At 40.0% G+C, this 144179-nt stretch overlaps 6 protein-coding genes across 30 annotated transcripts in view; 2 read left to right on the forward strand and 4 right to left on the reverse strand.

Moving 5' to 3' along the window:
* Positions 1–4209: 4209 nt before the first annotated feature.
* On the forward strand, positions 4210–28041 carry LOC139819782 (uncharacterized). 4 transcript variants are annotated; one of them, XM_071789496.1, is made up of 5 exons: positions 12726–13467; positions 14167–14266; positions 14689–14781; positions 16471–16589; positions 23630–28041. In XM_071789496.1, the coding sequence occupies exons 4-5, from the start codon at positions 16502–16504 to the stop codon at positions 23773–23775; spliced, it is 234 nt and encodes a 77-aa protein (XP_071645597.1). In that variant the 5' UTR covers positions 12726–13467; positions 14167–14266; positions 14689–14781; positions 16471–16501; the 3' UTR covers positions 23776–28041. The 4 variants fall into 4 exon arrangements, with proteins under 4 accessions (XP_071645595.1, XP_071645599.1, XP_071645597.1 ...); XM_071789494.1 differs by lacking the exons at positions 12726–13467; positions 14167–14266 and adding an exon at positions 4210–4553; XM_071789498.1 differs by lacking the exons at positions 12726–13467; positions 14167–14266 and adding an exon at positions 4211–4553 and having other exon boundaries at positions 16471–16559.
* Positions 25808–52903, reverse strand: Acsl (Acyl-CoA synthetase long-chain). 8 transcript variants are annotated; one of them, XR_011733813.1, is made up of 10 exons: positions 52720–52903; positions 40327–40438; positions 34707–35061; positions 34140–34508; positions 32280–32675; positions 31792–32104; positions 31463–31726; positions 31068–31343; positions 30756–30986; positions 25808–26120 (listed from the first exon to the last, which is right to left on the reverse strand). XR_011733813.1 is itself a non-coding variant. In XM_071789481.1 (9 exons), exons 2-9 carry the CDS (start codon positions 40344–40346, stop codon positions 30832–30834), a joined length of 2148 nt encoding a protein of 715 aa, XP_071645582.1. In that variant the 5' UTR covers positions 40347–40438; positions 52720–52903; the 3' UTR covers positions 28345–30831. The 8 variants fall into 8 exon arrangements, 6 of the variants coding, with proteins under 6 accessions (XP_071645582.1, XP_071645583.1, XP_071645585.1 ...); XR_011733812.1 differs by lacking the exon at positions 25808–26120 and adding an exon at positions 28345–28640; XM_071789481.1 differs by lacking the exon at positions 25808–26120 and having other exon boundaries at positions 28345–30986.
* Positions 52904–53870: 967 nt separating this feature from the next.
* Positions 53871–59495, reverse strand: LOC139819773 (uncharacterized). The gene is made up of 3 exons (XM_071789476.1): positions 58868–59495; positions 54561–58365; positions 53871–54175 (listed from the first exon to the last, which is right to left on the reverse strand). Exons 2-3 carry the CDS (start codon positions 58327–58329, stop codon positions 54147–54149), a joined length of 3798 nt encoding a protein of 1265 aa, XP_071645577.1. The 5' UTR covers positions 58330–58365; positions 58868–59495; the 3' UTR covers positions 53871–54146.
* A 931-nt stretch (positions 59496–60426) lies between these two features.
* On the reverse strand, positions 60427–109334 carry Para (sodium voltage-gated channel paralytic). 15 transcript variants are annotated; one of them, XM_071789465.1, is made up of 31 exons: positions 109194–109334; positions 108675–108852; positions 106106–106138; positions 101555–101710; positions 100771–100976; positions 98749–98877; positions 97066–97157; positions 96113–96325; positions 95713–95773; positions 95227–95536; positions 94750–95049; positions 93099–93155; positions 91797–92249; positions 91342–91435; positions 91189–91257; positions 88760–89007; positions 88484–88657; positions 88044–88394; positions 87672–87876; positions 86087–86218; positions 85581–85713; positions 85370–85497; positions 85014–85282; positions 84757–84930; positions 81475–81597; positions 77793–77915; positions 77474–77668; positions 77152–77397; positions 71733–72003; positions 70094–70398; positions 60427–69798 (listed from the first exon to the last, which is right to left on the reverse strand). In XM_071789465.1, the coding sequence occupies exons 2-31, from the start codon at positions 108819–108821 to the stop codon at positions 69013–69015; spliced, it is 6183 nt and encodes a 2060-aa protein (XP_071645566.1). In that variant the 5' UTR covers positions 108822–108852; positions 109194–109334; the 3' UTR covers positions 60427–69012. The 15 variants fall into 15 exon arrangements, with proteins under 15 accessions (XP_071645566.1, XP_071645563.1, XP_071645564.1 ...); XM_071789462.1 differs by having other exon boundaries at positions 87642–87876; XM_071789463.1 differs by having other exon boundaries at positions 88760–89031.
* Positions 109335–126130: 16796 nt separating this feature from the next.
* On the reverse strand, positions 126131–131179 carry LOC139819777 (glycosylated lysosomal membrane protein). The gene is made up of 6 exons (XM_071789488.1): positions 130956–131179; positions 129094–129351; positions 127808–128011; positions 127360–127590; positions 126969–127261; positions 126131–126864 (listed from the first exon to the last, which is right to left on the reverse strand). Exons 1-6 carry the CDS (start codon positions 131028–131030, stop codon positions 126693–126695), a joined length of 1233 nt encoding a protein of 410 aa, XP_071645589.1. The 5' UTR covers positions 131031–131179; the 3' UTR covers positions 126131–126692.
* Positions 131180–142080: 10901 nt separating this feature from the next.
* LOC139819779 (uncharacterized) overlaps positions 142081–144179 on the forward strand; it is a 6963-nt gene continuing 4864 nt past the window's right edge. Inside the window, exon 1 of the mRNA XM_071789492.1 lies at positions 142081–142459. Coding sequence (XP_071645593.1) covers positions 142442–142459 — 18 coding nt within the window. The 5' untranslated portion in view covers positions 142081–142441. The remainder of the gene's footprint in view (positions 142460–144179) is intronic.

Here is a 144179-nt window from a genome sequence, read left to right on the forward strand (position 1 = left end):
TTAATTTCCTACCACTTGGCCAGATAGTTTAGTAACTTCTAAAAGATATCTCTTACCATCTTGAGATTAAACACTGTATTCCACGTAGAATCATTAACACGAAATTCCTGTGAAACTAATGAAGCTATCTTGTACTAAAATATTTTCTCCGTATTTATTACGGAATATGCACATTATTGCATAAATTTTACGTTTCTAATATATCATATTATTTGTTTATAGTATTCTAAAAATATATTGAAAAGAATTCTTAGAATCTCGGCAAGATTTACAAGAAAATTGCATTACCAAATATATCCATGTAAAGTGGACTGTTGAAGTTACTTAAATTACTTAAACTCTTACATAACTTAAGACTTCAGTAAACAAAGTTTAGTAAGCTGTATGTCTTTCTGTTACGGTTTGACGCAGTTCTTTCTCGCTTAATTAATTAACTGTTAATTAAAAGTTGACTTGAGCCGTTGTTATAATTACTAACAACCGTTCAGGAAAACCTTCTAAACTATGTTTTCAAACTACCTTCGAATTTCCAGATTGAAGAGAGATATCGAAAGATTCGATTTTTAATGAATTATCTTGTAAATCCATTCATTTAATAAATAAATATATTTCATTATCGCAAAACTTGACATCTTGATTTATTTTTATATCAATTTTGAACCTATATTCATACAACATCAACATACAATATATTATTAGCGGTCGATTTTACTACCTATAATATCTGGTCTAAATCCTATCTATATTAATCTTTAGAAGCTCTGTCGTGGTAAGTAAAGCTGTATAACGTCTAGTTAATACTAACTTGTAAATTATTGCGAACCCTCCTCCAATCTTTAAGCAGTATACCTGTGTTCATAGTCTATTAAACACAGATAGATACGATATCAGGGAAATAGAGATAGAGATAGATAGAGAGAGAACCGTAGCGAAGAACATATACATAATTGTATTATTCAACATGTATATACGATATACTAACTTAGAATTGAATTCTGAACATGAGGTAAATATGTGTTGGGGAAACTGGTAAATGCGACTCTATAAGAATATCAGTATCGGCTTCTTCGACAGTCTCTATTATATTCTCTAGAGACAAGGAGGGTTCGATATTATAAGTTCGTCTTGATGTTAGTGTAATTTCATCTACGCCAAGCAATCTAACGGTTAGAGATAGGTATAATCTAGAGATCTTCTTGCGTTAAAGAAAGTCGCACACTCGCGCAGCATGTGTTATGTGCGTAATTGCATAATATAAAAACAAGAAATTCTATACTTATAATGCAGGATGTTAGCTTAACAAAATTAACAAATTAAAACTGCGTTAGCAAAACTTTTGAAAAAGATAATTACATGTGTAGGAACTACAAACAGATGATTTATGCAATTAAAAAATATCTCACGAAGTATAAAATAAATCGCAAATATTTTATAACGCTCGGAGATCTCCATGGTAGTGAATATTGATAGAAAAATGTTCTATTACAAACATCTGTGATATTTACTCAATGTTCCCGATGCAATTGACGCGCTATTCGGAATAATGCATAGATACGAGGTATTTCACAGTAAAATATCATCGACGAATAAAGAGGAAAATAAATCTTGCATGTACTAATATCGTAAATGTCTTTAATAGGATTTTTCTTGTGTAAGCATTACCATTGATCTCAATGCGCCGTACGGCCGTCGTAAATCTAGAAATCAAATTGCGAATTTTACAGGCCCTTGTATCCCTCCGCGCATAATAAAAAGCACGAACGGATGGAACCTTGTTATGATACGAACAGCCATGGAATTGGAACAGGATTTATGCCAGATAGATTCCATTTTACAATCTCCGACATCAGATAGCAAAACGGCAAGTAACTATCCGCCCTGACAAAAATATTATACCTCGGTAAAAATCTTTAGAACCTGATATATGCCGATCATATGATACACAGTGAAAGACCTATTTTTTATTACCAGATATTTATTACACTTCGAGTACTACTTATTATTCTTGTTTAAAATATATTTTGTTATTTAATTATACTGTTTAATGTGTTTCACAATAATAGCAACATAATAATGCAAAATTTATTACATTATTACATTTCCATATAATTATTTATATCTATATACTTATTCTGCAATTTGTATACTGTATTTATATATTATATAATATAAAATAATAGGAAAGTAAAATAATATTCTTTCAGTAATTACAGGTAGGTACTTCTAATAAAGTGAAAAAACCTGTAATAAATCATTATTTAAAACCGTATTTTATCATTTGTATTTATTACTTTTACGTAAACCTATGCAATAATATTTCTGGACAGCAAGAAGTAAACTTAGAAAAAAGTCCCATCAATCTTAAGGATAGAAAATCCTGCCACGGCAAACTAAAAACGTCCTCTACCCTCATTCACGTCGCTCTATCGATTAATTCACCTGTCCCGATACTTTTCGCGTCGATTATACATACTTAGTTACATACTCCCTTGAATTCGTTCCCCTCGGGGATCCCTTCGCGCGTACCTACGAGAAACAAAAACGAGGCCTCTTGCCTCTCTACATACGAGACACGGATCCGCCCACCCCTCGCGGTCCACTGTCCGCTCGATAGAGCGCTGTATCCCTCGCTCTCATCCCTTGGTTTCCACCCTTTTCGTACTTCTCTCTGCACTGGTCATTTCACTCTTCGTGTGTATTTCCTACCGTCCATCATTCCCGTTTTCTCGAATTTTTCTTTTTACCTCTTCTCGCTCTCAAATTTTCTTGCTTTGTTCACACCTATATCATTCAGAGGTGTCACGTATCCTCTCTTTCTCTTTTTGTCGCACGTAGAGTTGTGCTCCTGTTCTCTTCCCTGACTTCCCTTCACATTAAACTCTTACATTTTCCTACCCACGTAGACCCGTCTTTCTGTCCCGTGCGTTTTCCGTCTCACTCACCTCTCCGCCTTTCCCCACTTTAGTACTTTCATCCCCTCTTTCTCTCGATCCGCCCTCTTATTCCACAAGATCGCGCTCGTGTGTTGTTCTCCCTCTGGAACCCACGCACACGCTTGAATGTATCCCGCTTTCTATAAGGCTTAGCTACGGCTATCTCTCTCGCTTGTGCTTTTCATAAATTTTTTATTTCCATTTTTTCGTTAGTTTAATCCTTTTCTTCCCTTTTCTCTTTTACGTTCTTCTTCTTTCTATCATTCGGCCCATACTTCCAATCTCTGTCTAACTTAACTTCTTCCTATACGCTGGTATCTTTGTCGTTTCCTCGATCAAAATATTCTCGTCCTTGTTTCAACCACGTTCCGATTTTTCGCCCTCCTTTTCTTCTATTCTTCGTGCCTTTGTCGCTCATACGCGCATTTCTAGTTCTGTCCTGCTCGCGGTCGCAGCATCCGCCGGATACAAGTATGCGCTGTTACCTCTCTTCTATTCTCGTCTCTTTCTCTCTGATCTGTGCCTTTACTCCCGGCCAACAGTCGCATCTCGCTTTCCCGTGACCGTCTCTTTCTGGTTGATGCTAGCATTCCACTTATCTGTCTCTTTCCGCCTCCCTTTTGTATGTATGTGTAATGCTCTATCCTTCTCTTTTATCACCTCTCTTCGTTCATTTTATTCTCTTTCTCTTTTCGATCGTTGTTCACTCTCCATAGGCGTCGATATTGGGAGATACATATGCAAATATACAATTATCTGTATTGCGTGATTTTTCACGATTCAAAAGTTTTGGACAATTTGTCGATAGTCAAGAAGATTACGAAATTTAATACAACTAGAAAAATTCAGTTTATGACAAGAACTTAAGAAGAAAACTTAAATTATCAGTATTACTTAATTTATCAGTATTAAAATGATAGAAAGTAAAAAATATAAACTTTCATTCGCCGTTGTAAAATAAATTAAATTGTTCTCTTAATTAAAGCACTCTCAAAATTATTAACGTCGAAAATGTAATTAATAATTATCTGTCCTGCGCCTTTGGCCGCGTTCACCCTTGCTTACGCATGGTTCCTCTCTTGCTCACTCCTCGCTCCCTACCATCCCTTCACGCACCTTCCCCACCTCGCTACCCTTCTCCTCACCGTCAGCCCTCACCCTGGACCACTTCTCTCCTTCGCTGCTCCCTTCTCCCGGCCAATAATTTTCTCTCTCTCCGAACACATTCGCCCCTACCAGTAGAACTCTCGTATAGCGTCCCTCTCTCGCGGTTTCTCTATCACACCCCGTGGCAGTCGCTCGGCAGCCACCCTATCTACGTGGTCCGTTCAGCTTCGGGCGCCGTCGTCAGAGCAACGATAACGGCCGCGCGGCACCGGGGCGCGGGCGTTCAGTCGGCATCGCGTTCAACCCGCGTCCACAGGCTCACGTAGCGTCGGCTGGACCGCTGTACCGTGACCCCAGCACCTCGTGGCGCGTCACATCCCTCCCACGTCACTCGAGGATCGTCCAGTTCCTGAGCTGCCTAAACACACCAGAATCGCCCGAGGACACAGTACTTGCTCGATCCAGCAATCTCAAATCCCAGAGCTCGTCTCCCGCGCTTGAGCAACCGAAATGGTTCGTTACTCCCTCACCCTTTGTATAGTAGCAAACGCCGCGGCCGGATATACGGTGAACACCCCAGGTCGCAATCGATTCACGACGATAACCCCGAGATCCTGCACGTTAGATCTCGGCGATATTAAATTAGTAACTAGGACAAGATGATCGGTCTTGCGTTAAGCATTAATTATTCGCGTACTGTACTACGCCGTGAGAGATATTCCCAGATATTCCCAGGTTATGCCGGTTCATATGAGGTCATTGAAGCTACCGATATCGGATTTCACAAAAATATCGATTTAACGAATTTATAAAGCTTATATTGAAGCACCTGAAACGACTCGTTATTTCTGAATACGAATTTTTCTTCATAAAATCGCTAAATCATAGAAAACTTGAAGCAAGGAGAATTATTTAACAAATTAATAAACCTGAAATAATAATCACTTTCATATATACGTGCTACATTGATCGTGCTAAGCATTTATATGTATGTAAAATTTTCTCCGTTTGCTATCTAGCTGTTATTGTTGTAATCCATTATTTATGTTAGCAATATTTCTCTCGCTACACAATAGAGGAAACTCGAGAACTCAGGTCGCGTGCAAGAAATTTACGTGTCATGAATATTCTGATTATGAAAAAGATTAAATACTTGAAACTCTGATGCATTTATTATCTGTATGGAACGTTAGAGATTATCTCAACACGATCTGTGCTATGGATTATGGTACAATTTTTTTGCAATATCGAGGAATATTTATATAAAATATAATCGAAAATTATTGTGAATTATATATATTCAGATGTCAATAGTTAATTTAATTCGTCAATAATTAATTTAAAAAAAACGAGAAAAATTCGGGGAATATGCATCTCATTCAGTATGTGATTAATAAAATTCGCTATGCTTTCTAATCCTTTAATATTCTACAATTGATCCCTCTTTCTCTACATACACAGGAGCAATGAGATAGATATCTTTATTCTTATGACAGTGGTAGATAATGGCTATATTTCAGTCGAAGCTGTATGTACTACGCGTCTGCTCAACTGTATCGTGTTTTGACATGTTGGAAAACTCGATAATCGTCTTGCGACTTGACTCGTCAAGTATCTATTTGAGAAACCGCGAGAGAGGGACGCTACGAGAGTAGTAGAGGCGAATATGTTCGGGGTTATACCAAAGAGGCAGCCAGATATAGATCGCTTCGTCCGCGATCTCGAATTGGCCCGATAATGTGATGTGAGAGCTCCTGGTGTCGCTCCTGATGCTTCTCGTCTAGTTTATATATCATAAGTTTTCTAAATACAGCAGACTATAAAAATATATAAATGGCGATACGAGACATTCAGCGTTAAATTAAAATAACACGCGAATACGGATCTAACATTTAAACTTTATATTAACATTTTAATTATGATGAGCAAAAAGAGGATCGACGTCAATACTTGTGTTAACGGCGCCGCGCTGTAACAAATTTTTACGTTTCATCTTGAGTCGTAAAACGCGATATACGAGTACATAGTATAGTAAAATCCAATGGAGAATAAGTATATTTTATCAGTAAGACATACGATAATTCCGACAACCGCGGATTGTCGAATTGGCTGCTACCGCGGTCGATATCGGTTTATTTTTTATCATATGAAGCACTATAAAACTGCAAAGTTAATTTCAACGAGCTTTTATGTGCCAATTTTTCTGTCGCTGACATCGTACGCTGACGTCAAATAACTCTGGAATAAATATTAATTTTCAATTACATCCACGTGCGGATTGCACAATTATGAAAATTGTCTTATAAATTATAAAAATTGTGCACGGTAATTAATTCCAAAGTGGACTGAGCCATTCTGGAATACCCTATTTACGTATTTTAATCCGCAAAGGATTTCATGAAATTGACATTTATATTAAGCGGCAAAAGCAAACGACAGCATTGACGAGTTATGAAAATTTTGCATTTGAAGAAACAATTATTTAGATTGAAATCTTTTTCAAAAATCGAGTTTATGGATTCATATAATATTTTAATCCATTCAGTAACTGTGGAACGCGTGGCGAAAGTACAACAGTCGCCGTTTCTGGTGTTTATCACTAAGAGGTCTGACTAAAAGGCGTGCTACTACTGCGTGATATATGTAGCTCTCTTTGTGTGACTGAAACTATGCGATCTACTTGGCGCACAGTCGCCAGACTCTTGTCCGATCAAGTAGTGGGACGATCCACTTGGCGCGAATACAGTCCATCCTCCATCCGATCAAGATGAATCGATCTGTTCAAAACAACCTTGACTTCCTTTTGCCGATCAAAAGATATCCACTTAACGTGATTTTGGCTCAGTTTCTCATTAAGTCATTACTTCCCTCATAAATAAAAATTATGTCGAATGAGTGCTACTTTTTCATTATTTTACAATATACATTTCACGTACAGCTTCTCACAGCAGACATAATTAATCATTCACTCACCTCCTATCAAAACTGTTAAGCTGATAAATCTAAAAATTGTTTGACGAATTATTAATGATAATGTTAGTTACTGATTTTAATTGAATTATTAATGACGTGGATATTCATTTATCGATGCTTTTTATCATCTCGAGAGAAGCTTGTTAATAATTGTTCAATAACATGTCCAATAACATATATTTTTTGCGGCAAGAATTTTTGAATAGATTAAAACTTTGCGACAATTGGATAAATAAAATTTACGATTAGGATTTTGCGTAATTCCCTCGAAGCTGTATGCGATACCGTTATTTTATCCTGTTAAGGCTGAACAACACTCCAGAAAAAGAGATCCGGAGAGAACGCGCATGGAAGTCTGAATGTCACCCTGGAGACAATACTAGCAACTGTATTCTGATAGGCCAACGTTTATAGCAAGTTATTCGCAGGCCTGTCACCTCTGGAATTTTAGAATCCAATATACGTTGAAAACGCAATTCTATAGTAGAACTTTAAGTTTTCCATTACATAAGTTTTTCTGTATTACACAACTCCATTTGATAAATATTTTACAAAGATAACCAAAACATAACAAGAACGATCTAATAAATACTAATAACGATTAAATTTCTATAATTAGAAACCTCGGATGAAAATTTCTTACTTAATTCAATACAGATTCTCTTTATAGATTCGCAAATATTAATATTCCGTTTTAGCCGTCGAATTAATAAGTCTATATACAATAATTCTCTGACGACATTGAGCTTTGTGGAAACCAATTAAATATCGTCGTTGTACGAAGTTAATTAACTCTCATCGAACGTTTATTTCAAGACTCAAATCCGATGTTAGGGTCAGTTTAACACTGCAGATAAATCGAAACCCAAATTGAAGGGTTTTTATCTGCATTTGGACAAAATAATAATTTATATTGTAATTTGATGTATTCTAATACCATTATTAGGTTAGAGTGACAAAAAGAGGTCAAAAGAGATCAAAGGGATCAATTTCAAAAAAGGGTCAAATTGACACTGACGTCCGATGAGGATTACATATATTGTAGTTTTCTTTACGTGGCTATTAAATTTGATTTATCGAGGTAAAAGGATACGTGAGCATTAAAAAATCGCCAAGCTAGTCGCTCGTGGAGCTGTTTAATGAGAGTGTAGAACGCGCAAACGACATGACAGGCAAGGGTGGGTGGACAGAGAAATCGGAGGGTAATGGTATTTCCGGCGAATTTCCGACTCGGTTGATCGACTCATCGGCACCGGCCAACGATACGCCTGTAATTTCAGCCTGTAATGCGCGTATATTCGCGGTAAAATCGTCGTCAGTTTGCCCGGAACTGCCCGGAACCTAGAGAGACAACGCCTCGTTTCTGAATTTTCATCGATCTGTGCAAATCCGTGGATTTGGCCTCCGTCAAGCGACGCCACGCTACACCATTTTTAGCTCGACGCTCGACGTCGGCGTCGGCCGGGTAAAACTTCCCCTCTCAGTGCGATAAAAATAGACATTCCGCGAAAAAGGAAAGCAAAGATTACTAAAGGTGAACAGGGCGTGGCCGCCGTGAGACGAAATAATTACTAAAAATATGTAAGATAAGATGACGCCTTCTGACCTCAAAAGTCTCTCATTATTTTCAATAATTATTATTTATTCTCTGATGATTTAACATCTTTTTAAATAATAGCGCGCCGCTTTTAACCGAATGTCTTTCGTGATATTACTCAATCTTATCGCGAATCATTTATATGCTTTCAAATGAGTTTTACACGAGCGTATAGATGGTTTGAAGTCTGATAATTTTTTTCCGCGCGCACGAGAAATAATTAATATATTCTAGTTTTTAATTTTATTACCAACTTTCGTAATATTAACTGGGATTATTTTTTGATGCCTCAGATAACTTCACGCGTACTTTTTGTTTTAATTGCATATACCGCATTTATGTAGTAGAGTCTATTAGACATCGGATGCTGTTATTTAATTTTATAATTTCTCGGTCTGCTTTTAGTAAAATGAGAGACATATTTAGTTAAAAACTACGCTGCGCTAGACATTCAATATTATCGCAAACTAGTCCACATGCAATGTACTGTGTGAATTTAAAAAAACGTCAGACCCGTGTGACAATTTTTAATTTATTTTTCTCTCACATCAAAAAATAATATCAAATTTTCCTGTAACATTTCCATTTTATCGCGTAAATCAAGATTAAACTTTATTGCATTTTAGCGAGGTATGATTAAATAAATATATATATTTTTTGACGGCAAAAGGAAATAATGAATCAATAAAGCAATCTATAAATTGAAATTGGAAATTGAAATAAATATTAGCACAACGTAAAGTTCTGGTCACGAAAATGTTTCTCTCAGTCAAGCAAAATTAAATCTCTTTGCCGAACTTTTTGCGACGAATTTCATGGCACTGCACCACTGGAGCTTTGGTATCGCATATTCGCGAAACGGACGTATGAACCACTAAAGTTTCAGAACAGCTCCATGTAAAAATGAACCGAATTATTGAGGTTTCTACATATACCTATATACCGCGAGTGACACTTATATATGACAAACACGATATTGGAAAAAGTTTTTATCGGTATATGGAGGTATATGTAGGTATATGCAGTCTCCGTTAATGGTCCAACGTGGATAATAGTATTGAGACAATTACTGCTAATTCACTCGAAAAGAAATATGAAAGTTGATATAAGCGGAAATTTTCCAATTACCGTATCACACCATTATTACTATCAGATATCGACATCGTGTGACCTATCTTAACAGTCTAACATAGATAAAAGTATCGAGAGAATTATTATTAATTCACTCTAAAAGATAAATATCAAAGTTGACCACACTATAGAGTATAAGCGGAAATTTTCCAATTGCTGTATCACGCCATTATAACGACCAAATTTCGGTAATACTGACGATTTAATAGAATCGTCAAAGATTTTGGTTTATCACTAGCTAAGTGCTAAGATTGTCTTCTTAAACTCATAAAAAGACACGATAGTTTCAGGACACTATGCATATCAAAATCATCAATATACGTCTTTGTATAACAGATGCTAATTTTTGTAACGTTGCATATTTCCAAAAGCTTTCTTACATCCTCTATAAATTTGATACTAAATGTTAAAAAAATCTCGTTTTCTCAAGCATAAATCTGCCGATAGCATGAATTTCCGTAAAGTTCGTTTAACCGCAAAATGATAGTTCCACTCTGTGAACCTCGTGCCTTTGTGATGGCAAAAGGTACGCGAAGTTATCTACTTATAGTTGAACAGAAAAGTTTAAATACGTGCCTCGTATCTGCAGATCTTGTTTATGCACGCAAAGCTACATCCAAGCATGTATCGTAATACTAAATATATTCCCGGTTATCTACTGAGAGATATAAGAGATTAACTTTATAGGCGATAGGCGATTTCGTCGAGAAAATAGCGCACCGCGCGAAATCAAAACATTGAACGCCTGCCTCGGGCTACTCTATTTACGTAAAAAGTAATGTGACCTGTCACCACTGGATGGCCGCGTTTCCCGTATTTAAAATCGTACACACATGTGTATAAGATGGCAAGCCCTTCGCAGTCTCGCAGAAACAGCTCACAATCAGCTCTGAAGCCTCAATTGGGCCGCTTAATGCCGAGTGTATTCTCAGTGGAGGGGTGGCGATGCACCCTCCTCCACCATCAAACTCGACGTCAAACGGCCCAATGGAGGCATCAGAGCTGAGCTGTTTCTGCGAAACTGATTCATTCGATCTCAACACCGAGGTGGAGCCGTATTAACCAGTGTGAATGAGCTGCCGGCTCCTCGAAGGATTCGCCTTCTTATCTATATGTGTGTACGATTTTAAATACGGAAAACGCGGCCATCGGATGCAGCGTCGTATATACATACATTTATGTGCAAAAGCTAATTACGAGGAAAATAAAAACCTGATGTAGTCCTTATAACAAATAAATTTTATATATATATATATTTTTTTTTAACGTGGTTTTTAATTAAAACAAATACAAAAGTCTAAAATTGATTTTCCTAAAGGGATTGGTAATCTTTCTAACGCATAGAATGAACTTTTTAATTGTTTTACGAAATCTTCGATAAAATTCGCGTTCACTAGCACTAGAGAATTAAGCGATGCAAAATCGCAGTTTCGGTGAAGTATCGCACTCGGTCAATCACGCAGAAGCAGATACGGTGCTAATAGAAATTATGAATAGCCGCGCGCCGTTCATCATTGACAATGACGTTGACGAGAGGAACAATAACACGAGGCGCTTTGTCGATTGCATTAGCGAGGGCACGCAGTGAGCAGCAAACAAAAGCGGTATCCTCCGCCGTGCAGAGACAACCGCGTACTGTTCACTCATTAACGACGTGCATCTTTACGAAAACAAAGACTCTCGCCTTCTCTTTGTGTCTTGATAGCGTTGAAAAGCCCATAGACTGCCGTATAATTACGGATAGGACAACTGTTGAATTGTCCTAAAAAACACAACACTGTCACGCTGTTTCTGAGATACCTATACACGATCTTTCGCAAACATTGCGTATTTAAAGATTCAATAGTGCGAAAAGTACAACACTGTATAATTCATGCATCTGACATTTATGTATCGGCAACCGAATCACAGCGAGAGATTAAGGACAGTTATTGTTATCATTATACCAAAACTATGTGAAAATCCCACGGTATTCCGATGGATCTTTCATTATATGAAATTGTGTGAATTTATTTTAAAACTTATGCAAATATTAAATCTCAGCAAAATGCAGCTGTATGTATATATAAAGCAAAAGTTGCGAAAGATAAACGTGGTAAAGCTCAGTGGTAACAAAGTTTAGTTATTGAAGCCTTTGATAACAGTAGTCAAGACATAAAATAAGTCCGGAGCGAATGCTTTGATGTATAAAGAGAAATGCTGCTTGGGTTAATTGTGTCCGTTTGAACTTTAGGCTTTAGAAACAATCTTACCCATCTCAAATTGTTAATTAACATGTCTATTGAGAACAATATTTAAATTTTGCAAATATTTTAATATTTGCAAATAATTGGTAAGCGAATAATGTCCGCTTACGAAAAATATTTTTCTTGTAAAAAGAATAATACACGGAAAAGTTTAATAGATCTTCATTTATGCGCAATCACTAGCATGCTTTTAAAGGCATAAATGCTGCGACATGATAATAAATCTTCAACAAACTATTATAGCTATTTTGTGCAATATTGTAAATAAGTATTGTCTCCATTTTCAACCAAAATATTTTCTTATCGCTTCGCCGGGATAAACGATAAACTACGCTGACGTACAAACTCACACAGACGCAAAAATTGATTGTAGCTTCGAGCAATGGAGTTTCACTAATTTTGCTAATTAGAGCGGTCGCTGTTTCAATAACTAACTTCGTATTAAACGCAAAATAATAATCAAACTTGTAATTGCTTCGAGCAAAGATGCTTCTCTGATAAATGCTAATGAGACTTGTGAAAACAGAAAAATAATTTAAAAATACTATTACATTAAAATGATAATATTAAAATTTAAATTAAGAATATGACGAAAGAGATCGTTTCATTAAAATTATTTTCCATAATATTTTGTATAATAATGTAAAAATAAATGTATAATGTAAAATTAACACAATTTCCTCAAATCTCCGAAATTATGAATACATACACCAGAATTTCATATAACTTCAGACCAAAACCTGATTTTCCCGATAATTACTTGCTCGATAGTTATGCAAACGTTTCAATGGCTCTGCTAATAATGTTCACAGACAATCGTGCAAACTCGACGTCAGTCATGTACGGCCAAGCGATAATAGCATCCATATTCGATGCAATTCCCGTCGCAGAGACCACAAGACTCGCAATTTCATCACGGCCGACCGCGCCACTAAATCCGCACCACACTTTCCAGAAACAATGCCACCATCGTTAATTAATAAACCACGAGCACGCGGATGTCATCGCGCCTAATTGCGGACGCGTCAAAGCGCGACGCCAGGCCGGATACAGCGTTGCAGCTCGCAGTGTCAACTGCTTGTTCGACGGTAGTGGTCGTCGCACAAAACGCTCTACGGGACAAAAGCTTGCTGTCCCCAGTCGGACAGCCTGTGAATACCGGCCTGGTGTGCCGACGCGACTCGTTTTAATTGTGCAAAACAAAGGACCTCTCGAGCGCATATGAGAGCGACGCGTGTACGCGACGTGTAACGAAACTAACTTGTTGATCTCACTTAAACGAAGAGCGTTATTAAGAAGTGCCCGGGGAGTAATCATGCCGTGATGTCAACGGATTTCGTGACATCGTGGACCCAGCGCGCAAAATTACATATTTAACGCAAAAGAGCGCTTTGAATTCAGTCGCATATTCGCCGCCGAAACTTGAATTCTGGAATGGCATAGCCATTTCGAAGCAAACCCCGGATTCTAGAATTTGAAGGTGAAATACCAAAGATGTCTGTGCTAGTCAAACGTCAGAAATATCAAGTCATATCTGGACGAGATTAGAATTAATTTGCAAAAAGCTCGTGAAAGGTTCGTCATGGATACAAGATAAAATAGATTAGAAAATAATGCTATTTTCCTCTTTACTATTTTTACAAGCTATCGATATTTGTAGGTATTAAAAATAGATAATTACACGCAGCCTCCGTAAGTTTTCCTCATTAAAATTTTTAAAAACATAAAGAAAGTTTGTAAATCGAAAAGATCTCTTTTATCATACGTTTACGCAAATATTTATATATCGATTATTAAGAAAAATAATTCTTAAAACGGTTTAGCGACGAAGATTTTGTATTTTTGGTGATTCTTTTATATTATTATATGTATCATTTTTCTTTATATATATAGATATGTATAATTTTTGTGATCTTCTTGATATTACTGCGAGCAAAAAAACAAAAATGTCCAGGATTGAATCTCGTTGTTTTTCAAATAACAATAAAAGAAAAAAGTCTACCTCTTCAATTAAGTGTTTACAGAACCTTCGATCGTAGAAATCACAAATCGAGGAGTCATCAACAATAATCTTTTTGCTCCGTGAAGCAGCTTTTGGCGAGCTTAAAGAAGTGTTCGGCTTGAAAGAACGCGAGATTGCATTAGAACGCTTGATCACACCTTCCACTTTATTCTTTAGATCAGAGAGTGGTGAATTTCAGTGCAATCGGAAGAAAAAAATTTTGCAGTACAATTGTGGATTCTAATTTTGTATAAAAGCAAGAATCATAGTGACATTTGTACGTATTATTCTCTCCAAGTATTGTCCTCTTTCGACTCTTTCTCTTTTTCATTATATTAATAAAAGAGCTTTTATGTGTGAGAGATATTCCCTTCCTTCTATTATCTGATAAAAGGATATAATATATCATTCAAAATATATGTAATTTATATATTTACATTTCATTGTATACAAATACCAAATGTAAATTTACATATATGTACATATATCCATAAATTAATTAACGTGATGTAATGCGACAGTTGCATAATAATGACCGCATTATACAATGGATGCTCTAAAATAATAATTATGTTTTCATGCATTTGAATATTATTGCTATAATTCTCACTGTTATTCCGTATTTGCTCGATTCAGAGCACAAATCTATTCGCGTATTACATAAAGCAATGTTTTATAATATATAAATTCTTTTTGCAGCTTGGCCGAATGCGGATCGCGAAAGGAAAATGTTGGGCGATTAGGCGGGGTTGAAGAGATGCGCGTGAAGCACCCTATTTTCGAGTCTCTAAGGTATACATCAATGCTAATGCTCCCCTTCATATGAGAAACACGAGAATGACGAAATGATCCCCTTCCTTCCTCTCACATAGCAGACTCACTTCTATCAGTGTACTGCTAACAAGCAAATTCTTTGATCGATGCTGACGTCGGGTCGCCTCAGGGCCGCAAAACTTGGTCGTTGCAAAAGCTTTTTCGAAAAGCTCGAAATCAGAAAGTGACATATCCAGAAATTCAAAGAAATCAGAAATCTCTTGCCAACCCTGATTTACATCCCTTCGTATCTTTGTGCGTATGACGGCATCAGCCAGCCGCGAAAAAAAACGATAGCAAAAAGTAATCTATGCAAATGTATGTTCTCCAATACATTTACTCTCGAGAGTAAAATAAATAATAAATAATCGCAAGCAATAAATAAAAAAGAATAATAAATCAAAAATAGGAGAGAATTTATCATCTCTAATTTATCTCTGTGTATTCTTTTATGACATTAGTCATCTGAATATGCAATAAACTGATAAATAAATACGCTAATTAAAAATAATGTATATAGATATTTTAACGCAACATATTTATTCACAATTTTTTTAGCTTTCCTTGTGAAATATGAAATATTCTTTCTAAATTACAAACAGTTTAATTTTATAAATATTTCTGAAATATCTGTAAAAAGAGGAACTTTGAAGATACATGCATTTGCATTCATCAAATGAATTAACTTTTCATATAATTTTTTATAATTTATAAAAACTTTTTGCTATCTAAGAGGAATATTTAATATTATTGCGAGTATCGGCGTTATTTATTACTCTATACCGTATTTTATGGATTTACGTACATTCACAATCGTAAAATTTGATGAAATTGATGAAATATTAAATTGTTCTCTCGCGATACGTATAGTATCTATATATATATATAACTAGAATTTAGTTTAAATTGTATTACTATCACGCGTGCAAATTGGAAAGAGATCACAATTTTCCCGTTGGAAAAATCCAACATCAAACAGAGGAAAAAACCAGCAAGTAAAAGTCTTCGCCGTTTGCTCGATTTGTCACTCCGCTGACTTGCGCTCGTTTCCTCCATCAAAATGGAGCTCAACAGCGCCGAAGTGTGCACGACGAATATTTAACGACTGCAATATTGTTGTCGATAAAATTGGAAATTTAAAGTATTATACGGCTGCAGTTACTGTTATTCTCATATTCACACGATAAAAGCAGACTTGTAATAGTTGTATGTATATATGTATATATACATATTATGCAATATTTCTATGCGATACATCGTAATATCTGACATAGAGAACATTTTCATTTTAACTGCTTAGAGCGCAGACTTTATAAAGACCTAAATTTTAAGGAGCTGTATAACTTATAAGATTTTAGAAAAATTAAATGCTATAAATAACGTAAAGCTCATGTTTGACATACTTCAATAACCTCGACTTAATTAACTTAATAAACTGAGCTATATCTCCGTAAAGAAATCATATTACGCTTATAAAGAAGATAATAAGATTTATAATAATAAAGGGAAAAGGTGCTAGAGAAAGCGGATGAATAGTAAAAAGAGATTATATGAAAGAATATAAAAAAGTTGAAAATGAGGAAGAAGAAAAGGAAAACATTATTATGTTTATTGTCTTTAGTTTTAAGGCTTTGCCTGTGTAATAAAGTATGGAAATTTCCCTTTCAGGTGACGAACCCCGAGAAGAAAAAATACAAACATGCCGGGTGGTGGACGGGTCGCGGGTAAAGTTGGGATCTATAGCTCTCACTACAATGGTAATATGGATGTGGATATGGTTCTATTAGGTACATATAAATGGATATGCCACATTACACCAAAGCAATTTTTTGGTGTTGGTTTTGCAGCACATGTATCACACGTACCATAGATATTGGTGTAAATAAGTTATAAAAATTGCTTCGGTATGATTGTGGCATAATACATTGTTGGCAATCAGTGGCGTAATTCTGTAACAAATCGCCGAGAGGATTTTTCTTCCATGGATTATTTACGATGCGCATCACGTAGCGAATAATTCTCCATAATCTCAGTATAATTTACTTTATGTTCATGATATTATATGAAAAATAAGTTCATATTCTTAACAGAAAATTTTTTTTCTTTTTCGAGAGTGAATTAAAATCCTTTCGTGCAGACGAGAAATGTGTATATTAATGTTACCTCTTAATTCTTGTGACATGTTAACATTTATTTTATTTTCATTATGTTTTATACGTATATATAATCGAACCGTTTATACAAAATTATTAGCCTTCGTTTGAAATGTTATCTTCTTTTTTGCTGATGAACAAGCTTTGCTGCATTGATTGCCAATGTGCTTTGGTTACGCAAAATATTATTCTACAATATTCTACATGATTGTTATATAAAAAAAAGTAAAAAATTATTTTTCATCTATCTTTACATAAATGTTTCAAATTTATCTTTACCAAATATATACAAGATTCGAATGTGGATCGAGTTTTGATTTTATTACGCCACTCTAACGTCAGACAATTGCGCACGTATGACACGATCCCAATACGTAAATGGTCAAACCCGCGGCGCATTTTTGGCAGCGACATATGAAATTGTTGGTGAAATCAATAACGCGACCAGAATTGTGCTAATGTTTACCGGATACAACGGGAAATTTACCAAAATGTTGACCCTGGGCTAACCGCCAGTAAAGCCGCCCTCTCATAATTTACAAATAAAATTCTCTACATCGATCTTCAGTAACTATTCGCGATTAAATTTCCTCCAAGAAACTCCCTTGTGGAATATCGTTTTGAAATTACTTATATCAATATTCGTAAGTACCGTGGCTCAAAGAAGATTGGAGCAGCGCAAGTCTCCTTTGATCATAATTTTACAAATAATATCTAAAATTGATCGATAAAAAGAATTATTCAAGTTAAAATTGATATTTAATAATATTTTACTGATATTTTTGCTAAGTGAAATTTGGCAAAAAGCACAGTATCATTATCCAGAAACAACTACACGAAGAGTATTCAAGATTGAAAAGTTAAGACTTAATATGATGTGATGTCTCACAAATAACAAACAATACTTTAATAATGTATTCTAACAGAGGTTAATAAGAATAGAGATTGTTAACAGAAGAGAGAATGTCGAAATCATAATAGCTTTAGAAGATAGCTTCAAACACTTTTACATATGTAGAAATTGATTTTATGTAAACTTCACTGAATAATTGATTTTTATTGCATCCATCATTTCATTTGTGATTCATTCTTCATATTTCTTTCATATCAATATACCATTAACATTAAATATTACCATATTAAAAAAACCATTCTAAAAAAACAAATTTTTTTTACTTGTACAGCATAATTTTTTTTTTAACTTTGCCGTTCATGTTTAAAAAGCGAGCATTGTTATATTCCAGGAAAATTCCGTGCACAGAGAGAAAAAGCTTTGCGAGAAAAGTTAGCTTATTACCGTCAGCATCGAGTTTTAAGTTCTATCCATTCCATTTTTACCACGATAACAGTTAGAATTTAGAGGAGCCTAGAATATATTTACTCAGTGCGAAGAAAATGCATTATTCTGTCGGAAATAAAATAAAAGTTTTAAAATGCGGAAAAAAATAAAAAATATCCTACAGAATTCTAACATTTCGTAGCTATAGTTTCATTATAAGTCACGTAGTTCGAATTCAGACTAAAGTTTTAAGCACCGTTCGAATACCGACGCAACTACAATTCGTCGACAACAAACTTTAAGATTCGCCGTCGTTACCGTAATGATCCAAGAGAACGCTTTTAAGCGCGATAGTCAAGTAACAAGCGTTAAATTACGCGGAAACAAAAACCGTTCGAGTTTGCGGTGTAATAACAACTTTCTTGCAGTAGGTAATAATGTGCGTTTTCCAACAAGCGTCCATAAGTCGTTCTATCTCTCTTTTTTCGCAACGAGTAATAAAGACAGAACAACACTGACAATCTCAGAATCAGATAAAATTGGGTAAAATCGAATGGCGATATTTTTTCGAGCGTCGCTTGTATTCACTATTCAATTAATTAGACCAGCATCCTTAAGTTTCAACTACTTATTTTAAGTCTTTATGATTATCGTATTATTACGTACGTACCATTTTAGCTTATATATTAATTCGCGACTAATTTATGTGCCATTTTTTGGCTCTGAGAAATAAACGCAGTAGAAGACATGACAAAAGTAAGAGACACAAATCAATAGACAAAACTCATTAGCCGAAATAAACTTCGTTCAGTTTCTCATTATAAGATATGTACAGTTCAATATGTTAAGTTTGATAATTCTCGAAAGATGACGTGAAAATGTGAAACAGTTACCAGATTTTTTGCAGAATTAATACCACGATTTGAATATTTTACATTTTCGCGATAGATGTCTTTATGAATTTTCATATCTCATTATTATGTTTCTGATATCGGAATTAATTTCAGTAAAATACATAAAAAATCATTTCGATGTTAAATATTTATTACTATTATGCATTTTTGTGTGTGCACAATAAATCGATAGACAATTATACATTATTCGGAATCAAATGTTTAATCAGTCATAGTTTATCCATTTCAATTAAGGCAATAAATCTATGAAATTCATCAACTATATCTTTATAATATTATTATAATAACTCAAAACTTGAATTTTCAATTTCCCTTTTAAATGAGTAAATAATTCCAACAACAAATTAAGAATTTAGTTATCCAGTATTTCACAAAAATAAATAATTTGGCATATTTTATTGCTGCAGTTCTTATCAATGTAAATTTAAATAATTGTATACCAATCAGTGTTACAAAAAAGCAAAGGCTAATTTAAAAATTTTTTAATGACTTTCCTGATATCTTTTATTTTATATTATACATCTTCTACGTAATTCTCATGTCTAATATATTTTTCACAGATCCATTGCCACAATATTAATAAAAAATGATTTATTACTCACCGCCACGATGCGCATTAGCGGAGTTGCAGTACCCAAGTTGATCTGTAAAATATAAATATATCCAAATTATAGAACGCTCGAAATAATAATATATACATATATATAATTAATATTTCAAAATTATAATTATTTCAATATTAATTAATATTTTACAATTAATATTTTAATTAAGTAAAACAAAATTGTATCATTTCCAAATTATTAAAAACTATATAACTTCAACATCTTATAATTTTCAAATGAGATATCAAAAAAAAGATTAATCCCGAAAAAATATATAAAACTAATTAATTACTGACAGAAATGATAAATTACTTACCTCGTGGTTGCTCCGCCGTTGCCCGATGCCTCCTAGGCCTCCTCCTCCTCTCAGATTCGGCATTGTGATATCACAACACTCGCGACACACGATAATTACGACCCCGCGCATACTAATCACGCGGCGATAATCGCGCGATACTTTACACGGCACTCCCGACGCTAATCGCGCACGACGCGCTCTTTGTTACTTTATTTCGACGGGGTTCTGACGGCGAGAATAACGCGAGACGAAAACAATAGCGCGGAATTAAGACCCGCTCGGCACCCGCGATGCCTCGCAAATTAACGTAATGGTGTGTCCCAAACGGCAAGTTGCAGTTGTTGATCTGTAAAATATAAAATATCCAAATTATAGAACGCTCGAAATAATAATATATATAATTAATATTTCAATTAAATAAAACAAAATTTCGGAATTATTACGCGAACCATATAATTTAAAATAACTTAAAAATCTTGTAATTTTTACATGAGACATCACAAAAGAAGGATTAATCCCCCAAAAATATATAAAAATGATAAATTACTCACCTTGTGGTCGCTGCGCCGTTGCCCGATGCCTCCTAGGCCTCCTCCTCCTCTCAGATTCCGGTATTGCGATCACACGATAATTACGACCGCGCGGCGTGAACCCTAATCACGATAATCGCGCGATACTTTACACGGCACACGGCACTCCCGACGCTAATCGCGCGCGACGCGCACTTTTACTTGTTACATTCTGACGGCGAGAATAACGCGAGAGCGAGAAGAGAACAATAGCGCGGAACTACGATCCACTCGGCAGTCTCGGCTCGCGGCACCCGCGACGTCTCGCGAATCAACGTAATGGCGTACCCCAAACGGCAAAGCGAATTCGAAGATCACACGGCCAACTTCAGGCGCCACTAGCCGCGGCGACGATACACCTGCTGCGCCAAATTACACCGTATACCGCCAAATTTTTCGCGCCTTGAATGATACGTAGCGCACGATCGCATTTCAGCCATTTCAGGACGATTACTTACTTCGCTTATGTATTATAATTATAACATAAGTGAATAAACTCGCGACTTCAAATCTGAAACGAATATCCGCGACGATTGACGCCGATGACCGTGACGCTGCTTTGTCGGTTGCTCGCGTGACCGAATTCGAATAATGAATAAATCTCGCGAGATACGCGGTGTGACGAAACTACCGATACATATGACGAGCTTACCGATACGTAGTTAATAAATATTAGATACAGGATTAATCAAAGTTACGTTTACTGATTAAATGCGTCGCGTCGTGTCGTCGCTCGACTCTGAGACGTAGCTCCATTACGTAGCTGTGGCGATTCGTGAATGATCGATCGATAAGTTCGAAAGTGAAGTTGGCAACTTTGGGGTATCGCACGTCGCCCACGTCGCGAGTCACTTAATGGCGAATCGAAACGCGATCAATCGTCCAAAAAATATGCGAACGAAATTCACGAATTCACGGGCGACATATTCTGAACACACAAATCTTAACACGCGCATTAGTAATAAATAATCGATGTATCACGTATCACGGCTTTTCGTTATCTCGTCTCGATTCGTATATATCCCCGTGCTATCTATTGATAGGCAAATTATATTCAAAATGACGTAAAATTCAACGTACGATGCGAAACGTATTCGACTCGAAACATCGTTACAGAAATAACTATCGCTATCGCCCGCAAGTATTACTACGAAACGACGATAATTTACGATTCCCGTCCGCCGTCGCCTCGGTACTTGCTCCAAATAAACGAATCGCGCAAATATCTTCGATACCAAGCCGTCGCGTCGGCTCTGGATACGCGTTAATCATGAGAGTTAAATGATCGCGCGATTGATATCCTTTAATAAGCATTTGTAGAGAATAATCGCGTTTGGAGCTTCGTCGTACCTACCGTGGCCGAGTTTCGAGGGATAACGCGACGTACGCGGGACGCCGCTACCCGCCTGCTCGAGTGTTGGAGCGCGAATGCCGCGCCGCGCCCGGCGCCGGAGGTTTTGGGTACGTAAGGCGCGGCGCGGGGAGGGGCGGCGCGCCGTACGTCGCGGTGCGTAAACAACCGCGAAGACCGTTGAATACGAAATATTTGAAACTTCGCAAAATTAAAATAACTGTACCGAGTATTTTTCTCTCTTTTCCCATACATTTTAAATTTCAACGTACGTGGATTATCGATCCCCATTTTACGCGTCGTTTCGTAGACTCGACGCCTAAATTAATGGTAGACTTTTGACAAAGAATTTCCGTTGAAGAGAAAGGATTAAATAATTTGCATGCGACAATTAAATTAGCTACCAGCAATTAATATGTCAATAACAGTTGATTACTCTGTGTGTGATCGTTATATTTAAATATAAAACTCTCTTTAAATAATATATTATTCGTGATAAAGTTTTATTTATAATTCTGTATGCTCTTTACGTAAAATGTAAAGAATCAGAATAAATATATATATATAACATACATATACATGGTATGGAATACATGGTAAATAAAATCAATATACGGTATATAAAATTATAAATGGAATTCAAGTGTAAATTTTGACGCAAATTATAAATCGGCCAAGGCAAGGGTGAAAAATTAATTAACGTAAAATTCAGTTAGGCAATAAAGCTCAATGTAATTTAAATTATAAAAATCGATAATAAATGATACGCAGATGTGCGCAATTATTTACCTGGATCACAAGCCAATTTTACGCGACACTACAATCAATAATTTCAATCATTTTATAACTCGGAAGCTTTCGCGATTTTGACATTTTCATATTAGGATTTTAAATCTAATTATTCTAAAATATATTATTAAAGTATAACGGTTGTGGGATATGTCGTATAGTTATGTTGTGCTTTCTAAATCTTCCTAAATCGATCTTCCACGAATTTATTTCAAAATAAAACAGACGTATTTGCCTCGACAGGCGGAAAACTAGATTTCATAGCGGCAAATTATAAAGATAGCGGAAAAACAGAGAAGGCGGATTTTAAACGTAAAATTTCTGATTAAATAGAACGCAGTTATAAAAAATATATATATATCAATACTTTTATAAGGTTTGTATATTTTAATAATAACACAAAATTATATTTATAATCAAAACTTAAAAGACATGAAAGATTGACAGAAAACGCGATTTGCGCGGGTCTTATTTTTATGAACCGTTTCGAGCGGAAATTGGAAAATTAGAAATAATACATATAGGTTCTGAGAGAATAAAGTCAATAAAGCTTTTACAAATCGCTCTTTCATACTGTCAATTAAGCCTGTCAATTAAGCTTACAAGTCATTTATGTAAATATTGAGATACACGTGCACTTTTACGTCACTATGAAAATGTGTTATCGTTACAATTTTTTTCTCAAAACATTAACAATGTATTGGGATTCGTTTTTTAATAAATTTTACAAGGTTTTGCGATATATGGCATAATATATGTAATAAAGTTTATCTAAAAGTTTTCCCGTTCACGCGGGGGTGGAATGCCATTTGACATTTAAATGTAACATATGCATGCAGAAATGCGAGATAAATCTAGACTCGTTTCAGGAAAGGGCTACAGTGGCATAAACGAAGAGATCATCTGGATCAGCATAGGCATGGGGATCACCATAGCGATCTTGATCACCATAGCACTCTGCTATATCGCCCGTGAAAAGTGTCGCAAACGGCACGAAGGATACTATACGTCATGACGTATGTTTCCGCCGCCTTCGTGGGCGTCCTGGTCATTTAGCCCGACGACACCAGGAATCCTTTTCAGTCCAACCATGTCAAGGGGTAAACCACGGGCTTACTACATCACCGTCTGAATTCTCTCACGGCCTCACCACGGAAAAAGCTCCGAAAGCGCGAAAATTTCAAGCGGAATATGAATGAACCTAAAAGAAAAATGCATGGCATGGTTTTCTCTACATTAGCGTACCGTAGTTACGTTGCGTACAAAAAACGGATTTTCTAATCAGGAAAATCCGCAGATTATGACATAAATCTCTGATTCTATTTTCTCTCTAAAATAAAGTCACTTGAAAAAAAAAGATTGAAAAGATTAAAAGGATTTTCGAATTGAAACTCGAGAACAGCTAGATCGGTTAAAATAAAAGTGTAGGAAGAGAAAATAATGTCGCGCGCGCATTGTTAAACCTTAAGGAGCGACGGGATACGGTTTATCTGTGGGAAATCGATTTCAAATTTCCTCGAACATAAAGTTTTATCATCAGTATGTACTCCCTTTGGAACGCACTTAGTATCTCGTTCGCGGAACGTGTTCACCCGATATCACGCGTTATGGAGCTATTGCCAGAGCACATTTCTTGAAGGAAAGAGAGAGAGCAATATTCGCACCATTACGCACACTGAAGGGAATAAAGATTCTCAAGAAAGGGAAGAACATTGCCTTAAAGGCTTAAAGGCTTAAAGCTCCTATCTAAAATGGGACAAGTGGTCAACACTGATTTATAGTGCGCAACGGTGACTATTCGAGGTACACTTTAACTAGCTCTCCGACGTTCAACAAATTGTGATTTCTTCTAAACGCACCCGAGCTTTGTATCTAGACAGTAGGGTTGATGTGTGTGTGTGTGTACGTGCGAGAGTATAGTCAATGGACCATTATTCTCATTCGCGCCTGTACGTGTCCTCGAAAAAGCTTTCCGGTGTTAAAACGTTTCTAAAAGGCGACGCAACGGGATGCCAGCCTAACTAGTTAAAGTGCGCTGCACAGACAAAGTAAATGGCAATTAACTACTAGATGGAAAGGACCCGACGACTGGTTAAAGTATAGATGAAGTAAAATTAATTATACGATTTTTATTCCCGAGAAAGCGTTATCCTAATTTTTCCGAAATTCAAAGGTAATGTATCTTGATTCTGTGGAAAGATCTCATTTCCTAAATTTTCGAATTTAAACATCTGCCACCTGTAGACTAGACAAGAATAAAATCGAAAAAAATTACAAAACTATATCGCATAATCCTAATTTTGATAAGTATAATCTCATTAGAGCATTATCTCGGCTTCGTAAAATGCACTACTATTTGATTGCTCTTTAATTTTGCCTGTTTTGTCTCGAATATGAATGACATATTAATATTTTTCAAGACTCATGAATAATACATAATAATTTACGAATATTACTTTCGTGTAAAGTATATATAATAATTGGTACAACAGATTTTATATATAATTACAATTAAATTATTTTACGTTATATTGAATTGCAAATGTATGCTCTTTTCATAAGATTCATTAATGTTTTTAAAAGATTTTAATCCGTATACAAATTATTCACCCATCAAGTAACAGAAGAAAGAAGCCATTAAAAGATTAATATGTTTTTCACACGTCTTTTCGACGCCTTTCAGAATTGTCCGAGTATTCTCATCACGAATAATATCGCCCGGAATCGTTTTCATCCGCTTTATACTCGGACAAATGGAAGTATCTCATCAAAGTGTTCCCAAGCAGAAAATTCTTACTCCTAATGAAAGTGCGGTGATTTACGACTATTACGAGAGCGTTTTCACGTTGTCACGCGATTAGATCCTTTATCGTGCCGTAAATTAGAAGCTGGAGCATTAGATCTTATTAACGATTATCAGATCTTATAACCGATCATTAAAGGAACGGCTTTATGTTTCCCGCTTGATCACGTGGTTCTATAAATACAGTTCTGCCTTATTGGCAAGCGATCGATTGAGTCTTGCGCTGAATAATTCTCCCACGTCGTTTCCCGTAATTAACTTTATCTAAAACTTCGAAATCCATTTATATCGCAACGTGTGTTGCCACGGGTTGCAATAAACTTTCAATCCCGCGTTGTTTCCCCGCTTCCTTTCCGGCGACTAGAGAAAATCGCTTAACTTTCTTCTGAAATCGTTCGCTTACACGCCTTCCTGCTTCGGTCGATACTTCGATAGCACTTCGTACTATTGGGCAGCCTCTTGCAGTTGACGGTAGCCCCAGGCGCCGTGCAATTTCCGTCAAACGTACGTTTTCTACGAAAACGTACATTCCGGCCTATTCGCAACGCGTGTAATCTCTGAAAAATTTTAATTACATTATTAAAAGTTTTAATTACGCTTCGTACAACTTTTTCTTCGAGCTCGATCGGAACAATGTTTATTATTTAAAAGAAATATTATAAACTGTTAAAGAGATATTTTATCAGAAAGAACTAATTATCTAATTAACACAAATAGATTGCGATTTAAAAACGACATTTTTTAAATGTGATTTAAGCTTAATATATATTGAAGTTTACTAGTCCTGCCAGAAATTCTAAATGCAGACAGCTTCTCGTTCTTCGAACGATATTGGAAGACGAATTTTCACCAAAATATTTCCGTGCAAATGGCATTATTCGATCTCACGACACGATAAATTGAATAATCGCAAAGTGTGTTTGCCGTAAGAAAATATTTATAGTTAAGACGAGCGCCAAGAGTCGAAAGCAACTTCGAACACGTAGTTTATCTCAGGCGTTTTCTTGCGAGCGCCGTAATACGTCCAAACGACTTTTCTCTATCGCGTAGATCGTACTCTCATTAGATAACTTCGACTTCGTCTGTGCATCTATGTAATTAATAGGATACTTAGCTACATAGTCCCGAGGCTACAATTAATTTCGTATAACGTAAGAATCTTGACCAAATTCTAGAATATATTTCTCAGAGCTGAGTGCAAAGAGCACTCGGCGCTCAATATCTGAAGAGATATCGACTTTTAGAGGAACTATTATAAAGCAACGGGTATTTGTTGTTAGAACGGATTTTTTCCGAAGCGTGTTCTCCGCGAAATAGAAGTCAGGAAGTTTTTCGCAACAAAGTACATCCTGTTGAAAATTAAGAGCAAATAATGGTCTTCTAAAGATCGATTGCAAACTTGTTATAGATCCCTATACGCGTAAAAGGTGTGTGTGAATGTATTAAATAAATATGTCACAATTTAAAAAATATTTCGTATATAGCCAACAGTCTTGGCCACGACTGGCAAAACAGTTTATGTTAGAAAATTATATATGTGTTGTGATGTGACTAAAAGAAATGTGTAGATATCGTACAAGAAAAATTTTTGGTAAACGCGAAACGGCCAATTATCAAAAGATAATAAAAATAGAAGATGCTTAAACGTGTAATAATAATATCTATGCGTCATCTGTAAAAATATACGACGGTCATCGCACGGTTTACCCACTTTATCCTCGGATATAAAAAAAGAATGTTATTAATAGCATCGTTTTTCTCGTCGGTTACAGCTGATACATAAATAATGTCGGTAAAATTAATATATAAATTCTGTTCGTACTACCAATTATTGTTGCGAGGTTGCACTGTTGATTATATTGCAATCTAATATAAACTAGAAACTTACAAACTCGTTATTTATTTTTACAGCAAGATTTAAGTATTTACATATTTACTTCGGTAAATGAAAATGCATCCATAGCCATTGTGTAAAGTCCGCGCTGCTGTGAATAACAAGTCTCTATTTCGCGTTTAATCAATCGAGACAATGAGAAAGATCCAATTGTCATTGACGAAATCATTAATTCAAGCGATCTGTCTTGATGACCGGTGACCTCGCAGATAAAGATGAATGTTCCTCCGCGCGTGCGATCCACCGTCTTGTGGACTTTAGACGACTTTAGACATGTACATGTATGTTTGTATTTTATAATTGTCGAGAGAACTCGTTCCGCATTAATAGCCGGCGCGCAGCATATTATATAGGCATGTATGTATATGTACACGTATGTATATTATAGATTTTAATATAGTGTGTATTTAAAACGCGCGCAGCACCACGCACACCACGACCGTATACACTTTATAGTTTGTATATCTACTTGAAAGTAGAAAAAGAGTGGCATTCCATCTTACGTCTACTGCAAATGACCAACTTGATAGATCGATGTATTAATGACTTCATTTGTAATGAATAAACTATTATATCATACTCAACTTCGTTGTGTTTTCTTACCCTCTACGCTTTATTAATTAATTGGATTGGATTGGATATTTCGAATGAGTCTTAAAAGATGCTCATAATTTCTAAGCACAGAAACTGCGAGTTGAACTACTGAAGACTCACTGTAACATATGTGACAGTCGGGAATAAGGGAAAATTACTCAAAAATGCATTAATGCATTCATTTTTTAGGAATTTAAATAAAAAAATTAATAAAAAGTTATGGCTCATATCTGGGAAATGGAATAAGTAATAATGAAAGAGATGTATTGCAATGACGTTTAAAATCAGTGATATACATCTTTGTACATTTATTTTGCAAATTATTTTCAAATAATGATAATTGCTAATAATCATATCAATAATAATTGTATCTTTGATGCCATAACACCAAACAATTGACCATGCCTACTTAAGTAATGTACAGCGCTTAATAATTAATACAAATTAGTACCAACTCTCTCATACACTTAGCTATCGCAGGAACTCTCGTGGCGAATGAAAAAAAAAGGTGAGCTGCCTCTGATTATTAGCTCTCATTAGCGCTCATCGTTTCGTGCCCTCGCTCGGTTACTACTGATACTAGCTCCCGCTATTTTCATAAAACAAAACAGAAGAAAAACATTAAGCTTTGTGTCTGGGGCTCGATTCTTAAATTTATTCGCAAGAGAACCGTATGCGAAAATTCTTCTCTCAACAGAAACGTTACAAATTTATTGATTAAAAGCTATGCGACAGCCATCGACTTGCAACTTTTCTGTAAGATCAATATTTGCGCATACACTGTTGGAAAATTTGTGTTAAATATAACATAAATCGCATGTCCTAAACGGTCCACTCAAATTTTTGTGTTAATTTAACATAATATGGATGTGTTAAATAGTAACACCGATACTATGCTAAAATATTTCAAGTTCAATTAACATAGCAGGCATATGTTAAATCTACACATGTATGTGTTGATTATTTTACACAAAAATGTCAACAAGGACCTTTTTTAACAAACCTACAAAAATTTTCCAACAGTGTACGTTTATCTTGCGAATGAATTCAAGAATCGAGCCCCTCTGTATGTGTAAACGCACATATTAACGTAGTTGCTACACGCGCATTTTATGCGCCAAAATCTTGTATGGTACAAGTTTTCTGGATACTGCGCTGCTTTCTCTGTCGGCTCGTATTTATACGCCGAAATATGCGCAAACATGTGAATAAAAAAAGAAAGCACAATCGACGGGTAATACTTTGTTCAATAATTGAAAAATATAATATGAGTATAAAAGAAAGAAAATACATAAGTTATATGGCGAATTTTGAAAGTTGACTTTCTGACGCCTGTGTAGCAAAATTGCACTTATTTAGGCAAATTAGGCAGTAAGATATATTTACATTTTTTAATATTTTTTAATATTTTAAACGTGCAGTTCTGCCTCGAAATGTGAATAAATTTAGTCATACAACTCGAACCGGCAGAGACACGCGCGCGAAAAATTAACAGTAAAGAACAATTGTATATTTGTAAAACATGATTTCTTTATAAAGCTCACATACGTTTTACTTCCTAATCTTTTCCTTATAGACATATATGTGCATTCAAGCATATAACAATAAAAATCGAACACCCTCGCGCGCATATACACACTCGAACGTATATGCATATACACAAAAATACTCTCTGTTGCTGGGAGAAATATTGTGATGTTTGAATTAATATTTCAAAAAAAGTAAGCGCGGAATATGTCGACAAATTGCTAGACAGACGATGTAAGAGTGTTAAGTGGTAGTATCTCGATGAGAGAGAGAGAAATTTTAATTTACACAATATGTTATTATTAAAATTGTCTTGAAATTGATCTATGCGTGCCGAACACAACAGCCTCGTTTTTCATTTCTTATCTATGTATATACATATGATATATCATAAGAAAACAAAAAGCTCTCTGAGAAGATCTCTTTCAAACATCTCGTCCCCTCCGAAGACCGAACTCGACAATTTTGAATAATACTTAAAATAAGTACACCGTACGAGTTGTGAATTTAACCGAAACCAGCTTGTTTGCAAAGATCGTGACTGGTTCATTAATATCAATAATTAGATAGGTGCACTACTGAAATACAGGCGCGACGAATCGACCGACGTAATAAAAAATGATATAAAAATAGAGGGAGTAGGACGACAACAATTTTCCCAGCGGAAAATCGTCTTGTACCATTTACTTTTTTTTCCAATATATCGCGCTACGGTATCATCTTACGGTATCCATTTGCCCTCGATAAAGTTGATACGTAAAGATGATACGTAAAGTGATACATAGAAAATCTCATCGGCTTCGTGTCACAAAATCGAATACTCGACTTGTGTGTAATCGATATCGATGTAAAATTATGAAAAATTTGTCGCGCTCGGAAGACCTAATGAAGAAATACCTTCAAAAAAGCGATACTTTCATTTTTGGATCAAAAGATCTCGGCGTTCTCCGAGTGGTTTTCCCGGTTCAATCAAGTGAATAAATGACAATTTGATCTGGTGATCTTTGTCAGCGGATCAGATTGCTATTAATTCAGATAAACCGAAAAAACTCGAAGAATGCTGCGATCTTTTGATTATCATTACACACGCGATTACCACGAGCTTGGCACTCCCGTGACCAGCGTGAAATGTGAGCATATGACAAAGTTTACATGTATCTATAAATTATCGAGGTACCGTCTGTTGGACAAGGTGATTTCTTAGGTTTAGATCCCCATTACACGCAACACTTAGTGCATCCTATGGCGGAACATCACGAAGCGTACATCCTATTAATTTCATGTTGATAACGTTCCTGAACTGCTTTCCTCTTGAGTTTGAATGCCGCGGTAACCAGACCCATATCGGGTGACCATTGTTCTGCACACAGTTTCACCGCGCCTGGTATTTCAAACCTTTGGAGCTTACCTACAAGCAACAGAAGTAGTCAAATAATAATAATAAACTCTATTGGTAATAGCAAAAATAGTAAAAAATATGGAAACGTACATTTCTTCGCTTGCTCAACAAGTTCTTGGAGTACCGCTTTCTCGATCTGTGGATTACTACAAAGTTCTTCAAGACTCTTTCCGGTTATGCCTAGATTACTGGCGATTTCTTCCAAATAATGTTGGTTAGGTACGACCAATGCCACTGTATACGCTTTATTCGCATCGCCATAGACGCATATGTTTTCTACGACAGGGCAAGTCTTTAACTCGGATTCGACTTTGCCTAAGGAAACGTACTCTCCGAGTTGTAGTTTAACCAAATCCTTCTTTCGGTCTGTAAATAAATATTCATCATCGGCGAGATATCAAAAATAAGGAACTGACGCGTGAATATTATATTTGTCTCATAGGGATAACAAAATATTGTACTTGCTATATTTTTTGGTGACATACCAATAATCTTGATGGAACCATCTGCATGAATCTCGCCAATATCGCCGGTTCGGAACCATTGTCTGCCGTCCTCTTGGAAAAAGTCTTCTTTCGTTTTATCCGGTAGTTTATAGTAACCAGCGGAAACTATATCGCCACCAATTACGATCTCTCCTCTGGGATGTGGATGATCTTTGACTCGATAACCAGCTTCTTCCCAACTCTCCAATCGGATATCGCAAACCGTAGTGGGTGCTCCGACTCTTCCTGTGGTTCTATCGTGCACTGAAAAAGATGTACGACATGACAACATAAACATCAAATATACGTTGCGGTTTAAAAATACATACTGTCCATAACGGTTGCGCAAGAAGACGTTTCCGTGAGACCATATCCTTGAGTTACGGTGACGCATAGGCAGAGTTTCACTTGATTATGAGTATCTGGACTGAGTGGAGCGCCTCCAGAAAGAATGAGCCTAACGCGACCACCGAGCACTTGTTTCGCGGCTCCAAATATATATTTGTCGAAGAGAGGCGTTTCATAGCCTCGCTTCGTCCACTTCAGTTTGTATTCATATGCAAAATTGAAGATAGCTTGCCTGAACGGGCCAGATTTCTTCACTTTCTCGATTATTCCTTTGGAGATGCGATCGAGAATGAGCTGAAACAAACAATTTTATACTTAGCACTATTTTTTATAATTGTATGAAATAAGAAACAATTTTTTTTATTTATAAATTGAATAATAAACATTTGCTTAGTAATAGAATAATTTTCTTTTTAAGTGAAAAATCTAGATAGTAAAAAGAAATTAAATAAATTGCAAAGATATTCACCGGTACTGCAGTTAAACAAGTTGGATGTAGGACGGAAGCATCACCCTTTGAACCCCTCTGAATTTTGCTACTCGAGTCAATCAGCGTAAGCGGTGAGCTATAACCGATGGGCACTCCGTTTAAAAGACACACGCTCTCAGCCAGTAGCTCGAAGACATGAGCCAATGGCAAGAAACCGAGAAACACATCGTCTGACTTGATTTCTACAGCGTCGCAGAATGCTTTTAGAGTGCTTATGATATTTTTATGAGAGAGAAGGACGCCTTTCGGAACTCCGGTCGAACCAGACGTGTACATAATTATAGCGGTGTCATCGCCCTTCGGCGAAGTAGCACTCGCAGTTGACTTATCACCCATTTTGATGACCTCGGCGAATGGTAACAGTTGCACTCCATCCTGAAACAAAAGTAAGTAATGAAGAATACCTAAAAGAACTAAGAAAGTGACGTACTGGTTATAAGTGGCAGTACTGACATCAACGTTTATGTAATAACGTAATGACCATAGAGATATAAGAACGGCGAAGATAACTCTTACCGTAAAATCTGATTTTTATTGCATATTTCCATGCGACTCATCTTATTTTGAAAATTCCCGTACAATCACCCCTTTAAAACTACAAACGAATCTAGCGGCCATACAAACACGTACAAACGATTCCGAAACAGCACCCGTTTGCGGATTTAAAATATCTCTAAGAACGGCGAAGATAACTCTTACCGTAAAATATGATTTTTATTGCATATTTCCATGCGACTCATCTTATTTTGAAATTCCCGTACAATCACCCCTTTAAAACTACAAACGAATCGAGCGGCCATACAAACACGTACAAACGATTCCGAAACAGCACCCGTTTGCGGATTTAAAATATCTCTAAGAACGGCGAAGATAACTCTTACCGTAAAATATGATTTTTATTGCATATTTCCATGCGACTCATCTTATTTTGAAAATTTCCGTACAATCACCCCCTTAAAACTACAAACGAAACTAGCGGCCATACAAACACGTACAAACGATTCCGAAACAGCACCCGTTTGCGGATTTAAAATATCTCTAAGAACGGCGAAGATAACTCTTACCGTAAAATCTGATTTTTATTGCATATTTCCATGCGACTCATCTTATTTTGAAAATTTCCGTACAATCACCCCCTTAAAACTACAAACGAAACTAGCGGCCATACAAACACATACAAACGATTCCGAAACAGCACCCGTTTGCGGATTTAAAATATCTCTAAGAACGGCGAAGATAACTCTTACCGTAAAATCTGATTTTTATTGCATATTTCCATGCGACTCATCTTATTTTGAAAATTTCCGTACAATCACCCCTTTAAAACTACAAACGAATCTAGCGGCCATACAAACACGTACAAACGATTCCGAAACAGCACCCGTTTGCGGATTTAAAATATCTCTAAGAACGGCGAAGATAACTCTTACCGTAAAATCTGATTTTTATTGCATATTTCCATGCGACTCATCTTATTTTGAAATTCCCGTACAATCACCCCTTTAAAACTACAAACGAATCTAGCGGCCATACAAACACGTACAAACGATTCCGAAACAGCACCCGTTTGCGGATTTATGGTAATGACAGTCAATCACAGTCAATGTCACAGCTATTAAGCAAGAACTAGTTTTCAGAAGGAAATCTGCCAACAGATCTATGCGCAACACGTCTAATAACCGGTTATTCGAAATATTAGTTTTTTTTATAACTATTCCATTAACACTATTATGTAACTATACAAAAGGAAAGTTGAACAAAGATTCTGTATACTTATGATTTAACGTATAAAGTCATTTAAATGCCAATTCATATTAAAAACTAATATTTAAAATGTACCTTGTAACCTTTGGTGCTAGTCGGTTTGAGTTGATCTTCCATATAGATAATTTTCTTGACCTCCGGCACCATGTCCAGCATCCGCTTGAACTTTGGCAGAAGTTCATGGCTGGTAATGACAGTGTCTACTTCAGTTTCGTTGATACCGTGAGCGATAGCCTCGTCGCCTAAAGTCGCGTAGATCGTCACTACGGTGAAATTTTGCTTGAAGCATGCGTGTGCCGCTATCATCCATTCCGCTCTCGTCTCAGCGAAGATGACAATGTTGTTACGTGGCTTCATACCAAGTTCTACCAAACCTCGGCCGAAGGAAGAAGCCAGCTTATTGACGTCATTAAATGATTTCCATTTGTAATCTCCCATTTTATACTGAAAAACAGGTAGAATTCCACGATACAAAACTCTCTTCAATGTTGGTATTAAACACAATAATAAAAGTATACAGACATGTTGGTGCGTTTTAAGAATTCTTTTTCTTACGATTTTCTTTAATTTTTATTTCTTAACATATATAGAGAACGTTTCACAGTAAGAAACGTTAGATTTATTTTTAAATATCTATGTTACCTTTTTGAAGATTCTGCCGTTAGGTTGAGGCTCATCCTCCTCTGCCAAGATTTGCCTTGTACCAAGGCACCTCTTATCGCCGTACATCTTAACGACCCAAAGAAGCACCTTTTCCAGAGTATCGACCTTTTCGCGCTCGAGCATGACGTGCATCGGTTTCGGGGAGTCGACGCTTCTGTAAGTGATCTGATTTTCATCTTTGGAGATCGGACGGGCCTTGATTCTCCTGGAGGCCTTACGCTTCTCCCATGGTCGCTGAAGTATGAGATACACAGGGAAGGTCAGCAAGTCGTACACGTACGACAGAGCCTTGATCGCGTGGATCGCGCCGTAGATCCAGAAGCCTTCCATTTCCCTGTTAAATAAAGGAATCACTTGATTAAGATACTCTCAGAAGTAATATTCGGTGCTTGTGCAACTTGAGAGCAGAGAAATTATAACAAGTGCAAAAATGTACGATATATAAATACATTAATAAATGGATTTTTTTATTTTTCATGTACCTTCGAAAAAGATAATTGTAATTATATAATTTATACAATTATATAATTCAATCGTGGTGCTTTAACTTTTGCAGAAAAGAAAAGTTTGAATATTGGTTATCTACACTCCCGTGAAATTGTCTTATCGGATACAGCAGTATCTCGTTCTGTGTTTATCCAAGCAAATTATCTACTCAAGTAAGCAATTCTGAAGCATAAACGAGAGTAAAGGCTGTCGGTCGGAATCATGCGTTGCAAACATAATTCAATAATAATTGAACATTATCTTGCATATGCGGAATAAGCGACCGATAAGCAAATTAATCATCGGGATTAATTCCTTCGTGGAATGGCTATCAACAAACTGGCGCCTTTTATCTATTTTAGCAGAATTGTCGCATTAGATATAACACTTATCATGCTACGTGCGCAGAAAAGACAGAAGAAGCGGCTCTCAGAGTCACAACATATCTATCAAGATCGATAAAGTGATAGGATAACAAGCTATTGAAGCAATAGGATACAAATTCAATCATACGTATCGATGGTACGCATCAACAATTATAAGAATGTAATTGTACTCCTGTAGCGAAGAACTAGAAAAGCATATCACTTAATTAATTTGACTTCTCTAGCGCATCGCCTCAAAGTGCCAAAATACCGCATTACTGTTTTTCGATGCTGATGCAAAACATAATATTTCCATTTAATCAACAAAAGTGTAAAAAATGTTCGATTATATCTCCTTTAATGTCGAGTGTGACATACATCGGCGATCGATTTTCACGCCGCTAATAAAAAGAAAATATAACTCTCACCCCGTGTTTGAGAGTTAATCTAATCAATACTTAAATATTTAAGGATTTTGTTACCTGTTGCAAAAGATAATTTGTGAAGGAAACATTTTACAAATTTTTACATTTTTCTCTTTGTCATTTATCAAACAATTTATATAGCTACAAAAGATTCATACTAATATAGCAAGAATGATAATTTTACGACATACACAAATGCTAGATTTAGCCATCCAGAGACACGCTCGGGTCAAGTACACGCGAAGCGTGACTCTTTTACGCGACGCGACGAATTGCGAATACTCGAGATGTTGAGATCTTGCAATAACGAGTGTTTATATCCACGAGAAAAAGATAAGTCTAAAAAGTTAATTTCTCTCAAGTCCGCTTCGATCATAGGTTTCGTGAGGTCAAGTCCGGTTCCGATAAAATATCAGTCCGCGCTGAGCCACGATTGCCACAAAGTCAATTTAGATCTGTGGAGTTGCATATCGATTCCGTTGATTCCGTTTTATTCTGCTATTGATTGCGCCATATCGTATTCGCGATATACCGACCATCCCTGAACTTTATACGACGCACTCTCTCTTATGTCGCCTCTCTCTTCCTATACGTTATAGTTAGGTCAATACTTACTTCACACTGCATTGTTATTAATCAAGTTTCTTTTGATTTTGCTCGCTATTGTATCGATCGCGTATGTACCGGTCAGACACATATCACGCCGCATAAAACAGCTCACTTGATATTGCATACGAGAAGCAAATATGAGTTATGTCACATTCAGTTTCTGCAATTCTACTTGAAACAGCAAGTAGGTCTGACGCAAGCTTTGATTGATATTACGCAGTTTTGCAAGAGCATATAGCGAAAGCAACAAACAACAGTTGTTTCGTCAATAAGTTACACCTGCTTACAATTAGACAAAACATTGTTAATAAGAATTTCGAAAAATCATGTTGATTTTTTATTGTCACAGTATAAACTCACTGTTGTTTTATTTCTTATCACATTAATCTTTTGCTTCGATATTATTGGTATTTACATTTGGTCGTCTGAACACTAATTACAGTGCAAATAATTGTGTATCGTGTGTATTTTCGTAATCACCTTATTAATATATGCAAAAATATAATGCTGTTGCAAGTATAAAACGCAGATAGTCACAGCGACGTTCAAAGTTCATATGTTGCGACATGTCTTCAAATAAATGTCAGACGCATTGCAAAGAGAAAATTATTGTATGATTTAAAAGCAACCAACAAAACAAATGTGTAATACCGAAAATTCTCACTATTTATATACTAATTTGCAAATGGAGCTAAAACCGATTATATTGTTTCCGTCGTGAGAGCATTAAAACATCAGATATGAAATATACGATAACATACGTTATAAAAAAGACAATATGAAATTAAATGTACATAAAGAGTCGTACAAGAAAGAACAGCACTTTCATAATTGCATAATTCGATGAATCTATGGTTGCAGTCCATTTGATGCTAGTGATGCTACAAATGCTTTGAAGCGTTCCTCTTCTCCTTCTTTCTTCACTGAAAGAAAGGAGAAGAGGAATGCTTCGAAGCATTTATAGTGTTAAGTGGACCGCAGCCTATAAGTAGAAGGAAAATAGAGCAAAGATATCGACGTATAAAGCCAGTATTTAAATTGCTTTTTAAAAATTTTATGGAATGTTCATATAATGGATATAAAGATTGAATATTCCTTTGACTCAAGAAACTAATTTTTAAAAAATAACGATTGTTTTAAAGATAAAACCTTAAAAGAGGAAAAAAAACAAATTAGAGCCAAAGATAAGACTGTGAGAGGTTTATAATAATTGTAATAAAAGTAGTCATGATATGCATTTAGGTAGTAAGGCGTTTTAAGTGTGGATGGACGAGTGTGGTTAAGGAAAAATTTTTCATGTAAATCAAGTCCCTTCCCAGGTATTGTAAGCTGAAGTAAATTCTATATATTCTATTAAAAATAAAATCTCATTAAATATATTAGAATATGTTAAATTAAGTTAAATTATCAAAATTAAGTTGTAAATAGATGTAGCTTTATTTTGTTATCAAATGCAATCATTTACTACAGCTCATGTCTCGTATTATATTGGTTTAAAAATGAGAAAAAAATTTCATTAAACTGTCTATACGTCATAAAATTTATGATTAGAAAAGCATTTGATGATACTGAAAAGCGTCCTGTATAACTATCAAAAAATTAAGATCTATTGTAAGTATTATAGATAGAGGAAGACACTGAGAGAGAATACGCAATCGAAATTTCAATCTTTACGGACTTTGAACGTCGCGAGTTCACGTTGCACGCGGCGGACGAATGGAGCCAACCGGTCTCTCGAGCCTTATCTGCAAGCATGCTATCCAAAGGGTCTCGTGCGTATGGCGGAAGTCAAAGGGGGACGAAGGGGGCCAGCTGTGCGGTAACAGGCATCTCACGGTCAAATGCCGGAGTATATCGTCCGGAGCTCTCGAGATCTCGCGGTTTATCTTTTTTTACCGATTTGCCCGCGCGCAACAAACCCCCGTAAGCCGAATAAAAACTTTTCCCTCGCGATCGCGGGACGGACGAAGTCCAACGAAAACGAACAGGAGTTACGACATGAGTTCAAATTACACTATAATTTGTTATTCTAATTGCAATGCGTCTAACGAAGAGATATATCCATACGAACTTTGAATTTTATTTATAAGTATATTAAGATGAAAATTTTTAATTAAAAAAGACTAGACCATTGAATTTTGCAGGAGAAATATCAACAAAGACAACATGGCAACGTAGGCAATAGTAAAAAATAAAATAAACTCATATTGCAATCACCCTTCATTCTACAATGATGAGAAATCGATGTATCATGAAATATTCATTCTCTTCTCTCATATGCGGCGATTAAGACGTCATTTTTATTTCAGTCTGCTTTCGGCATTCGGATGGAAAAGTTTTGCATTACTTGTGCAAGTATAATGTTAAAGTAATGATGCCTTATTACTGATCTGATGCAAACACGGTCTCCTATCGCACTTTTATTAAAAATTAATACAAAAAAGAGAGTGGCAGAGTCCATTAAAAATAAATTATCTTTATACATATAGCTTTTTCCTTGAGAACATAAATCGATGCACGCTAAATCTATTTCTTGTAATGTATTTACTTATTAACTTAACAATTAACATACTTTAACATGTTACCTGATATACAGTTAATATATTAAATGATATGTTAAAATACATGTAATCATGCAGAATACGAAATTTATTTTTAAAAATTACCATAGATAAAGCTCACAAACTACGTAGTAGTGATTACATTTTAGTCCAAAGTTCAACAGTGCAGCTGTGTTGAATCTGGCAACTTACTTGTATTCAGGCAATAATTATTGTAAAAAAAATCACTCATAAAAACTCATAAAATATTTTTCCAAAGAGAATCACAATCGACCTTGTAATAATATCGATTGTTCAAATTCTTCGTGTTCACTATCGTTTTATACCGATAGCTGACCTAAATATCTCTAAGAAGAAATGGAGAAGGTATACTTACAAAATACATATATGTTCTATTCAATGGTAAACATAGCAGGGTGATTCTGAATTTATGTAACATGTCTGTACTAATTTGAACGACAGATTAGAATCACGCAGCTACATTTTATATAAAGTACTTGATATATATGATATATATATACTGTCATACGATCTATGCTATTACATGATCACATATCGCATGCCGGTAACATCGACTTACATCGAGAACAAAATTGTCATGCTGGAAATAAGAAATAGATAAATCAAAGCGACAGAAATAGTTAAAATAATAGCAACAGCCGTTCAACTAGCGGCTAAATTACAAAATACGCCACGGAATTCTACGGCGATATAAGAAAATTTAAAAATAAGTGATAAAAATATCAGAACGAGAAGATTGCAGATATATAAATAGAGGAAAATATGACTATATGTAAGATGCGATTTAAATTGTAACGTATAAATGGGAATCGCAAAAAAAAACGTGCTTGAACCATTACGGCGAAGCGCGACAACTCAAGAAATTCGGGGATTCATCGAATGCGTTTCGAGAAGTCCTACATGCGACGGTGTAAGACCCACAGCACGTTTAATTTAACATCCGTGGGCCGTTCGCATCCGGGGGCGCAGAGAGTCGTAATAGCACAAGCGACAGCGAGATAGAAAATACAGCAGAGAGATCTCATGCGAGCGTTTGCAGCGTATGACGCGCGATGCATAACGGTGCAAGCTCATATGTCTATCTACGAGTTACGCAGCGCAGCATATCCCGTGCGTTTACGCTACGACTCACTGTTTATCGTCCACGATCATGGTGGCGGTTCTCTATCCGGTCGCTCTTATTTCCAAGATCAACACTTCACCCGGCGGGGTGCCTCGCTGTGCGCGATTCGGATTAATCGACACTGCAAGAAAAACCATTCCCAAAGTCGACAAAAGTTAGTGAGATCTCCGGGGTGCATGCGGTGCGGGGTGCATTCAACGCTCTTCGTCGTCGAAATGGCCCTCGACACGACAGTTAGAAGCCCTCGAGATCGTCTTGGCAGATACGTCGAGAGGACTTCTTGATCGTTCTCCCGACCTTCGTACTGTCGTGGCGTTATCGTGACGCGCTCGCCGATCGTTAAGAACGACAAATAAAGAGAATCGTTAATATCTGAAGGCGATTTATTGCGGTATAAACGATCGCAAATGCGAAGTATATTGTAATCTTTAAATGTTGTCTAAAATCTTTTAAATGTTGGAGTATTTAACGTATAAAAAATTAGTTTTGCGACGATACCGAAAAGACCATTTGCTGAATTATAAACTCCAGTAAATTGGAGTAAAGGTGACAAAATACATATTAGAGTTTGAAGAAACACACTCAAAACGTCAATATAACTTTACGTTTTTTAAATTCATCCACAGACGATAACATTCCATATCGCAAAATCTGTTCGGCTGTTTTATTTTCTTAAGTGCAGAAAACAAGACCATATGTTTATGTAGCAAACTTACATTGCATGATAAAATCATGTTGTGTACACGTCAAGTTGAACTGCTGCATATGTAACAATAACTTATACTTACACATATGCAAACAATGTAAAAAAAAGAAAGAAAAACACTAGTGAAATATTTAACGTATGAATAATGCAAACAAAAAGGCTCAACTGGACGTAAGTTAATAAGTCGCATATAACAAACTGATTTAAAAAAATATGCAAATGCACGATTAATTTTCGCGCTATAAAAAGTGTAATCAAGCTATTGCTTGATAGTTCAGAATTACATCCGTCGCTTTGCCCGTTTAGCAAACAATGCGTGAGCTTTGACAGGCGGTATCATTTATGTATCGTTATAGCACTCCCCGAAGTGCACTTACGCAATAATGCAAAACCCGAAGAGACGGCAATGAGATGAATCGGTCCCTACGAAGAATGATTTCCGATACACGAAACGCCACGTTCGCGAAAAATTCTTCGATATCGTCCACAATTTGCCCGTCGCGGTCTTCACGGTCCGTTAACCGCGCGGCAACTGATGACTCGGTCAAGTGCACTTTGCCCCCGATACACGCGTGCACGTGTCAATTCGTGGCGGAATGCACGCATTGCAGTCGAAACCTGAGCGCAAAATGTTGCGCGATGACGACAGCGATCAGCCGATTAGCCGATTTCCGAGGTTCAACCCCTGCGGCACTGAGTTCATCTTTATTCTGTTACGTGTAATGTAAAGTCCAAACACGATTTTTTTCTAAAGCAACCGCGTTTTAATTCGCATTCGATTTGCATAAACTATACATTACGCATGAATTCTTATCTTCGACACGAAGGTGCAAAGAGCAGCCGGTCAAAAAATTATCGGATTTAGATCGGATAAGAAAATCTCTTCATAAAATGGAATGTTTTGCGCGAAACGAACAAATAAGACACAATGGTATTGACGACATACATATACAACATAACTGAGATAATGTAACAGAAAAGTATAAAAATCGCAAACGAAGCATTTCTTCCACCGGTATCGCACTCAACCGACACGATACTTTGTATCTCCTTGCTACTTTTACGGCCGTATCTCGAAGGGCAATGAATATGGACGAAGCATTATAAATATCGCAAGAAACGCGTACCTTGTGCTCGGCCCATTTTACGAGACTATTACGATCCAAAGTTCGCGTTTCTTGACGCAAATAACTATTCAGACTCGCCGATAAGAATCGACGGTACAAAGAACGAGGACAATATTGATGATAGGCGGCGCCCGTTCAAGTTTAATCCGCTCCGCGAGATTGCATGAAATTTATTACCAATGGTACACAACTTTATCTTTCTGTAATCAGAAATAAACATTTGATACGTAATTAATTTTGACGTACGTCAATTACATATAGAAACATGAAAAATCTAAACGCGCCAAGCAAATCCGCGAACAATGTCGAAGTATTTTTCGCGAATGTGGACGGGACGACGTTTCGCAATACCGCAAGGATTCGTCGTATAGAAGGAACAAGAATCTAAATTCACAAAGTGTCATGGCTATCAATACGTCTCGGAGTTTCATTTTGCTTACTTTTCTGAAAAAAGAGTCAACCGAGTGTAATATGTATAAAACGTTTCGAAGAAACCATGCTGACACAAAGACATGGGAAGTTACGTCGTCAACTTCCCGTGTCTTTGTGTCAGCAATTTTATTTTAAACGCTTTACACACATATATGCTTTCTCAATTAATTATACAGTCTTATTTTTATGCTCCGTGTGAACAGTCGTTAACGTGCGTTAACAAGTTGGTGAAAAGGTTAAATTCAATGTCAGCTTGTGTCTTTCGAGGATTAAAGTCCGCTGAGCATAATTATATTTCAAAACATTGAGTAATCAGGTTTTGTGTAATGCAACTACTCGCTGTGAGATTTTGCGCGTCTGGGCTTCTTTCCACTCGTTCGTTTTATCGGCGAGTCCGAAGTTCGATATCGTACGAGCGAAGACGTACAGAAAGGACGTCGTAATACCGATAAAGGTCCGTCTACTGGCACTATTCCACACGTTGCGTCATTACTCGTATTCGTGGCCGTCATTCACCGTTGTGTCATCACGACGCACACTCGCGACACGTTGCGATCGATTATACTTCCCGACACTTAGCATTTATAAACTAATTTAAAAATTAATATAATTAAGATCAACGCGTGAATAATATTGTTTAACTTGCGTAACGTAAGTGCCACGTTGTTATTATTTTGGATAAAGATCAAATCGTTTTAAGCGACACGAGTTAGTCTCAAAGTATTTTTTTTTTTATTGTTTGTACCTATATTTATTTGCATTATATTCGTACGGTACTAAATCATAAAAATAATCAAATTAAACTGATTTTATTATTTTTGAAAACTATATGTCAGCCAAAAATATTTTCGCTTCGATATTTAGAGAGACATTTTAAAAACGAAAGGGTTGAAATTTATGTTGTATATTTATGGTGGAATAAATTATGAGAAATAATCATAAAAAGGGCACGGAATGGCTTGCTTTAATATGAATCATGACGAGCGTTAACGACTGTTCCTATGAATCATCACATGTTTCTGAGAATCGCAAAAGGCATTGCCCTCTTTAAAGAAATACTGTCCTTTACTACACTGTTTTCATTCATACTTTTTTACTTGAAGATAAGCTTTCCTTTAAATTATCCCTAGGTTTACGTTCACGTTAATTATAAGCGCATTTAAAGTCACGAACAGATATCGTTCTTCCTTCCGTGACGTATACGTACTACACCAACTTTGGTTAACTTCGTTCAACAAAACGGGTATCGGCAATAACGCTACTGACCCAATTTTACGAGCACACACATATACTTTAAAGCACATAGAAATAAACTGCACTCATATCCGCAACACACGGATGACCCGTCCTCCACGACGCATTTAGCGAACGTGACACAATCGCATATGCAAGATAATTCGACACCGCACTAACAAGCTTCTAAGGATTGTAACTTAACACGAGTCAAATAAGACAGAACCGAACGTTCACTGTTATTCGTTGTATATCGTTGGTAGAATAATTTATTTATGGAAAGAGTTCAAGGAAAACATAAATATCTAAGATCACATTCGCTCATATTAATTTTGAACTGGAATTTTAAACTAGATATACTGAGCTTACATCACTTTATAAATTTACATTAACAAGATAAATATCACTGGAAAAACCAATTATCTCAACATTTATGTTTCTCTCGAATATAAATGCTTTATTCATTCTTTTTATTTACATCAAAAGCATTCGCGTGAACCGTTTGTTAAATTATTAATATTTTATTGCGAAAAAATGATAATTATATAAAAAATACATTAAAATGATTATATAAAATGTAAATTAAATATGTTTCTTAAAACATGCGTATCGACATTTAAGATAATTTGTTTTATTTTATTTATTTATTTATTTATAGCTTGATATGTTGACAATGTTAACTCCCCCTCCCCCTTCACCTCCTGCGTATGAGGCACTGCTATTATCTAATCTGATAATATACGCGTCTCAAAACTACTTTCCTGAACTTTGATCTGAATACTTATATATACGCGATAAATTCGACGATTTCTTGACATTTTCACTCGTTAATAATAAATCCAAGTCTATTTTACATTAAAAATCCATTTTTAAAGAAGATAACATGAATAAAACAATATTATGTCTTTTTAAAAATATTTATACATTCAGGTAATTAATATCATCACATTCCACTCTGTTAAGTCAATATCTTGTAATGGAGGTCTTCCAAGGGACCCATATATAACAAAAAAAAGAATAAAACATATGACTTGTTCAATGATACTGCTTCACGTATGCAAATGAAAGAAAGATGGGACTCGAACTGGTTTTTACATAATAATCTATCGCGCCGCTTATGTAATGACTAGACTATCCTCAATCATATATGTTAGTATTAGCCTCCTTGCGTCGGCAAGAAAAGTAGCGTTAAATGCGCAATTCTTTTTTTTTTTGCGCAATTAATGTTTAAATAAATAAATATTATAATCGAGATAATTATATTAAACTATAATCTAATATAATTGATCATTTGCTCAAATATCTCGTCAAATAACATGTTTATCTCTTCGTTTTGCATGATCGACGATTCCCAAAATTTTGGGACATGAGATCGATTGTATTATCGGTAGGATATCGTATTAACGAAATGACAGTTTGACAAAATTTGTTGATAGTACGTTGACGATAGTAATTGATGAGAGAGCCCATCACTCTCAATGGGCGATCAATATCCTCAAGGACATTTCAGAAAATTGTGTTGACGTTTGCGCGCGTATATCTATAATATACCTCGTAGATTATACCAATCAATTATAAACAGAAATAGCAGTGTACACACAAAAACCGTACAAACGACGGTAGCAAATTTTACGGAAGTTTGTCATATGATAGAGTACTTCGCCAATTAAGGCGAAAGAATCAAAATTCAAATAATTGATCGATGCGTTTTGATATCAGTCAATCACATTTTAACGCGCATTATTACGCTGCCCATAGTTACGTAAAGTAATTACATTCACGCGGTATCAATGATCATCGTGACGGTCCTGCGAGCGTAAGAACGGAAAAATACAGAATGCGCTGAATTAATTAAATCGTTCAAGTGCGAAAGTGATTATGTGCGCTGATATGTGATCACGATTAAACTGCGAGAGAAAATTTTCTGCCCGTCGCAAAATTTTTGATTTGACACGCCACTATACCGCACATAATGCGTTTATAAACTGAATTGCTGCTAGATCCAGATTGAATCAATTGTTGGAGTCGGTAAACAGAGAAACCCCGGTTTCACACTCTTTAATTTTCCGTCCGATCACGTCGCATTTAAAACTAGTGATCTAAGGCCGAACAAAAATCGAGTTCGAGTACGATCTAATTGCAAGAGGAACTCTCATGAGTACCTGGGAAAACAACTTCCTGAAAACAGCGGTTCGAAGAAGACTAAGAAAGATAAAATGAAAGATGATCTTATACATGGTAGTTTCATAGAAAATGTAATTCAAGAGTTTAAAAACTTTTTTTATATTGTTGTTCGTAGAACGATTAATAAAACTTTTGCTCTAAGGAAATGCGGTCTAATCTTGAATAATTAAACACAAACATGAAGAATTTCTAAAGCGTTATCGAAATTACATAGAAGATATCCAGGTCACCCGACCAGGTTGCAGCGACACTGTAAATCGTGTCACTGATTCATCGCTGTGAGGCTTCTTGAAAATTACTATATTCTCTTTGCCTAGAAATACGTTAATACAATTTGAATAAAGAAAAAATCTGTTCTGTTCATCAAAATAGGTCGCGTTGAAGTATGTGCACTAATGTTCATACATGCGTATCCATATTAACAATCTCCTGGCCGTTAAAAATAGACACTGCATTTTTTTACGTTTAGATTATGATGTGACCTGAATAGAAACGGCTCGATCAGGAAGTGTTATCGGATCATGAACGTATATTAAATTATCGCATTTGAAATCAGGATGTGTCGATTTGCGCGTGATTATACGTTTACTAAAGCAAGTAGTTCGAACTCACAATCACATCGGTCTGGGAAAAAAAAACCGGTTTCACCCGTTTCACCGCCGCAAGAGCGGAAGAGAACCAGCGGAAGAGGGACCACGAGGGGAAAGAGATTTCACGCTACATCGCTATTATTAATAACTTCGTGCGCGGCCAACGATGAAACCACCATGTACTACTTTACGGATTGTTTCCGTCTAGACGATCATCCACGTCCGTCTAACTCGGATGCACTACGCGTCATACTTATGATCTCGCGATTCTCGCAGCTGCGCCCGATCTCACTAATGCTTGGCGGACATGTCGACAAATATGAAATATACATAGTTAAAAATAGACAAAGAAACTGCTTTGCAAAACGGATTGATAAATCGTGATCATAAATCACCGAATATAATAAATCGTCTTCTAGAATTCATCGGAAGTATATAGCTAACAAATAAACGATTTACGATCATGTTTTGCGCAATGTTTATTGTAGTCGGTATCGGTATACGAGTGCTATTTCTAACACATTGAGAATTAACATCATTAATGTTTGTGTTGTACGTCTTCATGTATATTCTAACATGGCATAGGTGATTCACAGCTAAACGAAAAAAACCAACATAAAAAGAATGATAAGAAAATACCGGCAGTATTTTAACCAGTGGATTGAGTGGGTTTATAAAAAAGTTAATATTTCATCTTAATAAAAATGGAAATTACTTAATAAATAATATAACAAAAATTGCAAAAACTAAATCATCATAGAAATAAGAAACGACATTCTCCATTTTTATGTTAAAATAAAATTAATTCAATATCAACGAAAATTATTCATAATGTTTTTTGCTACAATAAAAAAGTCTTTATGTAATCTGTTACACGTGTGCGGAAAGCAATAAAAAACCGAGGTATATTATCTCGTCAATCGATTATACCTGTGTTTATGCGTAAAATGTCGAAGTGATTAGCATATGATTGTATAAAGATAATTCACCAAACCAATATGTGAATCTTACATTTTCATCACTGCGCTCCCGCACACGTTTAAAATTACAAGAATCTCTCATAAAGCTCATAACTAAGTTATAACATGTAATAAGATGACGAGTGTGCAAAATTCTAATTATAGCGATACGCATTTTTGGACTCGCAAATAAGATCGAATAAATATTTGCAGGCTGGCACAGTGCCATATTCATTTACGTAAATCCTTCGTTCATTGATAAAGGCGTCGACTAACATGATCACCGTCGATCTCGTTCGATGTTGACCGTGAATTTGCAAAATCAATTATTCTGCTGCGGAATGATATAAGAGGCTCGCGAGTTAATAACGACTGAATTCGATCAGTATACATTGACAACGAACGATAAGCAAATGATTTTTCATTTGGTTTTCCGATCAGGGGGCGATAATTCTTAACGACAATTCCGTTATCGTTAAGTATATTTACGTTGCAGATATTACAGATGGTAAAAAAGTCGACAATATAACGATAACGAAACTGTCGTTAAGAGTTACAGAATAGACCCAGTATAATAACGAAATATAATAACCCAGTATATAATAAAGCCCAATAAACAGGAAGTTTATGCAACGGTTGGTTCAGAATCGTCGAGAAAATGTTGACGCGAAGAGGAAAATAATGACGAGTCTTTCGAGGAAGTATATACGCTTCCGCTCGGTATCAGCGAGATCATATCACCGATATGGATCCAATTGATTCAGCCAGATAAATTGCAAATCCGACGAAGTGTGACGTGTAACGCTTAAATCCTGCACGCAGAACGAATGGAAAGTTTAACATTGACTTTTGCAACGTTATTCGTAGAAGACGTTACGGTACATCGAATCGAAGAATGCGCGGCAAATTCCAAGCTTCTGACGCCCACAGGTAGTGGACGATTACTCGCAACGAACAACAGCAAACCGAGCCCATCGCTTACCTCGCGACAACGCGCAACGGTCGGTTCCTCCTCGGCGCCTTCCTGCTCACCGAGATCGCTGTCGCTTCCAGCTGGTCGCTGTTCGCGTTTCCCACCGCGCGATCGCGCGAGAGGAAATTATCACTATGCGCGATTCAAGGGTGTTGGTTCAAGAATGGTATGGGTGTCGCATGTGCGCGTGTGTGTGTGCGATTCGCGCGTACACCGCCCGTTCTCCGCGCGCCGCGCGCCGTGTCGTGTACGTGGCCACCGAGGTGTAAAGGACGGATGAGGGGGTGTGCGTGTCGCGTAAAATGAGAGAGGCGATCGGCGGCACCGCGCTTCGAGACGCTCGACGAACGACTGAACTCGCACCGACACACCGCGATTCACATCGCGGCATCGCGCTTCCCGATTTATCTTTGATCTTTGGCCGTGGACCGACCGCGCGTGGACCCTGGGATCTCGCCCGATAACGCCGTGCGACGATCGAAGGTGGAAATGACGTGCACACGAGGCGCCAGGACAGCTCAACCCGGGACCCGGGACTCGGACGTCGGCGAACGGGGATTCCGACCGCTCACAGACGAATCCGTCACGCGTCCCGCTTTCCCGAGTTTCATACAAACTCCCGGATGAACTTTCGAAAGCCTGTTGCTAACGACTCGTAGCGATCTTGAACGAATGCTACTTGCTGAATCAGAATCTCGATCGAGGAATTGCTGATTTTTTTCCTAAAATCGACCACTTGCTTTTATATTGCGCTTGAAACGGATAACGGTTGTGAAACGCGTATCGAATCGCGTAACACTTTATTAGTCGGATGGAGTCACGATTGATTATAACGAAAGGCAGTCGAATAATCGATATGCCGATTCACCGTAGTAATAGTAACACATTCAACGTTACAGCCAACCAGGTCGGCGCCTTAGTGTCCTCACGGTCGTGCTCCGGCTTCCACGTCCCAAACTATCTAGATCAAGTCCGCCTACGAGCACCAATAATACTGCGCCACGCTAAAAGCCTGAGAAACGAGTATTCCAAGATCCGCTTGCACGCGCCGTAACGTCATCATTCTCTAAAGCAGACGTATCAAACTAGTGTTGCATCACGGGCCACATAAGCTACTTTACATTAGCGTGTTTTCAATGTTCAAAAAATAAAATATGATTTTTTTTACAATTATTATATTTAGTTACAAAGTGAAGGACTGCATTGAAAATTATTCAAATGCAAAATTCCAACTAAATTGCATGTAAATAGAAATTAATTCATTTACCTCAAAATAATTGATATTTTTTCCAACCAACTTTCTTCACACACAAAAAGTCTCCGTTGGCTACAGACTTTTTGTCAGTGGTGTGTGCCACATGTGTGTTTGACATACCTGCTCTAGAGGGACGAAAAGGAAACGCAGGTATCTTTTACTGATTTTAGGCAGCTAATTTTAAAGGGAACTCGTGACCCTCGTCAAAATAACTCCCGACCTGCTACATAAATTTTAATATATTACAAAATTAATTAGATGTCAAAATTGTTCAATAATTTGATGCTACAAATAAAATATGTTTGACATATTCCAATGATTTTTTTAAGGTATTTAATTAGCACTTAATTCTAGTGTTTATTTTTCGAATTTATATATTAGACATTTATCTGTTTATGAAAGATTAACTTAGCATTAAGCCACCTTCTTATTAAGTATCTAATTACCTGTCGAATATTTCGAAGTGATTTCATCAAAGTGAACTTTAGCATCTAAATAGTATTTCATTTTCAGCACATTAAAATTTAGCGCTAATTTAATGAGAATCGTAATATGAAGGATTCGCAATGAAACATTACGGGTAAAACTCATTGTCAGCATAACAAGTATTCATAACAAGTCGTTATTTGTATTGGACCATTCAGGCTACATCGAGGTCAGCATACGTTTGACCCACTTCTCAATCAATTTTTCAATCACTTTCTCAGAACTTTTTCAATGTTCATCGACTAGCTGAGGGTTCAGATTTTAATTACAAACGCCAATTTGCAGAGCATATCTGGCTCCGACAACCATCATAAAATATGCTCAGAGAATATACTCAGCAGCTAATGAACAATTGTGTAAAATCCGTTGTGCATTATTCGTCAATTTACGTGTCAATCCCTTCCCCTATCTAAAAAATCAGATGCTATCAGATACTGTCAAAAAACCTCGACACTTCCGTTGAAAAATGGTCTTAAAACGCGACGGCGAGGTACCTCTTCCCGGATCACCCTGTATATCGAAGCATCACGAAAACGTCGCTTACATTATCGCGGATCGTGGCCGAGGAGCGTCGCGCGGCGAAGGGCTTCCTGTCCCGCGGGGGGATCTTCGCGTCACGTGTCGGAGTATTTCCGCAGCCTCCGCCTCGGGTTTCCGCTGACGCGATCTATCCTCAATGACGCTCGATCGGCGACGTCATCGTCGCCACTGGATCCTCCGAATCTTCCACTCGACGCCGTTTTCCGCGCGCGTCTCGACGAACTCCTGACACCCGTCGTATCACGCGCGTGCCGCACGACCGGCTTCGGGCACCAGTACGCACTGACGACGCCGACGCGGAACACGGACCAACCTAGGGATCAACGCCGCGGCCATCTTGCCGCCTGAAACTAGCGGGATCGATGGGACGCCACGAGCGTCTCCTGTCGGCATGGCGCGACGCGACGCGGCGCGGCGCGGCCTTCTCTCGGTCAGGTGCTTCTCCCTTTTTTCTTCTTTCAGCCGACACGGTTTACAAAGATAAAAGGTCCTAAGACGAGACCTAATTAGTCCTTAGGCGTGTCTCGCGATCTACTCGCGAGTTTCCGGTCTCGACAACGACTCCTCTTTCGAACAGCCGCGCTCCCCCGCGCTCCCTTCGCCGAGAATTCCTCGTTGCGGCACGGTTAATTCGAAAACGGTCGATCCTTGATTTGTATCGCCGTCTCGCACCGTCACCCTTGACCTCGCTTCGAAAACGCGCGTGAGACCGTACGTACAGCGTGTTTGGTTTTCACTAATATACAAACAAGACGAGCCGAAATATTCAACGCACGACGGTAACACGCGCCCAGCACTTGCCAAACACCGATCCGGCATTCAAAAACACTCGTCGAACGCGCATGCTAATGCGTAAATACACGGAAAAAAAGGAATATTTTTGTTTTGAAAGTATCTTCAGTTTCAATGGAAATAGTGGAAATCGTGAAATAGGATGGATGTCTTTTATATAATTCAATCAAGAAAACAAGTTGAAATAAAAGGTTGATACTGTTACAAGACTATAAATTGTTACGTATATACGAAACAATATAAACGCGTTAATTTGAATATGTAAGTTTTACTTGACTCTTATTTTTTTTCTGTGGACGATCGCTCTTTCGTTACACCCGAATCTAAATCTTGAAAAATCGGAGCGTTTCATTGAAAACGTTGGAAATCGTACATCTTTAAAATAAAAGAGAATGAGAGAAAAGTCCGATTCTCACGTATGCTTCTTCGTTTTTTTTTCCTAAGTCGAAGGAAAAGCAGGTATGGATGCCTTTCTATTCTTTCTCTCTTCGGTATTGCATCGCATCAGTCGTGTGCCCCTTTGCGTGGGCCGCAATACGATCGTGCATTCGTGCCGGTCACTCACAATCAGAAAGTCGCGCATGTAGCACGTGCTGGTCAAACCGTCGACCAGGCGCCGAAAATACCGCATTGCGAGTTGAACTTAATAATCGACCGCAAAAGAAAAAGCGATACTTGAGCGAGGGAGGAACCATTTATGCGCGTCACTTGTTTACGCGGGCAATTAATATACATCGTGCAACAATCTACGCGTTAATACACAACGATATCTTAAGCGATTATCGTTACTGGGTCAATCTATAATAAATCTACCGTTCACGCCGTCCTGCAAAGATACACGTTAGTTTCATACATTCCATACGGTAACGTGCGTGCACGTCGAAAAACGGTAAACATTCCGATCTCCGCTGGGCTCTTCTTACCTCGAATGCCCGTGAAACGTTCCACGGTTCTCGTTTAGCAGCGTTTAGCGTCGTTAGGGTGTAAACGAGAGGCAAACGTCGCTACATCCGTTCAACGTGATGCAAAACGATATTCGGCGATATCAACAAACCGCAGCCTCTAAGCGCGTAACAGACTCCGTTCAACTTTCGCGAGGCGAGATCTCCGCCGGGGCTACGTTACCTTATTCGTCCAAAACGATGCTGCGACTTTCGGCTTTCGGCTCGGTAGTCCGCGCGATAGTTAAACTCGTTCCAGTTGCGTGGGTCGGTGTCAGACGAAACTCATCGCCACTACGTTACAACGCGCGTCCGGAACGTAGTACTTGCCCGCGGACTGTTGGCAGCCCGACTCGGCGGAACAGCGAACAGCCGGTACGCGGCGGGCGCGCGGGCGGCCGCGGCGCGGATCTCGATATAGACGATAGACGGCCGGCTTGCGCGCGGACCAATCGGACGGCGAGTCGTAGTGGGCGGGGATGTGGCGTGATCCTCGGTGACGTCACGCGCCCGTCGGCCCGCGATCGATAACTTGAAACTCGCGTGCCCTACGCTCGCACGAATTTCACGTTGGCGCGATGCATCGGCGATCGATGGCATATGCGTTGTCCATATATGCGTTGTGCAGGTACAACAGGAGGACGTATCACGATTTTTTCCTCCCGTCAACCGAGCTGCGAAATCGGCCGAATGGATCGCGTCCGTGTGGAATTGATCGAAGCCCGCTTTCGGTGGAATCGGGCGATGCCGTCCCCGCGCTTTTTTATTCAAACGTTTTATCAGGCGAGCGGAGATATCGCAGCATGTATATTTATCGACGGCGCGCGAGACATATTATTTTTATCATTTATCATACGTACGTGAAAATAAATCGTCAAATGTTGCGTCTTGGGCTCGCGGGAGGTTAAATGTTAATCGAAAAAAGTCTGATATCCATGCGAATTATGTATAGACTAAAGATATATATTGTTGAATCGTTGCCGGCCCGAATTCTCGAATAATAAAAGATAAGATAGACTTGTTGTAAAAATCAATAAAAATGACTATTTCAGGAAACGACAGAATAACAAAACTTGGAAAAAGTTGGATAATTATTTACACAATACTATATTATATATAAGTGCTCGTTATATTATACAAAAATAGAATTAGAAAACGTCTACTCTATTGTCCGTTAAAAGCGACACTTTTTTTAAATTTTTTTTTTAAATTTCTGTATCTAATATCCCATAAATATTGTAACAAAATTAAAATAATCGAGAGGAACCGGAACACCTGGAATGGATTGCGTCACAGCGCGGGAGTATACTTGTGCGCAGTAAAACTACAGTGAAATTACTGGAAGGATTAACATTTAAACTTTATTAAAACCAACAACAGAGTAACAAGAGCAACAACAACAAAGTCGATGTGCCTCAAAAGCAGCCCGCGGCAACTGCATCCTCGCTCTTTCTCTCTCGCTCTCTCTCTCTCCCTCTCGCTCTTATTCTTTCGTTTCTTACAAAAAAATCAACCTGCCTCGTGTCACCTGTCACCCTACCACCGCCGATCAACGACCAACGTCCAAGTTCGAGCTCGAGCGCATTGGAGCGCATCTCGGCGACGATCTCGTCACTGCGAACGAGCGAGCGCCTGGAGACCTGCGACATTAGTAACATATGCAAATGAACACACAGAGATTAGAGGCGTTACCGTCGGTGACGATGACGATGCAGACGATGGCGACGAACGGGAGGCGCGTGTTCCGGCCGCGATCCTCGTCTCGCAACTCGCAACACACACAGAGAGAGCACATAAAACCCCATTCGCGCTAATGATCGGCCGGGCAGCCCCTCACGGGCACCGTTACGATCGCTAAAAGCAATGCAAGGAGACAAGCGAGCAAGAGCATGGTGCGTGTCGTTACCGGGACGGTTAAGAGGTTAGTGACACGGGGGACGCGCCTCACGCTCACGCGCCCGTCGTCGGCGTCGTCCCCGGCGCGCCGCGATCTCGTGCGATCAAGCTCGCACACTGTACGCTCACCTTCGCGACTCTTCCCGCTTCGCGCCTCGATTCCGCTAGGCAGGACCACGGTTTCCTCCTGATCGCGTTCCCGCTCCTGCCTCAGGGCGTCGCCGATAAAGCCGATCTTGCGGATCGCGCCGTCCTCGCTCTCGTCCGCGCTGGTCGCGACGGTCCTTCCGCGTCTGGTGGCCAGCTCCTCGATCTCCTGTTCGTGCTCGTAGAGACTGGCCGCAGCTAGTTGCAGGTCGCGAACGGCCCTGGACAGGTCCAGCTCCGCGTCGGCGGTGGAAGCGTCCTCGAGACGGTCGGCAATGTTGGCATCACCTTGGTCCCAATCGTCGCTCGTTAAGGAATCGCGCTTTGAAGTTCCACGAGCACGTTCCTGGAGTCTCGGAGTGACGATAGGCCGATCGTCGCTCGTCGGCTCGTCCTGGCTGTAGGGCGTGGAGCTGTTGCGCGCGCTACCACTTTGGTCCTCGATCTCGGAGCCACGGGACACCGAAGAGTTCTTGCGAGCGGATAGCTGACTGTCGCGCAAGCTGTCGGCCACGTTGCCGAAAGCCTCCGCGATCAGCTTGACGTTCTCATCCGCCACGCGAAGATAGAAATCAAGGTTGCTGGCTGCCGGCGGCGGCGTCGACGTCGAGTCCGACGAAGACCTCGTGGAATTCGAATCGGTCGGGCTCGCCGTCTTCTCGCTCCCGACATTCCGCTCGTTGTTGGCAGTGTTGGCACCACGCTGCGAGTCCGAATAATGGCTACCCAAGGAACGTATACGTATACTCGTCGGAGGTTCGTCGACCTCGATGTCGACGCCGAAGTCGTTCGACTTATCGGCAGCGACGGCAACGACGGGATCGTCCGCGTTCGGCGATTCGATCGGCGCCGGCGACGCCGCGTCATCGTCGTCTTTTATCAAATTAACTAAATCTTGGCAGAGGCGACTGTACGCGGTAAAGTCCGTCTCCGTGTTGTGACCGCTATTGGCTGCCGAAACGTTGGAATCCGAATGCAGGTACTCGTGCCAAAATCCGTCGTTCAGGATGGCCTTTGAAGATAGCATGACGTCGGATAGCTCCGCGTTACCCGACTCCTTCTCCTTCTTCGGACTTTCTCGCGTGGTCGTCGTCGTCGTCGTCGTATCCGGTGATACGTAGGCGCATATCTTCTTCCGGTACGCGCCTGCCGCCGGATGGTTGCCGTTGATATCGATATCACCTTTTACCGCTAGTTCTTTCCACCTATGCGCTTCGTTATCCGACAACTCGCCGTCGCTCACGACGCGCCTGAGATATTCTGGTCGCTCCTGGATCTCATCTTTGATGGCGTCGAGACTGGGCTCGCGTCGCAGGTGAATCCGATCGTGATTGATCAGCCCGTAAAGATTGGCCGATAGCGATCTAACGGCGCGTTTCTTGCCGCGAGTAACGGCCTCCGATTGTTCCTTCGACACGTCGATCTTGCTCTCCGTGACGCCCCGCGCCGCGACGGCGTCCTTCCTGAGGGATCTGTAAGCCAAGTCGTCCGTGATCACGTCAGGTTCGCACTGCGGTATGTACGACGAGCGCGGCTGTTCCGATTTCGTCGGTGTCGTGTGCAGGTAATCGCTCTCGGTCGCCGCGGTGACGGGTCCGAGCGGTATACCGAACGGCGGCTGCGGGTCGACCACCCGGAGCGTGTTGTTGGCGTGACTTATACTGCGGAAGAGCACGTCGTCGCGAGTCACGTCCGGCTCGTCCCGACGAGACGGATAGGCCGACGGCAAGCGCACGAGATCATCCGCCGAGTCCCTTCGCGAAAGGACGGGCGAGGCGATGAGATAGCTGATGCTGGATAGAGTCGACTGTCCCGCGATATCCGAGAGCGACGTGGGTCTCTCCTTGGGATGCATCCTTCGGTAGGCCATGTCGTCCTTCGTCCTGTCCGGCGAGTCCGGGGTAACCACAATCGCGTCGACCTCGTTTTTACCTTGCTTCTGATTAAACTCCTCCATGCTTCGGCGTTCCGCGCGATCCAGCAGGTCCTCGTCGCCGAGGCGAAGACTGTTGTATATCGCTTCCAGCTCTGACAAAGCTTCCTCGAGGTTCTTCGAGCTTCTCCGTCTCTCCAGAGCTTCCTCGGTCATTTCTCTATTGTTCTCTTTTTTGCTCTCCTCAGCACGATAATTGATGTCACATGTCGACGGAGTAATGGTAGGCGTGATATGTTGTTCGCAGGGAGATCTTCCAGATGACCAATCCGACGCAGATGCGTGCGATGAAATCGCCTCGTAATGTTTATTATTCGTTTCACAGAAGTTCGCTGATTTATTCTTGGCCTTGTACACGCGGTAATTCGCGTCGTTGCGATTGAGCTGATCGTTGCGAATGTTTCTGCGTCTCGTCGTTTCGATTTCCCTGTAGGCCGACTCGTTCGCGCAGTGATGGCTCGAATTATATTTATTGTTTATGCGCTCCAGCGAATTACGAAACTCTGTTTTAGAACTCGAATTTCCTAGCTCGCGTTCCATCGTATCGCGCCAGGCGATCTCGTTGTTCGATCCGTATGATCGAATCTTCTTCCAGGTGGGTCTCGATGCTCCTCTTGCAACATTAGTCTTATTATTATCTTCTTGTTTGAAGTACGTTGGCACATTTTGATGTCTGTTCATCGGATAGGAACTGTATCCGTAACCGAACGCGCGATAACGAGGATCCCTCGGTGGTGGCTCGGGTGGCTGATTGTCTGAATTAATTAATCGGCGATCAACGTTGTAGTCGAACGTTTCCGAGTAATGGCAGGCGTTTTTCGCGGGATATGTAAAGAAGTTCCTAGCTCGATGGCCGTCCGCGTACACGTCGCCGCTGTGATGTCGCGAGATCTTCCCGTAAGTGTTGTTCTGATTCAAGTCCGTGATGTATTGACCTGTAGAATATCTCCTGACATCAGCGAAAGTTTCACCGGAATACGGTAAATTCGCACGTTCCGCATCCCGCAGACTTTCCATGGAAGATTTTTGAGCTGGAAACACGCGCGTGTTCGAGTACACGATCGATCGACGCGGATGTATCGGCGGACGACACAATCCGTTCGTGTCGGCGTAAACAGTGCGTTCCTTATCTTCGATGTAGTCCGAGGAACACCTTTTGTTATACAGGTCGTTCAAAGTATCGCCGCTGCCATTGCCCTCGTCCCGAGATAAGCGCTTGATGTAACGCTCCGTTCGAGCGGCACGAGTTTTCCTATTGCACATATTGCTTTTCTGGCCATTCAGCGCGCTATCCGCGACGTTAAATCTGTTTAAGGAGCTGTTGGATCTGCGACAGTCTTCGTCGGAACTGCTGCCAGCGCACAAATGATCCCTCTTCGCTTCGGCCCGAGCTTTCAGTTTGTTCCTTCGAGACTTCTTCCCTAAACCGTCCAACGAACCGTCGCTGCTACGCGAATGCACCGAGTCTCGACACGAATGCGGCGAATCCATCACGTGGCGAACATTATTTTCGATTTTTATCCGTTTATCGTGCTCCGCCTTGTTCTCTATTGAATGTAGAACAACACCGTCGACGTGCCTGAGTTTGCTAGGTTTTTTCGGTGTTCTTTTACAATAGACGATTTCTTCATCATTAGAGGAACTGTCATAATCCTTTATCGAAGATATTCTTCGCAGCAGTCCACCTATAGACCATTTCTTGTCCTTTTTCTTATCGGATGCACTGGATACTGCGTCACAAACTGGCAAACGCCGAGTTGGAGGCAGGAGACCGTCCATCCTCAATATATCTCTCTTGCGCAGCCCCTTTTTCTCCATAGTAGATATCACCAAGCTTCGCTGATGCTAAAATACCTAGAAGAAAAATATTTGGTTTATCTCACAATTTAATTTCTATACAATGATATATTATAACACGGTTCAATGAATATCACACACAAAGCATGATTTTAATAATTATTAATTTGTAATGCTAATTGAGGAAATCATGAACAAACGCGCGCGCGGAACACTTTGCGAGAAGAATATAGAAAGTGCAAGACTTTATTAAAGTTTCATACGTTCCCATATATTGATTATATTATATTCAACGAACGCACTCGCCGAGTATACAGTGCAAACTTGACGGCCACGTGTTCAGTACTGTAGTCCTTTAAATCTCATTATGCCAAACGTTCTTTTCAACGGAAAGAAAGCAACTCGAGTATCTTTAGTACGATACGCGCGCACACGCATATTTGAGAGATTACTCGGCTCGGCATTCTTAGAAAACGTCGGAGCCTCGCGAGATAAGTAAAACTCGCCGTCGCCGCGCTCTCTCGCTCCGATTATAAATACACCGTCGCGGCGTCGCTACCTTGCTGTGCGCTAACCTCCTCGATGTCGAAATCGACGTGACTCCTTCCTCCTCAGCCTGGACCTGCCAAGTCGCCAAGTGACAATGAGTCACGAGTTCCAGATACTCGATCATTGAAGCCCGCGGCGACGCTGCAGCTGCGCGCGAGGTCAGTGCTCGTCGTCGCCGTCGGGGACGCCCGATAAGCGCGATAACGAACGTCGTATTAACCGCGCGCGCGCCGTCCGCCGTCGCTCCTCGGCCTCGGTCTCTCTCGTTTTCCTCGGCGAGGGATCTTTGACAGCCTCGCCGTCGCGCCACGCCGTGCCGCGCCGTGCCGTGCCGCGCGTAATCGACTCCGATCCGTGATACGGCGCGACGCCTCTCGCCGCTCCAATTTCACTGATTCGACAACTCTCTCAGAGCCCGCGAGGAGGCCCGAGTGACCTCGAAACGTCCATCTTTCTTACGCAGACTTGCCGCACGGAGGAAGTATGTATCCGAGTCTCGGAGCAGCACACACAGAACTGACAGAACGGCCATTACTCGGCGAGCGTCGCGCCAGCGTTCGTAGAAGGCACGACGGCGTCGACGGCGACGGTACCAAACCGTCCAGACCGGCTGCTCGCACCGAACTTACGAGGCAGTAGGCACTGGCAGCGGTTCGTCCTCGAGACCCCACCCATGCTCGCTCGCTCGCTCGCTCGCTCTCCGCGCACGATCTTCGTGTAAAAATCCTCGAGCGAGCACCCACGCGTCGCCGCACCACATCTACAAGATTGTACAGTGGACGGCGTTAATGATAGCGTTTCTTTACCCTGCATTCCCTCTCCAGCTCCAGGAAGCTCGTCTCAAGTCAGTTAGGTAGAGTCGTAATACTCGAATGATAGTGACAATCTGTCGGAAGATATCGCAAAAAAAGATATACGAGCAGCAACTTGGAGTAAATTAAATTCAGAGTGTATATTTACGCGCTATCCGCGATTCGGCTATAAGTTAACTCGTAGTTATAAGTTAGTTTGTATAATTAAACCAAATCAGAAACTTTTACTCTGCTAGTAAATAATTAAAAGATTTTTTATTCGACTTAACTGGCTATCTTTGTTAATTATAATCGACAATCGAAACGTCGTTTGATAAAAAGTCTTTATTGCTACTTTGTATAATTTAATAACCAATTTGTTTTTGCCTTTCGGAAATTGCGGCCTTTACTTGCATCGGCTGCGTTTGTAATTAAATGTTCCTCCAGACAGCTGCGAAACAATATGTTATTTTATTGAGAAACGAACGTCACTGCGTTCTAACCAGCGTTTTCGCAAATTTCCGCAAATACATATTTCGCCGAGCTCTTTATATTCGTTAATTTCGCTAAAACTGATAAGTCTTTCTTTAAACAGTTTAGAGATCGTATAAGCTAAATATCTAATCTTTAAGAGATAATATAAAATATATGCGCTTCTACTTGACACAAATATATTATTGTCAGTATTGTCACTGTCACGTTCATTTTCGCTGATACGAGCCGGTGATTAGAATCTCGAATCTCAGGGACGACAGAGTGATGAACAAATACAACGGTGTGAGTGTTAAGCTTTTTCGTTTATTGAAAATATCTCTGTAAAACGTGTGTATATTGTGGCCGGGCGAGGTAAGCCGACAATACCGAATCTTCGACAACGAAATGAACGCGGGTAGCAAACGAAGAGATACGGTGAAGACATTGAAAACAATATAGTCGATCGATATTTTTTAGTATCTACATAAGTAAAGGACGAATCAACGATGCATTCGCTTACTATTTAATCTTATTATTAATTATATTATGTATAACAAAGCGGTAACAACTTGTTAATTGTAACTATTATGATAATAATCATTTACTTTATATAATTACAATAATATAATGTGTAAGGATCGTTAACTAATCGATAACAAACGAATCGTATCCCCCTCCTCCTTTTTTTTTCTTCTCTTCTTATTCTTCCTTCTCTCCCTCATCGTATCCTCGTTTCATCGCGTCCTCCTTTCGCTTTCCCGTTTTGACCCAATGTCGATCGTTAGCGTAAATCGTTTTATTATTTTTTTTTTCGCTCACTCCCCCCCTCTTTTTTGTATTAATTATTTAACAACAGTTTTTTATCCTCTTATTATATTTGCTCTTTAATTTAATAATCGTAGTAAACATAGTAATTATTTATAATATTGTGCAAATAACCCATATATTTATATTTATATTTATATATATATATATTTCCTTTTTTGTTATTTATTCTGTTAATAAAAGTGTAAGTAATGAATGTCATATTCTCAACGGAGGAGCTTCTCTGTGTTTTTTCTCGTTTTCGCGCGTGTCTCGTCTTGCGTGCGAGCGCGACCGCGTGCCGCACGACACGCGCGAGCGCGTATTACACACACACACACTCACACACACATACCCACACACACACGTACCGCAGATTTGTTTGTCTTTAATGGACGATCCTTCGCGCATTTTTTTTCTTTTTTTTTTCATTAAATATTTCGACAGCTAGCTTCTTCGTTAAAATTGGATTCTTAGCACGTTTCTACCTAGCTTTTGAGGACCCATGGCAGTTGCTTGTTCATTTATACTGGCCGACAGGCTCCGTAGCTTGACACTTTACAATGCTTTATAGCCCAGCGCTCTAGGATTTTTGTTTCGTATTTAATTAATTAATTATTTTTTTATTTCATTAATATCATTATTTATTATCTCACGACGTAGGATTAATGATTCGAGAATATCGAGACACTACAAAGCCATTTTTCTTGCTATCCGTTTAAGAAAATTTTCGTGCATTTACGATTAGTTAACTTAGTTTCTCTTTTATACATGCATAACGGCAGTATCGTTCTCGGAGAAAGTACGTTAAACCTCGTCTTACCTCGCTTAACGAAGGAAAGCCCTATTATTTTTTGTTTGTTTGTTATATCTTACAGCCGTCGTCGCGCAAAAGCTGATATATCTTTAATGTACATTTTGGAAAAGATTAACGAAAGTCAACGAAGCACACCACGCACACTCTTCCATTCCCCTCCCCCTTTGTGACATCGCCTTCATTGTTATTGTCATCGTCGTCGTCGTCGTCGTCGTCGTAATCGTCGTCGTTATCATCGTTGTCTTCGTCACTGTCTTTATTCTTGTCACCAATCTCGTCGTTGCAACGTATTGATCAAACAAACTCGTTTTTATCTCATATATATGAAACTTCTCCCTCCCCCCCCTCCTCCCCGCGATATTGCCAATCGATTCTCAAGTAACCCTCGCGAGACACGTATACAAAAGAACGCCGAAAAGACTGCCTTCTAAAAAAAAGATTGTCAACTGAATAGAGAATGGGCGCGTTCAGCAGACCAAGCCGCTCAGTAGCAGTTGAACGTGCGTAGCTCTTACTTTTAGAACCAACCAATCAACGTAGAATGTTGATAAGACGAACTCAACAGTTGTGTCTGCTGAACGCGGCCAATATAAAAAATATCTCGATAAAAAATCGGAGGGAAATTGATATCTGAATTACTTTGTACAATGTGGATGCGCGATATGACATATAATTAATCAATTTAGTCCTTTATCGAAAAGTGAGAGAGCATTTTTAAAAATTCTTGGAAATGTTTGCGCGCTTTTCGACATTTGGGCGCTATCTTCGACGAGTATTATCTCATCTTTCATAAAACAGTCCTCTCTCGCGGTCCTCTTCAATTCGATATCACGGACGAAACGTTAATCGACACACGTTGCGATCGAATTATTGGGGAAGTCGTGATTGAATGCGCGGCGTCTAACATTCCATCCGTCGACGAATCGGTCGACATTACTTCTGCCCAAAGCGGATTTACGGCGGTCTGCATTTCGAGATTGTCTCAGAAAAAGTCCTTCAAAGTGAACGCATTGCATAACCGATTGTTCGCCAGTACCTAATTGTCCACGGTACGCTTGACGATCCGAACAAATCTCTGCGATCTTTTGAATCTCAAAATCACAGGTGTCTACGACATCATTTTATGATCACGATAATTATGCAAACTGGGGTTCCATGAAACGTTCCAACGGCCCGATTATTCGCGGGTGAGTCAGCGTCGAATACGCGTCGCGATAGATCTATCGTGGATGATGAAGCAAAGCGCGCAGAAATAGAAGATGCCTCTACTCCTCTCGTCGTTGCTCGGCGTGATTCATTTTTTTTCCCGCCCCCTCACTTTGGATGATTCATTCAAGACGATCGTGAAAAGCGAAAACCGCCTTGCAAATTCGCCTCTACCGGCGCGTCTCTCCGTCGCGCGCCTCCATCGGGGAAGGACGATGCACTCGCGATGCTAATCGCCAAGGAGGCGTTTCCGGAGATCGCGACCGCGTTCGTTCAGCTGGAGCTGTCCGTCGCCTGTCCCGTATAAATCTACATCCCGGAACACGTGCACAAACGTCGATTAAACGCCCAGCGTAAAGTTTCGCGAGATATTATGTACGTTATTAAACGTTTCATTAACGTTATTTGGAAAAAAACACGTTAGTTTAACCGAGATTACATCTGCCTTTTTCCGTTTCTGTCTCTAGAAACGACAGTTGGAATCGCTGGGAAGGGAGTTAAACGTACGTTTATTTTGACCAACGCGCAACGTCTACCGGCTCCGATGTAGATTTGTACGCGACATACCCTCGCGTCACTCTTTACCGTCTCTTACGTAAATACAGTTGCTCACGTTCGACGAATGTAGTATCGAAAATATATATTATTACGAGTACAAGCGATTTGATTATTATCGAATTATTTGCACATATTACAACACGGGAAACGGGAAGGGAGGCCAAACGGAAGAGGAAGCAAGGTAAGGGCCTCGAAGGTACGGGACAATAAGCCGGACGGACCATCGGATATTTTCGTGGTACTTCGATATATAAGAACGATCGACGGTTATCCAGCAAGGTTTTTGTCTGGGATTTTTTTTTTAATGCGTCATCTTCGTCGTCGTCGTCCGTCGTGCGTTTCCAAGACGCCGCGATTCCGAGGGACAACGTCGATGGCGCGAAACCCGGTCGATCGGTCGCGCGACGCGATCCCGATCCCGGGTGCTCGGAAACCGGAGGGGAAGGCCGGCGATATACGAAACGCAACGGAGAACGATGATCGTCTCCGAACGAGAACGAGATGCGGGCACGCAGCTGCGCGCATACGCACGCATCGTGCCGTCGAAGGGCTATTTTTACAGATGCGCGATATAAAAACTACTTCCCTCCGACCGTTCCTCCAACGCGAAGCGAAAGCAACGTTAACGCGGCGAAACGCAATCTTTAAAAGATTAAAAGCGACAAATGTGTCTCGAGAAAATTCAGAATTGACGACGTGTGCCCTTCGTGCCGTTTGCATTATGTTTTACTTTTCCACGGATAGACTTCTTGGAGTTGAACGTTTAATTTTAGCGGCGCGTCTTGAAGCGATTTCAGATTCAGAGTCTCGGACTCGCCGGTGTGAAATCGTCGGACAAAACCGCGACGAGATTCGTGAATTTGCAGTTATAATAGGTATACGTAGAAAAGCTACGAGGACATTATAATGTCGGACAAAACTCTCCTAGAAGCTTCGTCAAAGCGAGAATTCGACGTCGATAGGATAGGGTGAATTATTTGTACAATAATTTCCAAATGGTGCTCATCCGGTTCGTCGTTTGTGAAGGTAGCGAACGTCTTTCTCTGACGCGTTATTTTCGAAACATTTTGTGTCATCTGCAACGACATCTCTGCGCTTCGATGTTCTAGTCGTCGTTGTTGTCAGTTGTCATCGTCGTCGCAATGGTCATTAATCATTATTACTGTTATTAGCACTGTCACTGTCATTAGTGGCTGCGTTCAGTAGATCCAACAGTCGGTTTGAATAGCAATCGAATCTGATTGACGGAGAGAGAGAACAGCATAAGCAAGAACATGAGATAGAAATATAAAAATATGTTCATGACGATTTATACATTTTATTTTTATCTCACCGAGAAACGCATATAAATTTAAAAGCATAAATATACCACATATTCTATAAAATCAATCATTAAATGTCTAATTTTGTAGATCAAAAGCTAATTTAAAAAATGGGTATATTTTATATGTATTCCCATTTGTATATTCGTGTTCCTACCCGTAGCTCGATTATGCTAGCCGTGCAGCGAGACACAAACTCACGACGATGTCATCCTAACGAATCCTCTGTCCTCAGTGCGTTCCGCTCGTAAATCCACCAATCACATTCAATTGCATCAAGACTGTTACATCACCGTGACAACGTTTGCTGAACACGGCCTTTGTTCTCGTTATCAGGTCCGTCGCTGTCCTCATCCTTAAAGGCCTCTGCCGAGCGAGTTACGAGGCTCGTCGCTCGCGTTCTCGACCAGCGAGAAAACATTCTCTCCCTCATCATCTCTCTCTCTCTTTCTCTTTCTCTCCGAATTTCAGCGATCGTTACCCTCCCACACGTCGACTTCCTGTCGACGAGCATAGCCGCCTCTTAAGTGCTGGCAACAGCACACGCCGGCTTCCTCGTCGTTGCCCATCTCGACCCGCCGCGTCCCTTTCCTACGCGGATCGCGGATGCAGACGTAGAAAAATAACGATCGCGCAATCCGCACTGAATATACATACACGCATACATATATATATTATATATCTCTCTCTTTTGTTTTTGTTTTATCTCGCCGCCTACTTAAGTTAAGCTTACGCCGCCGCGTGACTGCGATAACGCTCTCTTTAATTCGTTATACTTACGACGACGAATGTTCACTCGTGCGTGCGTGCGTGCATGCGTGCGAGGCGAGACGCGCTCACGTAAAACCGTCCTCCGACCGACATTTTAGGGGAAACGATAGCCAGCGTCCGAAGAAAAATGCAGCATTCGAGAGTGAAACGCTTGAAAATCAGCAATTTTATTCGAGCGACTAATAAAATGTCAAAGGAAGAAAGACGCGGGCGCTCTGCTCGTCTCATCCTGCACGTACAACATCTGTCCCTCTCTCTATATATATATATACACTATGTAACATATCTCTTACGAACATGGCCGTTTGCAAAGTCAGCAATGTCGTCATCGTCGTCACGCGTTATAATAAAACTCTGATGCTCCGTGTATAAATTGTTTAACACACGTTCAAAATTTGCTTTGGTGATCTGTAGGTGTAGGTTGCGCGGAGGCCAAATGATTGGTACTCGCTTCGTGGCGGAATCACGACGACGACTGCGGGAGTAACGACCACGGTAGAAAGAATACACGATGTATCAGCATGTCCTAACGAAGTTAAGAAAATTTGGCGCGAGACGCTCGGTATATAAGCGAGGGAGAATTGTTTTCGTGATCAGGACGGACGTTTCTCCCCTTGGGAGAGCCGCCCCTAAGAGTTTTTAAAGAAATGGACCTCCGAATACGTATTCTTTCCATCGTAGTAACCGTCGATCGAGATAAACGATCGCCGACGATCATCGAGGACGCATCGCGAAACTTTGACAGACACGAGCGCGATTAAGTCGACGTGGATCTGTACGCGATTCCGCGCGAAGTCTTGTGCGTAAACCCGTCTAATTCTGCGTTTATTGACATCCGCCGGCGCGGCGCGTTAAAAATATCTCGATACCGAGAAACAAGAAGCGAAGGATACGCTCGCTTTCGCGGGGAACAAAGCGACGGCTTCGAGCGAATGCGCGCGATGACGATCCCGAGGGATCGTCGAGAATGGTTATTTAATGATGCGATATCGCACGGGAAACCGAAGTCAGATTGCTTAAGATTGCTGTTATTCAAAAGGCACAACGTAGGGTTTTCTCATTGTCCAATTAGCGAGAATGCTGTACGATCCAATTTTTTTCCTCATATATATATATACAGAAGGCTCTTTCTACGCGAAAGCCTCCCTTTCTGTAACATTTTTCCTGTGTTGTTTCAGGCTTTTGAAGATACGCGACTTCAGAATTCGAAGTGAAACACCCTCGCTACTGAAAGAGCAATATATATTTTGGAGCGACCAAACTATTTTACATAACAGTAAGTATCTCTTTGTAATTAAAAACTTCGCCAGCTGAATCGGGCGAATAAAATTCGCGCTCCGTACTGTGCATCATATACACAATATATATATATATATATATAATAATTACAATATAATAATAATTACAACTCTATTTAAAGTATCAATGTGTTGCGAGATTTGCGACGTGAGACGGGTTTACGCGCGCGGCGATCGATTGCGATTATTCGAATAACGATACACTAGAATGTATTAATTCATTTATTCCGAAGCGCGTTTTATACTACGTCGTGTAAGACTGCGTGTAAGTTTTGCAAATGTGTAAATATCTAGCTGATGATGAATCTGCGGAATCGCGCCCTTCCCCCTCTCCGACCCCTTCAGCCCGTTCATCGAGAACATTAAAAGGCGTCGCCTCTTTCTCTCTTTTTTCTTCATTATTACTTTTTTTTTTTTTAATTGCCAATACGCACGTTTCTTGTGTTTAATTGCGATAGAGGATCGCGACGCGGAAGGGTCGAAAGGGAAGTGTGGGAAGGACGGCGAAAGAGCGGAGGCACAGACAGGCAAGTAGATAGAGATAAATAGGCAAGTCCGCGAAAGAAGAATCCGAAGAGAAGAAAAAGGAACGACGGTACAATGAATCCCCTCCATCGGGATACAAAAGTTTCGCACACATGGCAAACGTGATCGTAAAAAAGCCAAAAACGCGGCAGGGAGACGCGGACTCGTCGCCGACGTGAGTCGATATTAACCCCGGGATGTGTTTCGCGCGGGGTTGGAGGAGTATCTCACAGCGAATATCATTGGGGGAGGTCACATTCGCGTCGCGTGAAGCGACCGGTACTTGCGTACCTGGTAGCCCGCGGGCCCCTTTGGGACCGATGAGAAGAAACGGGGGCTGGAAGGGGCGGGAGAGAAGGTTGTGGAAACAAAGCGGCACGATCAAGCGTTCGCGCACCGTTCAGCGAGAGATGCAAGCCGAGCGAATGTAGTAGCTACTACCCGCGCATACATTTTTATTTCACGAGAGAATGAGTCCTTTTTCCGCCTGCGAACTTTCTTTCGCTCGTTTACTTCGTCGTTAATCGAAAGTGATAATCGTCATCGGCATCGTCATTGTCATCATTGTCCTTTCGGGCCTGTATTCCCTTCGATCCTACCATTTTACGTATCGCGATTACATATCGTTCTCCAAGCGAATGTCGCCGCGACAGGGCTCGACGACGGCACCCGAGGCGTCGCGCGGGCGGGTAGGCGAGTACTGCTGTAAAACGGTGTAAAAAATCCAAACGGCGGATATAGAGATTCGCGAGATTGAGCTAACGTGATACAAGATGGTGTAGACAAGAGGTCACGCTGCCTGATCTGCTCGCGCGTCGCCCCGACGCGCGAATCGCCGTCGATACTGTCACTACAATCGAACGACGAGGAACAGAGGCGAAAAGATCTCGCGAGATCTCGGGTACTCTTGCCCCGCGTCGCAACGTTACGCTCTCGCGAGTCTCGGTGTGGGGAAGTCGGCTCGGAGAGGACGTCGCGACGCTTCGGCCTCCGCGTTGTTCCTCTTCGTCTTCGTCTCAGCCTCTCTTCTTCCTTCTTCTCGAGTTCCAAGTCCGCGCAGCGCTCTCGCGCCTCTTCCTGTCGATCCGGACGGCACAACAAATAAAATCCGATCTTCGAAAGCCGAAAGTATTCGGCAATCGGCGAGAAACGGCACGCACACCTCCGGTTCCAAAATCGATGAATCTCATCATCACAGTTTCCTTGTGTACCTCGTACGGACGCTCGTCTCTAACTAGCGACGTGTCTCTCTCTCTCTCTTTCTCTCTCTCTCTCCTTCTCTCTCCCAACGGTCGTGGCTCGTTAAAAGTCGATTTAAAGGCAACTCGTTGGAGGAATGTTATTTTATACAACTATAAGGCTGTCAATGGAGAGCACACGCGAGGTCACTACTCCGCGCGAGCAGTGCGAACGGCTAATGGTGAGTGATCATCGTCGTCGACGATGCTGCTGCTGCTGCTGCTACTGCTGCTCCTGCTCCTGCTGCGGCTGCTGCGGAGGAGCGATTTGCGGCGCACGGACGGCGGCGGTGGCGGCGATAGCGACGATGGTAGCTGCTGCGGCGGCGGCGGCGACGACGACGATGGCGATCAGACGTCCGCGGTTCTCGAAGTGATGCTCAGCGATCGGCTATGTATAACGACGCGGTGACCGTTCTTGGTGACGTAGCCGTCGCTCTCGACGAGCACCTTGGTCTGCCGGACACAGAGGTCGATGTCCGGATCGTCGCTCTCCTCGCTCGGCCCGCCAAGACGCTGCTGCTTGTGCTTCCGCCAGGCGTGCTGTATTAGACGGGCGCAGTACTCCTCGCGTTGCCGCCACAGGGTGGACGAGACCGGCTCGTAGCCGACCTCGTCGGGCCGGGCCTTGACCTCTTCGATTTCGACCGGATCTTCGATCGGATTGCCTTTCCGTGCGAAAAAGTCCTTGGTGAGGGCATCGAGGATATCCACGCAAAACATAAGGTCTCCCTTACATATGGGGATATCCATCGACACAATCTTATATTTGTTGGGCTTATGTATCTGCAACGGGGGCTCCAATACGTCCAAGAAGTCCGACAATTGGTCGTATCTGATGTATTGCGTGCCGTCCGGATCGAACTGCTGCCAAATCTCGTAGTACATATCGTAGTCGTCGTCCGTCAGACCCTCCTGCACGTCCTCGGTGGCTTGCGAGTAATTCTCGAGGATCACGGCGATGTACATGTTGATGACGATCAGGAAACTGATGACGAGATACGAGAGCAGGTAAGCGATCCCGATCGTCGAGGATCCGCAGTTGCCCGGATAGCCGATCTCGTTGTTCGGCTCCTGGCAGTCCTCCTCGTTTATTATACCGTCGAGAACACCGTCCCAACCGGCCGAGGTTGACATCTGTCAATACATAATTATAATTAATGATATGTCGAAGACAGGATTTTCAGTAATACTTAAAAAAGATAAATCCTTGCCTGCGCCTTCAATCTTTAAAAATATACATATATTAAGTGTATGCATGTGTTCTATTTTAATATCAACGTAACATATGATTTTCATCATTAAGATTTTACAAAAGCCGTAAAGAAATATAATTCAAGATATGATATAAAGTAATAGCAGTAGTAAAGTAATAGTAAACATATAACATTTCTATAAAAGCGAAAAATTAAGATTGATATAGCTTAGTTACCTGAAATAGCAGTATCATTGACTGCCCGAATGTCTTGAAATTGTACACGTCGTCCAGTCCGCTCTTGTCTTTGACGTGCATGAAGAAAGACATGCCGAATATCGCGAAGATAAACATCACCAAAAACAGCAGTAGGCAAATGTTGAAGAGGGCTGGCAACGACATCGCCAGGGCGAAGAGAAGGGTTCGGATACCCTTGGCACCTTTCACGAGTCGAAGCACACGACCGACTTTTGCCACTCTCACTACACGAAGCAAAGTCGGCGACACGAAATATTTCTCGATAATGTCGCTGAGCACCAGACCTGTCGGAATAAAAATTTACATTTCAGCAAACTCGAGGTCCTTCGAGCTCAAATTAACATCAAGGACAAAGCGAGGGTGATATCACTTATGGTGCATTAATGATATAATTCATCCATAATTCATGAAATTCTCGTGCATCGTTGAGCTAACGGGTTCGAGATCATGCGTCTGGATCATCTAATTATGTAACTATTGTTAACTAGTGTGACTAGTAGAGGGTGCGATTCCGAAAGATAGGACTTGAAATAAACGTTTCTATAAAAATTTCTTTTTCTTTCAAGCTATTTGCATCATACGAAAAATCATATGTGAAAGTCATATCTTTCTTTTCAATAAAAAGAATATATAAATTCTCCCGCGAGATACAAACGTTCATATTTGACACTCTGTGTTATTCACTCCAAGAAAATGTGTGTGTTATAATGCTTGGAAAATAGATTATTAAAAGATTCATGCGCGTTCTAAGAACATGGATACTAGATTCTTTCGGCTGGAAATTTCACAAAATCATAGAAAGCGAAAATAATTGAAATATATAAGCTCTTTCTATCATATATAATCTAATTAAAATTATGCGGTGCTTTATGAAAGATAAATTTAAAGATATTAAAAATTTCTCTCACTACTGTGTCATTTGAAAGTAGAGATGTTCTATAAATCGATCTATATATTCTGATAAGAAGCGAAAAATCCTAAAATCTATTTTATACAGACCCGATCTTACCCGACACACTTTGATTTAATAATTGTTGCAACATCGATTAATGTGCCGAATGGCTCATGCAAAGCGTCACGTCACGATAGTTATTTATTCTGATTTCAGTTTCTTCGATATTAACTATAATCGTTAATTCTGAAAAAAATTCTACATTGTACCACTTTTAATGCAATTCTCATTTAAGTTACAACACGAAGTAACGCTGAGCACGGCAATTCGACTCTGGACACCAAACAACATCTTGGTAGGCCACGAATAAGGTTGTGACAGGACAGGTTTGACACGGTGGGAAATAAATTCAACATCAATGTAAGGCTACGTAACGTAATGATATCCATCAGTCGTTGAGACACGAGCGAAACGTTAGACCTGTCCGCTTGATCGAGAAAAGAGATTCTGCGTGCATAAAAAAGTATAGCGGAGAAACAAGACAGCGTGGCATGCCGATTTGTTCTCGCTCGTGAGATATACTGGTCTAAAAAGTGTACTAAAGAGGCGAAGAGATATATCGTTATCGAGCAGCGAGAAGGGAAGCTAACAGGCCCGCCACTTTTTCACATTTCGCTCTCGTTTCGCTCGGGTCATACGACTAAAGCAACCATTACGTTACATTACCTAATATTGACAATATAACAACAACAAAATCAAAGAGGTTCCATGGCTCCTTGAAATAGTGGTAGCGAAGAGCGAAGATCTTCATGAGACACTCGCTGGTGAATATCACAATGAATATCATGTTGAGATAATCCAGAACGTTGCTGAACGTTGCGCTCTGCTGATAATGGTCCATTGTCATCGTGAGCATGTTCAGCCCGATGAACAGCATGATTATCATATCGAACTTTTTGTCCGTCACTATTTCAAACACTATTCCCTGTGGCCGCCACTGCGAACAGTCGAAAAATCCATTATGCCGATTTATACGTGACTCGAAATTTTTCTTACACGACGTTAACCGTTTAACAGAGATATTGTAAGCGAAGTAGTTAAGCGTTTAACTTGATAGAAAAATATTTTCTTATTACTTTATTCTATTATGTATATATATCGAAATAATTAATAATGTCGCGCATAAAGTTCGCACTTAAAATATATTATTTTATATTTACAGTACAAGGGTGATTTTATTTGCTGCATTTTATTTTGCTGCTCGTTTAAATTTATCATTAAATTTATTATATTATAGACTATATAGAGAACAGAATCTCTCAATCGACAAATTAATTATTTACAATAAATTTTTAACTGTCGCACATAAATTAAACGTCGCTCGCTACGTTTTACGGAGAATTTGATTTCGTTCTTGAATTATTGAAATCTAAAATTTCACTCTTGCTTATATCAGATCTCAGGATTTAAAAATTTAGATTAAAGTAATATCGATAGATATTCTTTGAATAAATATTAAATGTAGTAATTCTTTTTGAACGATATAGTTAAAACCATAGTTAAACCATAGTAAAACGATAGTTAAAACCAACCGCGTCCAAAGTTTTTAGTTAAAAAGGGATTAAACAATTCGCGGACGCGCGCGGAGTTAAATTTTACTATCAACATACATCAAATTGCAAAGTATATCCATATCAGAATTCAAGTAACAAATCCATTAAGTTTTCAAAACGCTCTCATCGTGCGGAATTAATCATTGGATAATACTAATTTTAGTCGGATGATGTTAACGAGTTTACAAAACGAAGCGCGAAATACGTCTCGATAATCTAATGGTCAATTCGTCGAAAAGTAATGTGAAACGCAAAGAATAAAATATTCGGTACATGGTACATGGTATATTTCATTTTATAACGTTTTTATAAAGTTGGAGATTTCGTAGCGTCAACCGTCGACATCGGCTCGCGACCTTCGAATTTGTTTACGTCGGGGTACGCCGCCCCTACCCGCGCCGCGCCGTGCCTACGCAAGGCCGGAGCGCTCGGCGCTCGCATTCGCGCTCCAACACTCGAGCAGGCGGGTAGCGGCGTAGCGGCGTAGCGGCGTCGTTGGCGTCCCGCGACCCGCGTACGTCACATTATTTCTCGAAACGCGACCACGGTAGGTACGAAGCTCCAAACGCGATTCTCTACAAATGCTTAAAGAATATATAATATCAATCGCGCGATCATGTAATTCCTACGATTAACGAGAACGCTGACGCATATCCAGCCGACGTGACGGCTTGGTATTTGTTATCGAAGGAGATATTCGCGCGATTCGTTCATTTGGAGCAAGTATCGAGGCGACGGCGGACGGGAATAGTAAATTATCATCGTTTCGTAGTAATACTTGCGGGCGATAGCGATAGTTATTTCTGTAACGATGTTTCGAGTCGAATACGTTTCGCATCGTACGTTGAATTTTACGTCGCTTTGAATATAATTTGCCTATCAAGAGATAGCACGGGGATATATGTATACGAATCGAGACGAGATAATGAAAAGCCGCGATACGTGATACATCGATTATTTATTACTAATGCGCGTGTTAAGATTTGTGCGTTCAGAACATATCGCCCGTGAATTCGTGAATTTCGTTCGCATATTTTTTGGACGATTGATCGCGTTTCGATTCGCCATTAAGTGACTCGCGACGTGGGCGACGTGCGATACCCCAAAGTTGCCAACTTCACTTTCGAACTTATCGATCGATCATTCACGAATCGCCACAGCTACGTAATGGAGCTACGTCTCAGAGTCGAGCGACGACACGACGCGACGCATTTAATCAGTAAACGTAACTTTGATTAATCCTGTATCTAATATTTATTAACTACGTATCGGTAAGCTCGTAATATGTATCGGTAGTTTCGTCACACCGCGTATCTCGCGAGATTTATTCATTCGAATTCGGTCACGCGAGCAACCGACAAAGCAGCGTCGCGGTCGGCGTCAACCGTCACGGATATTCGTTTCAGATTTGAAGTCGCGAGTTTATTCACTCATGTTATAATTATAATACATAAGCGAAGTAAGTAATCGTCCTGAAATGGCTGAAATGCGATCGTGCGCTACGTATCATTCAAGGCGCGAAAAATTTGGCGTGCAGCAGGTGTATCGTCGCCGCGGCTAGTGGCGCCTGAAGTTGGCCGTGCGATCTTCGAATTCGTTTTGCCGTTTGGGGTACGCCATTACGTTGATTCGCGAGACGTTGCGGGTGCCGCGAGCCGAGACTGCCGAGTGGATCGTAGTTCTCTTGTTCTCTTGTCTAGTTCCCGCGCTATTGTTCTCTTCTCGCTCTCGCGTTATTCTCGCCGTCAGAATGTAACAAGTAAAAGTGCGCGTCACGCGCGATTAGCGTCGGGAGTGCCGGTGCCGTGTAAGTATCACGCGATTATCGTGATTAGAGTTCGCGCGGTCGTAATTATCGTGTGACCGGAATCCGCAATACCGGAATCTGAGAGGAGGAGGAGGCCTAGGAGGCATCGGGCAACGGCGCAGCGACCACGAGGTGAGTAATTTATCATTTTTATATATTTTTTCGGGATTAATCCTTCTTTTGATGTCTCTTTAAAAATTACAAGATTTTTAAGTTATTTTAAATTATATGGGGGGGGGGGGGGGTTCGCGTAATAATTCCGAAAGTTTGTTTTATATTTAACTTAAATATTAATTATATATATTATATATTATTTCGAGCGTTCTATAATTTGGATATTTTATATTTTACAGATCAACAACTGCAACTTGCCGTTTGGGACACACCATTACGTTAATTTGCGAGGCATTGCGGGTGCCGTGCGGGTCTTAATTCCGCGCTATTGTTTTCGTCTCGCGTTATTCTCGCCGTCAGAACCCCGTCGAAACAAAGTAACAAAGTGCGTGTCGTGCGCGATTAGCGTCGGGAGTGTCGTGTAAAGTGTCGCGCGATTATCGTGATTGACTTATTCGCGATCACGCATAGTAGAACTCGCGCCCTGTGTGTCGTGTCGAAAGGAAGGAGAACACGTTGACAGAAGCTGAGAGGAGGAGGAGGCTTGGGAGGCATCGGGCGACGGCGGAGCAATCCTGAGGTGAGTAATGTAACATTTATTTATCATTTATTATTCTTACGAAATTAATCAGCTACGTGACGCGACGACCGAATGGCGCATTTTATCTATCGTTTTGTAAAATAATAGAAAATATTTTTTTTATGTCAAGAGAGACTTTTTTATAAGTAAATAGATATGAAAACTTTTTTTAACATTCGTAATCGTTTGAATTATTTGTAAAGAATTACAAATTTGATTTTTTAAATTAAATTTTTAGTCTGTATTTAAAAAGATTTTTCGGCGATTAATGATTTTCTGAAATATTTTACTGACGAACGAATTTAATCCACGAAATCATTATTTTTTGAAATATTAATTTTTTGAAATATTAATTATTTCGGAAGTTCTATAATTTGGATATATTTGCATTTTACAGATGAACTTCTGTACTACAACTCCGCTGCTGCGCATCGTGTGTCGGTGAGTGCTAAATCATTTTTTTTATCTTGTGGCAATGAATTTATGAAAATTACCAGATTTATGCATAAAAATATCTGGAAATAACCAAAGAATTTAGAATGTTTTCTCAATTTTTTTCTCATGGCAAATTTTTATATATTAATATTGATAATGATAATGAATTTTATATTTTATTTTCTATTTTAATAAAAGTTTGATAATTGTGTGCTTGGATGTATATGTATGTTTCATTATCTACTGTAACATCTAAAACAGAAATTAAAAACTGATGTTAATTAAAATATAGATAAATTTAATATGTCATAGATTCATTGCCTTAAAATGAATGGGCTAGGATAAATTAATGTAAATATTTAACCCTGCACTATGTGTAGTATGTAATAACTGGCCGTTAAATTATTGGACAGTTTTATGCGTGCAAAAATGCACATATACGGAACTGATGAAGCAGATCTTATTATCTATGCAGCACTGATCGGTAAACTTGTACATTTTATGCATTATGAAAGAGTTTTACAAAAAATACACAAATCTTGTAAAATTTATAGAACATTCAAACACGCAAATATAAATAAAAACAGATTTAAAATAACAGAAATGTATTTATTAAGAAAAAATAAAGAATAATAGAATAATCTTTTTCAAATTAAAAATTGTCTTCTCTACTAAATATTTAGTAAAGTAAAGTAAAATCTAGCATTATCATCACGCGATACTTGACGCGATTAAATATCTTTGTATAGTCAAATAAATTTTTAAGATAAGAAATTGTTAATTCTCTGAATAAGTTAGATTCTCGATTTCCTTTCCTTTGTTTCTTTCCTAAATTTTTTGTAAATTAAAATCTGAGATATGAATTTGAGAAGCATGAATCCTGATCTCTTTCGCCTATATTTTTTCAGGGTTAAATATTATATAAAATGATGCAAAAAGACAATGCTTGGAAATTTTTTAATATGCGCATGTCATTTTAAGTGAAAGACATGAAATATTTGATGGTTATATATCTCTTTACTTAATAAAAAATACGCCATAACGATTATTATCTCCATTTAATTTTCTAATATTTTTCAATTTTATCTTAATTTTTCATAGCCCATTCATATGTATTGACAAATTGACTTTATATCACTTGAAACAAAGTCAAGTGAGATGTGAAATCCAATAAATATTTTTCTGTATAAATTATCCAGCAAAATTTACGTGAGTACAATTTCTATATGCGTTATAGAAGCTCCTGATATTATTATTTAGCAAAAACAAATACAGATTTTATATATAATTAATTATGAGTTATTTTTTCGGGTGGGAAATTTATTTACCTAAATTAACTAAATTATTGTAAGTTTATCAACATGTTTTAGTAGAAAAAATGTTAGGGAAATAATTAGATATGAATAATTGGTCTTGATCACTTTCACATTGCCGATGATTCAAACTCAAAATTCGATATTTGAATAAGTGATCGATATAATGTTGTGACACACATTTATATTAAGATGTTTTAAAAGATGTAAGAGACTTGGCATAAAAGAGAAAAATGTGCCTTGTTATATATGGTATATTATCTTTATTATTTGTATAACTTACCCTCGGACGAGGAATGGCTTTTAGAGGCTTCTTATTGCCCATTTTTTTCATGGCATTGTAATATTTCTTCTGATCTTCCGTCATGAACATCTCGAGGGATCCGCCGGCTTTCTTCTTTTGCTCGTTAAAGTTGTCGATGATAACTCCGATAAACAGGTTGAGAGTAAAAAACGATCCAAATATAATGAAAAATACGAAATAGAAATACATGTAAATGTTCGTCTCGCGAATCGGTTGTTTATTGAGCTGTAAACGATTAAATGACGTGTTACGATATGTACGTTACGATAAAAAGTAGGAATTGTAGGGCCGCCGTACTCACCTCTCTAGAGTCGATCGCGTCGTTCATGATTTGGATCCATCCTTTGAAAGTCGCCACTTGAAATAGGCACAGATACGCTTTCCCGACGTGGTCGAAATTCATCGGTGAATTTTCCCACGTGTAATTCTCGGTATTGCAAGCGTTACGATCCGGTATTATCTCGTAGCTGAGTGTCGTCTTGTTCGCGTCGACACACTGTTACGGAAATAAAATTGTACAATACGATGTGTTTTACTTTTTTGGAAAGAATAATAAGTACTTATCTTCTGAAAAATCAATTATCAATTTCTATTCGCATATTTTTAAAAAATATGTTTACCTTAAAATATTTGCCAGCGAACAGCTGCACCCCCATGATAGCGAATATAAGCCAGAAAATAAGGCATACCAGCAATACGTTGAAGATGGATGGAATGGCTTGGACCAAGGCATTGACGACTACCTATGAGAGACGAAATTTGATTAGACGCGATATCAGACTCGTAACATTTCGCTAAGAATTTCTGCGTCTATGCGTTTATATATGCGATTGTGTCACGCGCTATACGCATAATGTGCTCGTGTTAGGACTAAAAACGCGAAAACTTATTTATCCCATAAAAATAAATCTGATATAACTGTCTTATATTTCTGGTAGAAAAATTATATGTATAGGCTCAGTCTAAAGAGATTTATAATTTTTAAAAAGTGTCCATAATTTTAAATTTTTAAATAAATTTAGAAATAAAATATTATTCTATTAATACTTAAACGAATAACGCGATTTCCTTACTAGATACATATAAAAATTTTCTCATAAAATAATATTCGCTCGAAATTTAATATTGCTTATATAATATACATATTTATTTAATAATTGCAAACAGAATAATAAAAATTTGTGTAATCACGAATAATATTTATTTATACGTTGCGTTCTTCTGTGCATTAGCTTAATTTTGTGCGTAATACTTTGGGTCTACAAGCGCTTTTGAGCAAGTAGTCCTGATCGTTCGAATTAAAATATAACGTATGATTATTATTATAAGCAAATGTCTACAAATAAATTAAAATTTGAATATAGAGGAATATTTTCCGGTTCTCGATTTACATACACACTAAAAGATTCTTATCACACTGAAAAATAACATTTGTTATTAAATAATTTTCTTACTTTAATAATGCACGAATTATATACGCATTATATAAGCAGTAGTTTAAATATATATTTCATTAGTGTGTATGTAATTTAAGTGGGAAGTTACAACTAATATAATTGATTAAATGTTATTATGACTTTGATTGATCATGGATCAGTGATGATACGCGCATCGTGTAATTTTATATCTACAAATTTCATACTCAGGTGTACTAAAGAAAGTAGCCATAGGCAAGCTCAACATGTAAAGCAAGCGCAAGTTGCAGCACGAACGAAAAGCACTGACGAAAGCAAACAAGCAAGCATTCGGACTTCACGTCTACTAAGCAATCCAGTTGCAAATGCTACGTCTAAGCAATTTATATACAGAATATCCCACAAAAAGTATGTATACGAGTAGCGCGGGCTCTCATTTAGGCATATATTAATAAGCATACATTAATAAGCAAGCCAAATTATGCAGCTTATACATTATTCGATAAAAAGACCTTATCTTTTTAATTTCGAGGAATAATTACTAATTTAATGACGAGAACAGGACGATCCATAACCACTAAATATCTTGGATAAAAAATTTCTATTAGGAATCTAGCCTCTTTTTTCTTTTTTTTTTTAATTTAGTGCTTTTTCTCCTCTCTCAGGACATTCGGTATATAATATTTGAAAATGAAGAGGAGTAACTTAGAATTCTAGATAACTTACGCGATCCGCGTGATTAATATGTTTCCCAGAATTACTTTCGCAAAACGCGAATTATTTATGAAACAGTTTCTCTTTTCTATTTACGCACGAATACGAATTAGAGGTCCTGGGAAACATATAAATCTTGTAAATTCAGAAACAATCGATCCTGCTACCTTCGTGGTCTCGTGCAAAAGCAAAATGTAAGAAATAAAATACTGAGCGCTCCGAGGAGCGGTTTGCAGCGAGCTACTGTAAAGTAGAAGAAGTGTCAGGGCGTGGGCATGACAGTAATTACTACAACCCAGTGTCTCAGCGACCTTGTGTTGCGAGTATGTGATATATAAGTATGAAGGAGTATCTGAGGAGATTCGTATTCGTCGCGATTATTACAAAGTCGTGAGCCTTCACTACACGTTACGAGAGATGAGTCAAGTATCCCATTGTGTACTCATATCGCACATTCGACCGTAAATTTTACTGTTCATGACAGAAATAACATTAATTTACAATGTACGATATACATGTGTGTATCGGATAAATATATTCCAAAATTCGGTTATTTAATCCTAAATGCGATATGAATAGAGATTTATGTGGCTAGTAGTTTTGTGTGTGTATGTATGTCGAGCTTCTAGAAGACTATCCGTATAAGACTATCACACGCACTATTATTAAGCTCGTGATTTACAATGTCGGATATACGCGATGCTCCACTTCGATCTTCGCGTTCAAATGCACTTTTCTAAATATCTTACGTATAGACATTTTCTCGCGAAGATAAGATGGTACAACTCGTGTATCAATGACAATGTACAGATGAAATAAGCGCGTGTTTCTATATGGTGCGTGTCTTTTCGATTAGTGTAGTGTTGATCAATTATGGACGAATTATCTACGCGCTGCTTCACGCATTCGCATTTCTAAGCTCTGCCGTGCATTCGCGACTGCCTCTATTTTAGCATGTTCCCGTGCAACAGGAAGAGATATAATATTGAGTTTCTGTCGATTCCAGACTACCGATCTTGTTTTTCAAGAGTCAATATCGCCAAATGTCAGATTTATATATCTTTGAATTGTAACAGTTTTTATATGAAATAATTTTTTACATAAAAGCTTACATTCTACCAAGATAATCTCTTGATAGGATACCTTATACATTTGCATTTGCATTATATATACAATTATTTATAAAAGTATCGATTCTATATAAATCATACACGAAGAAACATTCAAAAATAGAATTAGAATTAAATACAGTAACACATATTTGAAGAATCAATTAATATTTAGTTCATATATATTAAGAAATATGGAGATAATAGATTTTTTTTCTCGATCTACACTAAAATGTTAATTGACAACGATGCAGGCTCTTGATAAACGTAGTCGGTCGAATTTCGTGGGAGAAAAAGGGAAACGATGATGATTTTCGAGTCCATATAATCTGGGAATTGTTCCTAGTGCGAGAATTGAATCAGATAATGTGTACATATCGATATCGTTTATATGAGAGAAAAAAATGATGGCAATATAATCTAATAATTTAGAAACGATTATAGATAAAGATCCATTCGTAATAGTCGATAGTTTGATGAGCTGAGGTAACGCATCATGAGAAAAAAAATTACATAGATTTGATTAACAACTTTTTTCAATATATTCAAGAACATGATGTTATAAATTTTCCCTTAATTCGTATGAAATGTAACATGTTTCTAAATTTTATTTTTAAATTTTGCAAAAAACATAAATCAAATGATTATTTCAAAATTGCGTATCAATTTTAAATAAAAAATCATAATTTAATATTAACTCTACTAGGGTATATTTTCTACAATTATTCCATATTAAAAAAAAAATTGTATCTTTTCCATAATATTTAATAACTTTTCTATGATGTAATAGTTTGCTATATATTTTATACTTAAAATAAATAAGCTCAAGTAAAATAAAATTCGTTTATGACGATTATAAGCAGATATTTGTATAAAGAAACGTTCTTCCTGCATCCCCTCGATATAAAAGATGATCAATTTTCAAAAGAGAATTATAAAATTAGGAAACACTGTTATACTCCCCGGTATTGAAGGGATTAAACATAGGGGGATCGATTCTGCCGTCTTCTCCACGGCAGACGTAGAGCAAGCAACAAGGTCTGCTGAGACGGTGGGCTACATACCCGCATCCCCTGCATTCTAGACATCGCCCTGAGCGGCCTTAGGGCCCTTAGGGTCCGCATAGTTTTGAAGGCTTGAATCCCGCCAGCGCCACAGAGCGACGCTACGAAGTTAATGAGCGATACCTGCGAGCGAGAAACGAGAGCGAATCACAGCGAAAGGTAGACAGATGTGTGAGGGATAGACTTGATCAATTCCGACGATTCACGGACGTTGGAATAAGGTCGGGACGAAGAAAGAGGAGAGGGAAGGAAATCAAAGACAGGCGAGATCGACGTATTACTGCGTTCCTTCAACTCCTCGACGGATTAAGACATTTGGATATCTGTACAAAGACGAAATTCGAGGGGCTGTCGATCTGTGGAGAGCCTCGATATTTCTCTATCTATAGATATATATATGTATATACTCATATGTACATTATTGTATTACTCTTCTATAAGTACCGTCACTTCCGAGGATTCGTGCAAAAAGAGGGAGCGTATCGGTTGCTCAATAGACAATTAATGCAATTTTGCGAAAACAATCTTCTCTTGCACTTTTACATCTCATTTCCCGATGTTCAAGCGTCTGATATTGACAAGGAAATTATTTTGGATAGGCAGTTTTGAAAGTTTACGTAAAAATTAATTCAAGAATAATTTTTAGATAGCAAAATTTAAATAATATATGCGTTTAGAAAGCACCGATAATCAAAGCAATATTTGATAGCAATATTTAAATTATTATGAAATATATCTATAAAAATCTGAAACCTCTAGATAATAATTAACGTAAACTAAAATGATTTGTTAGATTCGAGAGTCGTAGAAAAGATTTCGGTAACGGTACTTACAGAGTAGAAGACACATTACATTAATACGACAATTATATAAACAAGGGAGATAGAGGCAATAGATTCCAGGTACGACACATAGCAATTAACAATAATCAGGAGATATACATAACTGTGTGTATGTGCATATATATTTTTACATGTGTACGTGGAGAGACTACGATACATATGTAGTCATATATAGACACACACACACGCAATCAGAAACAGAGATAGATAGAACGACAAACAGCTCGGTAGGGATTATCGTTATACGAGCAAGTACTATCGGCTGCATCCTGAAACAGACGAAAAGGTTTGTCATACTTGCGATCGCGACGCATCACACGAGTCCCAATTTAATTTAATTTATACGCGAAAGATATACGTCATACCATAATCAAGATTATATCAATTAAGACGAGGAAATTAGCTCACGTCTCAATTATTTGTCAACGAAAGGAAAAATATATTCGTGATGAGACGTCGCGACGCTCTAAGAAAGATCTTGATAAACATATTACATATTGCGCGTGTAGATGCACGTAACATCACACGCGCGCACACCCACACACACACACACATACGTACGAGGAAGTTTTTACACTACACAAAAAGCATATTTATATAATATATATGTATATATATATCATGTATAGATATTCGGTACTTTGCACAACGATCATGGTATCAAAAGACTGTTAAAAAAGGCGTACATAGGCGACTTTAGCTAGTAATATACGACAATGACTCCAGGTATCAGTGCAGACACCAAGTAGAGACGCCAGTGTATCTCTGCACATCGGTATAAGCACACCATAGTACACCATAATACACCGTAATACAAGCTACCCTCGCCGTAGCTGTTCTTCACGCTTAGCCTCTTAAGATTCGTTTTTCATCTCGTTCCCATTTACCACAACGGATATTTCAAAAGCCGAAGCTTCGTACCGCGTCCAACGGATCGATATCGTACTCTATCTAAATCGTTGAATCCACAGTCGATCGAACCGAAATAGATCCAGCTGGTTTTAACGAATCGCTGATTTTCGCTTTGACTCCGCATTCAATATTAATAAACAGAATTACTTCTTTTCTAGTTGCTTTTATGCGAGAATTTTTAGATTGGAGAGAAAAGAAATGTTTTAAAAATATAACTTTTAGAAAATTACAAAAATATAAACAAATATGTTTGATAAAAGTCGGTTTTTGTAAAGAGAAGTTGATACATGTGTATACAAGAAATACAGAAATATCTGGCATCAGCAGGAATAAATAATTTTTCTTATTAATATCGCTATCGGCGCATGAGTCAATGCTTAAATCTTGGATTCTGTAAAACGACTTCGACACGTCTCGATTCGTTCCCGATCACGACATTGTCACTACTTTAAAAGGAAGAAAGAGAGACAGAGAGAAAGGAACAATCCATGCATGACCGGCAGTCCCTCGTCAATCGGAGGTCCGCGCGGCGGACAAATTAAACGTGCTGTCATGATAACGTGATCGATCCGTTAGCTCCGTACGATCCATCAAACGTCGTTGCGATAACAGGCCGAATCACAGGCTTTCTTTGCATTATTGTTCGCTTAAGTCCTCGTCGACCGATGACTTACTCTCATGCCCTCCCACCGTGAGACTGCTCGTAAAGGCCTCAAGGCCCTCAGTGTTCTCATGGAACGGAAGGCCGGGATGTCAGCTGCGCCAGCCCAGATAGCGCCCAAGTTGATCAGTGATAGCTAGTTTCATCAAATATTTATCAGACGGGACATAATATGCGTCAGTTCTTACAATAATACTTAATGACGATCGTTTAAGAGAAATCCACCGGACGCTCGGCTCCCACATTGCTTCGCACGTCGGCATTAGTTGTTCAAGGATTGAAAGAGGAGAAAGAAAAAGAAAGCGGGGAGAGATAAAATGTAAGAACGAGAGAGATCTTCCCTTTACGCGTATAGTCTTCGGAAAAAAGTCATCCGTGCATCGACTCTGATTTTATCTAGAGAATATTAAATTGTATATCATCAAATATACTTAATCTTTATCCATGAGTATCTTAATTCCCGTTATCGAAACACGGATGGACACGCTTTTCTGCAAATTCGTGTTGATGACTTCGGTTTATTTTCAAGATTAGGTGACGTGCCACCGGTTACCGACTGCTACGACGCGGACGTGTGTTACGATTCTTCGAAGCGACGTAAATTTACAAACGACGCGAAAACAATACGGCGAGTAATTGATCCACGTACGAAGTCATTTGAGAACGACAAGATCCTCTCGTGAATTACTTGTCAAGTGTGCAATCGAACATTTATTTCATTTTTATTTCATACGCTCAAATCATCATTGAAATGTCAGACAGAGTTATTATCTTTCGCAGCGCTCAATTGCACACGTTGTACTAAATCAAACATTTCTAATAATCGGATTGAAATATTGGAAAGACAGAAAGAAATATGTGACTTACCATGACGATGATAAAATCGAGCCAGCACCAGGCGTTCGTGAAATACTTCTTAAATCCTAGAGCCAGCCACTTGATCAACATCTCGAGAAAGAAGATCACAGTAAATATTCGGTCCATGTAATACAATACGTCCTGCAGAACAGGTCGATATTGAAGATGAACGTCCTCCAAAGCCTGTAAGCCATCCGATTTCGCTCGTTCGATTACTTCCTCGATATATATTTTGGGTATATAAAAGGATTAATTAACAATCTTACCAAGGCCAAGCTACTTAGAAGGATCATAGTGATGACGGCAGTCTCGAAATATTTGTTCTCGATCAGCCGGAAGGTCTTGAATCTCAGGTTTGCCCAGCCTTGCCAAAACGGAGCGTCGTCGTCGCCGGCCAGAAATGGAAACTTTTTGTAGCAATTTTCTGGACAGCAATCGGCCGGGTAATCCGATTGAAGAGGATCCTCATCCGCGATTATTATGTCGACCTCTGGTATATCCCCTTCTTCCCCCTCTTCACACTCGTCTTCTAGTTCTGGATAGAAGTAGTTCCACTATTAACTTGAAACGTTCGATAATAAAAGTCTCTCTAATCTGCGATCGCTATTGCTGTCAGTCCTACCTTCCTCCTGTTCCAAATCTTCTTTGCTCGCATCTTTCTTCTCTTCGCCGTTCGATAACGAATCCATGCTGCCTTTATGACTCTCGTCCTTAAATGCGCGATTTTTGTGACTACCATACGATTTGTTACTGTTAAAAGGATATTCGAGTAAGGTACGCTCTTAATGATATTACCTGAAATAGGTGAGCATTTTATAAAAAGCCTAACCGACCTGATAGTGTCGTCTTCGTTCTGATTAATATAATCATTGTCCAATCTATAATCGTGGTGGTTTATTGAATTCGCGATAACCTTCGTATTGTTCATGCACAGCTTGCCCCTCTTCAGTTTGTTCTTCAGATCTCCTTTGGAATCAAATTCGATATATTAATCACTATTCAGTATTATTTTTCGAAGTGTAATTAATAATGAAACATACATATCTTTAAATCTTTAACAAAAAAATCGAATAAGATTCTTACATTTTTATAATTTACTTTTTATCTTTTAATTAATTATTGTAAAGAAAATTTACAATCTTTTGCAACAGTTTTTAAAAAATGATTGTAAATAAATAATTTTTTATTGCGGTTTCATGTGTCAATGTGCCAAATATGTAATTTGGCACATTGTGCTATACCTCTTTCAGCTAAAGACGCTAACTGTACAATACGGGTTATTATTATTATTATAATTATGGACAAAGAATTGTACTTTTGTTGTTTCCGATACGCTTACCATGAATGGTAAATTCCATCCCATCGCCAATGGCAACTTCAAGCTGATTAAGCTCTTTGGCGCTCTTCTTGTCTCTGTATGCGTCCAATTCTCCATCTGCAAGATCTAGGTCCTCATCGCGATCAATCCCATCTGCACAATCATATAAAATCTCTAACCCGCCCTTATTAGGAAATTCGTATCGGAAAACAAATCGGAACGCGCTGGAAATTATACGAAATGCTGTACATACAGATAAAAATCTGTTCGCTGTATATACAGGCCCATCTCATACACACACGTGCGCGATTGTTTTCCGTCGCAATTCCCAACACGTCGAATTGAGGAATCAGATCAAATTAGTAACATGATCATGTTGTTTGCATGCAATCGTATATGGTGTCATTTATGTCCAGTGATATCACCAGTGACCCGATCCGGTTCGAGACACGGTGTCAACGATTTACAATGTAGATGCTTTGTGCATGATACTTGCTGCATAGACACACACTTGATATTAATTTTACTAATGGTGGTTGTGAAACAGCTAAACTCATTGGAATAAACATCCAAATTGCTCTATTATCACCTGAATATAGCAAGTTTTAAGGATACGTGAAAGATATTTAAAAATTGCTTGCATAATTCAACATTTGTTAAAAAGATTTTGTGGAGAATATGTTTGTATATGTGTGTATTTAAAAAACTACAATTTGTATGCTTCCATTTTTATACTAAATCGAACGAAAAATTAATTAACCGAAAAATTTTAATCAGGAAAATTTACAGCGGTTTGCTATGAGCAGAAATGCAGCACGCATCATGCGGTTTCTTATGTACATGTATGTGTCTATTTTGCTTAATGGCAAATTCGCATCTTGGACGAACTTCATCACCATCGAAGTTACGTAGTAAAATGCGTTCCCAAAGTAAAATGCATAGCAACGTATAACTGCCAGGCAGCTAATCAGCGAAACAAAACTTAATTTGCGCTTAATCCCACCGTGCATTAAATACATCGAACTATTCAGTTCTGCCTTATTTTCGAAATAATTTTACTGAATCAAAAATATGATTAAATTCGAATCTGGGCTAATTGTAATTAATTAGGAAAAGAGAGTTTATTATTCGTAGTAAATTATAAATGAAATTACATTATAATGCAGTACGACGATTTTGATAGAGCATAATAGCGAACTAAGTAAAATTTATCGAGTCTGCATAATAAATCGAATGTACCAGTCGACGTATATATGCTTTACGAGTTTTAGAATTGATAGCAAATCTTGTTAGAAAAACGATAAATCAATGAAAAAGTCTAAAACGATGTAAAAATAAACAAATGCTGTTTAAAAGTAATTTTGAACAACAAAAGATACGAAATATCAGATCTGTCGTCCGCTCTGTTCGTCGTTGTAATTCATAGCTCGTCATTACGCGTAATAATCTATTTACTGTTATTTACGGTCGCCGACTGGCACCAGCAAAACGTGTGAAAGAAGTGTAAAGCAAAAACTGAAAGACAGTGCCACGAACTACACAGCGCACACAGCAAGCGATCTGATTGGATATAAACCTTCTTTCCAACTGTTGGACGGTCCCTCACCTGGCGCCTGATCGGATATCTGATTGGTGAGTTTGGCTCGCATCAACTTAGCAAAAGCAAGGATATTTCGCTTGATCCACTTAATGAAACGCGCTATTCGGTCGATCGCCTCCGCGATCTTGTTCGTGTCGTTGTCCGCAGTCGGGGCCGATAGATTCGATGAGCCGAAATTGCTGAGCAACAGAGCTAAGAAGAGATTCAGGACCTATTTCGTGGAAACATAACATGATTAATCTTGGCAAACGGAATAATTTAATACAAATTTGCGGTGTTTTGCAATTGCTTTCAACGTATAAAATAATAAAGATAATATCAACTTGAAAACTTAAGCAAAACTTATTGAAAAGGCCGTTCCGCCTTTTTTCTACTTACGACCAAGTTACCGATGACGACAGTAGCTAAGAAGAATGGTATACAGGAGACGTCGCCGACCAGCATGCAGTCCCACATAGACTCGATCCACTCTCCGCACAATACTCGGAAAACGATCATAAAGGAGTGCATGAAGTCAGTGAAGTTCCATCTGGGTAGATCACCGTCCGGGAAGTAGTCGACGTGATCGGTGTAATTCTTGCCGAAGAGCTGCATACCCATCACGGCGAAAATGAAGATGATGATGATCAACACGAACGTTAGATTACCCAACGCGCCCACCGTTCTGCCCATGATGGAGATCAGCAGATTCAACGTAGGCCACGATTTAGCCAGCTTGAACACTCTCAACTGAAAGAGATCATATTTTCGATATAACTCGTACGATTACTCTTAAAATAATTGCTTATCGAATAACGCAATAAAAGAGTGACACTCACCAATCTGAATGATCGTAATACTGACAGGCCTTGTACACCTTCGAGACCCAACTCCAAAAGTGAAAGAGCGACGATGATAAAATCGAAAATATTCCAGCCCTCTTGAAAATAATATTTTGGGCTCATCGCTACCAGCTTCAGAGTCGCTTCGATACCGAACGTCGCCGTGAAGAACTAGAATTTGAATTGGATCATCAGCACAATTGTAAATTATTAGACGTGTACATATATATTTTTCTATAACAATAATGTATTTGCGTGTATGGCAATACTCACGTAATTGCCAGACTTGAGTATTCTTTCCATATCTTTGTCCATGTCGTGGTGATCCAATGCCATGAAGAGCGTATTGACGACGATGCAGAGTGTGATAAAGAGCTCTACGAACGGATCAAAGACCAATAGGGACACGTACTTTTGAAACTCGAGCCAAAGCCAGCAGCAATCCCAGACGCAAAAGATGTCGATACAACGAAACATTCCGGCCAATAACTTGTCCTTGAACGTAGGTTCTTCATCGTCGTCTGTCGGAAAGTAATAGGTCGAAACTGTAACGCGCGTTAGTAATTTTGTCTGGCACCACTCTTTTTGGGGAAAGAGGTTTTTCTTTGGTCAGGCTCATACTTCGAGATCACAGATTATATTTACAGGCAGGCAGACAAGCAGAAGGCGTGGCGAGAAATTAAAAATGACATATGCACATACGGAATAATGAATCGCGTAAATCTGAATAAACGTACTTAATATTTAATACTAATAGTTGCAAAATATCTGCATGAAAGTAAAATATCTTTTAATGTTTTCTTTCTTTATTTCTTTATTTTTTTTGTAAATACTGACATCGTTACATTAACATCGCTATGCTGTTCTGCAAATTTAAAAAAAAATTGCGGATTATTTTATTTCTAAAAATTGATACTGTACAACTTAATACAATTTAATAAATTATAATTGATATATTTCGTACGATATGCAAATTCACGCAAGTCGCTAATATAAAACTGAAAAATGATAAATTTTAAACAAATATCGTGCATTAGCGGCGCGAATAATGTGCAATGCGACATAATATAACTACATTACAGCATGCGCGCGAACTCAACATTGTTACAATTATTACGTTTTATACACACACAAAAAATGAGGTAATTTTATTTTAATACTTTCGCCACATAAAAGATTATAAGCTAAAAGCTTATAATCTTAGCTATTAAAATATTATAATAATAGCTGTTAAAAGCTCGTTATGTGTTGTTTTCTTAAAATCGGCAGTAAAAAATTATTATACAAGAACAATTTTATTAAACTTGTTGGTTAGAAGATATAAATTTTGTTTAAGTTTTTAAAAAGTATGATTCTGCAGCGAAAGAATTAAGTGTGTAATATAAGCAATTAATGACGACCAAACGTCAACGTAATTACGCGAAATTCTTCTGAACTCAAATATTTTACAACGAAATGCAATTAACAAACAATATCACGCACGGCTGTACATTTTTCAAACAAAGCGGTGGTGTTATATGCGGTCTTTAGGGAAATATTCTCTGTTTCCACGCGGATGCTTACGTCAACGACAGACGTAGCGACGTAGCAAAAGTAATTTACAACTTTACGTGCAAAAATTCGAAACTACATCACAAGTGATCAAATATCTTTTGCGAAGACTAATAACGCGTCGATGAAAATACTCGTTTCTATTTTCGAAATATGCTGATATTGCCGTATTGTGCACCCGAGACAAACACGATAGTGCCCTTCAACGCGGTGGTGATGCAGGTGCAAAAATATTGAGTTTAACCAAAATCGCTGCAGTTTTAAATCGAAAACCAAAGATAAATAAGATTTCTCAATCATCGATGAGAATAAAAGAATGTTTAAAATTATTAAAAAAATAAATTTTGTTACAATTTCTTTCAATTCATAAAGAAAAAGAATGACAGAAGGAAGGAGGAAATAAACTAAATAAAATATAAAATTAATATTGAATATTTTTATAAATATATAATATATATGTAAAATATTAATTTAAGTGTTAAAATAGTATATTATATATTAAATGAAATGAAAATTACCGAGCATTATTTATGATTTATCGACGATTGAGATAATCTGAAAAAAATTGAAGCATGAAGCGACCAGGATCGTGCAGCTGCGGCGAAAGTGGTAATCTGTGTCACATCGCAGGAAACGAGCAAACTCTGTTTCCCCAAAAAATGCTTTCACCGCCCTCAAGGGCCCGCGGGCCGCAATCGTGTCTTTTTCTCGTCGCATCACGCTGCTCAGAGAGACAATATCCTTTTTATATTATTCGCCATTTAAATGCTTGTTCTCCGTTTAGCAATCGCTGAGACGTGTATCGATCCATCGTATGTAGCGAACCGCATCAATTTACACGCCATGCTCAATCGTAAACAAAAGTATGTATAAGGAACACGAGCATGATCTTAGCTGCGCCAGCTGGGATGAAAATCAAAAATAAAATTTATTCGTTCTACTATGTACAAGGCGCGCGGCCCAGAAATGTCCAGCAAAACAGTATATTAACGCAAGGGAGTAGTATGACGAGAGATTTTAAAACCACAGTGTACATCGAACGGCAGGATGCTCACACGATAAACAAGATATATACATTTGCGATAGGGATGAACAGAAGAGAGAAACTTGAGGAAACTTGATGAAAGATGCGGAAAGGGACGCGATATTACCTCCTTGTTCCGGCGTCTGGCTCTGGCGACCGGCGGCTTGCTCGATTATGTTGTTCAGCACCATTACATCTGCGCAAGAATGATAAGATCGAAGTAAGTTTGATTGCTCGGGAGAGCCTGGAGCTATATTCGCTAACTAGTTCGCAATCTCACCCTTCATGTCGACCACGGTGTGCTGTTGAGACGGTTCGATAAACGGATTGTCTTGTTGCTTGGTCTTGCCCATGGGATCTTCCTCGGAAGTTTCCTGAAAATTTGAAATTGTAAACACCTGGATCGCTACGTTATGCGTCGTACGTTCGAATCTGATGTAAGGCATCAAATCTTTGTACATTGATAACTGCGGCATTTTTACGTAAATTATTGCTAAGATCGATACTATTAGTCTGCAATAAGGATTGAAACTGATAAGAATATATTCTGCAACTATACAATTATGAATAATACAGACGTATTTTCTACGAAGCAAAGATTTAACGTTTCTGTAATTTAGCAAACTCCGAAATATTCTATCTTCAATTAGGTCGTCTATTTCCCCGAACAAATCTCTCCCTCTATTTTGTATGATTATTATACTTGTGAGTTTCTCAAATTTAAAAATCACTTACGAAATGATAAGTTTTCTGATTGGTGTCCGTAAGATGGCCATTGGCCGGCGTAGTCTGTTTGTTGTTTCTATTCCTGAGAATCTGCTCTTGCTTGGTGATCTGCTTGCCGATGCTGTCAATGCCGCGGATACCGGGGAAGGCTAGGTCACCATGGGATGTGTAGGAGAGCCGCGAGGCGTGCGAAGTGTAGGACGAGTGACGCGAGCCGAGATTCGCGTAGTACACCGGCACCACGATCGTACCGTTCTCCTCGGACATCGGTGTGACCGCGTTCGAGTCGTCGGCGTAGGGCAGGTGTTCCTGGGCGTCCAAGTACGTCGACAGCACGAGGGGCTTCCGGTCACCGCCCGGCGGTACGAAGCATCGGCCACGACCATTGCGTATCGTGAATTGGTGGCTGCCACGGCTGCTGCGGCGTAGATTGAACGGTGAGCCGGGTAGGCTCAGGCTCGCCTGAAATTACAACAAAGCGGACCACCGCTTTTTTCTCTCTCTCTCTCTCTCTCCCTCTCCGTTCTCGGCCCTCTTTTTTGGCAACCGAGGCGAGGGCCAGCCGGAAAGACATCCTTCTCTGTCCTCGACGATATGATTCCCTTAGGACGATTGTGACATTTCTCGCGAAACTGATCGCGACCTATCACAACGCTTAACGGATCAAAGAGTCACGAGCTGTGATACGTGAAGATTTCAGCTGGCATTGTTTGAAATAGAATAATAGATTTTCGACCATGGTCTTATTGGCTGAATGCAAAAGCGATATTTAGAAATTTAAAAGATTTATTTATTTAAATTTAGATGATTATACAACAGGTAACTCTTCGAACACAATCCCGCTTCCCTACTTTAACTAATCAGTTACGAAATTGACCGAACACGATGATTGACCGGTAGTATATATATATATGTATTGAGCTGCCTATCTAGTTGTCTTTCTAAGTAAACCGTGAATTAATTCTTCCAATGCTACGCGCGACATTGATTGTGCTTCGTAATTAATTAAAAGAGAAAAGATTGATCGCTCAACGAGACTTGTCTCGATGATTGCTCGCGGTGGATCATTATTACATAAAAGACGCGACACGATCGATCATCGGTGATGATCCGCGCTTGTCTCGACTCAGGAATGGAAATCCGTGAGGATGAACGGGCGCGTGATAACATGCGCGATTCACAAGACATCGCCTGAAAGCTGCGAGTCGTAACGCGCGAGATATTGATGAATGGCGTCTCGAAAATGGTCCTATGGTGCTATTTAGTGTACGTACGGTCGGTGCTGACAGACACACGTCGTGACACACGTACCTTCCGCAGGCTTTCCTGGTAGGCATAAGTAAACTGGCCATTAGCGGCGCGAGGGACCTTAAGAAAAAAACAAGAAAAGATATCTCCTACCAAACGGCTCGTAACGTGATCTAATGTGTACACCAACGAGGCACTCGAAATAGGTATGGAGTATCACATAACACTTGCAGAAGCACACATAACACAATTGTAGATGGAGAGGTGGAGAAAGAGAGAGAAGAAAGAAAAATACGGCTATGTAAAAGAATATTTTTGTCGTAGTGTGTGAGTGGAGAAATTATCGATTCTGGTAAAGGTCTAGTACATGTGTAGAGACACGAAGATCGGCGGTTACGTCCGCGATCGAATTGCGTCAATTAGAGTGATGCATATTAGCATACTTGAAAACAGTCAATTTTTCACGTTACCTTTTAATTTGAGACTTGCTTGTTTGTTAGATAAAGAGAAATAAAGAGAAATAAATAGAAAAATTAGTCCATTGAAATTTTCGTGTCAGGTAAATAGCGTTTTCGAGCATCGATATTAGGCAATTAGCCGATATATTTCGTATCTCCGTTAACTATTAATCGTATATACTAAGCATATACTTCTCTGCATGCATGGCTCGGTAAAATAGGATTGAAACGTATGTTCAGTATGCGCCGTGTCGTTATACGGCTGAAATTCAGTGTCCCGCGCGTTACTACCCGCAAACGCAGGATCGAGGCAGCGATATTCGACACATTGAAACTGTACGATATAACTAGGGCGAATGATTAACGGGAGAGTGACAGGCTCTATGCGTAAAGCAACCTATCCAAAAGGGTTATGACATCATAATACGAGCAATCGAGATACGCAGCGAGTCCCAAAAAAGATTTATATGAATAGCAGAGCGTTGATTGAATTAACCGAGAATTAACAGTTTCTTTTCGTCAAAATTCGATTAATGTAGCAGTAGTGAAAATTCAATCATTAAATTATGGAGAGTAATTACGTGGATACAAGAATTTAATGTTTCTTGTACATTTGATAAAGATCTAGATAAAAAAATTTCTTCGAATTACAACTCCCAAATTGGTAGACTTTTTTGGGACATCCTATATATGCCAAGCATGCTACAGAGCGGCGGATGTTATAGGAAGGCTCGACTCGTCGCGATTTTTTTTCTTTCTTTATGTGTTCAAAACATATGATTAAAAAAATAATCAAGATACGTTAGGATTATAATTAGGAGGGATATACAATCCTGTTGAATGTATTTTGCTTTCGATTTTATCTATTGGATATCTGCGTACCAACAGTAATAAATTATTACCAAGTTCGCCTAATTGCCTAGATTTGTATTCGCCATTCACCGAGTTTGCCCTACTGACCTAAAAAGTCTCTCCATCAACCGGGCTAATAAATATAATGCATCATCAGTCGAGTCCTATGTTCCGGAAAGCGGTGATTTCGAACTGAAGCAGCCGATATTCCGATATTCGCGATTTCAATCGCAGACTATCGACGAGTCGAGTCGGATTGAATAGCCTCGCATAAGTTGCTCTCGTAGGAGCGAGGTCGGAGGAGGGGGGGAGATCGTGAGGTTGATAACAGGGCCACGATAGATTACGACGCGTAAAAAGGTCGATATGTATATATATCGTACATTATCCAGCCGGATACTTACGGCGCTGACTTTCCGCACTTTATTGGCAGCGCTGTGGTTGTTGTTGATCTGCTTGATGTGCCTCTGATCGCCGGCGGACTCGATCGAACGTATGCTCATCTTCTCCTTATTGTTGTCGTCGTTGCCCTTCTCCTGGCCGACGAATAGCTCGTAGCTGTGACACGAGAACTCCGACGGGGATTTGACGATCTGATTTGCAGCTTCCGTGGCGGCGGCGGCCGCCGCTGCTTCGCGCGCTTCGTGCGCTGCAGCCCTCGCCGCGAGCTTATTCTCCTTCGCTATTGCAGCTTCCTCGGCTTCCTATTAACATTAATCGATCGTGTCAATTCTTCTAATTTAACAATTCACGAATCTTAGGCCTAATTTTGCGAAATAATGAATTTATTTCTTAAGAAAGACTCTTCATCCTCGGTCGATGAAAAGCTTCAATTGGTATCTCAACATTTTTCTTCTAAAATCGATTCCAGTATCATTTACCCTCATAGCTTCTTCCTCGGCAGCCTCCTCCTCTTCCGCTTTCTTCTGCAACTCGTCGTACGACATCGCGACAATAGCGAGGATCAAGTTGACAAGATAGAAGGATCCAAGGAAGATGATCACGATGAAGAAGAGCATGTGCCACGGTCCGGCCGATCTTAGCACCAGTTGATACAAATTCTCCCAATAATCCTGAGTCATGAGACGAAAGGCAGAGAGCAATGCCCAACCGAAAGTGTCGAAACTCGTGTAACCGTAATTCGGATTAGTACCGAATCCTTGTAAACACGTGTATCCAGGAAGGCACTGCCTGTATTCGGAGAATATTATTTTTTCACGTACTCTTTGCATCGGTATCGCAAATATATGTATATTTCCGGAAGAACTTTTTCCACTAACGTTGGTTCTTTCTCTTAATGGATATATTAATCTTAAATTCGTTTAGCTAACAGTATTATTATAAATAAAAGCGAATTATCAACTTACCCCGCCCCCGATGAATTTCCACATAAGGGTATATTTTTAGCCTCGTCCATGTACCAATTACCTGTATAAGGAAACGATTTAATAATCAGATATGCGACTTAATAATCGATTATCGAAAATTAATTTTAAAGAAGACTTCTCTTTGTAAAACAACCATTTAGTACAAATAATAAACGCAGCTTATTTATTGCATTTGTTTAAAGAGGTATTATATTGAAATAGTTGAATTAATCTAGATTGCTAATCATATTTTGATATCGTCAATCATAAAAACGCTTGAGAGACCAACGTCACAAAGATTTTATTCTTTTATTGCAAATAATATTTAGATTCCTATTTTTACAAGCTTTAGACTTGTGTTTTTATTTTAAATTTAATTTTACGAAGAACCGCGACTTACTTTCGTTATTATTGAATCGAATCCAACTCTCGTGGGTGAGATTACCCCAGGAGCCGTCCTCAGGAAAGTTCTTTATACATTTTTGCGTGAGGACCCCCATGTAAATCTGAAGACCCATCAGCGCAAAGACGGAGAGGGAGAACATCGTCAGGATTATCACATCGCGCAGGTTCTTCACGGATTCTATCACAGCGCCGACAATGGTTTTCAGACCTAGACAACGAGAACAGAATAACAGTAGATTCGTAGCGTAAAAATATACAGTAATAGCGGCGGCAACCTGGAGAAATACCGATTGACTTGTCGTGCGAGAAAAGGCAGTTTAATTGAGGCAGGCATATGGATAAAATGGGAAATGAACATCTTTTTCAGAAGGCTCGATAAAAAAAAAGAAAATATAATTTTAAACTTAAAATTAAATTTTTAATGGAGAAGAGCAACACGACGAACGCGATTTTATGGATAGCGACACAGAAATTTGTCTAATATTATATTCAGACGAGAGACCCGTTCAATGCACAACCTACAGCTTACAAGATGAAAAATGAAATACATGAAGGCCATCAAAAGCATATTTTTTACGATAAATCGCTTTATACGATATACGATCAAATTTTCTCTGTCTCCATCCACTTTCAAAGCAGTTTCGTGCATCGAGTTCGATAGTTCGTTTCGCGGAATCGGTGGGAAGAGCGAAATTAAGGGAAAATGGGGAGAAAGCAAACCAATGTAAAATGAATCGAATTTGTCGGGATAAATATCGGGCGGACGTATACTGTAAGAATACCGGGTGACAAACGGAACGATGATGCGAAGGGCGATACAAGCTGCAGTAAAATGGAACTGTTGTAGATGTGTGATGAGATACGGAAGACGTACACAGCGATCGCGCAAGTGTTGTCTAGAACCACTATGTATTTGCGTCTACGACCATTTCTATATTCTAAGCATACCTGGTACAATAGCGACAGTCTTCAAGGCTCGGAGGACTCGAAATGTCCTGAGAGCGGCAAGGTTGCCTAGATCTATGCCCATCGTCACATAACTGTAATACACCCGAACATCACACACATTACAGTGATACAAACAAAAAGATAAAACAAGTTAGAGAAAATCGGGGCGGGGGTTACGTAGTTACGCAAACGGTTACTCGCTACTTTTCCTATTTCCTACCAAAAAATCTGCACGAACTGCAATGTGTACCGTAAGGTAGCTATTACTGCATGCACGATTCAATGTAACATGCCGCGTAGAACTTGCCACGGGTTTCGAGATTGTTTTTCCAACGTATCTCCCAAGCTTATTTATTTCCGTCAATATTTTTTTTCTCTTTTGAAGATACGATTAAATTATTTTTAGCACTGCTATGTATATTTAATTTAAATAATATTATATTATTCTTTATTTTTGCAAAAAACGATCTTTCAAATTCTTGTTCTCTCACTTGAAAAATATAGTACCGCATTAAAAAAATTTCAAGAGTTTGCTCCAACAAGTACTTTCGACTCATCGAAGTAGAATAAAATCGATCTGATTCTTGTTTTCTAGGTTTGTCATCAAAATGAAAAAAACTAGATATTTTGAAAAAAATAATGACGATATCTCAAATATTATGAAAGATTGTGCTGAATCTCGTGGCACGCGATCTCGGCTGTGTTACGAGCCGCAGTTGAGTACTCGTTTATCGAGTGAAACGTATACACGTATCGATCATCTATGAACAATTACTGAAGTAAGAATGTATGTATAGATATGTACTAAACTACAACAATTAGTCAACTGACTCGACGACTCGACGTAAGAGTACTAATGTCTAATCAACGTATTACGAATGGCAATTAAGAACTCCTTGTTTAAGATCACTAAAAGAGACAAGAAATAATACTATCCCTATCTAGATGAACTAATTTAAGTACCTAAAATATATATATAAGTACACCTCAGAGCGTGTATGCGTGTATGCGCGTTCGTGTCTGCGTGGATTGTGAGGCATAATGAACGAAGATCGAATATATATATATAGATATATAAGTATATAATCGATGCTACGAAAGTCTTACGTTAGCGTACTCAACGGATCTAGCGGAGAAGTCTACTGTCATAACCTGGAAAGATCTAACTTGATACTAATTAACGTTTCGTGAATAACTCTTCAGTATACACTTCCGATCTAAAATTGCCAATTCAAAAATTGCGATTTTGATTACCGTATTTGTCGTCGTAACATGATTTAGTAATCCACTTCTTTTTCTATTCTGTTAAGAGCCAATTGATTCATTTAATTCGACACTGTTAAAATAACTTATAAATAGTTTCTGTAAAAGTCATCGTATATGCCATAAATTATTTCAAGTCCGAAGGAAATAAGGGTCCGATAAATTCTAGTCTTCATAATAACGTTTCTTTTTACGAGGTCGAAGTAATTAGCACGATGTATAATTTATAAAAAGATAAGAGCGATACTTGGGCACTTCCATTAGTATCCACAAAATCTCCACGACTTTTTCTCGACAAAATGGCGACGATCCTTTTGTCCACCATACTCTACCGTATACTCCGTTTTTTTTTATTTTCCTCTTAATTTTTCTTTCTTCTTGCCTTTCTCTCTTTAAGAAGAATAAGTTTTAACTACTCACGCTAAAGCTATAACTACGAAGTCGAGCCAATTCCATGCATCTCTAAGATAGGTAAAAGGCTGCAGAATGAAACCCCTCGCCATCACCTTAACGGCGGACTCAAATGTGTAGATGCCCGTAAATATCACTCTGAAAACAACAAACACATCACTCAGCTGTTTAAATGCGCCTCATGTGATTCTCTCTACCACCTAACACGCTTAAAATCGCATGTGAACGGTATTCTCGCGCAAAAATGTGATCATAGCCATAATACTACAACTCGTTAAAATATTTCCACCGCTCGTAATTATTTTCTATTCCTAATTATTACAAACATATATTTACTATTATATATTTACATTGTGTAAATCTTACGGCAGTAGAACTAATCTATCAGTAAACTCATTGTCAGAAACATGCTAGTGATGAAATTACACATTAATTAGCATGATCACTTTCGCCAGCGAGACTAATCGCATCTAAACTCGGCGTTAATTTCTGACATCTATTTAATCCCTGCAAATAATCTATTGGCATCTATATTTCATTGTATAGATTAACTACTATACTCGCATCTCAGGCACGGTACACGCGAACGAATTGCTCACGCGAGAAATAGTCAATAAAAAAAAATAGTTTATCACACTTAACCGTAATATTTCAATTAAACACAAGAAATATGAAAATATAAAAAAATAAAATAATAAAAGTCACGTTTCCAATTCTTCATTTATATTTATAACATTAATGCTGACATATAATAGTTATTTATCACTAAAAAGTTTATCTTAAAAAGTTTACGTATTATTCTGTCAAATTTTGAGACATTCCCGACAATGATATCCGCAGCAGTACACTGCATGTTGAATCGTTCGCGCGATTTGTTACCCGTCGCCTAGTGTGCTATCTCTAAAGAGACTAATACAAAACTTACCAACGGAATACAATTTATCACAGTCTCTACTCATATATTAGAGCTATAACACGTAGAACATGTAGAACATTTCTTCAAGTATCTATACAACACAGGTGATCACGCCGTAAGCCTTCGATGAGATTTTTTCTAGTTAAATAAATATCGAAACAGCTAAACGTGGCAGTGAAAAAGACGAGTTAAATTTTGAAACTCAAAAATAAATAACCGACGACGATAAACGCATCTCCAGCTTAGGCACATGTTGGTAGACTAAGCTATATAAAGTTACAATTATTTAATGACAAGCTTTTAAGTGTGTACCACCCCAGTCATTGCAGAATCCTTATATATCGTAGAAAATAAAAACATTTTTGTTCATTTTTCTTACGTATCGTTTGCGTTTGCAAAATGCGACAATGAAATTTATTTGTTGAATTTATTTTTTTCTTCTTTCGTGAAGTATTGAATACTTCGAAAACTGTTATTCGAAAACTAATCAAGAAAATAGATAAATAAAATCTAATTAGACGGATAATTCAATATCACCATTGAGATGAATAATATTAAACGATATTTAAATAATTGCATAATAATCACTAGCGTATTTTGTTGTAAATATTAAATGGGGTTGACAACGTCAATGTGATATTAATTTTTAATATGTAAGCAAATACACACTCCTCAAAATTAAAATCATTTCAAATCAGTGATAGAAAAAATACAATTTTATCTATTTTTGCAAGGAATAATCGTAGAATCATTTTCAAAAGAATATTTTAAAATCTAAAGACTTAAAAGAGTCTTTAACTAGATTCTAAAGATTTTTTTAAGAATTTAGATTTAAAATGCTTTTCTAAAAAATGGTCATTATTTTTCGCAGAGTTATGTAAATTTATACTTTATCATATTTACTATCAATTGAAAATAGGAATTTAATTTTGTCCAGATGTGTGCTTTACAGATTTAGACCAGTGTTTAAAACTTTTAATTAGAGTCTCTTCAATAGTTTTATTTCTGATAAGAGCGAAAAAGTTTGGCTTTCCGCTTGTTACAAGTACTCGCTCATCCATCATCGTCGATAAAGTCACGATTCGCAAATAAAAAACTGCGAGAGATATACTCACTCGGTGGACTCGATGGCGGGCGTGGCGGTCATGATCATGAGTATACAGTTAACCAATATTGTAGTGATGATGAAGAGGGAAAAGAGCGGATGGACCAATATATATATGGCCACCCGCCGTATAGGATTGAACGGGTCGAGCATCCACATCGCGTCCGTCGCTGAGAATCTGAATATATCCTTTCCCTTGCTAATGACGACGAAGGTCTACGAACAGACACATATCACAAAATTCATTCGATCAGATATTACGAGTAAAAATCCAGAAATAGATGGATAATCGTTTATGAAAATCGTTATTAGTGTTAAAGTGTTGCGGATTTAATGTGCTTTAAAAGTAGAGACATTAATTAAAAATATAGCTTTCAATGAGATCTCGTATTAAATAATTGTCTCGGTTTAACTATAAATAAAGAGATTTTCTGAACATAATAATAATGTACGATCAATCATATCAGATAATTAATCGACCCGCAAAAAATATATTTTTTAATTTATTTTAACATGAGTTTTTCAACTTCCGACTTCTACGGTTCTACGCGCTTGTAGACTTAAATTATAAAAGATCTCGATATAGATGTACGGCTTTTAACGCACCATTATAACCGTAAAATAGTTACACAAAGCAATTACGAACTTGAAAGCTAAAGTTTCAAAATAGCTACGTCAGATGCAATCATAGTGAGCGGCCGCTCGTTAGAACCCACTCTAATGTTCCGCATCTCGCGAAAACTCAGTTTTCTCTAAAAGAGAGTTAAGCTAATTAGTGCATCAATGTCTGGTACCCTTTGATTGTGGTAGAAGCTATCAATATCCTCGAGAGGTGTGGAGGCCAACTCGGCTGGAAAATCGTTGTGCATTCGGACCGGGATCGACGCTCCCTGCTCAAACATTGGATCCGGCTGAGGACCTTCGTCCTCGTCCTCGTCATCATACCGTACCTGCGAACGAGATGCTCGTAAGATTATTTCTACACGCGCATTTTTTCGCCATATCGTTACGCCGCGGCACTTTGCCTAAGCAAAAATTATGTTAGAAATCTTCGCAGAGAAATATTATCGCAAGTAATTAAAATATAAAAGATATATCATTGTAATTCAAATTCTATCGAGAGAACAGAATTATTTGAGTGATTGAAACATTCCTTTTATCGAAGCGAATATGTCAAGGATATATGATGCCGAGAAAAAAAAACTGATCTCGCCCGCTTATCATACTTGAAATTTTATCAAAATTCTTTTTAATGCGTTTCATTATTTTCACATTAAAACCGCGTACAGAAAATCAAATTGGGCCATCGCATATATCACATTTCATATTCGAGCATGAAAAGTAAAAATAATCGAGCAATCGATGATATAAATATTTCCAAAATACCGCGATTTCTTCGACCGTAAATTAAACGGACAATAGGTTTGGCTATATGTACAGTTGCATTTCTATATTCAACGATGACTTATCGCGTAATACAGAATCTAATACAAAATTAATTTTCAAATATTTCAGAGTAATTCTTCATTATTCATGACACAAGAATGTCGTATATAATGTAAAGAAAAAAATCGAGATATAACAGAAATGCATATTACGAATATCATGAAGCTTTTCTCCAGTATTATATAAATACATTTTAATACAATTATGTCTATATATTTTTATATATAAATACTAATTATTTAATACTAATCATTGTCAAATACTAATTTTGTTAACTCAAGCGCAATCTTTTGTAATTAATATCTTAGTATTCTTTTGTATTGTAAAATATTTGATGCGAGATTTTTTCATGAAAATGTGCCTTTAAAATATATATTTACGAGCACGGCTTGTAGCACGGCTAGAAATATAAACTTGACCGTATAGAAGGACGGAAACCATATGGCAGCGTATGTAGAACGCGAACGTGAAATATTCAGTGCCGTCGTATAAATATTCGAACAAATCGCTTCTTTGGAAATATTTATCCGTGTACTTTTCTAAGTGCACCAGTTATTCATAACCCGCTTTTAGATGAGCTCAATGCGTTGTACCGCATCGTCGTTTGCCTGTGCATCACAAAACAAAATCTCAACCGTGTGATTTAGTGAAAACGGTATAGTAAGCGTATTGCGTGCGACTATATCACATATTCCGAACGAGTGGAAAATCTCGTTATTCTCAGAATGGCCAGATATCCGAAGCAAACTTACTGAGTCCCGTGATCGCTGATACAACTCGGAAAATTATCATTACGTTAATTATTGTACTTTAGCTAATAGCTTGCCACAATAAAATCACGGCAGTGTGAAAGGCGAAGCCAGTAGAATACTGATGTATTCACGCTGCAAATTTGATCGGTGCTAAAAACGGGTCGTGAACATACGAACCTGAAGAAGGTCCACGCGATCTGCTCGACTTTGGCCCCTCCTACGGCTCGAATCTCTGACAAGTCTTAATTAGAGATACTATTCCTATTTTTTCTCTATGCCGACTCGACTGATACTAGTTTGCCTAACGCTCTAGACTCTAGACACAATAGCTCTATTCTAGTCTCTATCCGATCTCCGCCGTAGCGGAACACAGTAACCAGTCTTCATCTATTCAGGGCACAGTCGCGCACAAATTGGTATAAAAGCGTATGCATGGCAAATAAATGTCTCAATCGAAATAAAGCGCTCGGTATATCTCTCCCCATGGACCCCGGAGCGTTCGTTCGTATTCTATGTTTATGCGCTTATGTAAATTTATGCGCGGTGAATTTAAGACCTTAACCACTAAACGATCCGTCGCCGACATGTTCACTTCGCAAAAGCCGTAAAATGCGACAAAATCCCGCAGATGATGGATATGAGATCCGTTCAATCGATCTCGGGATGCGGTGTGATGCATCTCAATTGCGGTACCTTTTAGAATTACGTGTCAGAAATTTAGGTAAGTGTCCTATACCTAAATAAAAGGCTAAAATCCATGTCTAGATGACTAGGTCTAATTGTAAGTTGCGCAAGCCAAGTGTCTGCCGAGCCCTGCGCGCGAAAGCTCTAAACTCGTGCTCGTGCGTGCCGAAAGTTTCGAAACTCGTGGTCGAATCTCGAGGGAAACTCGAGCCGGAGTCTGACCCCGTACATTATCGGATTTGACCACGAGGCTAGGAGAAGCATACAAGCGTAGTGCGCGAGAAACGCAGGAAATCGAGTTCCCGTTCTCGCGCTCGAACTTGACTTTCGTCGGGAATCGGGAATAACAAACACGCCGTGAAGGCGCCGACGGAGATTAAGATGTTCCGAGCTGTCTGCCGATCCGCCGCAGAATGGCAAAGTTTTCTCCTTATGGAACTTCTTATTATCGCGACCAACTATAAATCAATACGATTCCAGAGAATGCACACCGCGTGGCTGTGCGCGACTCGCGCACTTTGCTTTAAAGGCAGCTGAGACAATGCGCGCTGGTTCATCAAGAAATAAAAAAAAAACAGGATTTTTTAAGAAAGTCAGCGTAAGCGTTGCACGTATGGCAATACGATCTGTGTAAGCGTCACCAGGCGACCGCGACCTCCGCTCGAAATATTTATGTCGTACGTTATACTGCGCATCTCCGTATTGCCACTTCGTAGGCGTCTCTTGGTAGCGAAACTTTTTAAGACCGCGCTCATATATCTCGTCAGAAATTACGTATTTTAATTTATTACTTGAACGCAAATATGCACGAGTTAGGTGCGCTGGAAGCGGTCTTTGATATCAGATCCTATGGTTTAATGCATCTTTAACGTGTATCCTTTGAATCATTGCGCAATCGAGTCTGGGATTAATTGTGACAGTTTTAATAAAATGTTGATTCGCTTGTCAAAAGCAAAAGAATTTTGGTACATTTGCGAGAGATGTATATAGAATTACTCATCTCTCTCGGCGTTTACAGCACTCGAGAGTTCGAAACATCGCGCAATTATGTCGTCCCGTTACAGTTAATCCCAAGTTCTCTCCTACGAGCGTGTTATAAAGCGCTTTCAAAGCGCAGAGATTCTGGAAGCAACAAATATTTCGAGGGAAAGCCGCGCGTTAAAGCGTAAGCATAGCTCGCTCTCGATTGTAAGACGTCAAGACACTTGCCAAGGAACGTATATTCGTGTATTTGCAAACAACCAAGGGGCTTGCATACAAAAGCACGCTGCTTTGTATCGTGTGCGTGTTTGCGTGTGTGTGATGTGTGTGTGTGTGCGTGTGCAAATCGTGAGACTTCATGTTCTTGGCCACGATGCAATATCCAGAAGAGGGGATATTCGCGATCGCGATAAGAAAGATACTCGACATTGAGATATCACGGAGGCGAATCGCGCCTGTTTCCGCTAAGAATAGTCCCCAAATTAATTAATCAAAACGTTTCGAATTCAATGCCTCGCGGATTAAACTTGCACATCTTTGGTATCTGGTCGATATATCGATTTGGGATGATGACGCTCGGGAATCAATATACACCGTGGCACGCAGAAAACTAGGGATTGAAACCTTTATAACTGCGACCATCTAATCCAATGAATACAAATTCTTCTTTAATCAATTATAACGTTCGAAAAAGAATCAGATTTAAAAATCGTAAAAGTTCCCGAGATTGTTACGACCAATTTAAGATATCAGAAAAGATATTGCGCCAGAAAAATTCGCGGAAGATAGCATTTAAAAAAATATACTATTGTTTTATTTTATAGTTCAAAGGTAACAATAATAAATGATTATGTAATATTATTTTAATTTTATTAGTCCCTTTTCTTCCATTTGCTCATTAATCTTTGATATTTAAGTATTTGCCCTCAGGAAATGTTATGAGGGAAAATACTTGAATATAAAAAATTAATGAACAAATGAAACAAAAGGGACCAATAAGATTATAAAATAATTTGTAAATTAGTAATTAACATAAGTAAAATCTGTGTAAAATTTCAATATATGTAAATGCAGCTTCGAATATGCTACGAAGGTGTGGAATCGTTCGCGACTATTACCGAAAATATCGATTTTTCCTCGACATTCGCGGGGAACTGAAAAGTTCATTATTCTTGTTTTCAATCCCTGCAAACAAAATGCAAGCAAGTATTGTATCGTATGTGTGGCGTTGGACAGTGAGTGAGTGACGCGTGTCTAGTCGATCGATCGGCCAAATGCTGCCGAGTGAGGAAAAATCGTGAGATCGTGTGCGTGTCTGTTTGCGCACGTGTTCATGTTCACGGTGTGCATGTGTGTGTGCTGTATATATATGTATGTCAGCATATATGACGTGTACATGTGCACGTGTATATGTTAGTAAGGTAGAAGAGTCGGATGTGAGATAGACAGAGTGGTATTACTTAGCGTGACGTAACGTCTTACTTCTTTTTTCTTTTTCTTCCGTCCATAACCTCCCTGAAATTGGAGAAATGGAGAAACAGTCGTTACACACAGAGATACAGAGAATACGGGGGAGAATCGGTGAATGAACAGAGTAGAAAAAAAAACCAATATGCCAATATGCGGTAACAAGGGGGTGAGCACGATAAGATGGGATCAGTCCGTAGCTTTCGGGAAAGTAACAACTGGATCGAGCGAGTTCAGAAAAGAAAAAGAGAAAGAGACAGCGAGAGAAAGAGATTAAAGGGATAGATGGCAAGGAAGGGAGAAGAAACACAATGTTACATCACGACATAGACACACGACAGGAAATACATAGGATTAGACAAGCCGAAAAGAGGGTTTCCAAGCACATGAAGTTTGATCAGGACTGGATTAACTGTTAGAAAAACACGGTTCGTCTGGGAATTCGGAGATACTTTTCACAGAGAATTATAGCCCGAGTCGTTGTCAACTATTTTAAGATACTTTGGGAAATTTTGCTAGTATGTGAACTTTAAAACTTTGTATATTCTTCAAACGTTTGATTATAACGTAGTTTCTGCTACAATTAATAGGGGAATGCAATAATTTATCTGTCTAAATATCCTAGTTAATTCACAAACTCTTTGCAATATATTTAAAAAAATGCAAAAATAGAAAGTTGATATATTCTTAGATTTTGAAGATTTATTACAGAAAGAGAGAGACGAATTCGATGATAATCCAGTCTTGATCTCGCTTCTCTCTCTCGTTCTCTCCTTGACCTTTCATCGCTAGAGTATAATACAAGGAGGCAATAAAAGGAGAGGATTTGCTCCTCTTGGGAAAGTAATTTTCAAACAGGGCGATCAATGTTGAACGATAGACGCCGTGGAGGAGGAAGGTTAATAAATAAATCCGCTCCTTTTATCGGCGTTGCTGTTATAGCCGTGGGGCAAATTAGGATCGCTAATTATAAGGATGTAAGGGACTCATTCGTTGGGGATTTAACATTAATACACTTCTCCGTGATAATCATCTCCCATCGCGTGACACTCGCGCGTTATTCATTAACGCGAGTGCGACGAGAAGAAAGAGTGGAGGTGGCCACGATACATGAGCGATATTCACGCACATAAATAATGTATATATGTATATATATTTATATAATATTTATGTAAGTATCTATGTATAAGTAGGCACAGAGAGATGAGTGGCACTGCAGACATCGAGCTTCGTACGTGACATATCTTTCGTAACACACACACAGTACTCGACGACAGATATATGTATGTATATGTATGTATGTATATATTATATATATAAACAAAAAAATGAGTTTAAATAGTCGTCAGTAGAGAGATAGTTACATCCTCACTACGATAAATCAAGCGAACAATCAACGGGACAATCGAATGGATGAGGGAAACAGATGAATCTGTTGCAATTTGTCATATGTAAGAGAAGAATGGGAAAGAACAGATTTCGCATACGGCGCTACAGCTAGGCATAGGAAAGTTAACGATAAGGCAACTCATACTTAAGATCAATCAATAAAAAAATGGAATATATCAAAGAACATAATATCTCTCACAGAACAAAAATATTCAAATTGAATACTGCAATCTAAAATTTTGTTAATATTGATGTATACCTTAAATCTCGTTGTTTGTTTATTCAAATAAATTGAATTTTACATCAAGTGCATTTAAAAAGTGCGGTACTGTTTTATTACTCTTGATATTTTCGAAAGCGTATTTTATTCGTTTCATATTCTGTTTATTCTCTACTTGTTTTGTTTGACTGCGTACTTATTTCATTAATTAAAAATGTTTTTTTCGTTGAAATGTTTTATAAGAAGAAATTTTAGTGAAGATCTTTTATAAGAATGAACGTAACACAATCTTAAGTATGAGCAGCATTTAATGCGAAACTCTTAGCGCATTTACACAAGTGCCTGTGGGCGCAATAGCTATCAGTTAAGAAATGAATTTTTCGAAAGCTCTAAGATAATTTGTTGTGCAATAGGATTTTCAAATTAAACTAATGTTACATCTTTTTTGTGAAGACTTTTAAATTTTTATTGTTACATTGCTCGTCTCGTATGAATAGGTATGTACACATGAATATGTACAAAAAGGACAGTAATTATACAAGAAAATTAATCGATCGCACAATCGAGCTTGGCGGGAAAGTTAGCAGCGTCAGATAAATGTACCCGCTAACGTTAATCAGTATATGACTAACTGAAAAATTATACAACGGATAACAACAGACTCGAAATAGCGAGTTTGGAGAACAATAAGCATATGTACAACGAACATTTACGCAAAGCATATCTTTGGAATTATCCGCTAACATCTTTTTAGAGTTCAAATAATATCTCTTCGAGACTTCCGTGAAATAATTCGGAAGGATCTCGGAATGCCTGAACGCGATCGTCATGGAACGACCACGTAATTTATTTGGCGCTACTTAAGGGGTATCCTACGAAGTACGCATATGACGAATTATGTGTCGATGTAGTTAATGCGCGAAGAAAATTAGAAGTACGCGATCGTGCGACGAGCGCATACGGTCGCGTTCATACCTCGCCTTCCGCTCTTCTCTGCTGAAGCTCCTTCTGCCTGGCCTCTTCCTCGGCGATGCGAGCCTCGATCGCTGCCAGGGATTCCCGCGTGAACGGACGGAACAAACTTCTTTCTTCCTCTGATAGAGAGTCAGAATCTTCGGACATTGTCTAGGCTGCGCACAGCTGAGCCACCTTCCTGCGAATGCGAGTCGCGATCAGTGAAGAAACTATCACACATTACACTAGGTAACATAAGAACGGATGAGATAAAACGAAGAGATAGACGAGGAAAGAAGAATAAACAATAATATAAACCAACATAGGTAAATCGAAATCGTTATGTCTAAAGTAATTCTGAGCATTCGAAGCTCGATTATCCACTCTGTAGATAGTGTAGATTAATGAACGATGGACAACACCGTGGGATCCGCGAAGCTGTTGAATAATTACGAAGAAAATAAAGTAAGAGTGGAGTAACTGTACGAAACAAGACGAAGATGAAAAATGGAATGTGATCTATTGGTAAACCGGACTCACTTTTGATCGGTGCTAACAGTTCCTGAAGTGTAGTGTGCGCGTGTCCCACGACGCGGGGGGGTAGTAAAGTTGCTGCTGCGGCTGACGGGGACGACGGGTCCGGTGCTGAAAGCGGCGCGACTTGCCGGCTACCGGCCGGTTCCTGGGCGTCGTCGATTCCGGGCGCGTCGTGCCGACGATGCGGTCACACGACGCCGTTACGTACGGTCGGACGGATAAGGGCGCTCCGTGCAGCACGTCGGTTGCCGATCTGCCGCTGCTTTTGCTCTCCCTCTTCTTGTCGATCGCCGTCACGCGAGTACTGCTGCTGCTGATGCCGCTGATGCCGCTACTGCTGCTGCTACTAACGCCGTTGCAGTCGCTGGTGCTACCGCTACTTCTAGTTTTGTTGCGGATCCTGTTGCGGATGCTGCTCTTGCTGATACTGCTGCTGCTGCTGCTGCTGCTGCTACCTGAATCTCGTTCCAACGAAATGGCGACGAGAAATGACGAACGCGCTGCGGCAGTGCGTGCTATGTCGGGGACCGTCCAACGCGAACCAAGATTTTTCATGTCCGACCTAAGAGGAGTCGAACAAGCGCTGCGTTGCGATAAGACCGAAGATATCGTAATTCTGATGTTATCCAGGAGAGCGCAAGTGTAACGAATAACCAGTTGGTTTCGTGAAATGATATTATACCGTGATGTTAATGGCTTATTTTTTGACATTTTGGTACAAATTATGAAAGTTCAACGTGAAAGAAACGATTTTAAGGTCATATGTCCAACCTGACGTAAGTCTTCATTATAGAAACATGATTAGTATTTCTTTCTGATATTTCAATTAGTATTTCTCGGAATATCACGAGGCCTCGTGGAAGTCATTAGTGAGTAACGTCACCGAATGAACGAGCTACTCCTGCAAATAGGCTACCACCCTTTCGGAAAATGCATACTCACGTGTAAATGAAGCGACGGGTGCGATCAATCCGTTATCCGAAATAACATAGTCTAGTCTTCGAGTCGGTCGATTTTTATCTGCAACAAAAACAGAGAAGCCAGATGAGTGCGCTGAATCCTCTAATTAATGTCACACATAAAAAATTTGGAATTGATATAACACACTTCGTACAAGTAACGAGATCTGCATAAATTTGTGTAAAATATTTAAACTTGTATAAAAATATTTTATAAAACTATATTGGATACAAAATATTTCTATTGTAAAACATATCGCAATGCGATGTGAGTGTTGTATTACAATGTAACACAAAGTCTTATTTATAATACCAATTAAGTCGACACTTGATCTCTACATTTGCGAATAAGACCCTTCTTCGCGCTAATGGCGTAAAGGATCGTGTTTCTACCGCAGAAGCTTAATCTTCCTTAAGTCGGTAAGGAGAAACATGAAGCAATCTCTTTAAAGTGATTTTTGCGATTGGGATGCGAATCGCCAAAGATGAACACGTGCAGTGATAAGTTTGCGGACGTCCGCGCGCTCGCGCGACGGGGAGGGAATTTCGCGCGAATCGTGCCGGCACCCCTATACAGGCGGAGTCGCGGAAAGGTGTCGGTGGTCTTTGACCGAGTTTCGCGCGGTCGATCATATTCCGCCGAAACTCGGTCACATGCGCTTATGCATCGGCGGTGGCGGCGCGGCACCGAGCGCCCAGCCCGGCGATACGCAACGTAGGAAAAGTAAGAGTGAAGGGCTGTTGTTCTCGCCAGTGGAACACGCACATGCATAGGGTCGGCCGGTACCACGTCGAACGTCCGAGTACGACACGCGGAAGTTCTCACCGATATTTATAGTTATTTATGTGCTATTCTTTCTATTGACTCTCTCGGCGCTTTCAAAGCTTTTATTTGTCAGAAAGGAAAGACCGCGAAAGGTCTCGCGAGCAGATCCACGTGTTCAGACAACTCGGGAAAATCGTGAGGATTTATACGCCATAAGTCGCGATGGTTACGTCGTATAGCCGTCATTCTATTTTTCTTTATCGTTTCGCTGTCTTTATTTATTAAGGACGAAATCCAAATTTTTGGTGAGCTTATATTATTATATACAGATTTCAAGACTGCTAGAAGAATGCAGTATATTGGGAGTATTTGTGATGCAAATATTATCTTTGTTATGTAGCTGTTTGAGTATAACAAATTTTTTGAATAACGAGTTTTTCTTTATTAAACAAGAAATCGTGATTATTCATAAAATTATGAGTTGCTTAAATTCATTCTTTCACGAGACTTACGATATACCAATCTCCACTACTATATTTCTTACTACTATGTAGAACATTTTCGTTGCAAGGCAGTATTTTCAATATTTGTATAGTCCGTTCTATTTAAGTGCATAATACCAACCCTTGTATTGTAAATGACCGATATAAGCAGTAGTACAGAAACATGTATAGCAATGGATATTACGTAACTGATCATCGAAAGCAGATAAGTTAATTAAATGGTTATAAATCTGTGTACAACTGATTCGTACGATTTTTATTCGTACATTATAATTTTCAAGTAAAATAAACGCGTACTATTAATTTGCTTCTGTAAATCTTGTCGGAAAGATTTAATAGCCAAGTTTCGCAACGGACATGAGATTCTAACATCCTTGTTAATCCAATTATCGTACTAATTGCGAGAGTGAATATAAATCAAAAAGTATTTTCTATTTGTCTCGTTAAATTAACGTCACATTTGACTATCTCGGCTAATGATATCGTGTTCCTACACAGAATAAATTGCAGAAATGGAACAAGTTATACCTTGCTTCTACGACAAAAAAAGAAAATGACAGATAGATGAGAATGACAGGTCGCATAGCACGACTTTCATTCCGATATTCTCGTTACTAATTAAACGTTCATATAACATATATGTAGGAAAAAGAGCAATTATGTTACTTTTAATCTAAGTACATTATATCGCACTTTGTATTATATAATTGTCTTGTGGTTTTCCCGTTTACGAAGGAAATCGATGGTTTACAACTTCACGAGATGGCCAACGCGCAAATCGCGTGTCTCGAATCATTTAACGCATGTTTTTTCCTTTACCATATGGCTGCTTTAGATCGTAATGTGAAATTCGCGGAGTCGTGTTCAAAAAGTATGTAATTTTACTCGCTCATTATAAAATTCCACGAAATGTTCAAAACCATAACAGCGCCCAACTTCTCCATTTGCTCATGTCTAAATCGTAGCTATTATTTTATAATATTACAAAAACACAAAAGATCGAGAAAGATAAAAACGCTGCACAAACACACGCTTAAAATTAAATCTTCCTCTGTTAGTTCTAGGAAAAGAGAATGAATTATTGCTGCTTTACTAATATAAATTTGAAAGTGCAATTTTGTAATTATTATACTGAAGCTTCGAAATTGTACATATTTCAATATCGGAATATCGTACACTTATGTTTGATCGAGAGGAGATCGGATTAATGTTATTTTGATATTAACTTGACTTATGGCCTTTTGGAATATATTACGGGATAATGGCGAGAGAGATTTTTCTAATTATTCATTAAGTGATATTATATAGAAGCCGCGAAATAATTAGCCAATTTCCCCGATATGAATCGAATGTACGCTTGAACGGAGGTTGTATTTCACGGATATAGAAATGCAATAAAAAGCGGCGCTCTGCCAGCGTGCGAAGCAAGAAGAAACGAGGTCAACTATATCTGCGACAAATCGGCCTTCATCGAGAAATTATACGCGGTAACTGAAACGGGCGGCTACACCGAGCTTAACGAGTAATATTTCTGAAAGAAATTACTGTTTCCCGATTCCCTTTCTGACCCTTCGCATTTACTAATCAAAGCGCAAATGTACTCTTTACTTCGTTTTACGTTTGTAACCAATTGGCTTCTCAATTTATTCGAGGTAACGCTTCTGCAAAAATTGTCAACTCTTTGCAACTTTATTTAAATGTAAAAAAAACGCGTATATATCATAGCGGAAAGAGCTTTAAATATGATCAGAAAAAATTATAAGATTTAGGAAAAATATAAAATTCAAGAATTAATATAAAATATTAACTGTAAAAGTTAGAATATAATCAGTGCGGAATATGGAATAGGAGGGAATATTTAATCAAGAATTTTAATATAGGAAGATGAAGAGGATGTCGAGTGAGAAACACTTTAATATAGTAGTTCATGCAAATTAAAAATTGTCCGCTGAAAAATAAAAATGTAACACCGGTTCGTGATTTATATTAAATCCAAGATTATATGTATAAAATAACTCGTCTAAAGATGTGATCGCAATTGTTGGGTAGTTGGGAGTTTACAGAATCCTATTTATGATCATAAATGGATTAATACCAAACGGAATGCGAGAGCATTATACCAAAACAGTTTTTCAGTGCGTCGTTTGCCTGGATTGCGGATCAATAAATAACCATAGTGCATACATCCGCGTCGGTCGTATACAAAACGATGCGCGATCCATTTCAATTCTGTCATGCATGCGGAAATGAGACGGTTCGGTGCAGATGAGTCAGTTATCAGCGATCCAATCAGCCTTGACGTTTCTTCTAATAACAATCTCACGGGCTTCGGCATATTTTCAGTAAATTAATATACGCGCAATTATCGCATCGTACAGCATTATGATATGTACTACTGATTGTAAGTTTCGGTATGTGATATCAGAAAAAAGCGGCTGGAAAAAAATATTTAGAAAATCTATCAAATATAACACAGAATCTATAAAAAATCTAAAAAATGTAACACAGAAATGCATGTCTCTCCTGTTCTTATTGTTAGTAACCCAGGCTATTCAACGTAGATTGTAAAATAGTCACAAACAAACACTGGCGAAATCTTAATTGCTTTTTATATTATTCGATTAATTATTGTCACAATATTTTTTAATGATTAAGTATTCAGAGAATGTATTCTTCTTATACAGAGAATGTATATCGATTGCATTAACTTGCAATTCGAAAAGCCTGGGTTGACGCACTTGACCTGACAGCGAAGATATCTCGAACATTTATCTTAAATTTCGATGTTTTCGCAATTATGGTACATCTCTGTGTAACATTTTCTGCAAATTTTGATTCATCCTGGTATATACATCGTAACAGATTTTTATTGTCGAAAATCTGCATATCCATTGACATACGTGATACTCACGAATTAAGTACATACAATAATAGTGACAATCTTGCATGATTTAAATTTAAGATTTTTCTCGGCATTCAATATCTTTGCATTCTCGCGATTTGTTTTAAACTACATCGAAAGATGTGTCGTCTTCTGCTAAGGATACAATAAATAACTGTCCCATGCAAGTTGTTTGTATCCTACACTAAGCTTTCTCTTTAAAAAGGAACTACCAAAGTACTCGATTTATTGCATCGAGAGAACAAACCTTTGACAAATTATATTGAAAAGTTTCGAATTGCGATGTTTATACGAATATATATAGCTTATATAGCTTTAAAAAGAAGTTCGAAACTTCGAAAATTCGTGATGCCACAAAGTTTCACGCGCGGAATAATATTATCGAAATATTTTCATCAATCTTTTAAAGTCACGTATATAAAATAAGGGAGGACGCGTTTCTTTCAACAATTCCCTAGTCAGTCATCCCTCTTGAAAATCTCAACAATTCAGATATTGGAGGGTGCCACCAGTCTTAAGTATGTAAAAAAAAACATACAAAAAATATAATGGGGAGGAAGATGATTCTATAATGTGAAACGAATTCCACAAAATTGTCGATTCCCAATGATTGGATGTTTTCTCGGTACCAGACGTTTCAGAGATGCTCGCTGGTGGGCGAACATGATACATGAATCATTCAGCCAACTTAGTCTGGAATTCTGCGTAATCGCAACGCCATATTCGTGAATCCTACACGGTAGCGCCACCGGAAACCACCCCTGGAGTGGAGGAAAACCCTTCCAGTTGCTGGCGACGGCGGCTGGCTGGCCGGCTGGTGGGGCGACGCCGACGCCGACGCCGACGCCGACGTCGCGTGACGTCACGAACCAGGCCGGGTACGTTGCGGAAAAACGTTGTCATGACGACGACCGCTGACGCTACCGTCGTCGTCGCCGCACCGAGTTTTATTCCGCCACCGCCAATGCCAGGACAGCGCAATCGGAAAAAGCGCTAGGGGAAAAATAAAAAAAAATGCAAATGTCGTAGGAGTTGTACATGCATGCGTTATGCAATTTGCGTCGTCGACTCGCAATCGGCATGGAAATCGTGGATTCCAAAGGGGTAGAATTGGACGCGGGTGATGCATGCGCTAAAATAGGCAAGTCCATTTGCTGCCCGGATATCCGAACATCAATCGCTTCGCGAGCGGAAATTCCCCGGTTGCTGTTAAAAAACGCGCACACTCTTTGCGTCCTCAATTTTTCACACGCCGAGAGCATTGTTCGTTTGTTCGCGAATTAGCCCACGCGCATTTAGATTTACGGATAAATCGGAATATTGCTGAGGTATCAATGGGAATAGGAAGCTATTAAATTATTAAATTTATTGTATAAAGTTATCAATTGTATTAAATTATATCGATTAGCGTACCCATTTTATAGTAACACTCGCTAATCTCTTGGTCAACCATTCGCCCACGAGATGTTTTAAACTTTTTCGAATATTAGATATTCAGTGGATTTTATCGACAAGTAATTTACTCGATAATATCCTTCTGCAGTTCTTCGACTTCGATATTCTTTGGCGTGAGAAAGAGATAAATATTGAAATATAACAACCGCGCGAATAAAAGAAGTTTATGGCATGTCGGATTGGAGATAAGGAATGATCGTTGTTTTTAAGATTTATTACCGTGTTTTGAGGTTCGCTACTGAGTTGTGGCTGTTAAAGTCGCCCAAATTGAAATATCTACAACGTACGACAGTAAACCGATGACGTTTCGCGTAAATGTAGCGTAGAATTTTGCGATACGATACAAATAACGTGAGCAACGACACAAGTTTCCGAGGTTTCATATTTATTACGTAATTTATTCCGCTGAAGAGCGGCTCACAGTTTCCGTCGAATAAAAAATTTGACACGGGAAGCGAAGCGCTCTGTTAAGATCAGTTATTCAATTACGTAAATGCGAAGCTTGGAGAACTTTCGTTGTCGCAGGTTTCAACTATGAAAGTAATTGCGCGACGAATATCTTGAATAAGAGACGAGTCATCGTGCTATTTTCAATTTCGTTTAGTAAAGATAAGGGATTTGTTAGACGTTTAGACTTACAAGTCGCGTATTAAAAAATTAATCTCCTTATAATATTTTTAATAACGTAAACTGGGACTTTAAATTCCTATATAATTCCATAAAATAATGATTTAATTACATGCGTGAAATGTCGAGATCCTGTAACTGTCTTATATGTAACTGAGAAGATGGTTACAGAGCTAGCCGATCGACCCGGGACGAGAGAACCAGTGAAGGAAAATTGCTTCGCCCCGACGTGCTTGACGTGGCGACAGTGATAATGTTGACTGGGTGTGCCCGGAGTTATTTAGATCGTCTAGATGAGTTGTCCGTCTAAATGACTCACACGATTTCGACGAAACGCCTAATTCATCAGAAGAAATCAATGCGTGGGTCAATGCAAAACAAATGCATTCAAAGAACATACTTATATTTGCATTCTTTAATAAATATATAAAGCTTATAGAGCAGTTGTTATACAAATAGTTCAATTATAAGTCTCATAAATCAATTCCAATTACAAACGCTTTCATTATTAAGAATATGATGAAATAAATGCCAAAATAAATCAATAAAACATTATCATGTGTCAAAACACATGATAAGTTTTATAAAAGATTTAAATCAATTATATATAAATATACGCAGATTATAGATTTGTCTAATTTTATATACAGTTTAAATAACTTTATTATATATATTTGCAATAGTGACGAAAAATAACATTTGATACTTTAGAAAAATATTTTCGATCGCGGCAAACAAGTATTCACGTCAAGCAATTACGGTCGCCAAGTAGTGATGGCTATTTATGGTCAGACAAACAAACAAAAGTCCGCGGCGCATTAAATGCGATATATCAAATATTCTTTCGTACGAAATGGTGTTGGTATTAGCGTTATTTATTTCTATTTAAGGCTCCGCGAAACGAGAGGGAAGATGGGGCACAAAAGTACGAAGAAAAGGAAGGGAAATATTTCCTGCGGTCGCGTAGGCACGCGAGATATGAAAATCTCTACGTAATCTGTTACGAGGATATATCTCGAAATGCAGTAGACTCGGTCGTTGTGTGTTGTATCGCACGAGCGAAGTGGAAACGACGTCCGTACATGTGGATATTCGTTGCATTCGCGACGTTCTGCACTGGCGCGACCCACAAAAGACGAAGTATACCGCGACGCGAAGTATAGCACGAAACAGGGCCATGCGTTCGTGCGAGGGCAATCGATCGATTGCCCGCTTGCCTGCCCGCTTGACTTTCTTGACGGTTCGGCTCGGCATTGCGCTTCCAAGAATCCACTCCCTCCCGCGGGAGATTACCACCCCGCGTCTTATTCAACCTTCTCACCCTCTCACGCATGAAATCTGCATTTCGTCGTTTCGTTTTTAATTACGCGACAGAACATGTCATCTGTAATCTCCCCAGCTAGAGAAAACGGAATCAAGTTAATTAATTAATGAGGATACTTGGGATACAGTTGAAACAGGAAAATGTTGGTCACGAGGAGAATGTTGCTAACGTAAAGCTGAAAGCTAAAGTAATTAGAATTTTCTGTTAATGAACGAGTGAAAAGATTAACCCTTTGCACTTTAACTTGGACAAAAACTGGGGACTAATTCTATTTTTATATATAAATATTGCTCCGATATCGAAGAGAGATCGATGTAATATTGATGTTACCCAACTCGTAAGTTTCATTGATACATCTTTTTTGTTGTTACATTATCATGAATGATATCGTGATGCGGGATTATAATAAATGCGAGTCATAGCTGCAGATTTCTTGTTACAAATGAAAATCTGATTTATCTGATAACGCGGTCTTGACCGGAGATAAATCTTCGGTTACAATGACAAATGGCGGCACTTTAAACTCTCTAAATGATTGATACAATAGACTCGTGCTGAGTGCAGAATAATGGTAGATAACGAGGAATTTCACGGTTTAGAAAGCAGCCTGCATAATGCATTATTTTAGTATTTCGTAACCTATTTCTTTTTCTTCTCTTCCTCTCTCTTTCTCTCGCTCTTTCAGACTGTCTATTTCTATCTCTATCTTTCTCTTTGACCCACTAAAGCTGATTATTTCACACATAAAAAGGGATTAAACGCGATTATTACACGCGTTCGGAGTATATTAAATTGTATTAATATCATAATGTAGAGATTATATCTGTTTTATCGTCTGATTCCTAAAATAAAATTTTCATATGGATAAAACCTCCCGTTCTTCCCAAGTAAAAAATATTCAATTTAATATATCAAGTTTAAATCATATAATAATAATATCGCTTATGTATTCGAACGGGAATGACTTGCCTGCAGAAACGATTTACATCATTCATTGAACGGCGGGCGCAGAGGTGAGGATATATCTAACACATCTCGACATGCATTGTATCCCTTATAAATAGTTCACCGCTAATGGGATAGAAGGACATGATAAGGCACCGACCGTTTCAAATCGGTCAGAACGAAATGACCCCTAGGGTAGGGATAAAGGATTATTGACGTTCGCGAAATCGGCGAGAGTCCATTCTCGGGTGCGCTTGTACTCGTCTGAGTGCACTTGTACTCGAGGACGACGCGGATGAAGGGAAGCGTAGCGCACCTGTTGCGTTCGTTCGCCCCGTAAAACCTGCCCCTCTTCCCTCCTAATCCTCCCGCTGCTGCTGCACCCTTTTTTCTGCGCGCGCGCACTTTTGAAAGACTGTCTACTGTCTACTGTCTACTGTCTACTGTTGTCATCACATGCAGAAAATAGTCGAGTTTTTATCCCGAACGAAAGGGCAAGCTTTCGCGCACGCGAATCACCCTCGGTTTGTCATATTTAACAAAAAATATAGTTTTTCTTAATAATTCGAATGTAATATTTCTATAATTACGGTTAATAAATTATCAAGAGAGAAGAGAGTAGAAAGAGAGAGAGAGAGAGAATCTCAAATCTGCTTTCTGAATTCTTTATATAATTATATTCAGAAAGTAATACATTTAATTAAAGATTGCTGCAAGCAAAAGATTGGAGCTTATGGAAATCAATCGTTCCTTTCGCGCTCTTTTTTTTCAAAATGAAAATAAATAGCAATGAGGAGGTAAAAAAAGGAAACAAAAATAATATCAGCTGATAAAATGTCAGCGAGTTTTATATAATCGCGCAAGACGTTACATGCGGACTCATCCTCGTCGAGCACTTCCCACGCCGCGTTCGGCGCGTTAAAAGGAGAGCGGGTAGCCAGGGCGGGTTATCCCGGTGCTCCTTTTTTTCTCGAAGCGTGTCGCTCTTAACGCGGAACCAAGTCCTATTTTAGCACGGATCGGCGATCGCGCGGAGCATATGACGCGACCCTTGACATTATGCCCTATCGATCGTTTATTTATGCCGAGGGATGATTTATCAAACTTTAAGGGATCTCGAGGAACTATCTCGCGGCCGCCGTATCAATTATTCTCACGTCTCGCCTATTTCGTACATTTATACGCGCGGAATGCGAGACGGCACGCGAGTATGCGCGGAATCGAGGAATCCGCCTGGTGTTCGCCCCCGTATGTGTGTGTGTGTCTGCGTGTATGGAGGTGTACGTCGATAGGAATATCCGTGCCGTATCACACAAAGGAGCCGAGAGTTGACGCGCGCTCGCGCCTCTGTGTCGCCTTCAATGGACGATGACGTAAGTTACGTCTGCTCACGCACGATTACGCAGCGGATCGAGCTGCTATAAGTTCAAGTATGCTGTGAGATAAAGACACCATCATTGCGATACCGTTATTAACCGATTCAGGCGAGTTAAACCCGTTTTAATCAAACTGTAGCTTATTTCGAGGAGAAAAATCGCACATTTCACAAAATGTTCCAAATTTATCGCACCGCATACTTCGATAACGAGTTTCCTTAATGTATTTAAAAATAGTTTTTTTTTCTTGTGCGAGAGGAGAACGTTATTCATCGTAATTATATATTTTATCATTCTCGCACAAACTAATTCCACGCTTAATTAAAAAAAAAAAAAACTTTTTAATGCACTTTAAGCGGATAGTTAAAGATGCCCTTGGAGCGAAAAACCGCGCGGGTATCGGAACGCAAATCGTTTAACACGTGCCGATGTGCCTTTTTTCCTGCTTCGAGACGCCCGGCAGGAAACGGGCGATCGTGCGAGATAATAAAAACTCGCGTCACTCGCGCGTGAGCGATACGGGAGCGAAAGTGATGGGCGGCTGTGGTCTGTTGCTCGTAGAGAGAATGTATAATATATATCGTTACAGCACAACGCAAGTAGCACGCTTCCTCGCGGGAGAAAGTCCTCCGAGGCGTCGTCGTGCACGGCGCGGTGATCGATACCATCGCGCGGCTCTTAAGCGGATCGTGCAGCTCGTATTGACCGACAATTTTCGCGCGGAGGAAGGTCACCAGCTATAATAGCAGACATGTCACAATCATTGCCGTAATCGCGACGCGATCGATTGCGGCGATCGAAACGACATTAACCGGCCTTGTTTGCTCTCATTAACCGTGCACAGCGATATGTTCCGCGTCGCTAATCAAAATTTTCGAGATATCGTCGAGTAGCGCAGGACCCACAGCACTAGGACCTAGGACCTTGTATTTGAACATTAATCCATATAGCAATCTAAGATATTTCTTTTACGTCCCTATTTTCATTTTCTGGCGTTGACTTTATCCGGTCATTTAGATTACACACATAGATAGGATAGATTTTAATTTCGATGCCAAGTGTTATCAAGAATCCTATGCCGGAAATCAATATCTAATCAGAAATCGTTGATCGTTCGTATATCATTATTCACTCGGGACGTAATGGTTCCCGAGATGTACTGGTCAGATAAGCAATCTTACAGCATTCAGGTTCAATATAAGTAGATTATTCATTTTGTATTAAATACTACAAATCCTAAATATTTTCCAAATATAATAAATTGAACATACTATGACTTGTTTATAAAAAAGCATTTTTGCTAAAAACTTTCAAATTTCTAGATATTTATTGGTAAAAATATTGATTGTAGGTATGTCACATGGATTCTCTGTTTCACTTATTATTGAAAAATATTTTTTCGCTGAAATGATCAAAAATTTTCTGAATATAAATTTATAAAAAATATACTATACACAAGTACGTCTCTAAAAATAAATTATTACGATTTTTTAAAATGCTTTTTTTATATATGCTGGTCTTTTTTCTTTCTCTATCTCTATCACCAAAGCAAAAGTACATATTTGTTTCGTTTTATATACGAACCATAAAAAGAGTTTGTCTTTAAACAAAACAAATCGCTTATACCTGTCACTTTTATTGCGGACGGATTATATAGTTTAGCTAAAAAGAAGATTTGAGCGCGCGCGCGTTATTGACCGACATCGTTTCGAGAGCGAGCGTCAGAGAGCGATGGCACGAGCTTAGAATCTTCTTGTACATCCTAGCGTCGGACATAGTCCTCGTGCCGATCACCGTCATCCGCAAGCTCGTCGGGCCGATCCCTGACCGCGACAGCGTCGAGCGTCGATCGATATATCGGGAATGGCAGCCACGACAGGGCCGCGCGTCACGCTACGCGTATACGCGACGATATACGCGGGGCCTGTGTGGCACCCACCTTGGCGATTCGATTGCCAGTCCTATCGCGCGTCGTAATCGAGAGACCTGGTTACCGATGTAAACGGCGACGCGCACCGCGGGTCGACGCAGGCCCTCGAGCTGCATGGAGCGTCGCGAGCGCCGCGTCGCACGCGCCAGTGGAAGTGGTCGAATCAACGACTGGTCAGACATAGCGTCTACTCACGGCTGACACGCTTCACTTCGATCATCGTAGGGACTCTTATAGTCAGATCCAAAACTTTTCGCTATAACGTTACGCAACGTTAATACGTAACATATTTTTACCACCACGTTTAAAGAAGGTAGACTTTTCATATGAAAAAATAATAAGGCGAGTATCACGTCGTATTTTTTTTTTAGAAATGGCACTTTCTTTCGTTTAAATGTAAATTTACTGTTCCTCAACATTTTGTCGGATGTTTAAGTACTAAAATCCAATGTTTAACGTCGATATAAATAGCTAAGCTAAAAAAAACAACAGCCCGTTGTTGCTGACAGGATTAAGTAACCAGATTGCGTGATTGACGGAGATTTAACATTGCTTGGAAATTCTATTCTAGACAATTTCTCTTCTCCAACCAGAGGCCACTAATAGATTCTCATATATTCTTACTGACATCGAATGCCAAACTCGTGGATTTGCGCTCCTTTAAATGTATTATGGATATATCATTACTCCCACGTTACGTGTCAACGATTATCTCATTAATATGTATCATTATAATGTACGCCCCCGTATGCCTCTATAGCTTGCTTACTTGTGCTATATTTACGGTAGCTACGCCCGTGGTCCTACGGAATGTCAAACAGTCCATCGTGTGTAACATCGCTGATACTAGACGTCTCATTAGATATTCTTAGACTTTGAACATTATCGATAACTCGTATTACATGATATAAATCATTTTGTTTCTGAACAATAGGACAAAACAGTTGCCACGATAATTGAGCAAAACGGAAAATGCCGTTGTATTTTTATAAAAATTTCTTCATAAAATTCCGAAATTCGTTCACCGAAAGCTTGCCACGTATTTCAACGTATTTCTTGATATCAGATATCACAAATTAGTCTCACATTAAGTATTCGTCTCGAGACGGACAACTCGCACGATCTGATTGAAGGAAAGCAGCACGTTTCAAAACGGTTCGGATACTTATAAGTAGAAAAACATATGAACAGATCAGACTTTCTCACGTTATCTGTAACAAACTTTTTTAATTGAATAGGATTCGACAAATGCGATATCCTCAAATTTTGCTCGATACTCCGCGAACTTTGGCAAACGGAATGAGATAGCACGAGTCACTTTGACGATTCGTAGACCGAGTTACGTGGAGGCGAACTAACTTAAATAACTCCGAAACCGAAAGATGAACGAGAGACGTTCGGGAGATGTTTAAGAAAGAACAAGACGACTTTCGGACGCTCCTGTTGTTGTTTAGATGGAGAATGGAGACAACACACATGTACACTCGAGTTGACACTTACGGTTGAGGAGGTCGAACACTCTCCAGCGTAGATAGTCACCGCTGCGAACGTAAAAGAGAAGCGCAACGTAGCGATATGGAGAGAAGAGAGGCACTGCGACGTCGAGCGGAGAGAGAGGGAGGGCGCGGGGGCGGGGGCGGGTTCTGGGATACCTCCGCGGGCCTTGCTCGAGATGTAAAGGTAGCGCAAACCGAGCACCGTAAGGCGACACACTAAGATTACACTTTCACACCAACGATGCAGAAGAAGAACGACCGACGAGACGTGTGTGTGATGGCGCTAAAAATTCTGCCTCGCGCGCGATGTCCCTCCACCTGCGCGCGTAGACGCGTGCCGCCGTGTGTACGCGCGTGTACGATCCCTCTCCGTTCTTTCCTCTTCCGTTACGCTACGAATTTCGCCTCTTCTTTTCCCTCTTTTTCCTTCGGCCCTCGGGTGACGATGGCGGACCGCGATACGAGGCGCTCTTCAAGTGATTTTCCCTTCTCTCTTCCTTCGTCTTCGTTTCTATCCTCCTTCACTGTCAACACCTATTCCTTCTCGTATTCTTCTTCTTCTTCTGCTTCTTCCTTCTTCTCCTCTATTCTTCACCGCAGCGGCAAGGACCCGCCCCGTGTCGCGCTACACGAACGTGTAGTGGATGAAGAGAGCGTAAAACTTGCTCTGCGACAACATTATCCGGCCGGTTATCGGTACCTCGGTTTCCTCGTCATTTCGTCTCGCGTCCGTCCTACGGTCTAAGCCGCCCGCGCGCCGCAACGAAAATTGATCGCGTTGCGCGCGACGGTCCCTTCCTCGGGGGACAGGCCCGTCGACCGTCGACGCGTCCGTGTCCGGCCGCCGCGTCGCCCGTGTTGACGCGGGGCTACTCTCCTTAGCACACCCGGGTCCGTTCGCGCTACGTCCGCTATCACTTTTCGCGCCGCCGTTCTCTCGCGCTGTGCCACCCTTAGCTCCGGTCCTAAGCCGTGGAACCGCGCGCGACGGCTCTTTCTTTTCCACTCCCTTTGTTCTTCACTCGACTCTCACCGCCGCACGTTCGTGCACATACACGTACACGCGCAACACACACACACGCTCCACGCGTGCGCGCGCGCGCACGCGCGTGCATACGCCTCACGGACACGCGGCACAAGCACACGCGCGCTAACACACGCGAAATCGGACGCGGCCAAACGCACGCACGCGCGCACGAACGATCGTTCTCTTTATCCCTCTCGTTTCAACTCTCCCTCGATGGCCGTGTTTCCTTCTCCCTCGAAGCTATGTCCTCCTTCGTTACCTCTTCTACCAACACCACCACCACCACCACTACCACCTACCACCACCGCTCACTCTCGCCCACTCTTTCCTCCCCTTCTATTTTTCTCCGTCTCTCTCTTTCGACCCTCCTTCACCCTCTGCCTCGCACCGTCACCGCTGGAGTTGTCCCTGCACCTCCTCGGCGTGTCCGACGTTCGACGTCTCACCCTCGGAGCAACGCGGCCGCGGCCGGCACGAAGGGTCGCTCTCTGACAACGCCAGGCCCGAGACCTTCGCTCTCGACGAGTTCACCCCTCGAACTCTCTCGCGCGGTACTTCGTACCCCCGGGTTTCCTCTACGCTGTGCGTACTTCGTGCCGCGAAAGCGACTTCTCCTCGGTGCCGACTGTCGCGATCAGTCGAGTCGACGCGAACCGTTCCGTTACCGTTACTGCATCGCCACGCGCCAGTCTTCCGCGCAGCGGACTCCGCGCCCTCCGCGGAAACTAGTCACGGGGCACCCGCACCCCGCTCCACGCCCGCTATATACCTCATTCGCGATCTGCTACCAATCCCCCGCCACTCCGTCGACCACCTTGCGCCCTGTAAAGCCGAGATTCCAAGCCCGCGCCGAGAGTCGAGACCGACGGCGCGACAATCCCCCCGAGGACGATTCGAACTGGCTCCGACTGGCTGGCGGGTGACCGAGGTGACGTTGCGACTTGCAACCACCACCGGTCGCTACCGCCGCGAACGGAATCGTCGCGAGCGTGCGGGTACAGCACCCTCTTTCTTTTCTTTCTTTTTTCCTTTCCTTTCGAGAACGCGAGCCTTTCCCAAAAGGGTGGCGAAACGACGGTACCACCGAGGGCACCGAGACGGCACGGGGCGAGATCAATGCTCCGTTCAGGGCTCGTAAGTGCTTGCGTGGTGCGCTTCCGTAGCACGGGGTGGATCAATGAAAACGTACCCCTCCACCTCGGTGTCGTGGACGTGGCCCCGCGCCACCCTTTGCCGTTCCGCGACGGAGGGAAACGCGGTACCATACCGCGCCACTCTTTTACTACCACTGCCTGAAAACATTCACCCGCACCATCTACGACTATACCCGCGAGCTTCGGTAAGCTCGTCCGCGAGGTTTATCACCGCGTTGCGGACACGCCGCGCCGCGCATCTTCGTTGGTCCGACGCGGACGCATCGAATTCTCGTTTGTACGCGATTAGTTTTCCCAACTACTCGAAATACAGCGAAATCGCTTTGCCCTTAAGTCTATTCTCGATTTTACAAGTAAAATGTAAGATATACGCTTAAACACGGAGCATGTATTGACACATATAAAAATAAAAGATTAATGAGAAGTGAGAGAATAATGGAAAGATGATGAATTAATATTAAAAATTAAGATCTGAATGAAGATAAATGCATAGTTTTCATATATTTGCGAAAAATGTAAAAATATGTGAATACACAGAAAATATAGCGAGATATATCATCATAGTACAGGGAACGAATATCATGAAGAAAACTATACAAAACGTAGTACAACTTATCGTAGAGTATATTTCGTAAATCGTGCATACAATCAGCGTTCAATTGTAAATTGCCTAGAAAAGTTCAATCATTCGTTGCACAAATTAACATGTCGTTCTCTCATAACATATTTAGAGTGTGATTGCTTTTATTTATTTATTTTTTTATTTAGTGTCAACAAACAACATATCCTCATAAAACATTAAAACAGAACCAGAGGACTATGCTAAAGCGCTAAGCGTTAAATACGTTATGAGAGAAACGAATTATCACTCACGCTTATCACACTATCAGATCCGAGCTAATAGTTGTTCGTGTAAAAATATATGTGTTGTATATAAATATAGGAATATCTCTTTGTGAAGAATAGGTTGTGTAGTTGCGATGCACCTAAACGTACACGCGACATACGAAGAAACCACATGGCACACGAGCGACGAGCTCATCGACTTAAATAAACATTGCCATGCTGTTTCGGCATTCTGCGAATACAGAGATACAGGCCGGTGATGATCATAATGAGCAAAGGAAGGCCAATGCCGATTGAAATAATCATAATGACTAGATAAGAGAACCTCTCCTCGGGTGGTGTGCCGTATCCGATCATGAAAGTCCTGCAAAACGTAACATTTCGTTAATTAAAGAGATTAGGGAATTAGATTCTATGATTCGTCATAAAATTTTCAAAATAAGATTCGGTAAGTAACTGACGACTCACCACGTCAAATAGCTCGTCCTCTTGTAGAAACCGTCTCCTTTCGAGCCCAAAGAAACTACTAACTTCTGCAGTAGAAGATCGTCCACAGCTTCTCCATAGTAACAATAGAGCATCGAATTTTTAATGGCGCTCGTGTGATTGAACACTTGTTTCGGTGGATATTGCATCGTCTCCGTGGAACTGGTTACGTCGCGCGATGCGCTGTTGTACGACACCGGTCGCCATTGTAAATACGAGCCGGCGTTTAAAGCATCCATCACTTCTCTGTAGGGAGGCGTTCTAACTTCAACAACCTAAAGAAAACCATGAGACGAAAGGTTAAGATGATATTATCAATCAAAATATGAAAGCAGAGAGATTGCCGGAAGCAATAAATGTCTGCGATTGTTACCTCGAATATGCCCGGAGTGTGCTCGTCGTCCAGACTCTTTTTCGGATCAACGAACAACGGTATCTCGGGATCGCCACCGCCAACCGCGAGCAATTCAATAGCGAACCTGCTGTTGGAAAAGGTTCGGTTGGTCTGAATGTGGTCGAGGATGATGTCCACTTGCGTAGAGTTCTCCGTGTGCAACATGTGCGGCACCATATCCGAGTGGTCGATGGTGCAGAATCCTCGGAGCTGACAAGCGAACGAGAGAGATTTAAAACGTGTTAGATACAAACGGGATACAACAGGGGGACTAAAGAAGCCAAAGATATATAATATATGTGTGTGCTCAGTGATGTTCAGGCTCAAGATAAAGCTAGTTCTCGCTTAACCGAGCCGTTGAGATTATTTTCGCATGCATCGCTACGTACTACCGATACTTTCTCTTCAATGCTGCAAAATACTTTACCGAAAGCTTTATACTCCCGTATCTGCTGATATTCTTAGCTGTATCGTGATAAGAGTTACCCTCCATATCCAGGTAGACGAATTCGCTCTTTTGCGATAGGGACACGCGCCGCCAGTTGAAATACTCGGTACGTAAAACGTTCGTATTAGTGACGTCAGCAGTATTAATCAGTGCCGTGTCATTTACGTCGTTGAATTCGATAATCTGTAACACGTAATATACTTGATATTATTCAACGCGATATAGGCATGCAAACGCTGAGAAATCATAACAGATGACGAAATCGGGTCGCCCGACGGTATACAGCTGCGCGATTAAACCTACATCAATACAAATCGCAATTTCTCCCGCGTAATTGCACATTAGCGCGCAATAAAATTAACTGAATTAAACCGCAATTTCGTCGACACTGACGTGTCGTGCCCGAAATTCCTGTCAGATGCAGTCGATCGATATGTGGCGCGGAAATCTGTTTGTCCATTGCTGCGAACAATTCCATAGCTTTGTACGTGACCATTAATTCAACCGAACAAGAAGAACTAACCGTCAATCGTCAATTACGCGCTTTACAAAGGATTAATCCCGCGAATGTTGCATAGTGTTTATTGAATGAGAAATTTATTCTGATGACGCAAGAATATAAATTATTAGTTTACATGAAATATTATTTTGCTGAGATATGCTTGAACATAGCGAAATTGTGACGAAGATATGTGATGCGCATTCTCATCTCGGGGAGAAGAGAGGCTTGAACACTCGGCTTGAAGAGAGGCTCTACGAAATGAAGACATTGTCGAGTGCGAAGATTTAATTAAGAAACCGCGGATGTATCCTTCACACTGGGCAAGGGAATGTGACGAGTGGATTTGTGTCACTCGCTCGGATTTACGTCCACGTTTGGCGGAAGTAAATCAGAGTAATAATCAGAGTAATGTATTTTAAGTATCGTAGCATTTTTAACGCACTATTTTTATATTCTTATATCTATGTTGTTGCATTTTTACATTTTTATTACATTCGACTCATGCATCTCTCAGCAAAATTAAAATCGAGCACTCGCCTATATGATAATTTATTTAAAACGAATCTCGAAAGATAACATAATTAGTAATTTCGATCAAAACTTAGCGATGAAAGATAATTTTCTTAGTTCTGTTCGCCTTTTAATACGTTTTATTTGTCCCATCGACAAAATAAGTCAGATTTGGTCGACTGTCCGTTTAACAAATCTTAAACAAATAACTCACGATTGACTTAGCCTTTAAAAGGACCTTCGGGAGGGTTACCTTGTTTATTATTATCCCGAAAGAGTAGGCGGGCTTCTCCGAGAAGCTGAGCGAGTTCCCCCTTCTGGCGAGATAATCATCCCAGGTGATGTTGAGCCAGGCGGACGGCGGCGTGAGCGCCAACAGCACGGACGGGGTCCCGACGAAATCCCACAGGTAATGCAACGTGTCGTTCGGGCCATCGGCTCTCAGGTAGAGCGTCGTCACGTTTCGCTCGCGGCACTGCTCGTCGCAGCCCGGGTTCACCCACGACCGCAGCTAAGGCAGGATAAAGCGTTTTATACAACGTTGCAGATTAAACGACGTCGTATTAACGGACGGATGGCCTAGATCAGTGCCGGATTGTGCGACCGGCGGCCTTGCCGTTCCTACGAGAGAGTCCCCCGTGCGATTATTATCGCACAAAACGGCGTTGCACCGTTACGCTAACGCGCGGCGTGCGGGCTCGTATATCTCGTATCTGCGAACCGTGAAGTGACGAAAGTTACGTTTTTCTCTTGTTCATTCTGAAAAAGAGCTCGCGAAAGTATGCGCGATACCCTCGGCTATTCCGTCGTAATACTCTCTCCGTGACTCCGTTGAAAGGAAAATCCGCGGAATTTTCCCGCATCACGCTTAAATAATTATGAAGAAATTTTATTTTTTAATATTTGCGAGTTATATTCCTAACACGTCGCATCGATAACGAAAGAGGTAGAATAAACGCGAATAGATTTCTTTGTCCTATTTTCAAACGCATTATATCTAGGTTCGCACAGTTTGCTTCTACGGTTATTTACTAATTCACGCCTAGGATCGATAGTCCAGTTGATTAAAAATTTAAAATACTAGACCTGTGTGCAAAGCACGGATCGTATCGAACATTCCTCCGAATGCCTTAAGCCTTAAAACATTTATGATTTACGTCGGTGTTTACAATTAACGAACTCGGTCTCTTTTAACGTCACGTATGGTATGTATCGATAAGATAATTATCATGTACGATCTTTTGATGAAAAAATAAAATACCGGGAGGTAAAAATAAAATACAAGATAAACAAGGTGTTCCATTATTAATTCATGTTAATTTATAATTACCTTATTATATCACCTTAAGACCTTAACTTTCATATTAACTTTTTGATTATTTTATTTTATTATTAGATTAATGAGTCGCTCCGGACTGAATTTAATGCGTCAAAGCGTCGTATTATTACTCATGCATGCTCATGACAACCGAGGAAATTTAAAACTCAAGCTGACAGTGAAAAATATTGCGCTGATCCACATCCGCGCGATTAATCATTCCGAACGCTCGCGGAACGATTTGACGTTTGACGCGCCGATCGCGCGACTCACGATCGACCGTGTCCTTCGATCGCGAGCAATCTAGGCCGCGTCGATGCATTTATCCGATCAGCCGATCGCGTTAGTACGCGAGCGCGCAGCCAATTTATCAATAAATCCACCTGTTTAGCGACGAAAGAAATGTATCGCGATAAGTCTCCGTCGCGAGATTTCTTTCGAAGCGCGCTCGGAGCTTGACGCGGGAAGAGTTGCAGTAGGGAGGAGGGGGCAACGGGGGCAACCTCGTGGGCGCAACGCCACGCAACACGCCCTCCCCGGGTCCCGAATATTGACGGTCGGCGATCCTTTGTCCGTTACGCGATCCATGTAAACGTCGCCCGGAGGTTCAAAGTCGCGCGATGAATCACGCGCACGCGATTCGCGTCCGCTTTGACGGCGCGACGCTGTTCCGCGTCCCGCGGACGACGACGCGTTGTGGCGGCGATCACGCGCGACGCGCGGCCAGTCAATCGCAGCATCCAGCAAACGCGAATTCGAGAATCGAGATCGAGCAGACACCGAGCTACTGTACTCACTGTGCGCCGCGTGGAAGAAGCCGAGTCCGCCAGTGCGACGACGAGCAGCAGACAGAACGTCGAGGCGCTGGCCATGCCTGTCGTCGCGTACTTAGTAGCGTACGCGGTACGACAACGATACACACACAAAACGCTCGCGGCTCACGCTTGTCAACGCTGACGCCGTTCGCAAACTGATATGATAGCAACGCGATCGTGACGATCGCGTGGGAAGTGTGGGAACACGCGGCTTCGCGAGCGGCAAGCGGGAAGCCACTGAAGCCAGCGCCTTCGTGGTTGCGAGGAGAATCAGGCGAAGATCAGGTGCGAAGGGTAAATCATCGCTTGCTCGATCGGTCAAATCGGCACATAAATAAAATATGTCAAAGGCGGGATCGAAGCCCCTACAAAATCCGTATAATCATATGTAAAAAAAAACGCCTCTCCTTGTGTTTAAAAAGTTAAAAGTTGTATATTGAGATAGTGTCTAATTTTATTACACATGGTTTTCTATTTCGTATTTGTCGCAAACTAAATTAAGTTTCTTTAAAGAGACATTTGCTTCATATTATTTGTAGATAGTATAGTAAAAAGAGTGTCGAGAATTAGAACTGTGATACAATATTTTTTTTTCGAAATAAAGAATGAATTTATGAAGTTTGATAATTTATAAGGTGAATAATTCTCACAGACTATTTTAAATTACGAACGTAATTATGAACATATTTATAAGGAAAAGGAATATTAAGAGATGGAATAATAATAATTTTTTTAGAGATAAAGATAAATTTAACTATTAAATTTGACATTATACAATGTAGAATTTATAACTTAATTCTTTTAAATTATGAATAGAATTAAAACATATTTATAGATAACAGGAGTATCGAGAAATAGAAAACGGCATGACAGTAATTTATTTTTCTTTTCTCTAGACAAATAATAAATTTATTCACCAAGTTTGGCGTTATAAAACCGAGAATTCAACTTTAAAATATGAACATAATTATAAAAATATATATATATCCGCAGACGAAAGGAGTCATGTCGAAAGTTAAAATTGCGGTTTGGTAAGTTTTTTTTTTTTCAAGAACAAAAAATAGATTTGCGATTTAGGACTTGTCATTACGAAACCAGGAATTTTCAGAATCGACTCGTGTGCACGTTGCGTGAAATTTGCGTAATGAATTCAAATATTAGACCGGCTTCGTTACATCAATTTGGTAACGGACACTTGATCTGCTTGTCGATTTACATATATCATTTCTTTTATTTCCTGTATGACGATGCATTAATCGATTAATCATCACCATGACTTACCTTTCCATCGATCGATGCACACGTTAGGTCCGATATCACAGTCTCCGATTAACGTGATCCGATTAAACTCACTCTTCATCTCTTTCTATAGGGGGATAGTTAGAAAGAGATGCAGAGTGAGTTTAATCAGAGGATCACGTTAATCGGAGACTGTGATACCGGATTGCTGTTAACCAGCGGTTTCGTCGCTGGGTATCCTTACCTCACGCGTCCCTCGGCGCAAGTACGCGAGTCGCGGCATCGAAAAATTCGCCGCGTACGGCGTACTCAAGGATCATACTCACCCGATGGCCAATACTTACCTACCTTACGTCCTCCGCGCGCGGACTCTCGCGCACGCGATAACGACACACGGCGCTCTTGGGAGGATTTTTAACGTTCGGCGCGCATTGTAAATATGTAATATGAGCTGCCTTTCGCGCCGAGAGAAGGAAACTCGTACCCCATTGGCCGTCGAATTCCGCCAACGGTGGTGGAGTTACCAAGCCTCGGCACATTATCCCGCCGCGTATAGTCTCGTATACAATCCCGCTTTATGTACCTATACAAAGTGCCTTCGTCGGCGCAGGCCTTGAGACGCGTATTAAAATTCATTGTACCTGTGAAAAAATTCTCATTTCTCATATCGCCGCCGCGCCGCGGTATGTACAATACGACGTTACGCCTTGGCGGCGTCGGAAGTCGCTCGTCGCGAGACTCGCGAGGCTCTTTGTGTCAAAAGATATGTACCTCAATCTTAGTCCGCGAGATCTTTGACAAATTTTTACCGCGATATATCGTATTAATATTAATCAACGATCGCAAACATTCACGATCTAACAATCTCGCTCATGTAGCTACCGCTCCGTTTCAAACCGGCAAGCTTTACTATGTGAAATTATAATTCCAACGAGATAATTAGAGCTATAGAGGCCTAATCATAGATATTACTTTCTGACAGTGCGACGCGACGAAAAAGCTGGCATAAAAGAAAAACCGCGTGAGACGACAGAAATGCATCCGGAAAGCTTCCTTGGAATTAACGCGAGGAGAAAGGCGTTTTTCCGCGCGACGGCAGATCTCGGCGCAAGTCGCGAAACGAAGCAAAATGAAACGTAAGCGTAAGCGTAATTCGCGGCGTCGAGCTCGCGTCGTCTCGCGAGCCGACGATCCCGGCCCTTCTCCCTTCTATCGGCGCGACGACGACGGATCCGCGAAAAGGACCGACGCCGATCGGTTCCACTTGGGACACCGGGTACAGGCGGGGAAAGAGAACGTGCAAAAAGAACGTTAAGCGCGCAGACTGCGACCTTGACCGAAGCGGTGTCCGCGCGCGAGGCAAGGCGCGGCGCGGCGCGGCGCGGCGAGGTGAGGCGAGACGAGGCGAACGTACGTGCGTCCGTCTAGCGCGCCGAGGGGTTCCATTCCCTCATTCCCTCGGCAGGTCTCGAAGCCGATTTCCTTTTCGATACGGACGACTTTTTCGAGCGCGCCTCGAGAGCCGCGGAGCTGACGAGCGGCGGAAGCCGAGCGGAGGGTATGATTTTCCCTGCGAGACGAACTTCTATCCGATAAATGCGCGCGGATTTAATTTCATTGTCTTGTTTTATTTCCGCGTGACAAGGGAGAAAAAGAAATGAGGGAGATGGAGGAAAAGTGATACTCGAGAAAACAGCCAAGTTGGCGCATCGAAGATGAATGTGCATGACGTGCATGCACGTGCATGCACTTGGCAACGGCGTACGCTTCGGAAAGTTGAGGAAACGCCGTGGGAGAAATTCTAGAGGCGTTCGCGCACGCACCGTGCACCGCGCAGAGCGTTGCGCACGGACGTCGCGCGTCGGTTCGGTAGGATTTAATTACGGGAAGTAATTACATCGGGAGGAGAGATATAATTAATCGAATCGGTAGAGACCACGATGAGGTCTCTCGCGCGCGGCTGGCGCGATGGCGTGGCGATGTATGTAACGAAGAAAGGAAAGAGTTACGCGCCACCTGACGAATCTGGTTACGAAATTTTGATCCGAGCCAACTAATTTGCCGCACGTAATTACTAATTAGCGAATCGAGGGAGGTTTCTCCCGTCGTTAGGGGGTCTGCGGAGGCGACCGGGAGGACCCGCGCGACGTGTCTCGGCAGCGAGAAGGGCCACAATAGCGAGAACGTTCAAGGTCAAGGTCAGTCTGGGCACTCCCCTTCGCGTCTATCGGGAGCGCCCGACGACCGCCCCCTTCGCCCGGGCGAAGTCTGGGCCCGATTTTTCCGAGATCGGCCGCGAAGGCGAGGCGAGACAAGGCGAAGTATAAAAGCCGCACCGGCGCGGGCGGCGCGGCTCTCGAACGCACGTTCTTCGCCGACTTCGTGATACGGCGCTGAAGGTCGTCGCAGGAAGTCGAGACCCGCGGGAGAATAGAACCGTCTCGCATATACCGGGTGGCACGATCGGAAACAGGTTTCGCCGCTCTCACCTGCGCTCCCTGCGATTCGCATAACTCGCGTCCAACAAAGATTTTTCGAAAGATATTAATATATGAATGGAATCCCTTCGATCTACCTTTGAAGCGTGAGTCAAGTGCGTAAGTCAAGGGTGCGTTAAGACGACAAGAAACACCGTAAGAAGATGAAATCGTGCGATTTTACATAATTCCGTATAAATTCTTATTGACGAGTAACTTTTAATCCTTTTGTAAATCTTAATCTCTTTCTCTGTCGTTGGAAGTAAACATGTTGATTGCTATCGAAGATTATATCGTCTGTCTAACTTGTCAACTTAATTCTAGACGTAGGTTACCAAATGTCCGTCTTTCATTCTTTATTCTCGAAGGGTCGTTTTATCTACATTGTATATAAGTATTCACTTTGTTCAACTTAGGGGAGGGAGTCCAACAAAGTCTAAATTATTGAACGATTAGTAATTTAGCGTATACTGTCTCGAAGATATACGTATGAAATATCAGAGAAATATCAGAAAAAAATTTTATTTTATAAACTTTTCTAAAATTTTCAACCATATTTTCACAATTTTGACATCACATAAACTAAGAGTAAAATATGAATGTATGATTCGATCCCTCGCATTGCATCCAATGTACTCCGACACTCTTCGTCCAACTTCTTTTCATCGCGCTTGAAATCTGAACTATAGCTTTACCGAGAAGGAACAAGAGAGGCGACTCCTGTTCACATCGCACATTTAGCGCTAAACATACCTGCCTAATTGCCAGCCTTATCAACGTTATACCTTGCGACAGCGGCTACTAATTGTAGCTGTTAGTCTCTCGTTTTACTGCTAGCGACGAGAGGAAGGAGGACACTCGATCTTGCCTGGACATGGGACGATACTCGTCGCCCTTAATAATTGCACCGAAGGGCGTTATTACGAAGGCCGATAGATCGGTCTACGCTTTGAGCGCGGCCCTTCAGAGCGGATTAGCGACGATCCCTCAAATGTAGACTGCCGGAATCCGTCACGGTGCGCGATACAATACCGAGTAGAGTATAGCAACCGACACGCACGCACGCAAGCACGCACACCGACACGCCGAGGCATCGGACGATCGGATTCGAAGGCGAGCCCGGCGCGATAATTGCACCCGGCGCGACGACCGAAAGACCTACGACTGCACTCGCCGTTGCAAATTCGCAGCGCGCTGCTCCGGCTCCGGTTCCGCGCCGCTCGTCGCTGTCGCCGCCGCCGCGCTGTTCGTCTCGTCCCGTCCCGTCGCGTCGCGGTCGCTCGTCGGGACGAACGAAAAACGGAACAAAGAGTCTTGTTGCGGGCAAGCAGTACCCGCCGGTTCTCGGCCAATGAGAGGAATCGGCACGATCACCCGCCGCACCGGCCGGCTAAACGTTCGACCGGCTGCCGAGCGCCGCGCCGCGAAAAGGGACGATTGGATTCGCGAATCGTCCGCGAAATGGAGAGTAGCGTAAATCTCTCGCGAAGAAAAGAACGTGAAATTCCTCGCGAAAAGTAGCGGAGAAACATAGCGTAATTTCAATAATGAAGACGTCAGATGAAGACTCCGCGAAAATCTGCCGCAGACGTACAAAAGTCCCAAGTCCCAATTATTTTTTTATTCGATCCCTTCGATAGAATTTAATTTCGTCCTCCCGATACAAGCAGGAGTGAGTTAGCGACGATCGAAACGTAGCGATTCGTTGTTCTGCAAAACCATTTTTACAATGTATCGCGTATGCATATCGCGTATCGTCCGCGTCGTCAGAGAGAGAGAGAGAGAGAGAGAGAGAGAGAACAAATGTCAACGAGTGACGCGTGCAAATTTATTTAACCGGATTTTTTTCTGTCACAAAAGAAAATTACACAATTCATCATTATTGAAATCATTGAGACTTAAGAAATATAGATTGTACGGGTAATTCCCATCGTTACAGAAAGTTTAAGTATGTCAGAGCCCAGGGGTGAAAACACCACGTAACTTCTGCGAGAGTGTCGTGGAGGGAGCAGCGGACTTGACGCCGGCGACTCGACGATGTCATTCCTGTGAAATTGCAGGACACGCTCCACCGCGTCCCCTTACCGTTGTCGCGCGATGTGCATAACGATAAGAAGGCGACGACGATGCACCGGCGACAGGTGGAACGTCATGAAACCACTCGGCAAATTGATTGATGCGATACCGCCGAGCGATACCAATTATTAATTTAGTTTATCATTCTTACATTACCGAGCTCATGAGGCGTGACGCGAATGTGAGTTTCGCCGGGCGCCACCTTGAATGTTAAAACGCCGAGCGAGCGCTACGAGCACTATCGGCAACGTTTGTTAAAAAACGCGATTGCAAATATAAAATCGTTAGTATAATCGTTGAATCGAGAGAGTCGGGAGAAAGCTCGCAAATATGTTTGATCTAAATCAACGTTTCACATGCAAAAGAAACGCGCCCATTCTTCTCGGCATTAAATTGACCAATTCGGCGCGCGATTTAATCCGACGATATCCTTCCTTGGCAACCGTACTTATATAGCTTCCGGCGAACGCACAGCGAGAAACTTATTACTACTGCGCCCCGACTTTTCTATACATCACCTGTTCGTTCCCCTCTCGGGACGCCGAGTTCCGAGAAGCGACGGCGGCTCGGCGCCGCCCTCGGGTCTCGGGAAACCCTGACTTAGGCGTCGGACTCTATCATTTTCCAAGCTACGATACCTAGAAGTCGAGGCTACCCGTGTGCACTCAATGTCACTCGGCCGAGACCGTCGCGGAAGCGTTGGACGCGATAGCGAAACCGTGAAACCGTTGCGACGACGATGACGATGATGAAGACAGGTGAGGCACTACGGCGCGTTCGCTGCACTCGCGGCCTCGACCGCGACCGGCCGCGACGTCGAGCGTCGAGTTCCCCGAATCCCCGAAGCAGGCACACTCCGACGGGCGTTCCGTCGCCATCTACGGCTTCTCTCCCCGTCACTACGCTTCTGCCGGTTATCCCGCGCCGCGCCGGCAGGAATCACAGACAATTAATCATAAAAGGCGCGCGAGGGTACCGGCGCGTGTATCGATGACGGTGCTCTCGCGACGGTGGTGCAGGAACGGGCGACGCCAGTGCGACGACGACGACCGTGACACGTAGAAAAAAGGGATCCGCGGGATGGACAGGGCGAGGGGGAGAGGACGAACGCGGAGAACCGGTTCTGCAGGGGGGGAGGGGGTTTCGTGCCCACCGACAACTCGACGAGCGTGATCTGTCTGAGCTTTGCTCGCCACCGTCGCCGTTGCCCTCGTCGTCGTCGTTATCGTCGTCGTCGACGTCGCCGCCGTCGCCACTGCCGCCGCTGACTCGGTTCGACTTCTCCTCCCGCGAGAATGCCTCTGCTCCGGTGCACTACCTACCCACCTACCTACCTACCTACCAACCTACCTACCTACCTACCTGCTCGCTGTGCCTGCCTCCCTGCCTGCCTGCGCCTCCTTGCCCGCTTGTCCGCCCATATCTGCCTGCCTGCCTTCGGCCGCAAAGGGGGCCCTCGCGGAATTCCTAGCCGCGAGACTCCGCCGCTTTTCACGAAGGGGGCATAGGCTGCGCTCGCATGGATACAGTGGATACAGGGATGCAGTCTCGCTGGAGATATTTCGTGATGACTGCGGATGCAACACCGCGATTTTTATTTTATACATAGACATTCTACAATTTTTTTCTTATGATATATGCGATTTAAGGAAAAGGAACCCATAATGTCATCTTGTTGGATTTCTGACTGAAGTATCTCTTTAATCTTCGAGTAGTAGTTTGATAAATGTTGTTAATAAAGCTTGTGCTACTCTTTTACCAGCAGAACTGTCAGTGCAACATCTTTATATCGTCGCGAAATTTAAACGTGACTCAAAGGCACTTTAACTTAAAGCACTAGCCATTTCTTTGCACCGCATTCTCTCATCATATAGATACGATATTTGTGGCGGAGACGCGAGAGTACTCCAAAGCAAAAACTCTCTGCGGTTTCACGGTGCGTAGTGGCGAGGAAAAAAACGGAATGAGTCGAAATTGCATTAAACCGGAGATTGTGCAAAAGCCTGGTGAGTATTTTTTGCTTTCAGCATTCTGTCTTCTAAATCAGTTTTATTTATCAGTCTATCTCTAATTTAAAAAAACCTAATTTGAGGGAACGAAGAAATTCCATATCGTAAAACATTCACGTTCGGTCCACGTTAATCTCCAACAATGTCCCTCGAGTCTAACGTATCGCAAGCTGTAATCTCGACATACCGCCCTGACATTTTGATGAATCCCGATGAAGGATGGGCGCGACGATACGAACTTTAATGAGCTACGAGCAGTCGAGTCTCGACGTCGTAGAAGAGCCGTGAAGGAAAGATAAACCGAGCGCACAGATACGATATGCAAAATGCTGGCTATACAAAAGCCATCGATTTACGCGTCGTCAATGACGGTTGACGAGAGGGAAGCGGGATGAGAAAACTTCGACCCGCTCGCTTTGTGATTTCTTTGTCGCGCGAATAATGCGCGCACCGCGAATCTTGCTAAAGCGAACAAACGAGCGAGCGAGCGCAAGTGAGTTGCATTCTTGCACCGGCGGGATGATAAGCGCATAGTACGTGCGCCTTACCATCGCGGTTGCCAGCCGCGAGGATACGGATCGGCACGGAGACGGAGAGCCGATCGGCCGATCGGCCAACCGACCAGCCGGCCGGCCGGCTTCGTCGGCCCCGGCACTGACCTTGGACGCGCGAGCCTTCGAGGCTCGCCGGGCGCGCCGTAAACGCGAGCTGCTTTAAAAGCAGCACGCCTCGCTCCTTTCGTCGTCACCGAGCGGTGGAGGAGCGCAGGGGTGTATTCCCGAAAAAGCTACCACCAGGTTGCTATTGTGACGGTTGCACTCGCGACCGCGACGTCGCGACACCGTACAAAGCGGCAGAGTGGCTCTTTGCCGCGTGTACCATTTCTCTGTTCGTTTGACGGCGACCAATATTTTCGTCCCACTCCCAAATGTAGAGAAGATAAGAAAAATTATTTGTGCATATCGAGAGCCCGAGAGAAGAGCTAGGTTTTTTTCATTTCTCGAAAATCATTTGCCAATATCGAATGGAAGTTTACAAATTGCGGGATTTGCAGTTATTTAATCTAGAAATTTTTTCAAGATCTCACGCTATTAAAAATATGTACAATTATTGTTTATAAAAGATAATTCACAATGTAGAAGTATGATAACTGAATATTTTCAAGATTGCGATTTTTAAGCCCACTTAAACGATATACAATTCGCGTCAGATATTAGGATAGAGTTCTATTTATAATTTTATATGCCGCACATTTTGGTATGTATGTATTCTAATTCTTTGTTTTTTTGCATTGCATGGCGTATAAAGTTATAAATAGAAATCTAGCTGAATTTCAGTCGAAATTACAGATCGTCTAAAGTGCGGACTTTATAAAGATCAGCGAGCGCACTTGAAGAATAAAACGTATATATTTTTCGAAATTTTATTTAATCGCTCAATTAAAGAACATAATTAAACGTGTAAATATTATTAATTAGACAGAATTATTTTGCTAGGTTTTAAGGTTTATCGTTTTTATTTACGTGCTGTGTGTATTCTTATCTTTCTTGTGACTCTGTGAAGTTACGTGGTCTATAAAAACGCATCAGTAAATTTAGATCTCGAGAAAATTTGCATTCGAATTAAGAAAATGCGAGATATACGTCAAACCTGAAAACGTAATATCGACTTGGTACCAGGTGCATCCTGATTCGACTACACCCCTGCGAAAGAGAGTGCAGGACGAGTTTCTAGCAACTTCTGCTGAAGAATACAAAGTCACAAAAAGTTCTAGTCATGCTCTTCATCCACCGATCGCCTCCCGGTAACGATAAATCTCGACGAAAAAAATTATTTGAAAAATATTCGCTTGAGGTAATCTACGAAATAAAATAATAGCCCTCTTAATGTCAAGATTTGACAATTAAGTTACAACAAATTCAATTATGTCATAGTTTTATAATACAGAAGATAAAAAAAAATCACATCAATCGTATTGATTTATCTAACATTAATTTTTGTCGATTTTACTTTGTATCAATTAGCTATCATCAATTTCAATCACAAATATAAGAAATAGACACAAAAAATATTTTTCAGATAATATTGACTATCGACATTTCAATATTTTATAACTACGATAAATGTTTATTCTAAACAAAAATCGGTTTTCTTTATTATAATTCATATCTATTTATGTGCGATATCAGTTTTCACCGAGTCTACTTTGTACCATTAATTAATTATTGACAAAGCTAATTGTAAATATAGGGAAGGAATATAAAGAGTATTAGAATTCTTTAGATATAAAGAGAGAATACAAGATAGAATGATATTATTACCAATTTAATCTTTTAGCTGCGATAAATGTTTATTGCATATACAGAAACCAGTTCCGTTTATTAGAAAAAACGATATACTATAATGGCACTCTCGCGCGGGGCATAAAGTTGACAGGATATTGCATAATCATTACCTTCCTTCACATCCATATATGAGTTTTACGTGACAGCTGACTAGCCATCAACGTCTGTTGCGACAAATTATTCAGCTCGTGCTATGACAATCTCCCAAATCGTTTTATCCGCGAGGCGCGCGAGATCTCAATTCGAAATAACATTTGTGTGAATCCTCGTGACAGATCCTCGCGGAAGAAACGAAAGCCAATATTATACATCTAATACCTATCCAACACTGATTCGAGTGTGGAAATTTTCTGCACGCAACGATGGACCAGGGATCCCTTCAGTTGCGCATCACCTCAATTAGCGATCGTCATTTCTACGTGTCGCAAGATCTCCCATTAATCTCTGCCTTGACTTCTGGCGACAGAGAAAATTCACTGATTTAAACGCATCTATGTCAAATTCACAGTAATAAGCGGCAGTTGGCGGCAAGATTGATGATGTTGTGCGCGCTAGTCGTGAGATTTCAGTAGTCATTACCGATCCATTCATTTGTGTGAGCCTCTTGCCAGTCAGAAACCGTTACGTCTATTAGATAGGTGTTACCATCAATGATCCATCAATTATTCAAGAAGGTATATCTATGTAAATTTTACATAGATATATCTTCCGATTCATTTATGGCGCACATAAGATGGGGAACCCAAATGTCATCATAAATTACCAACAACTAGCAGTACGCTTGCGACACGCGAATAAGAGAGATCTTACATTAATCCTCATTTCCTTTATTTGAGCAATGCAGGATTAAGCGTGGGGAAGAGCGGAAGGGGTGAGTTCGAGGGGAATTCAAGTTCGCAAGCGGCAATCTTATTCGAGTAATAATAATAATTCACGTTGTGAATTAGAGCACGTTGAGATCTGCCATCGGCTCTGATCAACGATCCTCGCGGGCAAGAGGAGCGTCTTCTCCGCGATCTCGCGGAGCCGACGAGCGGCGGGGTGACGGCGGGATCGCGGTACCGTCAGCATCGTCGCGGTGGCGGATCGTTTCGCGCCCGTTCGCGGGCGCGAGCGCGGAACACAATTCCTGGACGGCTGGATGGAAAGTTGGCCTGCATGCTGCCCGCCGGCCGTACCATAGGAATTTAAACGGGGATATAAGTATAAGAACGCGGAGACGGGGAGTCGTTCGCGGTAGTGTGAGGCACAAACGCGCCACGGCACCACACCCAGCGTGCCCATCGTTGCGACAGCAAGGGACAACAACAAGAACCCCGGCCATGCGCGTCGCGGTGATCGTGAGTACTTAGCGAGGCGTCAAAGTGTTCTCCAACCGCGCGCGTCCCTTATCCCGATTGCCGCTACCACCCCGCGAAAATAACTTGTTGATTATAGATCGTGAAGAAGTCTATTCCACGAGCTTGAATTTCTGATCTTCAAAAGCAGAATTAGCTTTGCGAATGTTTGAATGTCCCTCTTTCTCGGTCTCTCACAATCAGTCTAATTATTTTCGACATATCCCTTTCTTCTTTGGCACCATATTTCTCATATAAGATCAGATTTTATTAATCTTTCCACAGAATAAAATGTAGGGTTGTAATCAAGTGAAATAGAAAGATATTTACTGTATTCTAATTTAATCCAAGAATTTAATTATTTAACAATATTCATGGGTTATAAGTCGAAAAATTTTTTAAACATTGATTGGTTTATTCACAAAATAAATTCTTATTAATTCTTATTTTTTATAATTTATTTTTTACATGGTTTACAAGAGTTGCTTTTTCATAACTATTTCTTATGTTTTTTTCTTATTGTTAGACTATTCTTTATAATTTCTAATATAACATAACATTACGCTTAAGCAGTAATGTTTTTAAAAGCATCTTGTTAACTGCACAACTCATATAGTCGCTTACATATTTATATTACTAGCGATATATTATATTACTTCATGCAATCAAATCTTACATAATACATCTATCAAATATTTCATTACGTAACATGGTATTTTATTACAAACGTGTCATATTTAACACCTGTTGATTCTCCTTTTCGAACCACGACACGAAATAAATTACATAACGTTCGACAGTTTTATCTTTAGATACGGCATGTATTATATAAAATAATTAAAAACAACAGGTTGTTCGCCTTTAAAAGGAGCAAACAATTTCTTTTCCCGCAGCGGTTATTTTTTCCTCGCGTTTTGTTTTTGTTCGCATCGTACTCGATATTATACTCGCTTTCTTTCGCGCGTGACCCCACCTGTTCTGATCACTTTCATCTTTTAACCCTCAAGTGGCACGGTGAGATTTCAGCGGTGTGAGTGGTGCCAGGCTGTGCGACGGATATTTAAATACTGGCACCGCACGAGTATGTCAAGTACGCAGAACTCGGACTGATAATTTACGTGCACTTTTTAAGCAAAATAAATAATTGACGAAAGAGAGAGGGACTGTTGCTCAATTTACACGCCAAACGCGAATGTTCGACATTATTAGAATACGTTTTAACTTGTCATTTCTTTAAATGGGAGAGAGAAATTCAGGGAGAAACAGATAAATTTTGATTTATTTTGCGCATTTATTGAACGTTATTTCAAAATTAAAAAACAAACATATTATAGTTAAAATTAAAAAAAAGTAAATAAAGATATTTAAAAAAGAATCTTGTGAAACAGAAACTAATTTGTTAACACCTTAATTTTCCATATTTGAGAAGTAATCAGGAACTTTTAAGCAATTGTATCGATCGTTTTGATCGTTCGCTTGTGTGGGTCATTAAAAAATTTATCGCGCAAAATTGATACGTAGATGAAAGGGGTGTTTTGCGTGGGACGAAGGGTGTTCATCGACTCTGGTGTTTCCCATTGCGCGGATTTCGCCCGCGCGACTCAATCCTTCACCTGTCTCTCGCGGGCCGGACCGGGAGTTCGCGCACTCTGATCGGCATTACGAAGGCCGAAAATCGTCAACAACTTGGGCGAGCGCGAGTGAAAGCGCCCGGCGAGGAAAG

The sequence above is a fragment of the Temnothorax longispinosus genome, chromosome 9 (assembly GCF_030848805.1).
Source record: "Temnothorax longispinosus isolate EJ_2023e chromosome 9, Tlon_JGU_v1, whole genome shotgun sequence".
Classification (NCBI taxonomy): Eukaryota; Metazoa; Arthropoda; class Insecta; order Hymenoptera; family Formicidae; genus Temnothorax; species Temnothorax longispinosus.

What these genes read in the sequence shown, in the direction of transcription:
- LOC139819773 (XM_071789476.1), bottom strand. Translation starts at nt 58,329, where the DNA reads ATGGAGAAAAAGGGGCTGCGCAAGAGAGATATATTGAGGATGGACGGT. An exon ending in AAGCGGGAAGAGTCGCGAAG is followed by an intron (nt 54,176 to 54,560) that starts GTGAGCGTACAG and finishes CTAATGTCGCAG; the next exon opens with GTCTCCAGGCGCTCGCTCGT.
- LOC139819782 (XM_071789494.1), top strand. Translation starts at nt 16,502, where the DNA reads ATGCCGGGTGGTGGACGGGTCGCGGGTAAAGTTGGGATCTATAGCTCT. An exon ending in TGTGGATATGGTTCTATTAG is followed by an intron (nt 16,590 to 23,629) that starts GTACATATAAAT and finishes GACTCGTTTCAG; the next exon opens with GAAAGGGCTACAGTGGCATA.
- Acsl (XM_071789481.1), bottom strand. Translation starts at nt 40,346, where the DNA reads ATGATCGTGGACGATAAACA. An exon ending in ATGATCGTGGACGATAAACA is followed by an intron (nt 35,062 to 40,326) that starts GTGAGTCGTAGC and finishes TTTATTTAACAG; the next exon opens with GGAAATGGAAGGCTTCTGGA. An exon ending in CTAGCACCAAAGGTTACAAG is followed by an intron (nt 32,676 to 34,139) that starts GTACATTTTAAA and finishes CTTTTGTTTCAG; the next exon opens with GATGGAGTGCAACTGTTACC.
- Para (XM_071789460.1), bottom strand. Translation starts at nt 108,821, where the DNA reads ATGTCCGAAGATTCTGACTCTCTATCAGAGGAAGAAAGAAGTTTGTTC. An exon ending in AAGTGCGGAAAGTCAGCGCC is followed by an intron (nt 93,156 to 94,749) that starts GTAAGTATCCGG and finishes TTTTTTCTTAAG; the next exon opens with GTCCCTCGCGCCGCTAATGG. An exon ending in TACTCAAGTCTGGCAATTAC is followed by an intron (nt 88,658 to 88,759) that starts GTGAGTATTGCC and finishes TTCAAATTCTAG; the next exon opens with TTCTTCACGGCGACGTTCGG.
- LOC139819777 (XM_071789488.1), bottom strand. Translation starts at nt 131,030, where the DNA reads ATGGCCAGCGCCTCGACGTTCTGTCTGCTGCTCGTCGTCGCACTGGCG. An exon ending in CTTCTTCCACGCGGCGCACA is followed by an intron (nt 129,352 to 130,955) that starts GTGAGTACAGTA and finishes ATCCTGCCTTAG; the next exon opens with CTGCGGTCGTGGGTGAACCC. An exon ending in ACGGGAGTATAAAGCTTTCG is followed by an intron (nt 127,591 to 127,807) that starts GTAAAGTATTTT and finishes TTCGCTTGTCAG; the next exon opens with CTCCGAGGATTCTGCACCAT.